Consider the following 113,184-nt stretch of genomic DNA (forward strand, 5'->3'; position numbering starts at 1 on the left):
CAGAGCTCTCTAAGTTTGATTAATAAAAAATTATTTAAAAAAAAACAAACACAGAATTTAACTTTTTTAATTTTAATCTGTAATTGAGCCCCTTTCACTTCCAGAATAAAAAGAATGCATCAAAGATTTCTTTCTTAAAGTTTGGCGATACTGATCAGGCCACCTCTGCACAGAAATCCCCAGTTCAACACAAGCAGGAGACCATGAAGCGCCTGACAGAGGGAGCAGGCGTCCTATACTTAGCAGGGTAATGACCGGTGCCGTTTTACATGGACATGTATCCTGATTAGACATTTGGAGGGAAGGCTGTGGCAGCCACGAGGCCACAAGGAAAACAACAGGGGAAGAAAACAACACATGCTTACTGTCACTCATATAGTCACACGTCCATCCGTCTGAAAATGCCCGTGCGGTGTTGTTGAGAGACGCCTCACAGTCAACCCTCAGCCTTCCGCCTCCTTTCCTCTGTCTGCAGCCTGATTGGAGGAAAAGGTGAGAGTCAGGGCAGCAGTGGTGGAGAGGACAGAGTTCCTCCTCTCAGGCCTGGGTCAGTGTGAGCAGAGAGCAGCTGGACTGGAGCTGTTGTCAGACCTCTACTGCTCCCTGTTGGTCGCTCAGGAAACCTTCTTCTGTTGTGAACGCACAGTTTAAGTTTTGGTCAAAGCTCGTGTTTATCCTTCTGAATGCTCCTGGTTCACTGATCAGGAATACTATTCATGATATGTGTTATTTATTGCTCATTTTCATATTATTTTCACTTCTATACTGTATCTTGAGCCTTACTTGAATCAACAGCTTTTATTGAAAAAAATATTATTATTATTATTATTATTAATAATATAATCATAATAATAATCACAATCACAATAATAATATTTATAATAATAATAATGATAATAATAATAATGATGATGATTATAATTATTATTAATGTAGTGCACGTACAGAACCTTATTCTTTGTCTGTTTAAATATAGGTGTATTTGCATTTAGTGGAAACATGTTTATACAGATTTCTGAACTGTTCATTGTACCTATGTAAAAAAATAATAATAATCTATCCATTTATTATCCCTGCTGACTACAGATGAAGGCAGGTTATACCATCCACAGGTCACCAGTCCATCACAGAACAAGCACAAGGAGACAGACAGTCACACACACACTCTCAGATGAAGTCTCAGATAAACCTAAAACAAACGGTATTGGGACTGTGGAAAGAAACCCAAGTTCTCAAAGAAAACCCACAGAAAGGAAGAAGGTGTAATTTCAACACAGAAGATTTGTGTGGAAACTGATGGTGAGATGTTGAACAGTTTTGTCCAAATTTCCAGAAAAGTTGCACATTTCCCATTTTTACTTGTAAAACTCATAATGATCATACACTGCAGAAAATATATGTTGACATCCACCGCGAAAAAGCCAAAAATCACAGTTTTCTTTTTGAAGCACAGCATGTTTTTACCATTTTGTAACCATCTACACAACTGCTTAAACACCTGAACACCTGATTGTGTCTATATAGGAAGCATTCAAGTACATGTGTGAGTGCAGGTCATCCACAGCGACTGTTTCTATAATTCCAAACTAGGAAGTACTCACACAGTTATGATCTGAGCACCAATAAAAAGCCAGTTGGGCTCTTCTATTTCTCCAAACCTAGGCAATGGAGAAGTTCATTAGTTTATTTAGAAGCCACACAGGTTGTAAGATTATGAGCAGTCTTTAGAGTTTCACTCTACAGAAATTTGAGCATTGTCTGCTGTTACTACAAAGTCTAGCGGTGGTGTCAAACTCAAGTTACTTCAGGGGCCTAATACAGCCTTATTTTACCTGGAATGGAACTGTCCGTTGGAACTTCAGTATCACAACCAATAAAGAACTCCTAATAATTCTTTGTTATAGTGTGCAGAAGTACCAACAGTCTGAAAACGTCAACGTCATCATTATTTAACAAAACTAAGACAAATTGACATACAATTCAATAATTTTGCCAATTTCAACCACGCCTCTTAAAATAGTGCAAATTCTAAACTATGGGTTTTTTTTATTTTTTTTTATTAGAAGCTTGTTTTTCCTCTTTGAATTTTGTTTCATCCACATATTGCAACACATTAGTTTGAATTTTATTTGACAAATTGCCCTTAAAAACTTAAATTAACTGATTTCTATAACCTTTGGATTTATTTTTTGCTTCTCTACCATCTGAGTGCAAACAACCACTAAAGGATTCAGGAATTTAAGGTCTGATTTTGTACACTTTCAACCTTTTTCTATCATAAATTTAAATAGATAATGAAGATATATTAGTGGTAGGGCTGGATATGCAAGTTGCTTTTCCTTACTTCTTTTTGGATAGCAAATATACATAATAATAATAATAATAATAATAATAATAATAATAATAATAATAATAATAATAATAATAATAATAATAATAATAATAATAATACAAGAAGAAATTTGTCTGTATGTTAGCAATAATAATATTGATGATAATTATATTATTTTCCTCATGTTATTAGTTTGTTTTATTGTCTTTTATTTGTAAAATGTTTGTATCAAAGATAAATAAAGAAACCAAACCAAACATTCAAATTGGTTAATTTAACACAAATTAACTTCTGCTTTACAGACATAATTTCTTTAATAGCCTGAAACATTTGATGTGAGAAGCTAAATTTGGAGACGATTTTCAGTCAGATCCATCTAATCTTGTTCAAACGCCTCATAATTAAAAACACTTTCTGATGAAGAAATGTCCTCAGGGTAGACGACGACGCAGTCCAACATAAAAATCAAAAAATGATCAGCAATTACCCGTTCTCGCTAGGATCCTAATGATTACTTCATTTAATTCCTTCTAAGCACACTTCGTTTATTCTCGTTTGCTTCCCAACAAAAGATGCCCCCAAACTGAAAACCTGCGGCGCTTGCTCTTCAAAGAACCCCCCCCAAAGAACTGGAGATGCAGTTTATTTGATTGCTGGTCCAAATATGTGGTGTCACTCTGGGGAAACAAATCCTTGAAACCCTCCCTGCATCACAGCGAGCAGCACCACACTGCAGATCTGCGTCCACACAAGCAGCTCCGGTTTCAGCTGCCGACCGCCACGACCTGTTATTCAAGCTTTTCCTCCCGTAAACACGCCGCGTCTCGATGGCTTCGCCCTCTTTCATCTCGGCCTCCCTCTGATTGTTGTGGAGAGGTGCTTGAGAGACTACCGCCACCCCCAACTCGCACAACAAGAGACATTTATTCCTCTTTGTCTTGAGCAGTACACAAATATATTCACATGCGAGCATGCAAACTCAACAGGTCACAAACAGCTGAAGCGACAGTCAGATCGGGTGTTTAGACTCTTATCTATCAAACAAAACAACCATGGAGGAGACCGACTGTCCCACAGTCACCGTGAAGAGGGGACAACTGCACCAAAACTCCCTCCCAGAGAGATGAAGACAAGTCTGCAACGCACCACAGACACTCTGAACACTACTTGGTGAGCTTTAGTCCTGAAAATGTCAGGAGATGAGTGGAAAATATTGAATAAACAATTAAGAAACTCTTCTATTTATGCAGTTGGTAACTCGGAACGTTGCCATGTTTGGTTTGGTTTACAAACCAACTCTGTTGCTCTCCATAGTTCCAGAATGACCCAATGCGGACTAAAGAGGACCGAGGGTGGACGGACGCTTTGTTTTTCCACTGAAACACTGTTTCTTCTGTGGAAGGATGACGTGACACTATTTGATGACAAGTATCACTAAAAGTTGTGACTTTGAAACGTATGAGATTGTAAAGGTATAAATCTCCAAAACCTTTTGGATGATAGATAAAGATGCTTCTCCATTTGTCTGCTCAGGACATCACAGCTAATTGATCTGTCTTGGCTCCTTGGTTGCATGATTGCCCTCTTTGTGAAAAGCCTGTTAATGCTTCTTTAAATGCCGTTGTGAGTTTATGATTCTTTATTACACACGTGCTACTTTTAGCTACTTTTGCTGTTTGTCAGATCTGGCAACCCAGAATGCATAGAAATGTCCTTTGGTAAAGACCACTTATGTCACGTTATGTACATGTTAGAGCTGAATACAGCAGGCAGGATATAAACTGGACAGGTTATCTATCCAGGTTTTAGTTTGTTCTTTTTTAATGGATCATAATTAATACAAAATTGAACATTATTGATGTGATAGTCATAACAAGTTAAAGCTGCACATTACATTGCAAATTAATTATTGTGATACAACAATAAACATGTCACAGAAGACAGATTGAACTGCGGTAAATTACATTTCTATGCATTGTGGATTCACGCTCCACAGATTCAACATTATACAACTTTAAATATGAAAGAACACGTGCAAAACTTTCGTTGTGTTTCGGGTGTCCATTTAAACGACTATGGCGTTCGCAGCCGCCGAAAACGAAACTTTTTGAAAAGGCTCCGACTCCGTCTCCGTGGAAACAGGGGAATGTGTGTTTCTAAAAGGCTGCTAATGTGCATGCTCACCGTGGTCACAGTAAATAGTTCTGCACATACGCCAGTAGATGGACAATAACAACAGTGGCGTCCTCCAGGGCGTCATGACTCCCAGTTCATATTCTCCTGGGACTTTGTAGTTTTATGGGTGAGAGTCACTGTGACAGCAATCTCACTTTGTCATCTGCCCATAAGAATGTTTGTCTAACTCGCCGTGTTTATAACATATTGTTCGCTGTGCCCATGTACTCGTGGTTTCATTACAATAACAAACAACAGCACCTACTAGTGGCCCGACATAAAAATAATTTTTTTTAAAAAGTTGCTGTGAAGCAAAAATACAAAAACAGTGCATTTTTAGTTGAAATGTCATGTAAACAGGGACTTTAATGGCACAATTTTTGTGAATGACCTAAATGGTTGAAACACTAAAAGAGCACATCATCAGACATAAAAACTTTATCATCTACTTCAGTGTTTGTATTTTTATCAAATCGTATTACAAGACTGAACAATATTATCAAGCATCCATAATTCAAATACACTTTTCCAGCCAAGACAGCAAAAAAAACAACTTCTTTTTCGAGAGTTATTTTGGTTTTCATAAGCAAAGGAATGAAAACTTCACAGCACATGGTTCAGTTCTGAAGCTGAATATGATGGTCCTCTGTTGGCAGGCCGTGACTTCTCTCCTGCCTGCTGTTCATGTGCAGCTCTGATCTTATCAGAGGGGCTATCTGAGCGCTGTGTGCCCACCAGAAGAAGAGGGGAGAGGTGGAGGAGGAGGAGGAGGAGGAGGAAGAGGAGGAGGGATGGAAGGTATGACACACTGCCTGGTCTCAAGCCCAGACGCCCAGCTCCTGTTACCAAAAGGCATGACGGAAAGGCACGGCGGAGGTGGCGGGCGGCAGAGAGCGTGGGAGCGCAGTGCGTTTTCCCGCAGACTCTCCCACACAGTTCCTCTCATAGAGTTTTGATATCGGAATCTCCAACTTTTTGCATGAATCAAACGTATGCTGATCGATCAACGCATTATGAGCGTTAAACGTGGATGGACGCACCGCCACTCGTGTATCTGCTGTGCTAAAAAGGAGCTGCAGGAAAACCATCAAAGGAATAGAAAGGGGGGGGGGGGCTGAAAAGCATTGACAGTTCAAAAAAAGGAAAAGAGAAAATGAGGGGAGGGTAAAGGAGAGAGATGGAGAAAGAGAGGCTGAGCGGGAGGAGGAAGAAGATGTCGAGTCGGAGCGAGGCGGCGACATGTGTTATTTATTTCCCCCGTGTAAACAGAGAGAGAAGGCAGACATAATCAATTGGAAACTCCAGATTGTAAATAGACGGCTCTAATAGCCTAAACACTGGCCGCTATAGTTACACTCACACACGTATCAGCAGCACTTAGACTGCACACACAGAGCAGGAGCAAGGAGGAGATGGAAGAGCTGGAGGAGTGAGAGAAAGAAGGGGGCCCGGCTGGGCGGGCCGCCCTTATTTACCAATAAAGAGCCCTGATGAGAAGATAAACACACAGGAGACAGTCTGGGCAGAGGGAGAGAGAGGGAGAGCAAGGGGGTGGGGGGGAGAAGAGCGAGGGAAGGAGGGAGGGGACTTGAGCTTTTTATCCTCCACTTCGTTCCAGCAATAAATAGGCGGCGGCGGCGGGAGAAAGAGCCGGCGTAGAGGTGTGAAGGGTATAGCTGCAACACGTAAACAAGGTTTTCCGCTTTAAAGTTTGATTACGTTCCGTGTCAGTGCAACATCGCCACCTTCAAAATGAAGAAATATTGGGTTTTAGTCATGTTTCCTCGAAGTAACCTGTCTTGGTTACACTTGTGTTCATATTTTGGTTAAACGTTCACATGTAGCCCGAGGTGGAACAGTGGTGAAACTTGTAATTAATGTACAAATGCAATTGTAATGCTTGCATTGAACTCAATTGGAATGAAAGTACTGGTGTGGAAGAAAATACTTAAGTAAAAGCAATAAATCATCTCAATTTAGGTCATTGGTCCTCGAACAGAGATACTCTGTAGAGCTCCCTCTAGCGGCACACTGGGGAATTGATACAAATCAATTTTAATATATACAATATAATCAAAAATTTAAAAAAAACTTAGAATGAAGATGAATGAAACAAAATGTACATTTACAGTATTAACTTATTTAGTTTTGTCTAAATATCAGCGTGAATGTACATTCTTAGATTTGTAATTTGTTTTGTTGTTTTGGAATAATAATGAATGAATGAATGAATGAATGAATGAATGAATGAATGAATGAATGAATGACAGATAGTTTCCTTTATGTTTTGACTTGCTGTATTTATGAGATAGAGACGTTGCACATTGTTAGGGTGACTTTAAGTGTCTGTTACAAACCAATTAATAAGTATTCCTCCAACAAAGAAATATCTCAGATTAAACAAAACATGCCAATAAAATCTGGACTTTATTGGAAATTGTGATTTTACTCCAATTATCTTGAGTAAAATGTGCTTAACACTTTAAGCCAGGGACTATGTTTGCAATGTCTTAACTTGTCATGTTTCATCAAAATTGATAAATGTGAATACATGACTATCATAGAAAATATGGTTACATCGACATTCTGATTATCGAGATAAATGCTGCCGTTTTCGTCCAGTTATTACACTTGACTGATACGTTTAATTTTGAAAACAGAGGAAAAAAGAAGAAAAGACAAAATCTATGGTTAACTTTATAGATGTAGTGCACGCTTGTCAGAAGTCGTGATAAGATTATTTACTTTTTTATTTCAATAAATAATACTTATAGTTCAACAAAGGTACTCAATAGTACCTAGCAAATCTTTTTTCTGGAACGTATGAATAAAGAAATGGAGAATCATGTGTCATTTTGGTGGAATTATATTTCACCTGATTTTCCTTTCGATCACATCTTGTAGTCGAAATGGTCAATTTCATTCACTGCCCTTCAAAAGGTTAAGTACAATTATAAATCTGGAGATACACCAATACCAATACCAGTATCAGTTCCGATACCACACTGAGTACTCATACTCACAAAAGATCCCGAGGAGGGCATAAATGATGTCAGCGATTTGGAGATTCTTTAATATGAATCACGATGACACACGTAGTTAAGTTATACGATACACGTACCGCGGCTCGGCGTGCTCCACGCCAAACATGATTAAAGTATGACTGATATGCTCGTGAACAGTGAGCTGGAGCGTGTGGTATTGGTAGTATTGGTACTCGGTATCTGCAAATAGCTAAAGGTTAGTACTCATACTCGTTCTGAAATAGTGGTATTGATACATCCCTTGTAAAATACCTATAAAAGCTCTCAAAATACTTTAATATTAAAATAAAGTAAATATTACTTCTGCCAAATGTAGGCCTTTTTTAAAAAAGATGGTGCTGTCTTCAACAACAACAACAACAATAACAATAATAATAATAATATTTACAGCTAACGTCCTCATATTTTTCAATGACAAGTTGGGCATGTTTTGTTCGCTTCCATTGTGGAACAGTGGTTTAGGTCCCCAGCCTGACTATGGGGACCAGGGCTGGAATCCCAGTTGCAGAAGGAAAAGCAAACAAGCCAAACCTTGGATTGTTTATATGCCAATGCCAACATTTTACTGTTATATATATATATATATATATATATATATGAATATGAAGGGAGCAGGTAAGGAGGCAGGTTTACTTCAGTTATCATCCTGACATCAGTAATATTTCAAATATATACGCCACGTTTCACGGAGTCGTCCCTGAATAGTTGACTTGGGATCGATATTTTCATTCCGTGTGACGTTGGTAATATTGGTCGTCTTCTTGTCACGTTTTCCTGATATCACATTCGGTTGTCACACTTTTCTGTGAAAATTCAAAGCACACTTCCTGCTGTGATATAACTTTTTTTTTTTTTTTTTTAGTGGCAATTTGGATACACGTTACAGAAATCCCTGAACAGTTTAGTTGAGTTGTTGGCCCGATCTTCCACTAGTTTCTGAAACCATCTGTAACCTGCTCATTCCACGTTGTTTACCGCGTGTTTCTGCCACCAGACATTATCAGACATTAAAACGGTCTGGATCGCCGTTAAAAACATGGATTATATGTGATTACGTATCATTTTTAATTACAAGTTGTCTGAGACTGAGACATAACTATTAAGTCAGACGGGACCAGTCTCACTCGGAGAGAACCCAAATTACTGCTAATTTGGAGACGCGATTAGAGAGGAAACTTCCAGTAAACAGCGTGATGTCGACCCATTAATTGTTCAGCCACTTTTAAACATCTTATCGTTTCGGACGGAGAGGGGATGAAGCGTGCGCACGAGTGCGTCTCTGCCTAGTTTGGACGGATCCTGACGCGATGCTCCAGTTTGATCGCACCGGTGCTGCAGTGATCCCCGAGGATGGTGGCTTGGTGAAGTCAAACCCTTTGTATGGATGTGTTTGTGCGCTCACTCATGTGGTTTTGGTTGCTCATGCGGTGTCAGAAGTCATCAGGGTGAGGCTGAGCTGCGACCCCGTGACCCCCATCAGAGATCAGAAGTGAGGCACTTAGCGGTCACCCCTCCCCCCCCTCCCCCCTCCTTCCTTCCTCCGCCATCCACGCAGACAGGCTTCTCTGATTCCACCGCTGCTGCTAATAAAAGCGGCGGGACGCTAATTCAAGTCAACAGTTGGAGGAGAAAAGTTCAAGGCGGCGCTGTCACTCACCTCGCTGCTCTGCCTTGTGTAAACGGCTGATAAAGCAGCCAGAGAGATTTATTCTGAAGGGACAAGTGTAAAGATGACATCCTTCATCCTTTGGCTTTCCTGCACGCCGTCCATAAAGTTTAGTCGAGTTTTCTTCCATCTTGTTTTTCTTTTCCTTCAGTTTTCCTGATGTTACATCAACAGTTTAATCCTTAATCCAGCTCACAAGTTTTACTGCCTGTGTCCGTTGACTTTTTCAAGGTGAAAATCAAGATTTCATCAATCAAGTTAAGTTTTTCCTGTGTGGGATTGTGATGCAGTTTTCTTTCATTATGCTTTATTCCAGCTTTCTTTTGTTTTCATATCGAACATTTTAACTGAAATGTTTTGTTTTTTTGTACTTTTTGCATGTCTTAAGTTTTTCTACTTTACATCCATATCAATTTTCCTCTGTTCCATTTCTTTTCCGTATTAACATTTCTGTATTTTTTGACTCTATTGTTTTGTTTGTTTTTTGGTTTAAGTTTGTACCAGACGTAAACTCAACTACGGTTAAAAAACAATAAATAGAAATGAATGGGACACAGTTTGTTCACATTTTCTGCTTTTCTATGAAGCTCGTCTGTAAAACTTGATGAAAAGTTACCAATCGTGTTTTGAGTTTTTCACAACTTTGAGTCAAGTTTCAGTCTGTTTACATTTTCATTCTTACCTTAATTATGTTTTCTCCATTATGTTTTTATGAGGTCTTCACTGGACTGATTGGTCAGTATTCCCATGTTATATACTTTAAGTAGTTACACTGGTTTTTGTAACATTTTCTTCAGTTACACTTTAGGCGTTTGATTGACCATTAGATTTTTCTCAATTCTTTTTCTGTGATTCCCATCTGGAGTTTATTCTGTTGTGTTTTTGTTGAGTTGAGTTGTAAGATTTGCTGTTGTACCTTCATCATTTTCTACAAATGTTCTCAAGTTGTCTCTCTACATCAACTGTTCCCACTGTTGTTTAGGCCAAGGGTTTCTTAACAGTATTTTGTTTGCATTTCAGTTTTCCATACGTCTTACATCTTGCAGATTCTGCACAAGATCAAGATGAACTTTACCACATTTTCTAAATTACAAATTCTTTCATTTTATTTCTTTGGTCAAGTTTCTGTCAAGTCCTCCTGTTTCTTTTTCCATGTTTATGGAGTTTCCCCATCCGTCTCTCCATCTTCCTGTCCACGCGATATGTTTTACCCTTCATCATTATTAAGTCTGGTTACCCTCAATTGTGTTTGTTTACAACATGTTTGCATTTGTTTTTGGTAACAACTGTGGGAGTTTTACTTTATAAAAGAAAATAAAAAAAAAATCATATGACGCATTACATTCAAACCCAGGCATTCACCCTCGACCCGACGTCGACAGCACAGCTGAATATTTACGATCGCTTTGTGCTGTGAAGACAGTGACGGTGCATAGGACAAACACAAAAACAAAGAGCTGTTGCAATAGGCCCATCTGCTGTAAGAAAATCCCCTTTCTGCTTCCCGGAGGTTGTTGTGTAGGCCCATTAATTGCTGGTGCTGCGTGGGGACTGTGGGAGCCGCTGTTCCCTCCCCTCCATTTTGAAATGCCTGCTTCATTAAAATCGCCTGAGCAGGACGGCTCCGAGGAGGAAAAGATGATAGTTTCTCAGGGTAATAACAGGCCTCAGGAGAAGCTATGTTTAAGAGGGTACCGCAATGGCTACCCAGCGCTCCCATGACCCTGGCTGCTGGGGACGGCACTGGCCAGACACAATTAGTGGTCACAGATACCAAGGTGTGTGTGTGTGTGTGTGTGTGTGTGTGTATGTGGGTGGATGCTTGCGAGCTTGAACGGATGGGTGTACTTGAATGTGTGTGCATTGTGTGTATTTGTAAAGCCCATAAAAACCAACATTCCACATTCAGTATCAGTGTCAGTGGGTGTGTGCAGCCCGTCTGTCTGTTTGTCAACGTGTCTCTAAATAACAGCCGGTTCGACCGTGATGAAAATCCATCGGTCACCTGAAGGTTAAAAACACGCTGATCAACTGCCGACTCAACTTTTGATTATTACTCAGGATAACGGCGACTGCTTTCGCATCATGGAGAGACACTTTAACTCGTCAGGAGATGTGGGGGAGCAAAGCAAAACTTTGACTCTTGATTTGTGACCAAACTCAAAACAATTAAAACATATAACCGAAGAAAACGTCTCTGAAAGGTGACCAAAGACACCTTAAAGAAAACCTGTGCTCCCTTTACTGTCGATTGAACTCAATTTTATTCAGATAATTACGAGAAAGCCATCGCATGGAAATTTATATTCAACACTCACATCTGCTTTCTAATCTACCAGATCAATCAGATGTTCTGCTAGAACCAGTTGGGATTAGAAACATTCACATGTGGAAGTTTCAAAAACTTTATACCCTATTTGTTCACAACTTCTTACAAGTTTAACCACATTTGAAGTTCATTTAAATTGCAAATGCCCTGTAATTACATATATGTAATGAAAATTGAATTACACTCATTTCATGAATTTATTCCAAAAAGTCCTGGTGGAGGAGGTGGTCCGTCCACATTTGGTCCAATGATTGTTTTCCTCATAATGATAAATGTTGCCCAGAATAGAGAAAAGAGAGCAACAAACGACTAACATTGCATTAAAAAAAAAAAAAAAACTCAACTAAAGTTGCAACTGCGCAAACATTATTGAAAGATAGAGGAAAAGACATTTGAAGCAACCCATGAACACAACCCTATAAAGAGTGACCATGATAAAACTCATGAGTCATAAACTCATTTTAACTGTAAAGAAAGGTAAAGCAAAAATGACTCAAAAAAACTGAGGAGGGAAAGCATAAGAACAATGGTGAAGAGTTAAGAAAATAAAAAGGGACATAGGTAAACTTGATGTCGCCGTGAAGTCAGGAAAGTGAGAAAAATTAAAGAAAAAAAAAAAAGAGAAAAACTCAAAATGAAGCGGGGGGAAACTCGTATAAGTATAAGTGGCTTCCTGGAATGAAGCACAGTGACAGAAACTGGACCAAAATACAAACACTTTGAGGAAAGCTCGACTTAAACTTCACTGAGAATTAAATGACTATGACACAAAAGAGTTCAGTGAAAAAATGAAAAAAGGAAGAAGAAAAGAAAAAACCATCTGAAATGTACGTAACCAAGAAGAATTTGACTAAACCATTGAAGTGTAACCAAGGCCGACTCCAGCAGAATGAAACTGAAGGAGAACTCCTCTCAAAATATGTTTTATTTACTAATATGAACCATTTTGTATTAACTTTTTTTTTTTTTTTGGTCTTGTGACACAGAATGTATATTTACACAGAGAACCCAATGACAGATTGTTGGTGGTGTTTGATGGTTTGTGTTTTCACCTCCTCAGATGAAGGACTTCTCCCCCCCCCCGTCCCACAGACCTCCTGAAATCGGCGGCGTGGCAGCCATGGCGGAGTCAGCTGCTCCGTCTCTCCATCTTCTTCTCCATCAGTGGATGTTGATTCATTGTTTAATTCTGAAGCATCACAGTGGCACCAGTTTCTTCCAACCATTACCCAACGTGTGCGTCACCGCATAAAGAGCTTCGATGCAAAAAAAAAACAAAAAACATTTGAATGGGATTATTTAGCATATTGATGTGTCTTTCATTTGTCTCGTCCCCCCACCCAAGGTGTAAAATACCTAACGCATCTCTTTTTCCAAACTTTAAAACTATTAAAGTTGGTGATTTTATTTTTTTGGGGGGGGGGGGAGTCATTTTCAGGGTAGAGAAACCACTTCCCAACAACCGCGACAGCCAGGGGAGACGATTATTCATCATTGTACATCATTACCGCTAAATACTTGCATTCATCCACTGGATCCTTTCCGAGGCATTGTTTGTCTGCTTTCTCAGCGCCGTGGCTCTTTTAGAGCCTTTCGCTTTTCTCTCCGGCGAACAAAAGGAGAAATCACTTCACTTCATCGCGAAGGAACAAGAGACGATATGGAGCTGAGTGTGCGCGAAACAGGAGGCCTGACCTCGCCAATTTCACCCTGCGTGAAGCCTGGAAACTGTGTGTGTGTGTGTGTGTGTGTGTGTGTGTTGGTTTTTATTTGCAAGTTAACCAACAAAGAGGAACAAAGACGAAGCTTTTCTTTTTGTACTTGATGCAAGTTTTTTTTCCCCGTTTGAAACTTCTCTTTGTAATCTGATTACTTTGTCATTCAGTGGGATGTGACCTTACATTAATTCAAATGTTAGTACTTATTGGTTTTGTGCATTTTGGTATTGGACAGTTTTGACCAAACAATTCATAATTTAACTCTTCACACTGTATTGCACAGTATTCTAATTATAAAATACTGTGAGCACACAAACGATCACGGTCAATTTAATTCCAATATGAACGTCCCGCACTATTTAAACAGACATTCTTTCAACTTTTAGAAAACGATTTCTAGGGAGCCGCAGTTTGGACAGAAAGAGTCAGTCGTCATCAAGTATCAACGACAATGTGAAATCCAATGTGTCGACAATGTAAAATCTGCATAAATGTCATTATTTAACCAGATTTTACATTTGCGTGTTTTCTTACAGAATACGATGTGGATTTCAGGAGCTCCCTGAACCGTGGCGAGACTCGTGAAGGACTCTGGATAGACTCACTGTACCAACAGGCTCTCTGAGACCTCATACACACAAACAGCATAGAGGGGACACACACACACACACACACACACACACACACACACACACACACACACACACACACACACACACACACACACACACACACACACACACACACACACACACACACACACACACACACACACACACACACACACACACACACACACACACACACACACACACACACACACACACACACACACACACACACACACAGTTGTGTGGCAGCTCTATTGGGGCTCTTCACATTGTCCAGACGGCCTGGTGTCAGGCAGCCAAATGAATGGTTGTTTATATTAGAAGGCTGGTTTAATGAATTAGACCCACAGCTCCTCTGTGTCAGCACCAGGCACACAGAGGCCAGACCCTCTCTCCTCCTCACCCCTCCTCACCCCTTTCGCCAGGTACGAGGAGGGGAGACACCCTGATTGCGTCCTCCGGGACGGGTGAGTCTGGACGCCCGACGGCGTCCCTCGGAGGGCTCCCCGCTTATTTACAGAGGGCATCTGGCAGGGCTCCTCACCCATCATGTCGTCCCCCCCACCCCCCAGTGGCAGGCCGAGGTGAGCCTGCCTGTTTATACACATGCGTGGGAGGGTGAGGAGATCGGGGGAGGATTACGGTGCAACTCGCACATGTTTGAGCAAATATGTATACAAAATGAGGTTTGCCACCCAGCCGTACGTATATACAGGCTCTGGATCTGCTCAGTCGCTGCGAGACAGCGAGGGAAGGATGTTGACCCATATCTACATCGTCTGAGGAAGAGGTCCAGTGCCCGGCGCTGAGGCTCAGGGGTGAGAATCGACTGATGGAGACAAACAGAAGGGAGCCTAACAGCATATCCCCAGAACAGCAAAGTTAATACGAAGGCCGGCACAAACATCAAGTCTTCAAGGAGTTAGTTCACCTTAAGATGAGGAAGACTCACACCCAGCGACTGTATCAACTGGATCTTTGGCTCAGTTACCTTGGCAGAAAGGAATATTATCAAACTCAGTGAAACCAAAACCAGAAAGACAAAGATAGCAAGAGAGTGGAGATGGAAAGAAAACTAAATGAACTGACGATTGAAATGAAAAAAAAAAACTAGAAGACTGAAGTCCAAACACTAAAATGCATGCAAACACAACATAATGACACAAAACATTATCTGTAATCAGTGGCTTCCTCTTTTCCTCCACCACCTCTTCGTCACACGGAGGCCTGAAAGAGGAGGTTCGGGCCTCAGTGAAGGAGAAACCATCCTACTCACTTCAAAACTAACAAAAATACACCAAAAAAAAAGTAATCAATTTTCATACACATCTGCCCTCATTTTCGCTTTGTTGTCTCCCTCGCTCCCTCTTATCCTCATCTCTAATTTACCCAGCATGCCGCGGTGCCGACGTGCCTCTCAAATTGCCTTTGTCCATTTGAGTGTCTATTTGCGATGCGTCTGTTCGAGTGTGTGGAGGACGCGTATAACAGCGGGGTGGTGGGTTGAGATTGCTGTAATCATGGAGTGCTACCTGTTCATTAAACACACAGTGGGAACTCTGCTTCACTGCGTTTAGTAACCAATTAAAGCAGCACCGGCTATTAACATTAGCAACATTAGATGGAGGAGTGTGTGTGTGTGTGAGAGAGAGAGAGAGAGAGAGAGAGACAAGAAAAAAAGAAAGAAAAAAAAGGGTTTTGATTCATCTCTGAAACAGTGGCTGACTCCAGGAGTGACTGACGAGTCACAATCACAACGGAAAAAACAAATGCAAAGGGTGCAGAGTGACGATTCCGAACTTGTACAAACGGCTGTGAATGCCGGTGATTATAATACAATGTGTCGGGAGACGGCTGATTGCTCAGGTAAACGGGGAGGGGTGGTGGTGGTGGTGGTGGTGGTGGTGGTTGGGGGGTGGGACTTCTCTGGTCCTCGGGAACTGGAGGACTGATCGACCATCATTATCCACGCGCCCCTCGCAACAAAAGAGCGTGATTTGACTGATGCGAGACACCGCCATGGGACATTAACTCAAGAAACTGATTTCCAATTAGAAACTTGCTGCGTGTCAAAGTACAACCGCTTCATTACTGCACTTCGTGGAGTTTTCTGGTATCGGCATGTAGTATTTAAATCCCCAACAACTTTTGACTTTGACATTCTTAACACAACTACTTTTCACCCCATCAAACATTTAGACGAGATTTAGACCATTTTTTTTTGTTTTTTTTACAAAGTTGAATACCTTTATACTGAGCAGATTGAGCTTGAACTAAGATTGTACAGGTTACAGACTAATTGTTCAGATTGTTTTTTCCAACTGCGTATAAACTGGTTGTGGACTGTTGTTTGAATGGGGTTTCCACTGTGGAGACTATAGACCCGAGTTCACACTTCTTTTTGAGCAACTAATAAATTTGCTGGTCCTTCGCTGCTGTTTGATCTGAGTTCAGGCTGGTTTTGGATGGAGAACAGAACAGCCCTTATATGAACTTGATTTATAGACTGGATTTAGACAGTTTAGTTCTTTCGATCTTACCTGTTGTTTGGTTCTGAACGAGACTAAAACGTTAAACCTGTGTATAGTATTGTTTTGTATTCTTGTGGATTTGATCCAAGATGATATTGATTTGATACTGTTCCAAGCAGTTTTTTGGTTAACTGGTTAACTGGTTGTCCGACTGTACGTGTTTTTATTCTGTTCTTGGTACAGAATGTTCTAGTGTGTTAAAAGGGTTTCAGACTGATTCTTCACTCTATCTCCAGGGTTTTTACTTTTATCGGTTTTAAAAAGTGAAGTGAAACTGGTCTTTGGTGAGTCTCTGACAGTCGGTCCGACAGGTTCTGTGCCAGATTGGAACCTCCGGTTGATCAAACCAGAGCGTTCAGGTCGGTGGAAAGTTTGAGACACGTCGCACAATAAATCGAAGTATTCGTTATTTGTATTTTATTCAGCGTTTCTGCAATTCCAAGTTTCTGTGCTACTAATTAAACTAATCCTGAAGGCCAGCGGATGTCTAGAAATGACCCCCATTACACATAAACAACATATGAACAAGAAAATACTGAACCTTTAGTGAATATGAATGGGAAAGATAAGGGGATTGTAGTTACAGACTAGCCCACGCACCAGCTTTCATAGAAATAGCATGTTTATGAAATAGGAATCAAGCTTGAAATCTCTGCCTGAATTAAAGGGCAGGTGCATACACGCCTTCGGCCAAAAGGATGAAACTCAAAATCAAAATGCTTGTTAGCATCTGCAAACTTTAATGTGATCTGTGAAAAAACAACAACTAATAACTCAAAACATTTTATTTTATTTTTTTTACTTTCTTTCATCTTAACTTTTCCCATCAGGGCCTCACTCTGTGTCATCTGCTGGGTGCCATATTTAATACCCATATAATGATAATGTGTGAAGTATAATTGTTCTCCAACAGCAGACGAAGCACGCAGCGCCATTGTCAGTCTGCCTTTTGTAGTTAGTTAAAAGGTAGATAAATAAGATGCAATTTAGAGACTTTTAAGACACGATTTTTTTCCACTCCTGCCTTAATCACTGTGAAATTACCTCTGGGTGAGGGCTGTCATTAAAACGGGAGAGGCGTATGCTTCTTGGATGCTCGGGGTGAGCGTGAAGCCCTAATAGCAAAGTGCCTCTGTGGCGCAGACCATTTTTTAACGGTCTCTGTATTATCCCGCTGGGCGTGCAGCCGAGCCGACGCTGTCCGCTCTTGGCGGACGTCTTCCTGTAGGTTTATCTGAGGCTCATCAGAGCTGGGAGAGGTGCTTCGTGGCATCCGGAGAGCCATTACCGTCTAATTGAATCCGCATTGTATCTCACACTGTGCCGATGACCCACTTAAACTGGGTTCCGCTCTCTCGGCTGAACCTCAGCGAGCTCACATCACCCTCGCAGAAGGAGTGACTCCTGCCGTACGAGCTCCATTAGTGCTGCAGTCGCCCGGGTGCGCATCCCACAGGGGTGGCTTGTGGCCCCGGGCTAGAGGACCCCGAAGTGACGTGGCCAACAACCTCCAGATGTTATCCTGCATTAGGGCCTGACAGCCTGTCATGTCTCCGCCTCCGCTACCACACAGTTCCATCACCTCCCATCTGCTGCCCGACACCTCCTCGGGGAGGAGGAGGAGGACGGGGGAGCAGATACGACGACTCGGAGACTTCACTGGCCTTCAGTCCCGATCAGAGGCGGCTCGTCGTAACGCCGGCAGACAGGTCATGTCAGAATGCCCAGGGCTTGCTGGGATGCAGGTACAGATGTTTACGCTGCTTTTCATCAATCGGCAGAACCAGAACTTATCAAACAAGCTAGAAAATGCACAGTGAGGAAAAAGGATCGAGTAAACCCCAAAGTATTCAACCAGCAAATCAAACTGAGGAAATATGACTCAATTTTTCAGTTTTGCCATTAGGTTTGATGGGAAAAGCTCGTAGTTGTCTCAAAAACAAAACCCAGTTTAAGACCTTAGTTTTTATTTAAATCAACTTTAGTGGTGGGACCTGATTTTAATCACATCTCAGTATTTGACACAAGAACTAACAGTTTTCGATTGAGACTGATTTTGTCAATAAATAGACTTTCATATTCATATTAAAGTCTTTTTAAACTTTTAAATGTGGACAGTTGCATTCTTTGATATACAACACTAGAAACACCCGAGCATTAGCTCAAGCACTCATTTCTGTGCTCTTACCTACAGTCCACGTATGATTCAGGGTATTATTATACAATGCTACAGGAACCAGAAATTAGTCACATTAAACTTACATTTGACTTAAATCCATGAAAACATAACTTACTCTTTATTCGAATGTAATTTATTCATTTGTCCTATATCCACATATTTTAAATCAACTGTCTAACTCTGTAGAAAATGCCATAGCGAACACTGTTTATTCCAAATGATTTCCAGACCTAGAAAGGTCCTATTTTCACAGATATTTGATCACTACATATTCCTCATTGTCAAAGCTTTAGTTCTATTTTTATTGCAAATAAGTCAATCGGACGACTCATTCCATCTTTCTGCAATCACAGGCTTTAATCACTGTCCTGATTCAACGTCACTGTGTTTCTGGTTCACTTCGTTCTCCATAAAAATCTACCTGACAGACACATGTCAAGAGCAAATACTTACTCTGCTTTTTATTTTTATTCCACTTTGTGATCAAAACATGCGATTGGCTTTCTCCCTTTCTCTGTTCAAGCCTCCTGACGTTACTGTGTTAATGTTACTATTTCACAGGAAATGTCTCCATCTGCAGGCCAACAGACTTGAAGCCACCGGGAACTCAAGACCAGATCAAAACTCATCAAACAGCAGGGATAATCATTAACATTCTATTTTTTTTAAAAATGTGTATATATATATATTTATATATATATACTCCATTTTAACATGTCTGTACAAAGAAGCAAGTTACCTTGAAAAAATATTTGTGACACTTGGATGGAGATATATAGGATTATACGGTTTATCTATAGATTGAGCATGCCCCTGGAGCCAGACATTATTAAGTTGGTCTATTGTTTAAAACCTGATTTGAATACACGTTTCTGACAGACCTGGAGGAGTGAATCATGAATAAGCAATGACATTCCGACAATAACTGAATAATCTTCTACAGAGAGGAGATTCTTCAGACATGACAGCGATTTATCGAGATAAAATGTGCAAATGTATTGGTGCACATTTGATCTCAATAGCTTGTCTCAACTTTAAGCTTCAAGTGTGACTCAAAGATTAAATATCTGGGTATTTGGCTCCCTCTACTGGAATTACAGAATAATATCAACTCCTCAAACTGGCTACTGTCAAATTCTAAAATGTTCTTGATGGGCTTGTGTTTTATTATTTCTTTATCATCTTCTTCTCTTGCATTCATCTCAGCATTTTCTTTGCTGCCTCTCCAATCACACTAAGATTTCAGATATATTCTCTGTCATTATTGAGACAGGTCACGGGTTCAACTACGACCCAGTGTTTTACCAAAACCTCTTAATAAACTCACATTGTGGAGGATTGTCTGTTATCAATCTATCACATAACTCATTCGATTGGACTCGTACGTACTCTGGCTTCTTCCGACAATCCAAAAACATGTATTCGATGTTTATTGGTGACCCTAAAATTGCTGATACAATGTGTGAATGGACATTAGCCAATGGATGTGTTCAGGACAGGACTGTGATGACAGATTTGACGTTTCAGAAAGATTGCACCATGTAGAGCAGAGTTACACATCACTTCCTGCGTCATGGCGGACCATCAGACTTTCAGCAGGTTTGTTTCATAATTTTCACAGTTAATGTCAAATGCTGGAGTTCCTCTTGGTCTGATGGTAATGGCCATATCCTATGTCCAATGTCCATTGATTGCCATTGCTGCACAGGTGGTATGGAGTGAACCACACACACCAAAGACGACAGGATCTCCAGTCAGTCTTCTCATGGTTGAGTTGATGGGTTATTAGAACAGAAGCAAATAATAAACTTACCATGTCTTCCAATAGAAAGTTGAATCCTTCATCCTAATTGTCTGCTGGCCTGTTTGCTGGTCTGGTGAGAACTGTTTGCTCTCCCCCTGCCTGTGCCTCCGTGTTCTGTGCCTCTTCCTGTGACCTATGCCCTCCATGCTGCCGCCTGTGAACTAACTACTGCCACCCAGTGTCCAAAACATGCAACAACAACAGAATATTCAAATAAACTAAGCACACTTAAAGCTGCAAGCATGTCCTCCAGGTGGCGCTGCCTGAGATCATACACGTACATTTTGAGTCTGAGTGGAGCATGTACAGGAGCAAGTCCTTTGTGATCCCATAACTTTGAACACATATGAGGCATGAATACAATCGAAACTGTATTTCTGCATATTTGCCTGCAGGTGAGGAATTTGGTTAATATAAATTAGTAGCACCCCAATATACAATAGATTTGCCAGAAATCTGTAAAATATCAAATCTACTAATGATTAACATGTTTCCCAAACGCCTCACATGCCATAGTAATACCATTTATGTAATCTTTGAGTGAGCGCCTGTCACAAGCCTGCATGTGAGGCGTTCAGGGAACACACAACTGTGAGAGCCTTCACCGCTACATAACTCCTTGAAGGAATCTGTTGATCACTCACCTGCATGTGAAATGTTTGGGGAACATCTGTGATTAGTAGTTGCTTTGCCCGTCACCCTGCATGCGAGATGTTAAGGTACGACAAATAGAATGTTTTGTCCTCTCTGTATCATTTTCACTGAGTCTGTAAGCTTGCCATTGACCTACATACAAATAAGATCTACATGAGGCATTTAGGGAACATTTTTATTGTGAGGCATCAACAGTCAAGTTTGCATCTTGTGAGGAATTTTAAGAGCAATCTGTAAATTTGAGTGTCTCCGTGTGAGTAATTCAAGGAAAAACGGTAAATTATAAGGTTCAGTCTAAACCTGTGACATGAGATGTTCAGGGAACAACTGGAATTGTAAGCTGCATGTAAAGCAGTAATAGTATGACAGAACATTTGAAATCTAATTCAAGTTAACAGCAGGTTAAGGTTTGAAAAGCACGTTCATGTCATAATTTGAGTCTCAACCTTGTCAAACGCGTTGATAAATAAGAAGCGGGCACACATGCTTGATCAGGAAAAGATAACTTTATTTTGTCTTAGATACACATTCTTGTTATGTTCGATTACTTGTCAGATAGAAAACACAGTAGCTTCTCAAAATAAAAGAAAGGTTTATTTAATATTCATTTATAGCATTTTAAAACACACTTCAATAAATACTGTTCTTTTGGTCTTTTTTAAATTTCTTTGAGTTATACAAAAACTGAGTGGACTGTGAAAACAGCAAGGGGGGGGGGGGGGGGGGGGGCACACTTGATTAAAGGTCAGCGGTGTTAACACGGACACTGCAGAGGCCACGGGAAATACAACCTAAAATAGCTTCACGTACACATCCAAGAGTTTCACACACGTTTATCCACATCACGATGGTATAAACAACTCTCTGATTATTCCGATGAATGCTAAGCACTATTTCGAATGCAGGCCGGCAAAGATAAGGTAGCGTCACACACTGAAGAGCACACAGGGAGAGAGAGGGAGAGAAAGAGCTAACTCGAGGTCGGGACCCCTGGGTGACACATACACAGACCCTGATCTTCAAGTGCGGATCGATCCAACACTCCAAAACTGAAAGGATGAGTCTGGTTTATTAAGTATTATTGTTCCCAAAGTGCCTCTGTGGGTCTTTCGTTTAAATGAGGAGTCAAACAAAACAGCAGCGTGTTTACACGGCGTTTAAGTGAAAACGTGTCGTGGGCGTCCATTTATGTGACAATGGTGCTCTGAAAATGCAACTTTTTTTAAAAACCCTCCGACTCTGTGGAAAAAACACAATTTTTCAAAAAGCACTGCCGCCACTGGCATGTGCACCACTGGCAGAGGTAATTAGTTCTTCTGCACATGTGTAGTCCACATTCTCCTGGGGCTTGGTACGGTCCATAGTAGAGAGTCACCCGTAATAGCAATCCAACTTGTCCGTCTGTCAATAGAAATGTCTGTGTAGTCGCCATTGTCAATGTTTATAGTGTATTATTATATAGTGAAAGGGAAACACAGAAATCACATGTTTTCACTTCAACTGTCGTGTGAGCGGGCCTTAAATCTTTATCGAGTGAGCGGCCATATCTAGTCACTTTATTCCAGACTATTGTAAGGTAATGACGGTCAGAGAAAAACACAAGTCCATTATATCCAAACTAAAAAAGGTTTTCTGTGAATTTGCCAGAAAATTGTCTAAAATGTCAAAAAATTTTAAAACTATATTTTGAAGGTATATTGTTATAAATTACTCAATCTCAAAATGTAATAAATAGAAAATTCTGAATTTTAAGAAAATTTCAGCAAACACAATACTAACGCTAATTCTTGTTTTAAATGTGCAATAAAAATCAGAAATCTATAAGAGAAAATTATAAATTCATGAGAACGTTTTTTTTTTTTTTTTTTTGAAAGTTTAAGTCAAAAGAAATCTGGACTTATTTTTCAATGTCCCAAATATACTTAATCAAAATTCCATTTCCCACACCCGCAGGTCTTATAGAGAGCTTTTACTGCTTTGAATCAGTCAGACTTCAAAATGGATTTTTCAAACAGTTTGCTCTTAAAAATTTGCAGGAAGTTCTGGTATTTCCTTGTAAGCGTGCTGTTTTGTGTGACTTCTCCTACAAGAGGCTGCAATAAGCCGGAATGATCCTTTAAAATGAAATCACAGTGAGTTTTATGTATCTGTTCCTCTTCTGAGGGAATAAAGGGATCAAACTTCAGAGGTACAGAGAAAAGCACTGCAGTGAGTGGCAGTGCTGTCCGCAGAGGTAAACACTCATTTTCTAATACTGCAAAGTGAACGTACCATCAGGTTAAAAAAACAAAACAAAACAAAACAAAAAAAAACCAAGTGACGCTGAGTGCGAGAAGCCCGAGGAGGCTGGAAAGTAGAGATTTAAAGTTTCCTTCTTTCTTGACAAACCTTTATAGTTTATCCTTTTCGTATGTGTTTCAGTCAACATCAAGCTCAGCTTTATAAAAGTTCTGCATCAATGCAACCAGGGAGACTTGGAGTTGGCAGTGTTCACACTTGTGTGTGGCTTCCTGTAAAGAAAAGGGTAAAGTTTGCACTTGGAGTCTGGTTGGCTTCACACTGACTCACCATATAAACATGAACTGCGGCCCCGTCCAGGCTCTACCCTGCGTTTCCCCTAAAGTCAACTGGGATAGCCTCAAACGCCTCGCAATCGTCCGGACGCGGAGACAAAACTGGTTTCAGTTTACAAAAAGGTTTTCCACATGAAAACCACAGAAAAGACTGCAGTGTTCATACAAGACCTGTAGGGGCGCTGTGACATCTCCACAGAAATACACCAAAAACTGGAGAAAGTCAAAATTCAACTGCAATACCGGACGTATGTGAATCAAAATAGTCGTTTGTGTTCTTTCTAAACAGTTCCTTTGCTTTATTGTTGCTTCCCTCACAAGTTTCCCAGATCCCGTTCACATTTATTGTTTTCAATTTTGCTGTGCAGCTTTATCTTTGGGCAGCATTTAGCTTGTGCTGTCAATCACATATGGCAGTAATGGACATTTTACGACGGTGCTGGAGCATCATTGGGTGGTCATAAAGTGTCATCTAGTGGTCCCGGGACGGTAATTCCCAATATATTCTTAGTATAAGTTGCATAGAGAGCCAAAGAACAATGTGACTTGTAGTCTGAGGACTATGATAAATGCCAGAACAAGCTCAGTGGCTGTGGTAGCACATGCAGTTTAAGTGAGAGCTGGGATTATGAATGTCAGCGTTTCATCATTTCAACATGTTTGAATTGGACTAAGCAGTATAGTAAGTGGAAAGAGGGATAATGTACTTAAAACCCATACGGGAGTTTTGCTGTGATTCTGTGACAAACTTCAACAATGCTGTTTGCGGCTCCAAATTCGACACATTGAACGCCGTTCAAAATGATTGCAGGCACAAGGAGAACATGCAAACGCCACACGGTAAGGCTGCAGCCTGCAAATCAACCCAGATTCAAACCACCGCCTCACGTACATTCATAATATGATTAAACAGAGGAAAGAAAATCTGAGCATGATGTTCACCGAAAGCTTTGGGGCGGGACATGAACTTAAAGCTGCCTGGAAAGCATAATAGCACATTCAAGTAATGGAGGTCAGACTCTGTGGGCTGTACCGCTGCTGCAGGGTTACACTAAAGGGCTTGAAGCGTGAGGGTTAAAATCAGGATTTAAAAAAATAAGACAAACACAGACGCAGGGTTTTTCTGGATCACCTGGCTGCACATCGGCAACGCTGAACATCAACAAGCTGCGATTATTCTCAGTTTTAACACACTGACCTTTGTGAATACAGCGTGTACCTGATAAATTATTCCGAGAAGGAGCTCAGCCTTCACAGGAAAAGATCTAATTAGTGAAACCCGACTCCCCGTGCAAGGTAGACCGTGAGGCCCGCGCCTCCTCAGGTAAAGTGAATCCGGCCACTTCTTTTGCTCTTTGGCCCAGTTGCGATCCCCGTGTTTGCATGTATGTACACCGGAAAGCAGAAAGCCAACACTGGCGGTTGTTTTACTGAAGCTGGTGCATCAATAATGCAAAGACGTCCCCCTTGCAGGGAAACGGCTCTCTGACAGACGGACGCCTTCCAACAATCCCTCAAACTGGAAAGAGGAAAATGAAAGTCTCTAAATTTTAGAGGAAAAATGAGAGATTAAAAGAAATAAAAAGTAAAGTAAATAAAAAGCAGCAAATTTGTCAAAAACCAAATTTAATAAAAAAGGTTAAAATAACAAATTTCATGTTCATTCAAATAAATATATCATTAAAAACATGACGATACAAATTTATAAATATGGGGGAATGAAGAAAGATATTTATACCCCATAGAATTTTATTTTTTTTTTAAATCATAAATTGCATATTTTCTCAAATAAAAGTAAAATATTTACCAAAAATATATATTTAAATTTTGAGGGAAAAATGTGGGAGTCTAAAGTAATTAAAATAAAATTAGAAAACATATTTTATAATGTATGTACTTGAAATAGTAATTTATTATACATTTTTAAGAACTATCACTTATAAATTACAGGGACATTTTTTTTAATGATTTTTTTAAATCAAAGTTAATAATTGCAAAAAAATTTTTTACAAGGAAATGGTGCAAATAAAGGTCCTTTATTTATCGTATCTGTATCTATGCAAATTTATGTAAACAAATGTTTTTTTTTAAGATACATTTTTTTATGGAATTTATGTGGAAAATTCCTCATACTAAATAAAATTACTGGGGTATAATTCTGGGGGGGCAAAGTAAAAAAAAAATGAAACAAAACTGACATTTTCAGGAAACATAAAAAAAAAAATCCCTAAAATGTCTAGAAAAATACGTTTTGACTTTATTAGTTGCAAACAGTTCAATAATGCATGAGACTACTACAATAAATGAAAGTTTTCCAGTGTTGAGTAAAAGCCCAGGTTTACATGGAAGCATCATTAATGCAGAGAAACCCCTCCCCTCCAAGTGGGCAGCTCTCCACCTCATACAACTGTGCAGCAGCGTTCAGACGCTCCTGTTTGGCCACGGCGGGGTGGAATTCGCTTTCTGCTTCGGTGCGTTTAGGAGAAACTAAAGCTGGTGGTGACTGAGAAGCAGGAAGGAGGGCACTGTGGTATCATGGGAGACATAAACATACATGGCGAAGGCCCCTAGTGGCTCCCAGTGTTATTTATAGACCTCAGCAGCAGGTGCCGTCTCTATGTTCTCCCTCACAGCCAATTATGAGGCTCCGCAGGCGTCCCGTTGCATCAGCCCCTCTCTTCTACTACCGACATCCCGCAAACCTCTCCGTCTCTACCGTTCGGAGCCACACACACACACACACACACACACACACACACACACACACACACACACACTGGAAATGTTATTAGGTCAACACACTCCTGTGGCTGTTAGGTCAGAGCATCAGCTCAGTTTCTCCTCACCCCCGAGCTTCCCGAGGGCGAGACGATGGAAACGCCACAGCGACTCGGTTAGTACAGAAGAAAAGATGTTGGACAGTATCAGGAGATGCAGAGGAAAAGCTCAGAACGTGGAAAATGCCTTTAGCGACGACGTGGTTTTGAGCGTTTTTTGACCAAAAGAAACAATCGACACGTCTCCCGTTTCGAATGCTGGCTGGAGCGGGTCTCTCAGACTCACGCCAGCGGTGTTCGGGGTCGCTCGCAGCTGCAGGTCAAATGTAAAACTGATATCACTATGCTGATGTCCAACATCACACATCAGAAAACCTCTCTTTTGTTTTGGCTGTCGTTTCGTTGAAGACACGCTACGAGCGGAGAACTCCAGGTCTTGTAGCTCAGAAAAGAAAAACAACAACAACAACACAAAAAGTAAGAAAAGTCATGTTTGTTAGGTTTTTTTTTTTCTTTGTTGTATCGAGGCTTGGAAAGCCTCATTATTTTCCTATTCACCTGTTTGCATTTGTGGGATGAGCGGCGGTGCTGAACATATGAAAACATGTGTTAAACCTCCTCTACCAATGCTGTGAAGGTCTATTGTATAATTCATTCTGAGTACATTTAGAATGCTTTGGTTATACATGTTCATGACAATACAGCTTATATGGGATGAAGCTCATCACTCACACTCTTCCATAACTTGATACCAGAGGGACAAGATTTAATCTTATGTCTCATAGTTGAACTTGAAATAAATACAAATCTGAATCAGAACAGTAACTTGGTGAGATCGATAATCAGCTACAGAAGTGTTGGTTTAATTCATCCTAAAAAAAACCCTAATATGTTAAAATATGACTTTGACAGCAATGCGGATGGTACTTATCAATTATTCAAAACTGTAATTCAACTTTGAGTCAATCAGAAAACCTCTGAGGTGTGAAGCAATATTAGTAATGAGTTTCTAAAACAATACATTGAATTCTGTGTGAGATTCAGTTAAAAATCTGGTAAAAAAAACAAACAACCAAAAAAACTAAACAAAAATTGATCCGTGAATATAAAAGCTTCAGTAAAAAGTCAACCAAAGTATTTAATTTCACTTGAACCACATTATATGAGAAACTTGTATGTGGATGATTACGAACGTATTACACAATAGACCTTCATCTACATTTACTACAGCCTCTCTCTCACAACCACATCATTTTTGGGGGTTTTCACCAACAAGTAATCCAAATTTGCCATTAAACCCACGCGAGCGAAAAGAGGAGGTGTTTTAACTAGTTTGTTTTCTGAAATATTTTAAGCATCACATTTGTCAAGTTTGGTTAGTTCATATTCAGAATCACCAGAATACATTAAAAAAAAAAAAAAAAAAAAAAAAAAATTATTGTTAAAGTTTCCCTGCGTTAAAAAGTTCACACAGAAAAGTTGAATAAAACATGTGAGTGCAGCCGAGGCTGTGATCGACAGAGGTGGCAGACGTCCTCTGATCCTTTACTTAAGTAGAAGTACGGATATCTGCGTAATAAAAGACTTTGATCATTGTGAAAGTACTGTCTAAGTATAAAGTATAAAGATAAAAAAAATGTGTTTTTGAGCTTTTCTTGGTGGACGAGTTCTGTACACTCGCATTATTATTGTAAAACATAAGGCTTGTGGGCCTAAAACAGGCCGTCATAGACTGGAATCTGGCCCACATAATGAAATTGCATGAATGAAAATTACAGGAATTTAACTACAACCATTCCCCCCCCATATCTCATCATAAAACATTTGGACTGTCCAAGAAATTTTGAATTCAAAAGAATATTATGCAACCATTTGACTGTTCTGTCCCATGAAAGCCCAAACTGGGCTTTAACTATCAGAGAATGTGAGAAGAATGTAAAAATACACAGATTAAAAGTGTAAAGTAATGGAAGTACCTGAAAGATCTACTTAAGTACAGTGACAGAGTAAAGACGCCGGGCGAGTTGCCACCTCTGGTGATCAGTTTTAAGCTGCTGTTTACGTCCCCGCTGGAATTATTGCTACTTGGATACAGTGATACTTCCTCTGGAGCGCGTCCAGCCGCGTCTCGATACAGAGACGAGGTTACAGGATCCACACATGGACCACGACACACGTGTGCGGCGTCAACGCACATCCGCCAACTCTCGGGTTACAGTCCTTGTGTTTCAGCCCGTCCATCAGCCTCTGGGACAGCAGACATAACAGGAACCTGTGTGATCTGCTGATCTGCCACCGACACAGTGGAGACTGTCCATAAAACAACCTCCACTGAGACCCCAAACCTCCAAACACTCCATCTTTTGGATTCTGTCCCATTTTGTCCCCCCCCCCCCCCCCCCCCCCCCCCCCCAACTGAGACTCATTCTGTTGAAAAGCTTTAGAGGAATGTAACAGATGCTGCTGCCTTTTTACAATTGAACCGCCAGTACCAGGCCAGTTGGAGGACGAGGACGGAGAAAATGAGCGTGCGGCTTCTTTCATCTGCGCCCGACATTAGCGGGTCAACCTTTACGGGAGACGGTCGCTGAGACGATCTTTGTGTTTGTTGGATGATCTTTGGCCTGTGCTGCCTTCAGGTCAGAATAGAATCGTATCAGTATTTTTACAAGCGGAACGAGTTTCGACATGTTCGAACACACACACACACACACACACACACACACACACACACACACACACACACACACACACACACACACACACACACACACACACACACACAAAAAACACTCTGAGGTGAGTTTGTTAAAGGACCCCATAAAATGAAAAACACATTTCCTCTAGTTTTATCTCGTTTCCATGGGTCTGTCCGTCTGCATCCGACAGAAATGCGTCTCACGCTCAGGTCACTACTGAGGGCAGGTGTGTTTTGCACAAGCAACTGGGTACTGAAACCATCAATCAAATGAGGAAGAAATCCTTTCTAACATGTTTACCTGGAAACAATATGGATGTACTGACATTTAAATAGCACTCCGGCATTGATACGCGAGGTCTCTGAGCTCCCACATTTGCCATTTTCTCCGTCGGTTGCAGCACCTTGACATGAGTGTGCCAATCCGGAGGGCTGAGGCGGCTCTACATTCAGGCGCCGGCTCTGAAATGAAACACCGACAGGGCTGCCCACATCAGCTCCGCCTCGTACGGCGGCCCCGTTTGTCACAAGCTAATCCAGTGTCTTCTTCTTCTCTAATGAGCAAAAAAACCCACTGAGTTACTAATATGAAGCGTTAACATTTCAGCCGGGAGCCGTCAAAAGTCCAGTTTCGGGAGCGGAGTGTGCATTCTTTTTTTCTTTTCTTTTTTTTTATTCCCCTGCTGGAGACATTCTCAAAACGCCGTCTCTGACCTCTAATGAACTCACTGTAAGGCTGTGACAGACACATTGCTCTGAATAAAGGGATGACGATCACTCTGCTCGCTCCTTGTTCTATGGTTGGGGGAGCAGCGGGGGAAGGGGGGGTGGGGTGGGGTGGGGGCGCATCAGATGCGTCCGTTGCCGTGCGTGCTGCTGCGGCGACCGGACAGCGGGTGAGACGAGTATTGCAGCTCGGTGGTGGAGAAGGAGGGGGAGTTTGAGGAGGTGGAGGAGGTGAGTCCGCAGGCCTCACAGGCCAGAGCGAGTTGCCGCAAAGCGTCCAGAGAATCCATCTTGGCTCCACGTAACAGATCGCTCTGACCCTGCAGCCACAAGGAAAACAACTCATTTCAGCTCTTAAATCACATAATTCCTCTCGCCTACAACCTAATGACTTGATGCATTAAACACAAGTTCCAAAATAAAGCTCGTCAATTGATTGGAAGATTGTGGAAAACGAAAATATGACCACTTAAACAGGCTTTTAAAAGCATTTTAAAATAGGACAAGAAAACTTCATCTGCTTTACACCAACAAATGTGACTAATTACAATGAGACAATAATACAAGTGCATAAAAGCTTAAAAAAAAAAAAAAAAAAGCATAAACATACCAATAAAAACACATTAATTTAATCAAAAGTAATTCAATAAAACCTAGTTTCTGAAAAATTAACAGGTCGATTTTTAAGAAAATGTGTGTCTAGGCAGGTTTGGGTGTAAAAACGTTGTGTGGATTCTTTCACTGTATTTAGTGTGAGGAAGTAAATAAGGGTACTCCCTCTAACTGGGCTGTAAAGACCAATAAATCCCATAAAGTCAGTGGTTGAAAATGTACCAAATGTTGGTTCATTTGTTTTTCAACAAGATAACTCTAAAACTTGTGAACAGTTTTTTGTTTTTTTAACAAATTTGGCAGACAAACAGATAATATGTGAAAGAGGATGTGATTTAATTTGGAGTAAGTTGTGGATCAAATATTCAATTTTAGATCCAGAAAAAAACAAAAAATGTTGATATAATACAGAAAATATGATTTTTTTTAATTATTATTTTTTGGGGGATATTCAAAAAGTAGATGAGATTAGATTTCGAGAGAGATCCGGATCATCATTTGGATACTAAATCCATAAAAAGTATGAGATCCATGATATGATTCAGATATAGGAGTACATATGTGTACCGTGGGGAAGAGGGGAAACGGTCCTTGATAATCAGACTTTTCATGTTTTCTTCATGAATACCTTGAGTACTGTGATGTTCCAGATGAAACTCTCTACAGCTTTGCTGAGCTTTCGCCCCTTCAGCCCTTCTTTCTCTCCGAGCCGAGAAAGATCCTCATGGAAGTCCATTCCTGCAAAAAACAAACAACAACAAAAAAAAAGACATTGGTTCAGAGCAGGAATGAGCAACTACATCAATTTGAAGGCCCCAAATAATATATATATATATACATATTTATAAAAATTATGGAATCTCATTCAAGGAAAGCGACTCATTTCGTGTCTTCAGTTTCAACAAACATGCACACATTTGATTCATCTTGCCTGGAAATACTCTAATACAGTAATTTGAAATTATGCTCAAATGTGTTCATTTACTGTGAACCAAATCACTTGTGGATATTGGCATGTGGCCCAAACTAAAAGAACAACTTCCCACGTCGGAATTCGAGGCGACGCTGCTGGGAATTCAGGATAATTCGCCAGAACTATTTTGAATGGAATCCCTCTCCAGGCAAGAGTCAGCAGCACGTCTTGGTGGGTCCAACAGCCCACTGATATATTTACACGGAGAAGCAAAGCGCTGCAGTTCCTCGTGACATTTACATTGACAGGTAAAGGTCAGGAGTTTTCCGAGGAGAGGGGAAAAGGTCCAAACACACCGAGGTCTGGCCGCAACTAAATTCCGATGTTACATGCGAGAGAAGCGAAGATTGATCGTGAACAGGTCAAGCCGTCGTGCTTCCGAAAATGTATTCCTGTTGCTAATTACACAGCCACGGCAGGCGACGCACGCTGTTTACAGACAGTGTGCTCTCTGAGGAGTCATCCTCATTAGGGCTGCCTGTGAGACGCTCCAGCCGGACGCGAGTTTGAATGAATCCTGAGCCGTGGTGATTTCTATTCATGAGCAGGGTTCGGAACCGCCCCGGCTCAGCTCGACTCGTTTCATTCGTCTCGGCTCCCCACTCACCTTCCCGCTGCACCTGGGCGATCCTCTCCTGGACACAGTCCGCGTTCTCGATCAGCTGTTTCTGGGCTGCGATCATCTGGAAATAGAAAGAAAACCTTTGAAGTAACCCGGCCTTTTTCAAAATAATCCGGGCTTTTATGGGCTGCTTGTTGCTGGTGTGAAGTAATGCTTAAAATCCCTCCAGAATCAACTGATCCAGCAGTAATACAAAGCATTCACATAAAGTGTTATACCAGTGTTATCAAATGTTCCTGAATTCAGGATTTCTGAATCACGTTCTTTAGTAAAAACCCAGTTGTAAAGGTGCAGGTGGATTAATTCAATCAATGTGTTCTCAAGACACCCGATTGAGTGTTTTTAAGCCTTTAAATCACTATAAATGAGACAATCAGTTATACCCACATCATCCCTGAGTTGAGGTCAATCATGGCGCCAAATATGATTTGAAAATGTATATATAAATATATCAATATTTTATGGCACTTTATTTTCGTAAAAAACGCAGCTAAAAGTTATTCACAACATTTAAAGGAGAGAAAAACATCAAAAGCTGAATAAAATCCGTTCAAAAATAAAAATGAATTCATAACAGTGAAGAGTGATATGCAAAAATACAATAATGACTCAACTTCTCCAGAAAGTTCAATAAAGAAATAATCAAATAATATAAGAGGAATGATAAAAACTAGTCTAGCATCTCAAACGTCAAAATGAGAAGAAGTTCAAGAGAATGGCACTCCTAAAAGAAAACTGCTGACAGATGGTAGCTGGTGAATAATAATTAGTACATTTTCTGTGTTTGAAAACAAAACAAAAAAAAACCCAGCTTCCCTGGTATTTCTATATTCCATGACGGGGAGATTTAATAAAGCATCAGTAGCCGGTTTTAAAAGGCAGATTGGAACATTTTGAGATTTCTCAACAGTTAAAAGATTTAGAAAATCTATTCTAAAAAAGAAAAAAGAAAAACCCAGGTGTCATGACCTCCAGAAGCAGAATTTTCCACCAGTTTGTCAATCCTGTTTTTTTTTGTAATCCAGTAAATAAAGTATTACAATAGCCCTATTGTATGAAAAAAAACAAAAAACAAATGCAATCAGTTCGTCAGCAAAACCGCCGGTTCAGAACAAGCTTTTGTGTTTCTTTTAAAAAAAAAAAGAAAAAAACACCACAGAAGCATTTTCCTTTTGGAATCTGATCAGGAACAGAGATGTGCACAGAGAGATTTCTGCCTGATTTACAGGGACTCTTTCAAAACGCCATGCATGAAGCATAACTTGATGGTGTTACATAACAAACTCCTCAGCAATCAGACACGTCGTATACATGGAGTCTGATTGGAACGTGAAGAGTTAAACCATCTCCTCCAACATCGATTTCAAATGCTCACTCTAATCAGACACGAGGGTTTACGTGACAAAATTCTAATGGGACGCAGATTTAATCCGACTACTTGAAGTCAAAGAAGTGAGAGGAAGACGGAGCGGCTAACGGAGAGGTGGGAGAGTGTGTGTGATGACTAAGCTCGAAGTGTGTGTGTGTGTGAGTTTGTGTTTGTGTTGAAGAGGTGTGATGTTCCACTGGAGATCACGCTGAATGTGGTGTTATAACGGGGACCTGCTGAAGTTACTTCAGCAGGTTTGGAGTCAAACGGGACGGACAGGCAGCTCTGTCTGGTCTGAGGTGTGAGTGGGCGGAAACAGGTGGGACAGACTCAAGCAGACGCCGAGCGCGGTGAGACAGAGGAGGAGGAGGAGGAGGAGGAGGAGGAGGAGGCGCAGCTGGCAGTGTGAGTGACTGTTTCAGGGATGTCACCTCACAGCGTCTCTCCGTCTCCGAGAGACTTCAGAAAGCTTCTGATGTCAAAAATCGCAGCCGGATGAGACGAGATAATAAATAAAAACGATGGAAATGAATTCACCCGGAAACAACAATGACGTGGAAGCTGGTGTGTGATAATAGAAGACATTAAGTCAAACAATGGCTGAATGTCACTGAAGAGGACGGAGAAGAGGGGAGAGGAGCGTGTAGAGGAGCGTGTAGAGGAGCGTGTAGAGGAGCGTGTAGAGCAGCGGAAGAATGGGATGAGGAGCAAAGGAAGAGCAGAAAGGAGGGAGGAAAGGAGGAGGATGAGAAGAAAAGTCAAAGGAGGAACTGGTAAGAAAAAAAAGATTAGTAAAGAGAAACAGGAAGGAACGAGGTATGAGGAACGGGGGGAAAAGAAGAAAGCTGAAAAGAGATGGGAGAAGAGATGGAGAAGCAAAAAGGACGAAGAGGAGGATGAGCAAAAGACGAACGAGGTGGAAGGGGAAGAGAAGAGGAAAAGGAGGAAAGGAAAGGGGGAAGTGAGAAAATTAGGAAGATGGGAGGAAAGGGGAAGATATGAAAAGAAGAAGAAAAAAGGGAGGAAATGGTTTAGAGGAGGGGAAGAAAGATTAAGTTAGGAAGAAGGTGAGGAACGACAAAGTGGAAAAGAGCAAGATGAGAGAAAGAGAATGGAAATGAGGAACAGAACAAGAAGGAGGGGACAAGCGAGAAGAGAAGAAGGAAGACGAAAAAGAGGAAGAGAAGCAACGGAATTGAGAGCGGAACTATGAAGAGGGGGAAAAGAGGGGGGAGGTAGAGGAGGAAGGGTAAGGGAAGGAGTAAAAGAAATAAAGAGGAAGACTAGGAAGAGGGTGAAAAGGCAGAGGAAGTGGAGGAAAATAGGGAAATAATGAAAGTGACTTTATTTTCACCATAGTTCTTACAGGACAGGACAGGACAGGACAGGACAGGACAGGACAGGACAGAATAGAATAGAATAGAATAGAATAGAATAGAATAGAATAGAATAGAATAGAATAGAATAGAATAGAATAGAATAGAATAGAATAGAATAGAATAGAACAGAACAGAACAGAACAGAACAGAACAGAACAGAACAGAACAGAACAGAACAGAACATACATTGTTTTTAACAGATGAAAGTGTCTTCTACAAACTTTCCGGGTAAAAACCATCTTTCTGTCCTTCCTGAGCCACAGGCTGGATCTTTCCCCGTCTTTCACTGGATTTCTGTCACAAAGTTTCATTTCCACCTGCACATTCAGCTTGGTGACACAGCCACCAGAGGATCTGGCATGTTTGTGTTGTTTATTAGTCACACCCCTGCTGTGTAAATACCTCAAGTCTGCCTCCCCACACTTTCCTAATCTGTCTGTGACACAAATCCCTTCTCTCCCATTGAGCCTGGTTTCACTTTAAAACCGGCGAGCGGCTGCACATTTCTACCAGCGTTCCTCAAACTGGAGCACAGACCCCAACAATATACAGATGCTTGTTATTGCTTATTTGGAGCACTGGTGAGGGTTTAGCCCTGCAAGTGGGATTTACTCTTTTTTTAAACTATCAAGCTGAACCTTTCATAAGGCACTTATTAAACCACTGAAACGTCAGATCTTTCTCACTATTGGGATTCCATAAGAGTGCTTTTTTTTTTTAGATAATATACAATGAAAATAGTTTTAACTTGTAAATCTTTACAAACTATTTCAAAATGTAGAGCTACAATGAATAATTCTTATGTAATGCATTTCTTGCTGGATGTTTAAGTACTAAAAAACAACGTAAATTGAATTATTAATAGCAAAAATATATATATATTATGACCTAGTTTTACTGATACAGTTCATCTAATCAAATATTTTGTAACAGAATTTATTCTTTTTTTAAATCTCTTTTCAAGCAAGTAAGAAATATGCATTCAAAACACAACCTGTTTGTGATTATGAGACATTATTGAAAATGATCAAATATCAAAGCTACAGCTATCACCTAATGTACAGAAAATCTATTTAGCCATAGTCAGCGATCGCTACGGACTTACTAGGATTAGTTTGAACATAATGTGAAGAAATGAGGAAGTTACCAGATAAGCCTGGTAAAGGGTTAAGGGTGCAGCGTGTAGCAAGTAGCGCCAACTTTGTGCATTAGTAGCAGTAATGAGTCAGTGTAGTATTACTTCAGTTTTTGGGAATTTCTGTCGGTTCCTGTTTTGTTAATTACGAAGAGGGGGGTGGCATGGCGCTGTAGTGGTTATCGCTGTCGGCTCAAAGAAAATATCTTTCTTGTTACGCTTTCACACCACAATGAGCTGACCCGCTACAGCACCGACGTGATGTTTTTTGCAAATGTGAGCTTAACTTGCACTGCATCATTAGGAATTAAGAGTGCGTTGTGTGTTTCCTCTCACGTGAACTGGTTATTTAAGATGTATTGTAATTGATTATAAATCAATACAAGATCAAAACGATAGTCCTAATGTCATATCAAAGATTTTGCTATGTGTTGCAAGTAAACAAATTCAACATTTCAAGTAGCTTGTAATGCAAGTTTGTACCACAAGATGGTGTTTTGAGTCCATCAAAAGAAGCAACTCGAGGAACAGTTAACAGCGGTTGAGTCTCTTGGCTGTTACATAGAGCACAGACAGGATTATGAATTTTACCCACTGGACACAATCTGGACCACTACATTTAAAAATGGAAGGTCAAGGTAAAGTAACTCAACACTGCAAAACGGAATGTGCAAAGGATACTTCAATTTGACATTGTGTATCTTTAGTGCAACGGTTTTATCTAAAAACTTCCCAAGTGTAGCAAAAGGTCTTCAATTGACTGACCGTGTCGTAGGCGGCGAGCAGCTTCCGGGTGGGCTCCGAGGGGGTGACCAGGGCTTCGAGACACGGGTAGCCCTCCTTCAGCACCATGGCGGCCCCCATGGTGCCCTCGGGGCTCTGCAGCCTTGTGGCCAGGCTCTGGATGCACTGCTTCAGTTTGGCCACAGTGGGGAGCCCACACTGCTCCTTGAAACTGGTGGTGGTGCTCTGAAATTTAAAAGGAGGAAGAGGAGGGGTTGAGGTTGGTAGTGGGGGGGGGGGTGGGGGAGGGGGGTGTGTGGGGTGGGTGGGTGGGGGGGGTGAGCAAGTATTTAGATCCCATGTGCAGTTCCGGCTGAAAAAACTAATCCGGGAGAGGTCAAAAACACACACCCATTTATACACACGCCCACACACACACTGCCTGTCATCTGCTGTCCCTCTTGTGAATTAAATCAATATGGCAGTCATTGCCACTTTTAATCCAGAGAAATCAGCCTTAGCTTTAAGCGCATTTGGCAGAAGAGGAGACAATGTGGAATAAAGCTGGTAACACAAAAGGAAACAGCGACTGGAAGGTTTTTATGGACTCTGCAGGTATGTCAGGTGGGAAATCCGGGTTGGGTCACAGAAAATAAAAGAACCCCGTCGAACTGTCTGGGTCACTTCATTATTATGTCTATATTCAAACAGAGAAGACGAGAACTGTCTTGGCAGAGCCCCAACTGAACCGGCAATCATCACAGCCCACCTGTCTGCGAGTGCATGAGACGGGCGTGCAGCACGATGAATGATGACTGCGTGTGTGTGGCAGATGAGCTCACAGCTGGACTCACGGGTGACAGAGAGAGTGCAAAAGAAAGGGACAATAAGACATGAGGCATGGAGATTGAATGCAATTAGTGAAACGTTTGTGTGGGAGGACGTCTGACTTCCTGATGAGGAAGGATCGGCTGACGCAGGAGATGGACATTTGATCATTTGCAGGACTTTGTCTAACACAATTTTATTATCAGCACATTGGCTGATACAACAGACCAGTTAAATTAAGCTTTACTGATCTGGAAATACTTGATTCCTAATTATATTAAATCAGCAAAAATAAAATTGGCCACATGTACATGGTGAAAAAATTGAAAAGCATTTATACGTATTACATGCGTTCATACATCAGTCTCATGCGTTGCTTCGTTCAACTCAGGTCTGGTCGAGTAAGATCATGCATCAATAAGTTGAATTGGATGCTAATATTGTGCCTTTGGTTGTTTTTCTTTTGTGTGGAATAAAACAATAACATTACACACAAACAGGACTATTCAATGAGGGCTTCGGATGCACTGTTGGTTGCGTTCGCCATGGACTAATCGTATGGATCACTGAGTCCATACTAGCACAGAGAAGATCAACTCATCGTTACAGAATATAACAAAGAAACGGTATTTTAGTTGTAGCGTGTGGTGGGGTTTGAGCCCCTCGAGAAAAAGATTTTTTAAAAAACCCAGATGAAATCCTTCAAGTGTGTGTAGGTGTAATATCAAGTTTGAGCCTTTTTTTAATTTGTGCATAAAAACACACCCTAACAGGTCGCCAGTTCATCCAGTCATCCCTCACCATCATCATCCTCACCTACCTTTCCCTCATCTACCTTAGTTATGTCTTACCACCACTTTCATGTATCCATCTTACTCCGTCTCCCATCCTTTTTCATCTCTCATTACCTCCATTCACCCCACTCCTGCATTCCTTCCATTGCAATCACCTATTTTAATTTCATCCATTCATCATCACTCATTACGCTTTATTACACCGGTGCTTTCATTCTCCTTCCTTCACCATCCTGCATGTTTTTTTTTAATGGTGGCCTGGGAAACATTCATCCTTCCACGTAGGAATGCCAGAAGAAATAAAGTTGGCAGAAACTTTTCTCGTTGGACATCAGCGTGTAACTGGATGACGCTCAAATGTGCGGACATATCGGGGTGAGGACCAAACTGTTGGCCGGACATCCAGATGACGCCCAACACAATTAAAGGTTTTCAATCTCGGGAAGAGTGGACGTAAATTTCATGATCGATCTCGACACTTCTGTGTAAAAACCTGCTGCCCGGTGGAGCCAAAAACAGCTGAATGTGAGCACTGGCACTAAAGAAAAAAAAAACGGAAAAAGCTGCGAACCCCAAAACACTGTGAATGTTCACCCACACACGAGCAGCCAGTTGGCTGCGCTCTGGCAGCGGCGAGCCAAGAGTGAGCCGGCGCCGGTCCAGAGTCACGGCTGGCAGATTTGGCTCGGTCCTGTGCATGTGCGAGGCCGCTTTGGACTTAAAACTCGGCAAATTCACCCACATTTGGACCCGGTTTAGGAAATGGTTGGTCACCTGGATTGGAGCGGCATGCAGACCTGGTTCGGGTTCAGCACCAGTTCTCCAATCAGTGTACTCCGCGCACCGGTTCTCGAGCCCAATGCTCCTGGCATGTATGGTTAAGGTTAACTATAAATAGGATAGGTTAAATACAGAGAAGTAATTTCCCCCAAAGGGATCAATAAAGTATGCTTGCTTTCTTTCTCCATGGTTCTTAAGCCTTCATGAGGTCCCCCCCCCCCCTGCGTTTCCCCTATGTGTCATCCTCTCATGGTCCCTCACTTACATTCATTGTTTATTAGTCCTACATTTGCTCCACATCTTCTTGTTTCATGCAATGTTTATGTTAAGTGGTTTATCATCCCTGGTTTGGTTTCTCTGTTTTAATTCCGCTTTAATGTTTCATGTGTTCTGTGATCCTGCACTCTTTGCGATTTCCCATTCAGTAGATCCACCAAAGTATCAACAAGCCTTTCCTCCAGGTGTGTGTTTAAAAGCACTCAATCGTGTGCCTTTGTTGGTCCTATTGCACAAAGTGCTCCTTCTTCCTCTGCTTAGCCTTGTGTTGTGTCCACATATCTTGGATGATCACGGTGTTTCCCTCGTTGTCAGAAACTTGTTGCCTGACGTGGAAAGTACAGCGTTTTCAGCGTTCCTGATGTTTTTGTGAAACTTCTTCCAGTCGATCGTTGCTGTGTAAGCAGGACCTCAAACAGTTGGGGACCTTTTCGTGAAAGATATTTTGAAGTATTTGGATATTTTTGCACTTTCTTGCCGACCCACAGAGTCCACATGTTTATGGCTCATAAAATATGCTTCCAGGAAGAGATCGACTGCAGATGATTATTCCACTCACGTCGCCCACGTGTACGTGTTGGTATTCAGTGATGAGCTGGTGGGTGTTGTGCCACCAGGTTCTATTTTTGCCGGTATTTATAGAAGCTTCATAATCCTCCTCCACTCTTTTTACCGACTCCTTTGTCGCTGCCTCTCCGCCTCCTCCTCCCCCTCCTCTCTTATTCGCCTATCATGAACGTCTCGGAGGGATTTCAGCTCAGTCGTGTCCGACTCTGGAGCCAAACATCCTTTCAGCATAGGGTCACTTCACCACACTCACTCTCCTCCAGGGGTATTGAGTGAAAATCCTTTTGTTGGATGTGTCCTGTTTTCAGGTTTTAGCCTTTACCTTGGTGCAAAGTAGGTGAATGGAATTGGGTTAGTCACTCCTGAAATGATGAAAAAAAACAAAAAACAACTAAACTTAAAATATACTTTTCCAGGAAAAGCATCCTGGTGTCTACTGGATAATCCACAATCCTCCCTGAGAACAGTTTTCATTTTCATTCTGAAAGAAATGTTGAGAACCACAACTGTCTGTGGATGATCCGGCTGAGCTTAACAGCAGGCAGAGATTATTCTGGCGGTGCGGTGGTCGACACTATCAACACAGCGAGATGGTCATGGGATCAAATCCAGGCTGGAGACATCTCTGTGTGTAGTTTGCATGCTCCACCGCTCTCCACAAATCGAGAGACCTTGGTGGCATTGATGTTTGTGAGTAAAGCTTAACAAGTATAACAGGAAGGTTTGATTTTCATAAAGCATATTCTGGGAGATTTTGTTTTCCATGCCAAAAAACCCAAAACATAATAAATGATCAAGGATTATGCAAAATGATTGATATACTTGAGACATGGACAGCTGTAGCGTTAAATGTGTATATGCGTGTAAATCTGGTGCATGACTTCTTAGTAACCTATATGTTATTTAACATATAGGTAAGTTAGTAAGTTAACATTGTGTAAATCTGGCTTACAAAATGCACTTCCTGTGTTGTATGACGATATAGGGCGATGGATATTAACATGTGTTGGACTGCATGTCCCATAAACTTTCCACATAACCATTTCTCTGGTGGTCACATAGTTTAAGAGTGATTTCTGTCTCACCTGAGCGTCCTCCCGCAGGTCCGTCGCCTCCTTCAGAGGAGAAGCAGCCGCTTTGAACGTCTCATCCACCGCCTTGATGCTGGTGTGCCTCAGAGTGACGTACTCCCGCCCTCGCCGGCCCACCCTCCTCACCGACAGGCCCCGCCGCTGGGCCTTCCCGCCTCCCCGTCGGTTGGTGACTGCCACGTGTACAAACAGGCTGGTGTGGGGCAGGGGGTCTCCCGTTAGTCCCAGCAGGGGCACGTTGCGGTAGCCGGGCTGAAGGCACTCGAAGGCCACGCTGTACTGGCCAATGAAGTCGTCTCCGATGTAGTCGTCGTCTAACACCACGAAGCGGAGCAAGGCCAGCTCGGGCATGTTCACCTGGAGATGAGAAATGACACCAGGTTACTGGACCGACCCACTCTGGCACCTCTTATCTCAGATGTCTTCAACATGTAAATACACTTCATGGTAAAAGCTCATTTCACACGATCTGTAAAACTGCTTTAAAATTGTTGCCTCTATCAGGATCAATGGATGAAATGAAATGAAAAAATATAAAAAAAAAAACAACCTAAACATTGTTCAAGCCATTTGTGATTCCATTAATTTTCAACCTAAAAAATAACGTGTTAATGTGAGCCAAATGTCTAACTTTATGAATGATTCTCATTTTTCTTTTCTGTTGAATGATCAGTGGATGTACTAAGATGATCAGTTCAAGATCAGCCTAAATTGTTGCACTATCACTGATTCGGGCTCCACATCTGGCTTGTTTCTTTGTCTAAATTGGAAGAAAAGTATCAAGCCTGTTATCTTCAGAAGATGTCCTGAAGTTAGGGATTTATTCAAAGAACACATCCGCATTGTAAACATGCAAGAAATGAAGTGAAATAAACACATAAGTATTCATTTATAGAAGCTTTTAATTCCAATTGATCGGTGCACCTTTAAAAGTCCTCGGTGACAGCATCTTCATCACCTTGTTTACTCCACATCACTTTTAAACAAAGTGCAAATCAAACCCGTTTTTCCTTTGGAGAGCAAATCAGGCTCCTTTATGTCGCAGAGGTTTGCGGCTGAGTAAACAAGCTCGTCGGTTTGTCTATTGGCGCTTTTAAAAGATGCTCAGTCACCTGTGGAGGTGGCTCACTTTGCATTCAACCATATCTGTGCATCTTTCTGCCGTTTCCGAACCCCAGCCGCTCGACATTAGCAGGAAACAATATACTGAACGTTATGAGATGTTTACATCAGCAAGAGGCAATTATAATCTCATTTCATGTTCCAGAGTGTCGCTCGCAGTGCCGTTTATGTTAATTGTATGGCACAATAACAGGAAAGCCACCGAGGTGCCGCTGCAGAGGATAGTTATTTTTCTTTAATTACATCTAAATCATACCTTTGGAGACCTTCACCTTCCACTCCATTAATGATGCTGTAATTTCCCACACATGATTAAAGAAACATGGAATGTGTCTTTGCATAATGAGTCCATCGCAAACCAGCAGAAAGGCAAGATTAGAGACCCGATACGTCAATTTGTTTTTTTAATTCCTGCGAGCATCTCAAGCTCAATGTGGATAATTGTTGCCAACAGCCTTCATTTACCATAACTTTTATCTAAAATGAAAACCTCTGTCAAATACAGACTTCTATTCAGGCATTAAAGCATAAGTCAACGTCCATATGGATGGAGGTGGTTCACAATCGGTGGGGGGGGGGGGACTAGAAGAACCCATGCATGTATCGGGAGAACATGCAAACTCCTCACGGCGATATCCCTCGGCTCAACCCTGACTTCAATACGGATGTACTCGCTACGAGCCAGGAATGGGGAAACACTACAAGCCTACAGCACTGTAGTAAAACAAATCCATCCACATTTGCTACGTGAATTATATCATTCTAATGCATTAGCTTCGAGCTGAAGAAACATTATTTGTTACTTGATACTGTTGCTTGAAGAGAAAAAGTCAAGAAGCTACAACATTACTCTTGAGCTGCTTTTGGCAGTGATTTCCATCAGAAAGCAACAGGACCAGAGATTGAAATGTTCTCGGCTGTTACACATGTATCATGAGCAGGAAAGATTTTGTTACTGTAGTAACTTTGTTCCTTTGTGTATTAATACCTGCATCACAAGTGGCTGAGGTCATAGAGTTCCAAGCACAGATTATAACATGCAAATTCCAGTGTCCAAAAGTTTGTAATTTAACTGAATAATCTGACTGTGAGACGATATGATGCTGACCACTACACCCTCTAATATAGAATGACTATTCCATCCATTCATCCATCCATGTAAGTTTTATCCTTCTTTATTGAACTTATCTACACCCCAGGTCCATTGCATGGCAAACACAAACAAACAAAAACAAACACATAGGTTATTATAGATTAAGGCTCTGTATACAGGGCTTTTGAATAAGAGTTTGACGTGCTTACGGGAGGAAATGCAGCTCAAAATGGTATTTCTTCTGTGTTGGTTCGCATGCCGAGAACATGGAAAACCCTTTTGTAAATCAGTCCCTGGGTCCTTGAGAAACTCCATACACATCCACACGCACGCACAGACATATGAAAACACACAAAATCTGCCTAAAGCCTGAAATTGAATCAGGATATTTATCTTCTATCAAGTAAGGTTATGAACCACTACACCGACGAAAACAAAATAACATTTAGAAATTAATATTTATAACCCCCAGAGTCCAGGCTGAAATCGTCTCCATGAGTTCATGGCTCATATTAATGTTACAGTGATAATTTAAGTACTGTTTATCAGCACTGGTTTTCATGTCGTGTGAACTCATAGGAAAAAGATCAGTGTAATTTCAAAATGATATAAAAATTATATTTACAACAGCCAAATATGACGACGTGAAGCAATTGTAACTCATCCAGTACAACCCAATTTACAATATTATGCACATCATTACAGTTTTGCCCAATATTATACTGTCACTCCCAGTTAGGAAACACTTATTATGTGTTTTATAAGCACAGACAGCTGAAGCAGCGCTTTGCAGTTCAATTCAGTGTGTGTGTGTGTGTGTGTGTGTGTGTGTGTGTGTGTGTGTGTGTGTGTGTGTGTGTGTGGGTGTGTGTGTCGGAGACTTGCAGGAGAACGATTAAGACATATGAGAACGTGCTTCAAGAGGACGACACACTTACTCAACCAAACGGCATGACCTCGTTTCTGACCACACGTCTGATTATGAGCCGCTGTGTTTGCGCGCCAGTTCCTGTGTGTTGTTTCTGTGTGTGACTTTCATGGCACACTGCCCTCCAGCTCGACGCCCGGCCTTGAGTTACAATTCTAATGAGACAAGCAGAGCCAGAAACTCACCTCTCGCCAAAACTGAGCGGACACAGTGCCAGTTTTTTTTTTGAATAAACATTGTACATTTTGAGCAAAAGAATTCTGTCACAACTTCTGTAAGCTGACAAAATCAATGAAGACTTAAGTGGACGACAAAACTCCTGTGAACTCTTCTGCTACAAACAGAAAGTACGTGCTGGAATTGCCATGCGCGGAGTTGTATCCCTCCACCAACCAATCAAATTATACTTGAACCGATTGTCTTGTCTAGACCAGGAGTCTGCAACCTGCAGCTCTTCAGCCGTTCTGTCCTGGCTCCTGGTGGCTTTCACGAAATTACATGCATCTTTATTCTTTTTGCACAGCCAGCAGACAGTCTCTCAAAGGATGGTTTCTTTTTTTTCATGTTTGAGGTGACAAATGTGATGTTTAACTTAGAAAATGTCAACCAAAATATGTCCTATCCCTCTGTGTCTCCTGCATTTTTCAATATATTTACTGTTGTATTTACTGATGAGTTTTCTACCACAGACAAGAAAGAAAATACACTCCAATTCAATGCCATGTTACCTTAATTCATCCTTCCACACATGCATATATTCATAATTACGGGCAATTTACCATCACCAATTGATCTAAATTGCATGACAACCCACATATAGAGACCACTGTTATCTTAATATTGAGAATTAAATGTATTTGCAGCTCTGAATTAGTTTCTCATGACGCTGGCGCGAGGGGAAAAAATGACATTTTAATGTTTCAGTGCTGTGATTGAACACATGAATTTAGTTTTTTAAATTTTTTTCCACCATGTGACAATCCCTTCATACTCGAGTCCAAGTGAGCATGGAGAGCAGTTGAGGATCAGAGTGGACTAAAGAGTGCTGCAAGAGTTTGGTTTTCCCCAAAATGAGTTACACTCATCAGGAATGTGGAAAGACATCAGCAGTGGGTATTTAAGAGGTTTTAATAATTAACTTTTGTTTTGTTTTGTTTAGTTTTTAACACTAAACAATACAGCCTCCAGGCTGTCGTCAGGGCATACATTTTTCTTCCAGATGAGACACCAAGAAACAATCTTCTTTTATCTCAGCGAACCGGAAGCTGAAATCCTCAATAGCAGCAGTGGGAACTGTACATTTACTGCTAGACTGGCATCCCTAGCCCGTCTTTACAACAGCCAACCGGTTCCCCTTTTTTCCCTAAGATGGCACTGAAAGTGGAATGGGACAAACTGAAAGTGACATTGAGTCAAATCCTGATCACTTCTTCCTTTAGTTCAGACATGAATCTCCCACACTCCACATGCTGCCCCCGTCTGCCTTCTTTACCGCCCGCGTGATCATTTCCAAAAACCTTGATGCAAGGAAAGAGAGCAATGGGCCACAATTGAACTTAATTAATGACAAAAAATCCCTTAAATATTGCAGTACTGAATGCATCTGAAAGTGGAGATAACCAACGTGTGCAATTTGAGTCAGCAAACTTAATTTGTGATTTTCACTTCGCCCTTCATTAAAAATCCATTAAAATCTTGCCTTCTAGTAGACACTGACATTTTAGTGGCTCTCATCATCATCAAGGTTGTCTGTCCCTGAGACTGAAGGTTTTGCCGAAACCTTTTGAAAAGTATTTGGAGGTAACCAGATTCACAAAAATGGCTCCCAGCTCACATGATAGTGAGAGCGGACAATCAAAATCTACCGAAAATATTTGTGAGCTATCAAATAAGAACAAGATGAACTGACGATCTCAATCGGTGACTGGCAGTTTTAAGACTTCGCATCACCAAAACGGAATCTGATTATTCTTGAGTGAATATCCGTGTCTGTTAAGGAGACATTATCCAGAAATCCACAAGCAGTCGTGGCCTGGAGGTTAGAGCAGCGAGCTTGTGATTGGACGGTTGACGGTGGCGTCTCAAGTAAAACAGCATGTCAAACATATGGTTTACGACTGCTGTGGTGACCCGGACGGGAGCAACTGAAATTCAATCCTTTGCAGAAAAGTTGAATATTTGTATTTTATCTGTTCAGTCCACTTGGATTGAACCAGATGAGTCATGAAGAAAAATGCACACCAGCAACATGGAAAAATGCAGGAAACTATGAGGGAGGAAGGGAAATGACACTACATACAAATTTTAGCATTGCCAAGCCCGCAATTATTATCGGTAATAAATACCTTTCTGACAACTGCAGTACTGGCACACCACACTTGATATTGGAAAAGCAGAAAGACAAAAAAAGTGCAGCCAAGCAATGTTTTTGACACATGAGAAGTTCCGAGCGAGATCGTCGATGGAAAACCCGCACATCTGGTAAATTTAGAATCAGGCCACGTCTGTGACTTTCACCTCTTTAACCTCCCTTTTAAAAAGGAATTTCTCTTTTATTTCTTCCTGGCAAATTTAAGTTAGTTCAATGTGACACTGAAATGCTGCTCATCATAATATGTGTATGGAAGTGTCTCATAGGCAGCACGGCCTGAGGCATGTTTATATGTGCAGAGTGAGGCACACAAGGCAAGTGCAGCAGCTTGTTTAAGCCGTTTACATAACTTCATGGCAGCTTTTAATAATATTAATCCTGTTTACACATTTCAAATACTATTTTGGTTTATAGGAGTCTGTTTTGGTGCTTTTTTTGGTAAATTATTGATCATTACGGTGTTTGTGTGAGGTTAGATTAAGGAACACTTCTTGAAACTCAAGTTTACTTTTGTTGCACAAGATTGTGTTTTGAACATTGAATATTTATAGGAAATAGGAAACTGAAAACAAATAAAAGAAGCTTTTGTTCTTTCAGAGCTGTTATAATTAATCTGCGGGTCGGCTTTGAACCGCACGACAATCAAGCTTAGAGTGTTTCACCGAAGATACCCTCCAGATTTAAATCTGACGCTCCCATGAATACACTTCGGCATGGAGTGAATTTATTGCAAGACATGACGTGCTGCTTGGGCTTTGTCACCTCTCAGTGACAGAGTCCTGCGTGACCGTGGCTGAGTTATAAAGACAAGCTGTCGCAGCTGATCTGTACTCTCCCGTCACATCACAGCAGTTCCCTGCAGACATAATGTAACTCCACTAAGACTAAAAAATGAGCCCGGTAATACCTGTAATCAAGAGACAGTAATTGCCCTGGCAGTTTGGCAGGAGACAGATTTGAATGGATGATTTGGCCGTCTGACACAAATGCATGTGCATAATGTAATATTGTATTTCAGACCCCCTCTCAGACTCCAATTTCAGATACTCTGATTGTGTTCTTGTTTTGATTTGAACCCTTTTCCAGCTAAAATCAAAGCATTGATGGAGCATTGCATTTTCGTGCACATATTTCAAAGTCAGTGGACAAACAGCTCAAAAATCAAAACGTCTGATGGCTTCATTTCAGATCAAAGTTCATTCAGACGCCTGTCAGCGAGGCAACGCTGCGCATCAGGACTGCTAATGGCTTTATTTTGCTTCTCTACTGCTCACAAAGAAGCAGACGGTATAATATCACCAAAAAAAAAGAAAGAACAAAATCATGTGGTGGGTGATATAGAGACTCAAAATTCGTCTCTATATTTTTTCACAATGTGAATATCTCCTACTTTGACATAAAACAGCACAAATGAACTCAGATCAGCACGCTCCTATGAAGCATACAAACAAACAAACGTGTTAACTGGCAATGGACCTACTAGAATTTGTTTAAACCTTGAGACATTGAGGTTATGAAACAAACTTTGAAGTCGGGGTTGGCTCGACTAAAAATCCACTTTCGGTAAAGAATCCCTCTTCCCTATTTTGTTTGTCTGGTCCACACAGAAGTGGCTTACTTGAAACTCGAAGGTCTCGTCAAACAGTGGGTCGTCCTGGTTCTGTGCAGCAGTGCGCGTCCGCTGCTCGGCACAGTCAGCTGGCACACCGTGCAGCTCCAGAACCACATATGGGTCGATGACCTCTCCTTTTGCCCCAGACCCCTGAGGCTTGGGCAGGTTGTGGGCACTGATTACCTGTGAAAGGAAAACAGGTAATTATTTTGAGATGGAATAGAAGAGGGATATCTGAAGAGCTTGTTTTTAGGGTTTTACATCAGATAAAGTTTGTTCAGTTTAGTTTGGGTCTTTTTTTTTCTTTTTAGTTTAAATTGATAAAGGTTTAACCAATATTTATGGGTCTCCATTTACTTCTGTAACACAACTTTTATCTACAATTAATACTTCCGGTCAGAGCTACCATTAGGACCCATATATGGCCAATACTAAATACACAAACGGACACAGAAGGAGCCGTCTGTCTGTCTGCATTCATTCCATGCATAATTTGGTAGTGATTCAGGGACTTTATGGATTCAGATCAAATGGACTCGTGCCAGTGATGACCCGTGAGCAGTATAGCTCATGTGGGACCAGAGAAAGGAAGAAAAAAGACAAAGCAAATGATCTCTTCAAGAAAAGACTGTCCAAATGTGTGCATGCAAACAAGAATATCCATGACATTACCTCAGCGTGGAATTCAGATAAAGTTTCAGATGACTTGTGTCAACAGGTTCTTAACATAAGGAACTAAATTATCCCCCAAACCAAACTTTAAATACCACGAGGGACTGAAATACTTATTTTAGCAATTTTGAACCTGTTTCACTGATGAATAGATTAGAAATGAAGAAACTAACAATGTAAACTGTTCTCTACTGTATGTATACAACCATGCCATAAGGGACGTCTGAGAGTATGAAGGCAGTGACATATGACAACTTTTGAAATGCAGGTAGCAGGTTATTTGCATAAAGAAAACATATTTGGGTCTTTTGTCATGACTTTAGTGTTATGGGAAAAAGAACAAGCTCTGGACCTTAATGCGCAGAGTTTGAGGCGGGACTCCAGGCACGCAGCCATGTGTGTGGGCACTGAAATACGACACCTCGTCCCTCATCACGGCGGGCCGGAGGATATAACCACACCCTCCATTCTGTGAGAAGCGACCTCGATGAAGGTCCAGCATGGCACCGGGAGTCTGCTGGTTCAAGGCCACAAGCTGGACCCCTCCCTTCCAGTACCCTTGCGGGTTGGGGTTGCTGGAGTCCAGACGCACCGAGCTGGGTCGTACCCGGGTCAGGGTGCGCTTGGTGAACATTACCAAGTCCTCAGGGCTCTCGCTGGTCAGCCTTCCAGCCTCTCCCTCGCCCAGAGAACACAGTGTCCAGTAAGGCACCTCAGTAGGCATGGGTGTCCCGGGAGAGGACGGGCTGCCGGGGGGAGACTGCTGCTGCGCCTGTTTGCTGCTTGCTCTCTGAGCGTAGAAGCTGCGGCTGCCTGTACGAGCGACGGCCACCAAGTCCGACAGCTCCTTGTGTAGACGGAGCTTCCTGGGTTGAGAGGGTGGTGGCACCACCAGTACCACGCCCAGCTCCTCCTCGCCTGGGATGGTCATCCTCCTCCCCGCCAGGGGCCCCCCGCCTCCAATCTCCTCGTCCTCCTCAGAAACGTCCCCGTCTGAACCGTCTTGCTCTGGGGGAAGTTTCTTCCCTACTAAAATGACGCGTCCCTTCAGCTGCTCGGGGGAGGGTAAAGTCGTGGCACGCCCCCCAATGCTGACGGGGAGGGCTTCGGGGGTGTAAAGTCGGGATCCGAAGACCTTCTTTAGGTGTTGGGCCATGGTCCGCTGCTGCACCGGAGAACAGCGCTGACACAGGTACACCAGGAGCGGGTACTGCGAGGTCAGGAAGGCGTACTTATTGACCACCTCCAGGGCAGATCGGATGGTGACTGGAGTGTGGTGGTGGTGGTGATGATGGTGATGATGATGATGGTGATGGCGAGGGATATCTGTTCCATAGTCGACACCGAGTAGAGGCTCCCCGTCTGGGCCGTCGGTGACTCCCAGCTCCAGACATCTGCAACCAGACTGCAGGGCCTTGATCAGCCCCCCGAGATCCGCTCTGCCGTGGACTTGGTCATCCAGCAGGTAGGAGCGGTATGAAGTGCTGGGTGAAGGAAATGCAAAAAATGTAATCATACTTTACAGAAAATACGGCCCTGCTGATAGGTTTGAGTCCTCTCATGACGTGACAGGGATTTCCTACTGTTACTTAAACTAAAAGACAGCACGACTGGTGGATTTATGGACAATTAAAAAGGGAGAGAGCAGAAATCCCCTTTTCAAATCTCTTTTTATTGTTTGTTTTGGGGCCTTCCCATGTGGAATTTACATGTTCTTCCCGTGCATGTGTGGGTTTTTCCCTCCAACAGTCTAAAAACATGTGTTTGAGTTTAAATGGTGACTAATAATAAATGTGTTTGTAAGAAAAGGTCTCTCTGCACTGCAAAAAAGGGTAGCCCAAGTATAAGATATAAAAACTAAATCTGAGAAGAAAGTTACTTAAAACTAGTGAATAGGAGTCATTTATGGTTGATTGTTACAACAAAATTACTCCTAAGGGCCACAATAGTTTTGAACCTTTATCAGGAAGTGGTCTCATTATTCAAACCCCTGTTTAAAATTCTTTCTTAATAATTCTTATGTTCTAAGTCAGTTATAATACTAGCTCAGGGACGTCAAAGTCCTTTAATTACAATTGAATATCTCAAAATTTAAAACAGAAACTCAACATAAAATAAGGCTTGATGCAATTCTTTTCAAAACTATATCTGACATGAAAAACTAAAAAAGTGGGAAAGGTTTGAGGGATTGTAATCCTTAAACTTTTCAAGGTCCTGGATTGTTCACTTATGTAACCCGGTTTTGGCCCGTGGGCTCCATGTTTTAACACCTCTGCCTCATCCAGGAGGTGAGGCCACTTCTGAGTCTGGTTGTGCCGGAATCTTTATCCTCTTCATGCGCATGTGGGTCTTGTTGGATTGTATTTTTTTAAATGTTTGATATAATGGTAAAAGACTTGAGAGAACTGTGCTGTCAGTATTGCTATATGAATAGAAGTGAATTGAAAAGTAGTACGAGGTAGAAATGGTCCATTTGAAAGACGTATCTAGAAGTTGTTTGTGTTCTTAAATAAGGCCATGAATGGGGAATTTTTTCCACTTTTAATCTGCTTCGTCTTCGATTTATTCTGCGTCATTTTTAACATTATGGCAACTACTTTTTCTCCTCACAAACATTACATGCAACAGGCGCTTTTTCTTGAAAGCTTGAGCGTCCTTCTCTGATCCAATAGGTGTTTTAATTATCATTTTTTTGAATTTCTCTCATGTCTGTCATCAGTAAGATGAACTAATCTGCTCATAAAAGGCTCCATTTTTTTTTACATTCTATCCATTTGGAGGAACTTTTATCTCAATCTTAAGTGTTAATTCCACTCTAATATAATCAAAAGTCAAAAAAATTTTTTGGGGGGAAAAGATAAGGAATTAGAAAACAGACATGAAAAAACATAAACTTTCCTCACTCCTTTTTGAATATATATTAATATGCATGTGCGCTGTAGATGTACAACCTAAAATGCCAAAAAAATTATGAAATGCAATTATTTTTAAATCTCATAAAAACATTTTTTAACTGAAAATCAAGAGAAATAAACATCCATTCAAATACCTACTTGCCAAAAAGAACAGGTGAATGTGCTTGTTTTCAGAAAATGTTAATATAAAACACAAAATCTGTGTATTAAAATCAAGAAAGTAAAATAACATGCACCAGCAATGTATTCATAAATATTTTTTAACATTTTGGCTATTTAAAAATCGGTGAAATGGAAATATAATGCATCATATGTTGGGAATTTCGGTTGCATATGACATGCAAGTAGACATGTACATGACTTTACTGCACGTATTATTATTTTAACCTTTATTCTTTTTGAATGTTAAAGAACAAGTAATTATGTACCAGCTATTTTTTCATGACTTCTCCTGTATTTTAAGTTGCTTTTCTGTTAACTAAATATTCAAAACAAAAGAGTAATAGTTGCACTTTTCCTTCAAGAGAACCTGTGGATCTCATTTAAAAAAAAAAAAAAAAAAAAACCCACCTGATGTAGTAGTGTGACAGAGGCATGTTCATGTCCTGGCAGACCCCCAGGTGCTCGGGGTCGAGGAGCTGGCACTCGGGGGACTGCAGGTAGCGGGCGAACCCATCCAGGCCCAGCAGGCCTCTCTCCTTGCCCTGAGTGGAGGGCTCGTAGCGCCGCAGCAGTTCCCAGCAGCCCTCCGTGGTGGCCAGAGACAGACCCTGCTCCGTCTCCAGGAACAGGCGCAGGTCCTGGGGGTCCAGACACTCGCGGTCCTTGGACAGCTGCACCAGCAGGAAGTAGACGTCGGGCCGCGTGCAGAGCTCGCAGAAGGCCTCTTGGAACTCCTCGCGGGTGACGTGCGAGGTCAGCTTCTCCTTGCTCCGCTGGATCTCCTTGAAGCGTAGACGTACCTGAGGGGAGAGGAAAGGAGAAACCCGGATGAAGGTGAGGGGACGCAGGAAATTTGGACGGCTAATTGAGTGAAAGCTGTAAAGTTAATTACCAATATTCTCATTCAATAAAGCCACCAAATCTGATTAGGCTTTACTTATCCCAGTAAGGATATTAATTTGACCTGCACTGAATTATTTATAACAGTGCAACTACCTTTTCTTCCTCCTCTGCCTTTACCACATGTTTTCCTTTTGGTCAGCTTTCTTTTCTCTATCATTTCCTCTTTGGCACTATGCCCAAGCTTGCAAAAATCCTCCTTTACCAGTTTTATCTCCACACAAACATGCTCTCACAGACCACCCCGCATCTCTTTCTCTGTCTTTCCAGATTTGGTCTGTTTAAGTGTGTGAGACCGCTGGCTCAGAGGGGGAAAGAAATCAAACGCAAACTATAAAAAGCTGAAAAGACATAGAGGGGCTGATCTCAGACGAAAGCTGTAAAACTCTGCGCACACCTTTGCCTCCTTGATGCCGGGGCAGAGTTTGCAGATGGTGGAAACGGCGACGTCCTCCGACACAATGCCGTAGCCGTCCTCGTCCACCTTAGCGAACTCCGCCTCCAGCCACTCGCTCCTCATTTTGGATCCCAGGCTTCCTTCCATGGCCACGCCTCCTCCTTCGCCGAGACCCCCGACACCGAATCCCCCACTGCCGCCCGCACCTCCCACGATGGAGGGATGAGCCAACAGATAGCGCAGGCCTGTTACCCAGATGTTGGCAACGTCTGCTGACAGTGCAACCAAATCCAGAGACTGTGAGGAGGGAAAGAAAAGATATCTTTATACATCTAGCTTTTTTACTTATTTGTGCTTCATCATCTTCTTATATTTTGTAAAAAGAACCAACTGGAAATAATATAGTTATTTAGAGTAAATAGAAACTATGTGTATAGCTGTCCTTATATCTCATGTAAAATAGATATAGTCAATATGTAATAGTGTAAAAATCATCAAATTCACGATAAAGACGTTCAAACTGAAATGGAATACATTTTGCTTAATGTTTAGTCAACTTTCATTTCTCAGATTCACTAATTTGGTTATATACTCCTTTTAAACAGGAACGTGTTTCTTGGCTGTTTGGCTCTTTCACCTGGTAGCCGTCCCCGTGTATGATGGAGAAGGCGGCCTCCTCAGCCAGGTGTTCAGAGAGGGGGCCGTTGTGGAGGAAGGTCTCCGTGCTCTTCCCGGTGCGGACCTCCCGGACGCTGGACACGTCCAGCCGAGCTCGGTCCCCGTCCTTCTTGGACGGCTCCCAGCGTAAGCAGCTCAGGTCCGAGTCCAGAGTGTAGAAACGGCAGTAAACTCGAGAGTTGGGCCGGATCTTCTTCAGTTCACACCCACCTTGCATGAAGGCCAAGCAGTCGGCAGCACTGCTCACCTGAAACAAAGACCACCAGCAAAACTAGTTTACTTCACTGTTTTGTTTTCTTTTTTCAGACCACTAATTCTTATAATGTATTTCCAGGTATTTGAGTCTTTATGGGTAATGTAATCTTGTCAGTCTCCACATTTGAGCTATTTATCAAGAGCAAACTATGCAGGAATTCACGATAGAAGGAACCGAATTACTGAGTCAAGTCATCCTTTCTCCTTTTTAATAAATATAGTCATGACCATGACAGTGGTCAACTAACTCCATGAGGAATTGAACAAACTCGATTAAAAGGAAGACAACCTTGATGTTTGATCACAACAATCCTTCAGTTCATCCTCATATGAATGTCAGCATTTATGACCAAATTTGAAGAAATCCCCTCAAGGCCATCAAGAGATAAAATGTAAACTCCTGCTAGGACAGCGACATGTCATCTTGAGTTGGAGTTAGTGTTTGCTCCAATTTAACATATTTCCAGTCATGCAGAGTCAAAGTCTAATTGTTCTGTTTGGTTTTACAAAATTCAATTAAAGCGAAGATGTGACAGAAATTATGGGACAATATAATAAGACCATATTTATATTAAAAAAGGCATTTGTGCAAGATGTGATTTGATTGTGTTCTTGACGCTAATTAGAACAGAATAGAATGATATATAAGGCGATCCACTACTGCAATCAGTTCAATTCTCTCTTGTCAGTTAGAAACCCTTCTCGAGACTTGTGACAAGCCTTGGAGAAGCCGCACTGACGTTTAACTACCTCAGTGTCATCAGGTCATCGTCGAATCAGAGTGAACATGTTTGTATCCCTGAAGGAGCACAAGAGGAACATTGAAAGTCCAACCAGTCTATTCCTGCATCGCAGTAAACGTTTGACAAAATGTTGCATCGATAAGCCACACTGATCACTGATGATTCAATCAGTTCATACGCGCGTCTGATGTCCCGATACATCACATTCAACAGGGTTTGGACAAACATGGGATTGCAGTTACTGCAATATCTGATCACCACCATCTCATCAAATCATCCCAGATTACGTTGCTGAGATTTCCCACAAAGTGGGTGACAGCTCCCTTCCAGGGTCGCCACGGTAGATCAGCATGTTTGATCTGGCCCGAGTTGTCCACATGATGCCTCACCTCATGGGCCAGCAACGATAACTCTAGAGGTTAAACATGGCTCCAGACAAATTATATTTGGTGGAAAGTGGAAAAATGGGCTCTTTTGGTCATAAAGCTTGAGGCCTCCTGCCATGCCTGATGCGACCTGAGCAGTTGGATATTAAGTGCCTGATCAGGGATTACTAAGGAAATTCAAACCAGAGAGAATATTGTTCCAAATTGTTCATTCTTCATTAACTTCTAGACCATCACTTTACTTTTCGTTGACAGCACAGAAAAACCGCAAATACTAATTCACCAACTTCAATCAGTGAATTTAGCCCAAATGACCTTTTCGTTGAGACCATTAGAGATCGAAACGAATAATTCCTGCCCAACAAACTGATGTAATCAAGTCCCATGGACACAATAAGTAAAAGCTTTGGGTTGATTGATTTTTTTTTTTGAATGCTTTTTGATCTACCTTCTTCTCAGAGGGCATGCTGCTGAAGGACACCGTCTTCTTCCTGCCTCCGCCCATCTTCTGCACCGAGGGGTCCTGGAAAAAGATGAAGACAGACAGTTCAGTTCAACAATCTTTGTTGTTATCTCATGCATGTTGGGATGTTCTGTGTTTTGCCTTTCATCTCACTGGCTGCAGAACAAAATGAACACCGGGGGGGGGGCCAGAAAGAAAAAGGCCTGAAGGTCAAAGTCAGAAATGTTCTCAGACTGCTTCCTCCGACAATCAAAGTCAAGAAGCGGAAAATGGTGACAGGGCTGAGCCGAGCAGTCAACATGCCTGCTTTTTTTTCACATTTCTTTCAAATATTCAGATTTAGGACAGATTTGGAATGATGATCTTCAATGTGAACAGAGTCCATGAGAACACTCCGACGTGAGTCAAATGACTGTTACGAAGCATCACTGCGTGCTGGTTCACAGACGCTGTTCTGGAGAAAACACTGATGTCAAAATACGTCTGGTGGATTCAGACATACATTATAATCATCTTTCCAGAATCCGACTGAACAAGCAAAATGCTTCATTGGTGTGGCAGTTTCAAAAGAAACACAATGAGCCATTCCTTGTGACCATGAACCAGCAGATCAATCTGATCACTTGAACCAGACCTCATGTAAACGGGACATTCTGATCTCTTAATCAGACTGAGTTCAATCAGACTGACAAAAGAATGCAGCAATTGATATAAAATGTTGTTTCTATTATTTTTTTAAAACTTTCTCGACACACACACACACGCACACACACACACACACACACACACACAAAGAGGGATCGTCACTCTGCCTCTGGCTTTGTGCAGATAACGGCAGATTGATTGGCAGCTTCGTCGATGTGAGGCTGACTTTGATGAGCGTTACAACGTTGGATTTTTCCCTGAACTTTCCGATAATTAGCTCTGTGCCAATTCTTAATGAGCTTTGACTGAAGTGACAGTGCATTGTCCTACCCCACCCCACCGCCACATCCCCAAGGTCTCCCTCTGCCAACATGCTTGATTGGTGCTATCTAGAACTAAATGCACATACTCATTATACTGAATCCTGCTTCCCATTAGAAATGGTTTCAGTGCATTGTGATGAGCCTTGAACATGAAAGAAATTATGATTAAAAAAAGGTAAAAAAAAAAAAACACCTGCCCAACGTGACAGATATTCATCATTCACATTCACATTCACCTCTTCTTACTTAATACAACAGGCAGAAGCAAAGAAGAAGTAATCTATCATTAACATCTAAAGTAAATAAATACCTCAAAGTTTTCATGTCGAATAATGACAATCTCCATATCGTGTTTACAATGTCTGATGTTTTCTAGTTTCTAGCCAACGTCAGAATGAACGTTAACCATTTGATACAAAAATAACAAACAGTAAAGACTAACATAGTCGTTAATATCTATTTAAAGCTAATGGGCTATATAATAGATTTGACGTTTACGGCGTGTGCAGCTGAAATTTGTCAATTCAGACTAATCCAGCTAAATTATTTATCTTAAATTACTGTCGACTGTTGGCGTTAGTGATCATTATCCTTATTAAGTCAACAAATTAGTATTATGCCTAATAAATCAGCAAATATTAGCTTGTTTAAACTAACAAAATTGCTGATGTTACTGGTCTTGTGAAATTATCATACTTAAGCTATTGAGCTGCTTTTTGAAGGCCAACATAATGACTAACATTAATTAATGGGAACTACTGAACTGGCTAATTTGACTTTTTTTATGCCAATGTGATCATTTTAACATAGCCGCTACTTGTTGCTAACAAATAGCACTTTTTTGCTGATTTGGTCAAAATATCAGTTACGTCGATGTCTTTTAGGGAATGTATTGTGTTATGTATTATAATATCAATATCTTTATGTCTGTTAGCATTATTTTTGGTTGAAAACAATCACCCAAGTGCTTTTGTGTACGTGATACCAACAAAAATCAAACTATTCCGAATCTGGTAGCCATAGCTTTCTATCGTCCTTTGTGTTTCTTTAAGGGAAGGAAACCCCTGATGAGGCCAGAACACCAGCAGCAGATGAAGGCAGGACAAACAGCAATTATTACCTCAGAGGAAAAACCTGGGAACAAGGCAGAGAAAAGGATGAAATTTGTTGCCTCGTTCCAATCCCTACACAAACACATATTGATTTCCAATTCCAATATTACCACACCTCCCAGCACACGGGGGGCTGCCACGAAGGCAGCAAGGTCAGAGCCTCCAATAAAGGCCGTTTGCTTCTTATTCAACATAATTGTCCCACAAAATGTCTTTCTTTTATTGAGTTGGGCAGCAAAGGCGGCCGGACAGGCGGGCTTACAGAAAGCAGGTCAGCGGGTATTTAGTTGGGTAGATCGGGGCGGGAGTGGACGTGCACTCTGCCTCTCTGGCTGCGTTTGGTTCACTCCGAGGCCGACATTCAGGAACGCTGATGTCGCCATCGCCGCTAATCCAGAATCCAGTGTGTTGTGCGCATGCATGTTTTCGCTGTCTCTTTGACATCTCGCCACATGACACACAATGCCGTCCAGGAAACTGTGGCTCGCGTCCTTGCGAAAGCCTTTAATGCGGAGTTGTGTTTGGCCTAAAAAGGGAATCTATCAGTTATAATCCACAGCCTGCTTTAAGCTCTCCAGTTCGTTTGACTCGCTTTAACTCAGATCTGACCGTTTCTGAAAGTGTTTTGCATTAAACCTGGTACCTGTCTGCAAGCTTTCCACCAACATTCCATCCAATACAACACCTCTAGCTTATTTAGCATTTTTAATGGTTTTAGACTTTTTAGCATTGTTTAGCCATTTCAGCTATTGTAGCCAATATTCCCTTTTCAGCAGTTTCCCCATTCTGAGGTGTTTCAACTGTTTTTAGCCATTACAGCCAACTATTATTTGTTAGTCTGTTAGTTCCAGCCATTTGGCTCTTTTACCGTTACATTTTGTTGTTTGAATTAAGTATCACATCCTAACATGTCACCAGTTACATTTTATTCTTAAGCAGCATTAATAATAAGATAAAAATGTTTGTATCGATAAAACCATGCAAAAGCTACGTGAGTCACAACAAATGGGCTGGAGGTCAGGGCCCAACCGATCCTACTTGACTCAAAGGGTTAGATTTCTGCTGATCTTGGGGGCCAGAACTAATTACAACAGCAGCGAGGTAAAAGATCGGTTATACAAAGAGTTTGCCCAGAATCAGCTGGGATCAGCTCTGGTGCCCTACCAGCCTGGATTGGATGAAATCGTATGGAAGCTGGATGGACGGATTATGTTTCAGTTGTGGGATGTTGTGTCGCCTGTATGACACCGCGGTCCATCCTCTCCTGAGGATTATGTGCTACAACATTGTGAGTGCAGGCAGCAGTGCAGTAATTACTGCAGTAATCTACAGCTCGTGTGCAGTGGGGATCATTAGACAGATCATGAAATCAGATTGGGATTGGATTTATGCCATTACCAGGTGGTGGATAACTGTCCGTTCGCATGCGCTTGAGATTTATACACAAAGTCAACAAGTCAGTCAGTGGATCAAACTGCTAGAAACAGCTAAATTAGTTCAAATAGGTCAAAAGGCCTGAATTGTTAAAACTGCTAAATATTTCAAAACTGCTAAAAATGGCTAAATATGTTAAAACGGCTGCATAGTTTATAATAGAAAAAATGTTTTAAACCACTCAAAGCTGCTAAATAAGTAAAAACAACTAACTTTGATTAAACTGCTAAAAAAGTGCCAAGATAGGTTCAAACAGCTAAAATGGCTCAAGCCACTAAAACCAGCTAAGAGGCTTAAAATTGCAAAAATTGCTCCAATAGATAAGCAGTTAAAAACTGGAACAAAATTTTACTGTTTTAAATTTCATAGATTCATCATAAGCTACAGTTCCAATGAACCTAAAACTGTGTGTTCAAGTGAAAAAGTCGTGGCATCGTCATTGTGATGGTGTGAACGTGTTTCTTTTGGCTCCAGACCGGCAGTGTCTGTGTAAACTCTGTGTGTCTAGCAGCGTTTCCTCTCTTCCTGTTTTACTTTGACCCGTCACCTGTCTCGCCACCCGTCGCTACACACTTGTCCTTCCTGTCTGTCTGCTTGGATTACCCCTTCGGGATAGCAACACTTTGGATGAAACCTTTAATAAACTTTTGGAACTTTATCTCCGTGTACGAGTCCCCTGATTTCAAGATGGAAGTAGTTTGTTTATATCAAATTACAAGGATTTTTAATCAAACACTCACATTATGGTAAAGTCTCAAAAATGAGACACAAGACAGTGAAGAAACAAATCTGCTCAAAGCTAAAAATAGCTTGTTGTAACAGTTGGGGAGAGAGAGAGAGAGAGAGAGAGAGAGAGAGAGAGAGAGAGAGAGAGAGAGAGAGAGAGACAGAGAGAGAGAGAGAGAGAGAGAGAGAGAGAGAGAGAGAGAGAGAGAGCTTGTATCTTTGCTAAATTGCACACAGACAGTGTCCTGACAGAACTCGTTTCAGGATGAGAAAGAAAGTTTCAAAGATAAGAAACAGAGTCAGCGCGATGGAGCGGAAAGAGTCAACGAGGATCAGAAGAGAAAAAAAACTCAACAAAACTGTGCGACACTTTGAAGTCGTGCAAACGCAGAGTGATTAATTGATATGTGTGACCAGAGTGTGCCTGTGTGGGAGTGTGAGGGGATTTCAGTACAAACCCTGCGATTGTATTTTGAGTCACTCAATGCAAAATGCAGAGTGTGCGGTTATTAGTGGTTTCCCGCACTGGGTGACTTGCCGGCTGCAACCAACATTGTTTAAACAATAATAAATGACCTGCAATCACACCTCATTGTCTAGAATAACAACAAATGTAATCAGTGGTAAGTTGGAGGCCTTTCACAGAGAACACTAAATGATCCATGCATTCGTAACAAACTCTCTTCAAGCTTCTCCATGTGTGAACGCCCTTCATTCATGGGGTGGAATTTGTCACAAAAAGCACACAATGAAATATCTCAGCATTTTCTGAGCTTTCAGTGGCCCTGATATACAGTTAGAACCAAGTACAAAGACCTCCAGTGGACCCAATTTTGTCATATAAATGGACAATGTTTAATAATGAGGGTTCCAAACTGAGCGGTTAACAATGATCTCCCACTGGCTTTCGGATAGATTCAGGCTGTATCTGAATCCTGCTTTCTGGAACAGACTTGCACTGATTCTTTTTTTGAGTCTTTTGGGAAACTGATTAAACTGTTTAAAAACTAGTTTCTGGATGGAATTTAGCCCTTTGTTGGTATCGAAACTAAGTTTTGACTTGATTTTTACTTGTTTATTAGATGTGGTTACTCGTTTCTAGTGAGTTTTATCCCGGTCTGTGGCTGATACAATGACCTGGTTTGAATTAGATGCTCATGGTCTTATTGGCCTTGCGGAACTGAACATAAACTACATACTAAACTACAAAGTAAACTGCATAATGGGCTGGTTTTAAACCAGTTTCAAATGGATCTATCACTCAAGATGGGGCCAGATTGAGACTATCACTAGCTTCTTCACCATTTTGGGATTTAAACTTATTTATGATTGTTTTATTAGACTTGCTTTAGACCAGGGGTCGGCAACCTTAAACACTCAAAGAGCCATTTGGACCCGTTTCCCACTGAACAGAACACACTGGGAGTAGTAGATTTCTTTGTTTAGAAATGATTATGGCTGTTTCATTGGACTTGCTTTAAACCAGTTTTAAAGAAATGTAGAAATGGTTTTGGGACTACAATTAGACTACTTTATCAGTACTTTCTACCTGGCGCTGAGCTGGATGTAGACTTGCTTTAGACTATCTTAACAAATTTGTTTCTAATTTCTTTTATGCCGAGTTCAAAGTAGATCTTAGCATCAGGTTTAATGCCTTAACTACTGGGCGTCCTCATGATTTTTAACAACCTTGTTAGAAACGTTCACACTGTGTTAACAGCATTTTAAGTAACTGAAATGCGATACTTATTAATGCATGAATCTCTTGCACAGAGTCCCGTTCGAGGCTGTTTTTCTTTCCGTCTGTGTACATAAGTGCCTGGGAGGTCTGATCACAGGACAGATGGGCGTAATTACAGGGTTTTAACTAACTAGGGTGTCTACATTAACCTGCTTCTTGGCGGTAACCCCGTCTTCCCGTTTGTGTTGGAGAAAGCTTGTGCCGTTTGGATGAATATGAAGGGCAGCAGAGCTGACGAGGACATTTTCACACACATAGACCATTAACGGGATCTGGCTGCTCTCTGGCCCGCCGCCCGTCTGCCCTCATATAATGAAGAGAATCCCTGATGGATTTCAACAAGCCTTTTCTGCCTCACCTCGGATGATTCCCTACATACAAACAAGCCTTGCACACACACCCACACACACACACACACAACAAATAAAACTGCCACCAGTTAATATAAATGTTAAAATGTGAGGAGGTTGAAATCCTGAAATTAAGAGTGTGAACTTGAAAATAGGAGCCATGTTAATGGGGAAAATATTCATGAGTGAAGAGTGAAAGAGACCGCATCAGACAAGTGTGACCGGGAGTATTTTGAGACACAGTTTTGGAGGATCGGACAGGCTTGTGGGACTATTTGGTGAACGTTTGCATATTCTCACTGGGCATGTTTGTTTTTTTCTTCCATTTCCTCACACAGTCCATGCATATTAGATGAATTAGGCTTTGTACTCACCCCAGGCAAAAGTGGACATGGATTTTGTTTTTTAAAGGAACATTTAGTGGCACAGTTTGGTAGGATCAGAAAAACATTGTATTTTGGATTTTTTTTGTTTCAAAATAAAATGTTACTGTGTTTTGTATGTCCTCGGAGCATACAATCTTACAGATTTGTTGAAGGAACACTAACATTTTGGTAAATAACTGTTAGCGTAAAGGGGCCATATTAAGCAAAATTCACTTTCTAATGGTTTTCCAACAGTAATAATCGTCCCCATACCTGGAATGACGCTCCAGAAGTGAAGAAAGTCTGTCATCCCTCTCCCTGGCCTGTTTCAACTTTTAAAAAGTGTGTTGCTCCAACAAGCAAATCAGAAATAAAACCCTATATAGTGTCTTAGGGGGTTTAGCCAATCCCAATCAAGGTAGGCCCTCCCTTCGACCCCCCTACAGCTTTGCTCTAGCGCTTCGCAGCAAGAGAGGAAGTACTTCCTCTTTCTCCAAAGATGGTCACGTGTGGGCGGAGCCAGTCCAGCTCACAAAGACGCAGCGGATTGTGAATGCAGCTCCTATGATCCAATATTCAAATGGGTGACAATTAAGGAAAAGCTGGATTTGGGGGAATAAACTTTTAATAATTTTTGGGGGACCAACAAGACCCATGTGAAAGTGTTGAAAAGCTAAATAATATGACTCCTTTAAAACAAAACAAAACAAAAATCTAGCTTCTAATGTCAACATTGCCATTTTCATAATCACTACAGCCACTCGACGTCACTGAGGATTTTACCTCTCCATTCCACCAGGCACAGTTTTAGCAGTACAACCTCATGTTTATGAACTAATGAAGGAAAAAAAACAAAAAAAAAAACAACAGCATCCAGCAGAACCATCCATCCTCCCTCTGCAGGAACTCCGCAGTAAAGCCAGCTCCCTTCTGCAACACACGGCAGATAAATTAAACTATTGTGGCATCAGAGGACGAAGCGACGCCGCTCAGTCAGACATGCCACAGCCTCTCCTTCACGTCTAGACCACTTCCAACTTTCTCCTCTAAATGTGCCCCATTCCCCGTCCTTCTCTTTCTACCTGTCTGTCTCCATTGCTCCGCCTTAATTCCTTCGATTTGACTGAGCTCCCCCTGAATGCCAGCAGCGGTAGCCCCTCCTTTCGTATTTATCCTCTTTGCCCTTTTCCATCCTCTTAATTTTACTCTATTGTTTTACCCTCTATCCACACCCTTCCCTCTTCTTCCCCCAACCCACCATGCAGGCATTAGTGCTATCAAGGGAGGCCTGGAAGGGCCTTCCGGGGCCCTCACCCAAAGCAATGGCACACTTCCAAGTCAAGAGGACATTTGTTACGTAACAGCTTAAAGCGTCCCGGCTTCCCTGGTGGGCCTCGCTGATATCTGCAGACGCATAAACACATACTCGTAGAGAGGACAGATTAAGCCCGAGCTGAGATCAAGAGACGAGAGAAGCAGCAGAAGGAGCGAGCAAAGAGAGGAGGGGGGAGGTGGATGGAGAGGAGAAGACCGAGTCGAGCCTTGTATAGGGAAAGAAAATGAAATGAGCGGAGGAAAAGTAGGGAGGAGGAGGAGGTGGTCAGGTAGGTATCTTAAAAGCACAATGAGCCTCAAGGAAAAAACAATAGAAAAGAAAAAGCAGCGTGAGAGCTCTTCCTCTCACTGAGACGAGGAAATAAAGACGAGGAGGAGAGCAGACAGTCGGATACTACGTGGCTCTGACAAGAAGATGTTTCGTAAATGGCTCGATGAATCTTTCAGAGAAATAGAAGAATGACGGTGAGGAGGAGGAGAATGGGGAGGAAGAAGCTCATTTTGAATAATTGACTATAAAAGCTATCAAAGGCGGATAGCACATCGCAGGTGGAGTTTTTTTCTTGACAGATAATGAATTTCAACAATGTGAGCGCGAGGCGTGGGCCGTGTATGATGGATGCGACGTGACACAACACATCTTTTAATGTTTGATTATCAACTATAAGGACAAGGATTTCTGTGCGTCACGAGAAGACACCTGGTAAACAACGAGCTATAATAGATTAAAAAAATGTTTTACCAGCCGACGTATTTAACTGATCACTTACTTTCTCATAGCAACAGATGGAAGGAAGACAGCACGCCACTCAGACCAGCCCGGGGCTCAGTTTCTTCTCTTACTACGCCACAGAAAATGGGGGATTGAACAGTCAGTCTCGGACTGTAAGACGACCTCATGGTGTTAGTAAATGATGGACAACTTTCATAACACAAAAGGTCATTATCTCTACCAGAGGGCCAAATTGCCCGACTTAATGTATGACCATTACAGCTACTAATTTAATAGTAAGAGCTAACTGAAAGGCTATAGCTTAATCTTAAAGTGAAAAATGCAAGAAATGGATCATTTCCACTTTGAAACACATTTAATTTCCCAATATTTAACGAATGTTTGCGACTGAACAGTGGAAATTATCGAGCAGGGCGCAAACATATGATTCGCAGGCCAATGCCTGGTATAAGTTCTCCATGTGCATGTGTGTGAAATAAGTCTTGAAAAAAAACAAAAAAACAATTGCTGTATTCACTCCAGCAGTGTGTAAAAATCCCCTTTTGCGTACCGGTAGTCAAACCTTCTTCCCTATACCTGGTGAACATTTGTTTGTACCTCTGTTTGAACTGCTTCATGGTGGGACACAGTCTGAGCTCACCGTCAGTCTGTTCCACAGTTTCACTCCACAGACAGAAATTTTTTTCAAAGTTGTAAATTTAGTTCCCTCCATAATTTATATTCCCACTCTCTTTGAAAAAAAAAAAAAAACAGGTTCTGGATGTTCCCTGGGAGTGAGTTATTTCATGTTTTGTACATGATTTGTGATGTTTGAAAATGAACTAGATTAGTGATATTTAATGTATTGACTTCAGGAATAGTGGATTTATGTGATTTCTGTCAGTGGTGACAGTTTGCACATGTTTAAGGTGAGATTTCCAATGAGTTTTTTATCCAGTATTACACCTTCATGTAACAACTGCATTCGCCAGTGTTTTGCGGCGTTGTCATTGCTGCAAAATGCTGCTTCTGTCTGCATTTCAGAGGGAATTAGCATTGCTTGGGAAGTTTATCCACCCTCCGTACCAGATGATGGCGATTATGCAGCCATCTGTCGTTCGTCAACCGTCTATGATACTTAGCACATTTTGTTCTACAAGATAATGGTTGCAATTGAACGCGGCTTTTATGATTTTGGAAGCTCAAATACAATAAATCAAGTAAAAGTCGACAATGTCACCTAACAATTACATCCCGTGAAAAGTGTTTCCCTTTTGTTTCCTTTGATATAATGTCTCGAGCAACCAATTTAGACATATGGCAGCAACTCCCTCATAACATGGAAAAAAAAGTCACATTCACTGATATGTTTTATGTTGTATTAAACTGGAAACTGGAGTAAAATGTTGCCTCCTGGTGGCAGGTTACATTAGAGGCCAGTATCAACTAATTTATGAGCGTTTAATGGGCATCTGTAGTAGAGGGGCACAAAATATGGAATGCTGGCCGACTGAGGTCAGTTCATGAGAGGACTGCAGCAAATTCTGACAGTAACAATAGAACATGAAACCAGAAGGAGCTGCTGAGAATGCAAGTTAGCAAGTGAGACATTCCACCTTATACTCATATGTATACAGCAACTGCATTTGAATCATTTTCGACGTGGCAGATGAAAAGGATCAAATGAAGATCATTACACTTTGCAATGTGTGTAATAAATAGCCCAGCTTTTAAAAACCACAAACTGAAATAGATAAGATCTGAATCATAGAAAACTTGCTCAACTGGCTCCTTGATGGGACCGAGTCCAAACAATGTCAGGCACACTGCACTAATGGAACAATAGTAAAATCTATCCAACCAGAGAATCAAGTGTGCTGCATGTCAGTGTGTTGTATTTAGTACTATACACACATGTGCCAATGAGATGTTTGTATTTATCATGTTTATAGGGGCAGAGACGGTTTGTGGTGGCAGTTAACATTTTTAGTCAAGGTAACTTGTGTACGCCGTTAAGTTCCGACTAATTCTAATGTTTCTGTTCTCAATATTTAGAATTCGCAATTATTCTTAAGGGCCGCACGGTGGCTTTTCGCTTTTCTTCACTTTTAAGGTCTTACTCAACTAACATCATTACAGATGTGAGACAACGTTTCTGTGCATGTGTATTATTATGTATTTTCTATACCAATGCAACACAAATAGAAATATATTGATAGCCACACATAAAAACTGAAAACAGTGAAGAGTACTAAACGTAGAAATACTGTCACACTGCTTAAAATGTACTCAATTGCAAATAAAACTACTGTTGAAGGAAAACAATGTAAAAACATATCTCAAAGCCTTTTTCATTGTGCTGTAATTTACTCTACCTTTACAAAATCGTTCAAGCAAAGAATACAATCATAGAAACAAATGCATACTTTAAACTGTAATTACTTCAAAAAGATTTCAGGTTTCTGTGCAAACATCATGACTGAAAGCCAGATACAGTGAAGGGACACCCCCCCCCAGTGTGTGTGTGTGTGTGTGTGTGTGTGTGTGTGTGTGTGTGTGTGTGTCTGTGTTGGAGGAAACTCCTACAGCAGCAGAAATGTCTCCAGAAGGCTCTGCAACAGACACTCGAACGCCGGCTCTGGCAGGCGAGCCCGACATTGGCCGAGACAGCTGTTACGCAACGCCTTCCAAAGAAAACCGACATGCCCACAGTGACACACACACACACACACACACACACACACACACACACACACACACACACACACACACACACACACACACACACACACACACACACACACAGCTAATACAGTTTTAAATACAACTCCAGCCGGTGCCTAGCAACCCCAAGGTGAAGGGCACCAGATGGGATGATGAAAATGGTCTCAATCTCCGTTTTCTGTGCTAATCCAAAGCAAACACCAGGAGGAGGAAGGAGACGACTAATTTGTGTGCGCGTGCCACTCTAAACGTGCTCGTGTGCATAACGTCACACCCACTTCCTGAGTGAGCGCCCAAGCCCGAGGCAGCCCGACATGTGCATTTGAGCTCTAGAAATTTGCACACAAAAAAAATAAAATAAAATAGAGAGAGAAATCTGGACTTTTACTTGTCGTCACGTCACATTCACATGCTTTCCAGGGTGGGGGACGTCACCGCCATGAGCAGTGGCGGGTGCATTTCATTCAAAAATAAACAACTCTGATAAATTATTCTCCTGAGCTTTGAAATTCTGTCTCTGTGCAGCGGAAAGCTCGCTGCTTGTGTCTGCACATAAGTGCATTTCTGTGTAAAATATATGTGTGTTTAGAGGCTGGATGTACAAGCACAAGTGTTACACTGTGCACGCATGTGATTGGAGGCAATGTTCACATTTGTTGTACGCTCCGCTGGACTTTATCAAAGGGGGCAAAAAATACACTAAAACTGTACTTCGCTTTGCACTCTGACACCTTCAATATAAAACTAAAGGACATATTCACGTTCAGCTGCTCACTGAAGACTCCGACAGATGCAACGCAGGATAATAAAAACGGCATAATCAAATGTTTTTGCTTCGTTTTTTGGTCTCCACTATCTCCTGGGGTAATTCATCAACCTGCAGCAGACACTTCAGCATTTTCTGACAAATGCTCATTCCTAAAAAAAAAACAACTATGGGGCTGTTATAATAGCAAAATTACAAACTCGTAATACCTGCTAGTATGTGATAAGGCTTATTTCTATATGAATACACTTGTGTGTGTACATAGATTTGTACGTAATGCAATGCAAACCACAGCATTTTCAGCATTTCTGGCATTTCTTATGTTACAGCAATAATGTTTTTGAACGTAAACAACTTCCAAACATTATTGTCCTGTAAACGAAATCTGAATTGTGTGTGTGCTTACAGGGACCAGTAAATGTCCTCATCTCACCTTATGTCTTCATACCAGTGGAACACTGGTTTTAAACCAACTGTTGAGTGAACTTAAGCCGTACATGCAGCTTGAATCAACAGGGCAGCAGCAGTGAACCTGAATGGAGATGTAACGTGTAGACTGTACTGGTCCTTTCTGCTGTAGGTCACCACTGAATGACAGGTATGAAAAATGCACAACATTTAATCACATTAAGTTGTATATTTTTCAACTTGCCCTACATATTCTATATACATTACTCTTGCCCAGGGTCACCTTTAAGCTGTACCTTTTAAGACAGGTTTGAGATACAATAGTCTGGTTTAAAATCAAAGTTAACGGTTTTCCAAAGGTGCACAAATTGAACAAATGAACAATGTTGTTTTCATATCAATGTAAAAGAAAACATGTAAACCCTGAAAAATAATACACTACTCCCACTAAGGATCAGTCATCCATTTTATCGAAATGTGAAAATTATATAATTAAATCCAATGGAGGTGGTTCTTGATGTTGTTGACATGAAAGAAACAAACCTTCCTTTAAACTGAATGCTTTCACACTCAAACTGCACAATCATAACAGTCATGTTGCCGACAGGTGGTGCGCAGTTCACTGCAGTTCTGACACAAACAGCTCTGGGATTTACAGTCCTGTGAAAAAAAACACACCACAAGGTCAAGCAGCAAGCCAGCTGCCCGCCGTACAGCCTGCGATGCAGCTTCAGCGCTGTGTGTGCATCCAGCAAGAAAAGAGTGTCATGTTATTGAGACGCAGCGGCCGTGAGCGGCCCCTGTTTATCAAAGTGCAAGAGGCACATGTGAGGCCTGTGAGGGCTGACGATGAAAGAGCAGGCCAACGAAAGCCAAAAGAGACAGATGGAACGAAATGATGTATAAAGTCTGCAAAGCCAGCATTAAACAACAGGATTTTGGAACATCTGAGTCTCTGTCAGTCGCAGAGAAATCTTAAACTCTACCGAGGAAAAGGTTTGAGCCCAATTTCTAGACGCAAAAAGGTGTTTGTTTCCCTAATCTGCTTTAAAAAACAAACACATAAATGCTGAGCTCCGAGCAGAAAAACATAATTGAGAGGAAGCACTGGAGGGTGGTAAAAAAATGTGATTGGCCCTACTGTTACAAATAATAAGGGGCGGAGGAGGAAAGTGGCCTTGAAATGGCTGAAAAGCAACAGGGAGCAGCCGGTCTGATAAACACGAATAACAAGAGTGATACACGGAGGAAGCCGCAGGAGCAAAAGGAACCAACACCACGCTAATGTTTCTGACTGGAGACATAAATAAGTGAGCTGTCACTCAAAGTTTACAAAACTTGGAGTAGTCAAACCTACAATCAATCACCTCTATAATATCGAGTCCGGTAGTTCATAAATAACAAAAAAAAATGTGACAGTGATGTATATACTCTGTTCAGTGGACGCCTCATGGGGAGGGACTCAAATGTTCCCATCAACACCACATAAGGAGTAAAAAAAAAAAAAAAAAAAACATCTTCAGAGCATCATGCACTTCATAAAGTGGGAAGCGATTGCACTGAAAAGGAAAAGGTGATTCAATTAGCCGCATGACTTAACTGCTCAAGGAGACAGTCATAATCACATGAACATGACATGAAGTCATGCTCAGTAGCCATGGAAACATGACCCTCGCCATGTCGTCCTGCTTCGTAGTAATGGAAAATGTTCATGGAAACATGTGGTCTATATGTCGTCATGCCTAATAGTCAGGGGAAGCATGATCTTCCTTATGTCATCATGCTTTGTAGTCATGGAAACATGACACTGTTCATGTTATGGTGAGTCGTCATGAAATTGTCACGGAAACATGCAGCCTCGACGTCATCGTGCATAGTAGTCAAGGAAACCTGACTCCTATGTCATCACGCATTCACGTCATGGAAACACGTGGCCTACATGTCATCGTGCCTGTTGCCATGGAACCATGACACTCCTCATGTCATCATGCTCAGTATTCATGGGAAAACATTGCGGTCTATAGGTAATCATGACTAGTAGTCATGGAAACATGACACTCATTGCATTGTCACGTCGAGTTGTCATGGAAACCCGATACTCCTTGTGTCATCGTGCTTTGTATTCATCGAAACATCACAGTTATTATGTCACCATCCTCAGTTGTCATGGAAACATGACACTCATGTCATAACACTAAGCCCTGGATTGTTATAGAGACATGATGTTCCCCTAGTTGATGCAGTGATCGGACCAGACGAGGGAAAAAAAAGAAACAACTATCAATGCATCAATTTAAATTGTGAACTTTTAGTTCTAGCCTTCACTAACTGGCCAAAGGCTTGTATTTACTCGTTTTATTAGTCACTTATTTGTTCTTTAACAGATCCTGTCGTATCATCTGGCTCTTTCACTGCTAAGATCCAAGTCTAACCCGATAAACAACACTGGAGATATCACAGAACGCAAGTTAGCAAGGCAAAAGCAATATTTATACATAAAAACTGGTGAAAAATGTGTACACATGCACACAGGTAGTCAGATACACCGTATAATGGTATCGATCTACCAACTGCCCAGAAACACTAGTGTTGATTATTAATTTGTTAATCACACTCCTACATTGATTCACACTCCTACACTTTTAACACCGAATAGAAAAATTAAGTTGTTGCTCAATTAATAGTCAGACCCAGTTACTGGAAAAAAAATTATACTTTAAAAATTATATATATAATAAATTTGAGATGTATTTTAACATTTGTTATAATTCAATATATATTCCAAATGCATTCCAAATTCAGATATAAAATATACATTTATATTAGAAAATATTTTGGAGATGCATTAAATTACTCATTTTAAAACTGATCCTGTGCAATGCCACATTCGGAATGTTTTTCAGCTTCTTTCTTAGATTTGTTTGATTTTGTTTTCTTTGCTCGAGTTCAAGTGGCGGGCAAAGGTAAAGAACAGGTTTAACATGAAGAAAACCGAGAAGGAAACCTTTGCTGGTTTAGTGACTCTGTAATATGAAACTGTGATATGATAAGGAAGTTTAAAAACTGAATTCTGACCTTAAAAGTGATTTTGTATGAATCCGTCTTTCAAAAAGAGAACAAAATGCTCTCAGAGGAGCTTGATACTCACTTTGTCTCTTGTTGATGTTTACTCTTGAGGCGTTGAAGTCTAAAATAGTTTGTACACAAGACACGGCAAAACAAAATATTCTTACAGACAAACTGGAGAGTTGCTTTTTGGGGCTTGTTTCCATTGAAATTGATTTCCAAAGCGTCTGTGTGTTTGTGTGTGTGGGAATTAGACCATACAAACTGTTCCCATGTTGCTCCTTAAAGCAACACAAACACACACAGACATCCGGTGGGCTGACGGGGTCACTACGTTTATGCGTGCGTGCGTGCGTGCAAATGATAAGAATGAAAAACAGTGATGTTGAGAGCACAGCAGCTGTTGGTTTTAATGTTTCTCGATGTGTTTGCGTCTTTGTGTGTCCACCTCTGCTCTACGTGACCTCGTGTCCTACATTCGTCGCTCGTGTGTGTGTGTGTGTGTTTGCCTTAGTAATTGTGCATCTGTGCATTTCTATGCGCAGCGACTTCAGTTTGTTACGTAAGGGATTAAATTATGTAACATGTGTTTTGTTTTGTTTTGTTTTTTCCAAAGAGAGCAAACAAACAGTAGTATTTCATGCTGTGCATGTGCGTGTGCACGTGTTTATACATGTTGTGGGGACTAACATTTGTTAACGTAGTCACAGTATGGGGACTTTTTCTGCTTGTGGGGACAAAATGAAAACAATGAAATATTTAGGCATGTACATGTTTTAAGGGTAGACTAAGGTTAGGAGTTATATTGAGGTTAGGATGAGGTAAAAAAAATTAAAAAGTTACAGCAGTGCTTAGAGTCACTGCGGGAAACAGACTGTAAGACAATGCAAGGTTCCCATTGGGTAAGACTTAGACTATCGTTAAGGTCATACTAAGCGGAGGCTAAGGTTTGAGTTAGGTTCGACCAATTCTCAGGTTAGGTTAATGTCAGATTAAGGATCAGTTAGGTTAAGGTTTGACAAATACTGTGGTTTGATTTAGGATCAGGCTAGGGTAAGGTAGAGTCAAGGTAGGGTTACGTTAAGGAGAGACTAAAGTTACCTTGGTGTTGAGATTAAACTGAGGCTGAGATTACTTTAAGCCAAGTGTTCGTCAGAAAGTATTCACAGCTGTTTCCGGAGTCAAGTTTTCAGGAAATTGAACCAAGACAAACCAAAGCCCCACAGAGGTATACAAAAGCAACGTGAATAGAATAGAATAGAATAGAATTTGCAACGTTGCTCCACACAGAATAGAACATAATAGCATAATTTAATCTCACTGTACCTAGTACAAGTGACAATAAAAGGCATTCATTCATTCATAGATTGACTAGAAAGTTAAAATATAACAAGACTAAACAAAAAAATTAAATAAGCAACGTTAAATATGTGTTTTTGTGGCTTCTATGCTGGAGACCTAACCCCAGTCAAACACTAACCAATGAGGACTCGTGTCAATAAATAAATATTGAGCTTTCCATGTCCAAAATGATTACATGTTTAGATGTGTCCATGGTTAAGGTTACAAAGTTCACGACATTTTGGAGTAAGGGTCAGACAAAACTAGTTCCAGCTGATTTCACAGGAAGTCAACAGGAAATAAATGTTAATACATGGGCGTACGTGTGTCTGTGTGCTTTGTTGGCCAACCCCCAGCATCCAACTCCGACCCCCGGGTGTTTTGTTCCGCTGCCTCCACCTCCCAGTCGACGCTCACACCATCCTGCAGCGAGTCCATGCCGGGAGCAGGGAGAGGTGCTCACAGCTGGACGCCGCTGCTGTCTTCCTCTGCTCGTACCATCACTCTTCACTCTCTTCTATTTTTAACCACGCGACCTTAAGTCTGCCCGCACACTATTACACATTGTACTGTAGTTCCTTTTTTGCCCCTTGTATTCACATCTCTGCTCTCTAATCAGTTTAATTAGGTTAGACTAAATGTCTGCAGCATCATCATGCGCAGCAACAGATGTCCTAGTGAAATTAACATTTATTTCCTAAACGAGCGCAAAGCAGAGCAGAGAAATGACCAAAATCAGTCAGAAATCTGAATAAGGGAACTCTAGAGAAATGCAGCAAAGCAAATCTGAGCAGCAAATACACTTACGAATGAAGTTGAATGCAATTATAAACTTTCGAAAATTTGCCTAAATCTGAGGCTGAATTCAGTCCCAAACAAAATTAAACTCAAGTCTGAAACTAGTTTAAAACAAGTTCACACTCAAATTTTTAAAAAGTGGACAAACACAAATGATAAAGCTGTTTAAATCGAATCTGAAAACCAAGACTAAAGTAACAGTCAAGTTGAGATTTGCTCCAATCTGGAGGAAAGCCCAAATTTTATCCTCAAATTCATCTTAACTATTTTCTAATAAGAATTCTTAAATAAAAAGAAAAACATTTTGACCTAAAGTGCCCTTGATTTAAATAACCTTCACTCTTCCTAATGTTAATCTAAAACTAATCTTAACCAAATCCACTATCAAGTGTGAAACAATTCCAAATCATGGTATAAAAAGTGTTTGAAAATGACCAAACACTGATAAATAGGTTTGGAAACATGTTTAAACTATTAAACAAGTGAATGAAAGTTAGGAAGTGTGTGTCCAAACACTAAATCTGAATTTCAATCTGTCTGTAACAAACAATTCGCAGTGTGTTAAATGACAGGGTGATGATATTGAGTCAATCACTGAGTAATGCTATTTTATCATAAACATAGTTTGTTCAGATAAAACAAAACCATGAATCATCTTTCAGCACCGGAACTCGTTTTCCATCGCAAAAACATTGATGCAGCACGCTGATGAGTCTGAGGTTGAATCTCTTCGAGCAACAGCTTGTCTTCACAAAAAAGTTGAAAAGGATTAAAAGACTAAAGTCCACAGAAAGGTAAAAACTGAATGCAACATTAAGACAGCAAACCAAATCTTAAACCTTTCAACTTTGTATTTAACTCGACTGGTCATTTTCTTTTACAAGCGACCCAAAACATCTGTGACATCATCTGCATACGACACAAAGAACATAACATTGAGAAAATGAGGCGTCGGTATTTTTGCTTTGTAGTCTATGGCTTTTTGTCAGACTCCAGTCAGAGGAGTGGGAAACGCTACAGAAAAGATTATGTCCTCATATTGTCAATGTTGCGACCTTCATTCTGAAATAAGTGTGAGACTGAGACTGAAACAAGACCAAAACCAACTCAAAGGCAAGTTAACTGTAAAAAGAAGATGAACGTGTGAAGCCACAGATAGTATGATATAGTTTAAGATTAAAACTGATGATGACAACAGTCAATTCAGTTGTTTGGTCAAATTTGCCTCAGTCACTTGTTTTTACACCAGATGAACTTCCTGACTCACAGTCAAGACATAATCTGATGCTCCACATGATTTCCAGCTAGATAATACAACAGTGTAAGATTCCATCTCAAATCAAAGTAATCAAACTAATCCTGATGATACTCCACTCACACTAACATCAGTTATTTAGAAGCCATAGTCTTTGAGTCACACCATGGAAACTTCTTCTCTTGTCAGCCTGTGTTTGTCTGACCCTCCAATGTAAGAGCATCGCCACAGCGTCACACTCGAAACATGTCCTCACAGAAACATGTCGCACTGAAACAAAAGAGGGATGAGCAGAGACCATGTGAAAACCCTCCGTGCAGGAGTAATGAATACGCTTTGACATGACACAATCCCACCGATCAGCTGAAGCCCTCGGGGTCGACGGCGCCTTCAACCTCGCCGCGTCACCGAGCACGTTTCAGTATTTCATGACACACTAGTGGACTTCCCGCTCTACTAACCCACCTCCTCCGTCTCTCTCAGTCTGACTCCGTCTCGCTGTCCCAAATCCTATTTAGGCAATAATAGAATGACATTTATCATAATCCGTTTCCTGAATAGCTCCCTCCCTCCCGCTCCCTCGTCTCGCTTTCACCACCCAGCTATTCTCCGTCCATCACCACCTCCTCCACAACACACACACACACACACACACACACACACACACACACACACACACACACACACACACACACACACACACACACACACACACACACACACACACACACACACACACACACACACACACACACACACACACCTTTCTCATCCATCCATCCGTCCAGCTCTCATTCCCGACATGAGTCACTGACACTCCTCTGGAGTGTCGGATGAGGTGGTGGTTTGAGACGCCGATCCCTGCAGCTTCTATCTGGGGAGATTAACTGAAAGATGATTAACTTGTATACGATTAGCGTCGCTTCCCTTTAATGAAATCCAGATCCAGTGAAGCACAAATTGTACTGTCATGCTCAGAGTCATGGAGAGACAGGCCCACAGGGTGTTACGCATAAACCAAAACTTCCTGCACTGGAAAACATTAAAAAAACCATAAAAGTCAAACGTCTTCTTGTCTTTGAATTACTCGTGTTTGTCTCAGATCTTAAAGCCAAGCTACACGGCTTATATTCTTAAGAATAGCTAAGTGCAGATCTAATTACATTTTCTCTGTCAATGAGAAAGATATAAACGGTCTTCTTTTCATCAATTGAATTTGTTCCAAATACCATATTGGTCCGAATATAAAACAAGTTGGGGTTTTTTTCCCAGGAAATAGGTCTGAAAAATTGAGGTTGTCTTAATGTTGGGGTCTAAGGGAAAAGAGATATTTGCTCTTCATCAGTGTTCCACAAAGAAGAAAAAGTCTTCCGAACATCCAGATAACCTGTGCCTGCAGAAATGGAGCAATACAGCGATCACCTGGAGAAAAGCAGCTCAAAAGTAGGTCAAATTAATCAACTACACCAGAGGAGTCATGATGGTAATTCTAATCTTATGGGGATCGATGCAGCCGAGACTTATAATAACTGTCAAGCTGCTAAAAAAACAAAACACCAGTGTCACTTAAGGTGGAACATAAGAAGATGGAGAGCAGAAAAAGTACCCTGGTCCTCAAAGTGGTTTAAAGACATAGAGAGGAAAGGGAATGATTATTGACCGAGAAACTTTAGGATAAAATGAGCAAAACAGAACAGACAAAACCAGATATGTTATTCAGATGAAGGATCGGAAAATCTCCAAAGAGCTCAACATCCTGGACACCGAGTTTAAAACTAGTCTGGGCAGCAATGAAAGCGCACCGTCCAACTCAAATTCTCAAACACATTTGAAAACGAAGACCAGGAAGCCTAACCGCTGTCAATCATGAATGTAAATCACAAAATGTTGATCACAGGGCATTTGTGCAAATAATTATCGAAAGACCGTCTCCAAATAATGTCTGACATTGAGTCAATGGCGCCTCTTCTGGAGATTGAACAATGAACCAAGTAACCGACAAAAGGCGGGCAGCTTTGGGAAGAATTCCTTTAAAGTACATTTTTACAGTATTGTGTTCGTCATAGTGCTATCAATAGCAATTTGATTCAAATGCTTTGACTTTGAAACAGGCAACTTGAATAATATACTCAGTAGTAGTGTTAACTGTCGTGGACAAGCTCAGTCTTACAATAGCCCCTCTCCCAAACCAACGCCTTGGTTCAGGAAAGACGACATACAACAATCGCCGTTTTGTTTTATTAATAAAAGGATATAACACTGAACACATTAAAAGGAATTAAAAGGGAACAACAACAAAAAAACAAAAAAACAAGTCTAAAATCAGGTCAAAAGCAATCTGAAGCCAATCAAATTTAAAATGGAGCCCGGAAGAAGTCTGAGTTCAAATACACTTCATCATGGACCACAAAAGAGTTGATTCTGGTAGTTCATGGTGTGTTTAAGTATTTGCCCACCTCGGAAAATATATTCTCATCATTCTCCCAATCTTTTCTTGTGACCATGCCACTTTTCCATGACTCTGAAACACTAACAAATAAGATGACGGATAATTAATCACAGGAGGAAGCAACACTAACATGCTTGTACTTCCATGTCACATTCAATTGAGTTCAGCAGGAAGCTGTGGGAGTAAAAATCAAAGGAAGCTCTTGTGATTGCTGAAATCCAGAGACAGGGACCCCTGAGGGCCTCAGAAAATCAATTAAAATCCCGGCTCAACGCTGCCTCTTCAAAAAGCTCTGTAATTTCCAATTTCCTTTGAAAGAAAAAGAGAAAACTAGAGGTAGCCTCCTGATTCGTGATCATTCTCCTTCACCAACTGTTCAGGTTGTGGCTGACTGTTTCCCTCCAAAAACTGTGTCTTGAAACACTTGTGAGGCACATTAACGTGGGTTCTGGTGAATACGTTTCAAGTAAAAACAGACTTTTTTTTCCTCTGAGAAATTACAAAACCTTCGTAATGACGAATGTTGACAGATTTGGTCTGAAATCCGAAATGTTTTATATGGTGACACTGATCTTAAGCCATTCATTGATTCATCTTCTATAGCATTTTTGACAAAAGGCTCCTACACCCCATGATTTTGGAAATCTCGGACTGAAGATGTATGATGATGACGATATCGTGTGTTCTTGTGTCGTGCAGGGAGACCGAATGGTAGATTGTTGATACTACCGTCGTGTCGCCACCAGCAGCCTGCAATGCTGCGTCAAAACTTCCATGATTCATCACACGGCACTGCGATGGCCTACAGCTGCCAACCAACCAATCACAATGCGGCGGAATATGACGCACCATCAGTACAACTTGTTGAGAGACTCTAAACAATGCTGGATGCACTAAAGGTTTGTAAGTATAATAAACATGCAAAGACTTGATAATGCATTCACACTCTTGTCGAAGGAGGCGTACCGAGGATTTTGTCTCATAGGCTTTGGAAAATAAAGAAATCAATCAAATCACACGTCATCGATTTGTTTTCTTTCATGGAAAGGGTTCAAGATCATGGAAAATCCTGGGAGGAGTTTATTAATAAAATAGAATTCATTCATTTTCAACACACAATGTCGTTTAGAATGAGAGGCTTTTCCTCGGCTGGCTCCTTTCGACTTTTGCTTTGGAAATGCTTCATTAAAGCTTTTACAGCTTTCAAGTTGTGAAAGATCTTCTCAGATTTTTTTTTTTTCTTTTCTTTTTCAGGTTTAGTTGCTTCAACACCCCTTTATGTTCAATAACTTTCTTCAGCAAAACATTTAACTCCACAAAATATAGTTGTTTTGTGGGAATCAATGTTACGTCCACTTCCCCCAATGGGGAACGCAGTAATGCATGCAAAATCCTTTTTTAAATACTTAGTTTAGTTTAGCACAGAAAATGGAGAGAGCAAAGCCTAATGGGCTTGAGTTTCAGCCTTTCCGAGTACCAGAAGGCTAACAAATAAAAGCAAGGACACAGAAGTACGAGAAAAATCAAGGATAAATGGAGAAAAGTGAGAAAAAGAAAAAGGAGACAGGCCAGAATGATCGTTTTCAGTGGAGGACAGTGGAAACAAAATTAATCATTGAAAATAAGGAGAGAAAAATGTGTACTGCAAAGAAAATCAGAAATGGTATAGAATCTATTATCCTGGAGCGTGCAATTTAGCAAGCTTTATACAGGATCTCAACCCCAGTGTGTCTTCCATTCATCTTTGACGCTGCTTAATCCTGTGCAGGGTCACAGGGCACAGGAGCCAATCCCAGCTCACCATGCGTGAGGGCAGGTTACATCCCGGACACGTCACCATGAGTCCATCACAGGGCAAACACAGATACACATTATTGATATGTTCATCGAGTCACAGAATTCTAACGTACAGAGAGACGACACGCCGGCTGCAGGTGCTGATGTACAAGACGAGTTTCAAAGTCTTGTTTATTTTCTCAAAAACGACGAATATAAAAACAACCAGAAACCGTTAAATCCACATCTGTCCGCGATCTACATTGCAAATGAGAAACAAGATTCTATGATACATTTTGCCGCTACGGGTTGTTTAATTCAACAATGTGTCTCGTCGCAGTTATTCTCGAAAAAAAAACAGCTTTGATTTGGTTACGTGAAAGGAGACATTTTCTTTTAATCTTAATACTATAATTTGCTAAACTACCTAAATTCAGACCAATTACCAAAGCTTGTGTTTCCCACAATGGAAGGCTGTGATTACCGATGACACAAACGTGGGCGCCTGCATCCAAACAGACACACTCGGAGATTTGAATGCATTAGTGTGAGACCACTTTTCATGGCGGCCTACATTTGCGTCCCGCTCATCAGCTCCATTTATCACTGCAACAGACCTCCTATCAGCCAAACACTCATTAGCTGTATGTTTTGCAAGGTATTGTCACACAAAGTACAGTCCATATGCAACACGTGCATGAATAATGATCATATATACAGGCTGTATATAGGCCATAATAATCAATCTGCTTCAGCAGACACGGAGGCGTGTCTTAACTTTAACCGGTCATACGAGGAAATGACTTTGGCCAACAGGTACATTCACAGAAACTACCTCATTAATAAGCATATTTAATGGCCTGGGCTGCAGTATTCGGTCCTCTGAGGGGGTAGAAGTGTTCACATTACCATCGCCATGGAGACCACATGAGTCTGTATTTACCAACTCCACATCATCTCCGGGATAAATATTTTTTCGTCTGCATGTTTGAAAGTGAATGTTTCCATGAAAGCACAGACCCCGAACAACACCTGCAGCTCATGGGCAAGAAAGAAAATGAGAAGTTGAGAAAATGAGAAGAACATGGCTTCGGGGAGATAAGTACTACCTGCATGCCGAAGAAGAAGAAGAAGAAGCTGTATCTGTGGTGGAGAATCCTGAAAGCCTTGAAAACTGACTGAGATTTTCTTTTAGAATATTGTCCAGGAATATAGCCTGTTTGTATCGAGGACCTGATTTACCAAAAACTCCTGCATTAAATGTGTTAAATCGTACGCTTATGCAAATAAAATGTGTTTTGGGTTTGAATGCATTTTGAGGTCGATTTTCTGACAAGTACACAATGAGTGACAAGCGTGAACAACAAGTACTAAAATTAAGGTTTCTCGTAATCTAGACGCGGTTTACTCAAAAACAATCTACCAAAAATGGTTTGGCTTCCCTCTTCATTTTCTTGAATACGCAATGGAATGATTGGATGGATCGGTGAGCCTCGATAGGAACAAAGAATGTAGAGTTGGATATGTTAGTGGAGGGGCTGCACAGGAAATAGCTTATAAAGTCCACACGCAAAAGTTGTTGTGAGCCAGCCGAGGAAATGTCTCTCACCACAATAAAAGCAGCATCTCTGCTAAAGGTGTCGCCTCCTTTTCATACGCACAATAGAGCCATTTTCCCAGACACACGTGCAGACAGAGAAAGTTAAATGAGGAGGTGCTGAGTTGAAAAGATAATGATTAGGCAGACAGACAATGGAAGCTGCCTTCAGGATTTATTATTAAAGAAATGATGGCGGGAGCTCGACATGACTCACATGATATGAAGCTCTTAATGGCACTCCTCTCAGTCTCTTACTTTAGTATGATAAACAGTGATAACAGGGAGGATTTATGTATCGCTGCAATATGAAGCAAATGGCTGTTGATTTCCTGTGAGGGGCTCTGATTAAAGGAAAGCGTTAACCAATGAAGTGGAAAGAAGCACAACTTGGATCCGTTTGTGCAGCCAAAGTAAGACAACTAAACATTTCAGATTAAATGAAGACAAACAATTTTCTGACAAATAGATTTAACCGAGTAAACACGTTAGCCGTGTGCCTCAGGAGCGCAAGATAGATACCAAATTATTCCTAAAATATCAAATAAGAACAGAAAGCTGAAAGATGGTGAATTGCACCAATACAGCATAGTTCTTGAATACAAAGACTAAAAAGAACCCAGATTTAAATAAATATATTGCAATATAGTGAGAAATTATACTAAAGTTAATTTACAATTTGTGACACAGTCAAATATTTTTTAATAAACGCTAACGAGCTTCACTGTTACAGCCTTTAAGACAGATTGACAGAAGACTGGCTGACAAAAGTACCTTAATATTGTCCTTCAGTCTGCCGCTCACTTCCCTCTGTGAATGCTAACAGGAAATAAATACCCGGCTCTCTCGTAACTCACTCAAATTAAACAGCGACAAAACTGAGGCCCTCCTCCTTGGTACTAAATCCAGTCTTTCAAAAACTGACAGTATAACCAGCAAAATTGAAAACTCCACCATCTCTCCCGCCCCCCTAGTTAAGGAGCCGTCAAGGATGACACCCAGACTCTTAACGTTCCAATCTCACTTCAATAACATCCACAACAACCGCCCCCCCGCCCATACCTCTCAGATCTCCTCCACATTAACACACCCACCCACACACTCAGGTCCTCCTCATGTCTCTGTGTACCGTCAGCTCCTCTTTACACTATGGGGGGCCGAGTCTTCAGTCGCTCTGCCTCCCGCCATTGGAGCCCCCTTCCACACCACCCCCGGAACATAGACTCCCTTCCCACATTCAAATCGGCACTTTGAACCCTCCTATTTCGATTAACCTATACTTCCGAATAATTACGATTATTATTAGTTGTTCGGTAGTAAGTATAACAAATCTAATAATTTTATTCATAATAACGTTTTGTTTTTTTTTGTATCCAGATATATAATGTGATTGTATCTTTGAATATGTTTTTTAATGGACCTTAGTTGGGACGTTGTGCTGTAGTTGTTTTTAATATAAGATCATTTTTCAAAAATAGGACATAAATATCAAACGACACATAAAAAAAAAAAAATCAGTTTGCTGTTGTTCAAATGCCGGCTGTCAGTATCACAGCCACGACCTCCTCTACATTTTCCTCATCTCTCAGCATCAGCGTTTCTCAATTGTCTTGTCGAGTGTCTCCCCCGAGGAGCCCTGCAGCACTATTTCCATCTTTGGCGCGTTTCTCGCTCCTTTGTGGCTCCATTCTTCGCTTTATTTCCTGTTCTTACATCTCTCCGTGCCTCCTCCTCCTTCTCACTCAGCTGGAGAGGACACACACAGGGCGGTAATGAGAGTGCACCACCACGTCTGCAGGAGGCACGCTTTCACAGCCCATCCTGCATCCCCGTAACCATGGAAATGAGCGCCACCATTGTGACCACGAGCCCATTAATTCTGACAAAAATATCAACGGCAAGCTGACACGACCTTGCGCCATAGGTTGTGGCTCGACTTAAACCCCTTTCAACAGCCCGTCGATGGAAACAATGAACACAGACACAGTCTAGGACTGGTGTGCACGGATCCACAGACTGAGTAACGGCAGCGTCTGTGAGATTTCGGAGCAACAAGTGAGCCGCAAGCTCTACAAGCAGATGAGTCCAAACTTGGATATACGTCACAACATCCACGATTCGCATCCTGCTGAAGGCAAACCCTTCCCATAGCGTTCAGAAATACTGAGGAAAGTTACAACCTTCTGCTCTAATGAACAGCACATTTCTTTTTAACCATTTAAAGCTTTAAAAGGCGTCTCAATGGGATCCATGTCTCCCTAAATTTCTGTAAAGGTTTCTACAATCCCTGTGACCACAGGGTTCTTCTATATAACGCTCATGACGAGTCCTACCACCCAATATAATAAACCTCAACGCACACAATAACTTGCGATGCGCTGTGTATTCTGACACCTTTTGAGTAGAACCAGTACCAATTAATGCAGCAGTACAATCCTCTGTTCAATTAGAAGATAATCTAAAATAAAACGCGTTTTGTTTTCTGCTTAAAGTTTTTCTGAGATATTGGGATTACAAGGCTCGTTTCAGATTTAACAGAAGTACCTCGAGAGCACAGCTGTAAAGTTTTTCAGTTTCTGGGACATGCGAGACATCGAGAATCGTCGCAGTTCAAGAATGATCAGTTTTACAACACGTGTTGTAGAATTTCTCAGAGTTCTAAAATCTGCAGGCGTTCAAGTTTTAGAATTTGACAAAGTTTTAGAGAGGTTAGTTTTAGAACTATTAGAGTTCTAGAACATGTCAGAGCTATACAGAGTCAAAACGCAGACTTCTCGTAATTAGCGGTTATAATTTTTGTCAGACGTCTTATTGTAGCTAAGGGACATTTAAATAGACACGTACCTGTTCAGACATCACCATTTAACCCAACGCTGATACATTTACCATAATTCTGATTCATGGAGATCGTCCCTGAAACGATAAACAAATACGGGAGGAAAAAGTTCCGCTGCGGCAGTTTGCATTGCAGCGGAACTGGAGCCTGAATATGAAGCCCCATGCGCCACTGCACTGCTAATGCTTTACTTCGACCATGCTGTGGGTCACGCTGTGCCGAATTTCAATTACACTGAGGGTGAAGACACACAAACGCACTCTGTATCTGCCTGGTGCTGCTCTCAGGTGTGCCCTATCTGCGCGCCGACCGGTTTTCACGCCTCGGTGGTGCTCCTATAATGCAGATAGGACCCGATGTCTCTCAGCGGGTAATTGCTCAAAATGAAATAACAAAATAAAGATAGGAATGAATTCTGATGTATGCCAACAAGCGCCCAAGTCCACTCACACTTTCACACATCTCCACAGAAGGGAGAACGGGCCTCCAGGTATCTCTGTAATAGTCTCTCCTGCTCGCTCCATGTTATTGACTTTTAATAAGACGTCTAGACGAGACATCCCCGAGCATGATAGACGGAAATATGACGACAGACTCTGAGCTGATCTGCCTCTCACAGTAAAAAAAAAAAATTATTAAAAATCAAGATGTAAATATATTTAGTTTGATGTTTGAACAGAACATTTGTATTCGTCTGCATCTTCACCGCTGAATGCATTTTGAGGATTTCTAGATTTTAAATCACCAAATTCTCTGAATCAATTCAAAGTAAAAACACCATTATGTTTGCACTTCATGCTGCCAGGACTCTGTTCATAAAAAACAGGCATGTAACACTTTAAAATACAGATCATGCAGCACTGTGCATGATTGAATCTGTTGTTTAAAAGTGTGTGTCAGAAAACAAGTGTGCATTGAAAAGAAAAAGAAAAAACCTCTTACAGGAGGGATCCAGCTGTGCTCCCACAGGATTTCCACAAGAAGTAATCAAACCAGGAAACACGTGAAGGCAAACAAATGTGTGTTTGCAAACAGTCTTGCACTGTAATGGGCCACTTTTCTCTTTAAATGTTCAAATTAATCATGACAATGTTGGAAAAAAATATTTTAAATAAGATGGGAATTAAAAAGTAAATATGAACAATTCTCGTAAATAAAAATAATGCATTTCTCAAGTTTTTAGTAACAAATGTGACAAAAACATAAGTAATTCTGTCAGTAAAATCTAAAAAAACCGGTAAAAGAAAATCTTGAAGAATTCACATATTTTTAATTATTACAAAAACAACCATTTCCAATCATTGAAAATTACAGATAAATAAAAATCTAAGCTGTAATAGTGATATCGACCTGTTGACGGCAACGCTTCAAGCGAAAAGGCATCCTATTTGCGTTTTCCTTTGAGAAAGGTTTTGCTTTTACACTGCAACATTTTGAAAAAGACATCCATTTACACAGGAAGGGCAGAAAGGCTGAAATTTAGCATGCCAGGCCACAAGGTGGTGCTGTTGGTTGTTTTTGTAATGAAACCACGCACACAGAAAACAATACACTATAAACATTTGCAATGGGAGTGCGCGGACCATGTTGGATTGTTCGTACGGTGACTTTCAACTATAACTACAAGTCTAAGGGAGTCAGGTCACCCAAAAGAACGATTTACTACGGCCGTGGTGCGCATGCGCAGTGGCAGCGTTTCACCGAGACAAAGTCAAAGCATCTACAAAAAGTCCCACCTTGGGAACCGCTTTCTAAAAGTTGCGTCTTCAGTGGAGATGGACACCTAAAACACAATGAACGTTTTCCATTGTGACAACCGTTGCTCACGGAACGACTGAAACATGTGAACGCCTGTCTTCCTTTGGCAACATTCAGAAACGGCGTCAATATAAACCACGCTGTAAAGAGCTTTAACCTCCTGGGCGAAAGTGTGATAGACAGAAGCTCCTGATAAGATAAAGCTCCGGGGCTAAAAGAGGAAGGCGCGACACAATAGGATCAGACCCGGAGGAGGGTCCAGGTGAAGGTGGAGGAGTGGAGTGTGCGTTGGGGCGATAGCCGGAGATTGAGATGGCGATGAAAGCTTTGTGCACAGGTAGCGACAAATACATTAGCGAATCCAGTGTGGCCGAAATGTTGAGGAGGCAATGCAGCGAGCGATGGAGGTGGAGGAGAGAGATCGAGGGAAAGCCAGTTTGCAAGAGAAAGAATCAAGAGACGCTCTCACACAGCGACATTGTATGTTTACCACTGACTTGTCAAAAACAACTTTGTGTTTAGGTGATGAATCCAGTATTAAGTATTTGTTTTGGGTCACTCTCACAGTACATTTTCACTACTATGTCTAGAGGATATTCGGTAAACAGGCGATACGTTATCGAGTTTTGCAAAAACAATGTGATTTGCGATGAATACAAACCATGTGTTTTTGTTGGTATTTCTTCCCACCACATGTATTGCTCCAATTCTCTCTTGCAGCGTTTCAGAAGCAGAGCAGTTTATTGACTTTGTTGTCATTTTTTCCTGACTCCTCCCCTGTGGCCAGCGGTTTGAAATGAACAGGGCTGTTTATCAATTAAACATGCATTAGTTACTTGCTCAATTTGTATGAGTTAGTCAGAATTAACTGCACTTTTCCTTCATATTGAAGACTGTGTCATTTGGAATTTGCAGAGGATGAATCCACATTGCATTGAAATGTAATTTATCACAGTTCACTTGGTCAATATGTACATTGTCCACGTTGATACCATGATAATGATAAGCTCATGATATACTGTGGAGCCCTAGCAGCTCCTCTCCATCTTATAATGGAAGTGTACTTGTTACCTGGTTGCATCACTGACAAGGTAATGGTGAATAAAGTAGTGAACGGCTCCAATGTTACTGGTGTTCATAGCTGTGAAATTAGCTCCTGTACTGTGCTGATTCAATTCCGATACGTGCGTATCGCCTCATGATAGAGTCTCACTTTGTTCTACAGATATTTGAAGCATAAAAAATAAAATAAAAAGATTAAAATGGCTCATGCGTGCATTGTACATTGTGATGTGGTGTTAAACGTTCAGTTTGAGAGGAACATCTTCCAAACTCAGGTAGAAATGGAGAAGCACCGCCGCTGAACCATAAACAGTCACAGATCTGCCAAGTAATAAACTACTAATTTTACTAAAGAGTTGCTTCTACTCTTTGAATTATAACCTTAAATGCGCATTTCATCGATGTTTCAATAAAAACCCAAATAACGTCCCTACAATCAAAGGGTGAACGGCTCGAAGCAAGGCCACACATACACACATGATCTTAAACCCACACCTCACTGTCATCTGCATCCAAAAAATAAACACTGAGATTTTTTTTCAAACTGGTTTATTCTATGCATTGTATTCTATGCCAGACGGTTTTACAGCAACATCAATTAAAGTTGCCCTCTAGTGGACAGAGCAACAATAACAGCAGCAATGCAGAGAAGCAGGAGTTCGGGCATAGTCGTTAAAAGATGACATTTGGTTTGGACTCTGGAAAAACTGAAAACTTGCTCTGCAGATGACGTGAAGGGTTTGGATGCTTTATTACATATAAATGTATTTAGCCCCCAAAATACAGAACGCTTGGAAAAAAATAAAATCTATCTGACAGGCAGAAAGCAAGTGCAATGGAATGAATACAGCTATATTTCTTGCAATTTAATAAAACCATGAAAATGCCAGCTGGTTCGGATTTTTCTTTTCAAGCCATGTTGAATCTTAGGTCATTCTCCTATTTTAAAAACTCAATGCAATCAAGAGCACGAGATCATTGCACAAGCCGTGTTCCAACGATTCATTTATATGTCACCATTTCAATTACTACTTTTTTTTTTAAGATTGACATAACATGATTAAAAACTGTGTTCTGTTGTTCTTGATTTTTTTTCCCTTAGTGTTTTCTATCAGTCTCTTCTGCTGCTCTTGGCCGCGTCGTTGCGAATGTGAACTTTGTTCTCAGTTAACCTGCACCTGGATTAGAAGGTTTAATAATAAGTTGTTTGCGACAGTGATTCACAGCACCTCAGAGAGGAGGGGGAGGAGGAGGAGGAGAAAGAGGATGAGGAGGGTTCACGGGAGTCTTACTCCGTCTTTAATTTGACCAGCAAAAAACCATGCCAGACAGGAAAATGTTACTTTGCGACTATAGAATGTAAACGTTGGATAGTAGCAGCAGAGAAGCCCCGCCCATTTATCATTTCTACCAGAAACTTAAGAAGTAGACACTGCAGTTAGCAGTGATGTCACCTAAGACTGTTAAAGCCATCACTATCAGATAAACACGACATGAGAGAGGATGACATTGTGCACGTTTGGACTTTGTAAAAAACGTTAAGCTCAACTAAAGACAAATGAGCAGTGAAAACAGTTTACAAATACTTTTAAAAGGTTAATATTGTGAGGCAGCATGCTACTCTTGCACGTTTTGCCCAATAAACACTCATCATCACAGAAAGTACTGTGGATCTAAGAGTGAGATGGAAAAAAATAAAAGATATCAAAATCAAACTGCACAATGAGATATGGACGTCGACAATGACTTGTCGTTACACTCGCTCAAGTTTGACCTCGTTTCTACATAGAGACTATTTGATGTCGTTTTTCGGAAACGATGGACAATCAACGCTTTCCGAAAAAAGTCTCTGCATGTGAACTTTGGTCATGATTTTTACAAAGCTGCATGTTGACATGTGATAGATATGTACAGTATAATCAAATGATTACAAACTGACAGTTTAAAGTTTCTTATAGACAAAAAGTAATAATTACCTTTAATAGACTGTGACGTCTCATTTGCGCCGCCATCCTCTTCTCACAGAAACACAACTGGTCTCACAAGTGAGAACATGAAATAAGAGTCGGAAAACAGAGCGCATGGATGTATATATATATATTTTTTTTTTTGCAAGTTGGGGGTCTAACACTGCTCGCTATTATCTGTGTGTGAGGTGTGTGAGAACCCTGACCTCTCCTTCCACGTGTGCCTTTCTGATTAGGCATCGATGGCAAATGAAGAGAACAGAGTGAGGAGTTAATACGACCTCCTCCTGGTAATCCTGTCAGAGTTGGAAGCAGCAGATTATCTCTGCAATACCATGACAAATCATCAATAAATACCCCTCGGGTCAAAGTGCTAGAGGAGAGAGGAGACTAATAGGATTCCCCGGTCACAGACTGCCGCTGCGTTCAGCCCGCTCTCACGTAGCAGGGCCTACTAATATAGATGCTCTTATGACAGAGCCTATTAAGGAGAAGTGGTGTGCAGCAGGCGCCGTAATCACTCCGAGCTCTCGCAGACTCGGAGCAATATGTCTCTGTGATCTCATGTCTGCTGGATGAGTCCTTATGTCTGTCAATCTGTCACGAGAAAGGAAACACAGAAATATGTATTTTTTTTTTATTTTTTTTTTTTACATCCAGCGAGCTGCAGCGTGGCTTCGGGAGCCTTCTCCACGACTAACTCAACTGAACAGACTGACAAAGAGGATCTCTGTCGACGAAACTGATCAAATTGTTTACTGAGCTGCGGAGTGACTCATTCGGGCAGAAGGATGTGGTCAAAAAGGAACCCGGGGTCCGTCTACATTTGCCTGACTGTGTCTACACGGAGAGTCTAATAAGAGCAGCTATGAGTCACCAGTGTGCACAAAAAAAACCCACTATAATACAGAATATTCTATCCCTTTCATCTAAGTAATGAACAAGGTACTTCACCTGCAAACAGAATAAAACAAATCTTTTTAATTAATAATTATTTGCCTGTAGCTGTGAATGTGATTGTCTATCTTTCTTTGTGCTGTGACTAATCAGTATATACAATATATGGACAAGAGGTAGTAGGGTCTAAACCCACCTTCATGTTTGAAGCAGTTGATTGATTAGGAGCGTTCCTTCAAACAAAGATAACGTCCAGATAGAACAAGAAGAACCTACCAGCCCCCTGTGAATGTGACCTTTTGGCTCCATGAGGTGGAGATGAACCCTACACCTTCATGTCTGTGGTGAAGCAAAGAGGTGGTGTTTGTGATCAAACGTGTTAAAGAGTTGATTTCACCGGTGACGGCTCACCGCTGATTTACAAAAGAATTCAATATGGAAAATGATCTCTCACAAAGTAACAGGGAGGAGATCTTCACAAATAAAAGTCGAGGGCAGCCAGCTGAGGAAATGCCTCTCACAGCAATGACGGCAGTATCTCGGTTAAAGACTCAGCTGGTTTTCACCTACTTTTCCAAAACACTTAAACATCCTTTGATAACGTGTCACTTGAGTTTTGTACAAAAACTGATGTTTAAATGTTCAGGCAGGGAACCGGTGCTCCAACATCAGAATTCTGCAGAAGCTGCAATTCCACCCGAGGACAGCCGAGACACGTTGGACAGATCTGCTTGCGGGAGTACACACAAATACGAGGTTCCCATATCTGTGCTGCAACCCCCCCCCCCCAGATTTGGGCGTCCATTCAGGTTTCAACAAGGTCTAATTAGTATAATTACTACTCTTCAAGCACGAGGAGACGTCCCCCTTCCTTCACCTCCACTTTGTGCAGTTTTATTGTTGCAGCTGCATCATTAGGACTCTATTCACTCCTGAAATGCCTCTCAATGAGAGCATCCCCTGCTTTTCTTTCCCCCATTTATTCATCCACCAGCAATTTCTTTTCATCCCACGAAGTTTTACTTCCAACGCGGGCTTTGTCACAGAAATCAGTCTGTCGTCGTTTCCTCAAGGTGAGTTAACTTTCCATTTCACGACGTCGGGAAAACGCCTCAGTTAAACTAACAGTTATGTAACTGCAGACATCAGACAGCTCTGTGGAGGTCCGAGCGTCACACGAGGCGAAAATTACTTCTTTTTTTTTTTTTCTTTCTTTTTTTTCTGCTCATTCTTGAGCAGCTGGCCCTCAGCTCCCCGTGGATGGAGCCTAATTGAGGAAGTCGGCAAACAAATGTCACTATCATGAATCATTCCGCTGGAGCTCTGTGAATATTTAGAATTAAAGACGAGGAAGTAGAAATTAATTAAAACCTTGCGCCGTCGACATATCCAAAATAGATTAATAAGATTAGTTGATGAGGTCCCTGATTCACTAAGACACGGCAATAAAGCATTCCCAATTGCATTTTTACCGAAGAATAACACTATTAGTGGCACCACATGCAAACGAGACTTTCGCATCCATCGGTTTCAGTTTACACGACAACGATCTGCTGGGAACCACTGCCGTGTTGCCAAAAAAATGACGTGATACCATGGAAGTATTAGTATTGGTGGAGGAAGTTATCAAAACTCCAAAAACTAAAGAAGGGATAAAACACCCCCAAAAAAATCTTGAAATAAGGATCACAGATTTAAGTCGTGGTCAGCCAAAAAGAAATGCGACCATAAACGTTTACAGACTTGAAGCTCTGTCATTGGAAATTAATTAGCATATACTGTTGTGGAGCAAAAGCTGATAATGCATATTGATAGCAGATACACTATATTGATCATGGGTGTTATTCTGAACCTCAGCGCGCCCCATTAATCGACCGGCCTACACAAATATGTGCAGACAATCATAAGTTTGAGCTTTTATTTTTTTTTTTTCCATGGAAATAATTAGTAGATCAGTGAGTCGAGTAACTTAGAATAATAAACGCTTTGTACAGTTTAGTATTTTCTTGCTGTGATAAAACACCATCATGCATCGGACTTGACAATAATAGCAAGTTTCGTATAGTTCCCAGTTTAGTACCATTTCAAAGCAATCCTTTGAGCATGCAGCTGCATTACTGCAAAGCTCAATCAATACACAATTGTCACCTCAGTTAAACCAATAATTTAATTGATTTGGATAATTATTTGCTTTTTATCACACTTTTGCAAAGTGGAATTCATCACTATTCCGTCAGTCTTTTGCGCATGTTGCTATCGCGATAGCAATAAACCTGGGAAACACTGCGCAGCCCCAATCAAAAGACATCTGGATGGAAACTCCCTCGCTCTCCGCGCCCGGGACAGTTTCCCTTCAGACGCCTGCTTGTTTTCACAGCCGAGACCCTCCGAAAATCTGCCGAGGGGGAAAAAAAGAAGAAAAGGACATCTGTATAAAAAAAAAAAAAAAAAAAAAGATTAAGATGGAGAAGAAGTCAAAGACACTTTTTTTTTTTTTTTTTCCTCCTTTCCTTTCAGTCACCAGGGAAACCAGCCAAAGATGTTCTCATTCAAGGTCACAGGTCACGAGTGACATATGAGGAATTGTTGCTGGACTGAGAGGAGTGACATTAAGCTAAAGTTGGTGTGACAGACAGAAAAAGGAGCGTCTTAATGAGGTGGCTTTTATGTGGCCACTCCACAATGACCTAATTCCCCACAGCAGCACCAGAGAGTCGCCCAGCTCACACACACACACACACACACGCACACACACCATTCACACAAATTGCACTTTGTAGCCTCCGTTTGAACCCAGATCAGACTCTACTCGGCTCTGAAAGGTCAAAACCAAACCAATCCTCATCTAACTGTGTAAGCGCTCAGACGGAAAATTAATCAGCCACTATTACAGCAGTTCTTTGTTTCTGCAGCGGAGTTTATTGTAAATGATGGCTAAATTAACCTGTTTTCTAAAGTAGGGAGGTCAACTGCACAGTGGCGTATTGGTTCACACTCTTCACAGTGAGAATATCCCTGGTTCAAGGCCTTTCTGGGTAAAGTTTGTAAGTTCTCCATGTACGCCTGGGTTTGTTCCAAGTTTCCTCTCACAGTTCAAAAACGATCATTTTAGGCGAACTGGTGACTTTAAGGCCGTGTCCACTTGTAGCCATCGCTTTTAGAGAGCAAAACCTGTAGCTTTTGGGTGGATGAATGTCAAAGCTTTACAGTGTGACTACAGTGTTGTGTTCATGCTACAGAAGCAGCTGAGATTATTGTGGGTTTTACAGTAAAAGGATTCACGTCTTCATCTCTGCTTTTGGAATATTTCAATGTTTTCTGTTGCAGTTACAGCACCACTACAGGCCTGGAGTGAGTACTACGTAGAAGTGTGACACCCCAATAATTGGCGGATCGGAGGTACCCAAGGTACTGTACCCGAGGTCCATGCTATACCGTAGTGGCGCGTCAACCAGGACAGCCCCACAATATCCAGGGTCTTCGACAGCTCCGGACTTATCTCATCCACTCCTGGGGCCTTTGCCACTGAGGAGAATATTTTGCCCATGCAGTCCAGGAGAGCGGGGATCCACGTGGTGTCACGGGGCCCCTGCAACAGAATTTCAACTATTCCCATGCCGTTGCTCATTTTAAAATTGGAAAATGATCTGGCTGCCAGCCAATACTAACATCTACAGGCAGAATGATCCAATGTGAACATGGTCAAATGGCAATAAAGTGCATATTAATAAATGCACAAAAAAATGTATATTATGTTGTTATTACAGTTCATCACAGTTCGGGGTCAATGTGAGTATTTAAGTGTCTAATGTCTTAAAAGAAACCGTAGGTAAATAATCCACGTCCTAGTGTTTCATTGAAGTCTGTAGTTTAAGATTATCGGGTGGCTCAAACTTCCAAGGAGAAACTAACTTCAAGAAAAAAATGCTTTAATATGCACACAAAAAACGTTCTAACTTGTTAATTGAAAGATATCCTACTTATGTTGGGACTGTGACTGAAGACAGGATGCACCCGGTCAATCGAAAACTCTTTTTAAAGAAGTAACTCGCATTCAGGTTAGTACAACAGCGTGCATAAGACACCTATTTGTATGACATACTTCAGCGTTATAAATATGTTTGAATGTATAAACCATATTATTGGAAAAGTTGGGACACAAGTATGACAACAAAAGTCTCTTTGAGTGTTTTTAGTTCTAGTTTCAGTGTAATCAAGTGCATCAAAATGTCCATACACAGACGACTGATGCAAAGTACATAACTTTGAACTGAATAATTGCATTTATGCGTGGTTGGATTACAGCTTATGTAATATAAGAAAGTATCTGGTTAAAATGACAAATTAACCAAAGAATGCATGTACTAATTATCTTTACTTGACAGAGAAAGCATGCATTGTATTTGTGGTTTACAGCCTAAATAATGGTTTGTATACCCGTACTAAAGCTTCAGCAAACATCCCAGTTTCCTAACTGTGTATCGTCCTCATTAAAACAGTTTCCTGCTGAAGGAGCAACTCCAATTAAAAGTTATTCACAGTGATTTCTTCAAATAATACAGAATCCTTCTTCAAAGATATGCTTCTGTTGAGGTGTCATTTTTTCTTCATATCTGACTGGTTTCTGAATTTGCATATAAACATTTTTTTTCAAATTTCTTCAACTACAACTATACATTTGCAACAACACCGTGGAAATGCAGTTTGTGATTTTCATGAACTAGATTTTTTTGTTTTTGTTTGTTCTTCCCCATTTTTAACACTTAGATTCATATTGAACTGAGGCAGATGGACAAACAACTCAAGTTTAAACGGTTTGGAAACACAAACTTGACATTTTAAGTTGGATTAGTCTGAAACAAAGACACTTTAAGCTCCAGTTGAGTTCAGTTGAGTCCACTAAAGTTGTTTAATGTTTTATAGGACTGACTGACAAACATCTAAAAAATGCAATCGGATATGTTTTCGGATAAACAGGAAGACTTTGACCGAACTTGGACAGTGATCACACAATAGCTCAAGGAAAATCTTTTTGTGATCATCAAAGACTCCTTAAGAGATATTGAGGCAATTGTCAAATTTTGTATCTGAAACCCACATGTGAGAGTGGTTCTATAAGAATTTTATGGTAGTTGTCTGATTCTACAGTCTGCAAAGCTGTAACACACATTTGTCTTTATAGACGATATAAGAATGTTCAGAAATGTTCCCTCTTTTAGTTCAGGTTTGGCACAAATCATTTATATTTTAGGATTAATTAGTACTTCAGTACAAAAACCTTAAATTTTTCATGTGATTTTCAAAAAAATTGAATCAATTAGGGCTGCACATTATCAGGTGAACATGGGATACTGTGGTAAATTATTCCAATAACAATATGATTTTGATTGAATACAACCACTTCGATGGAATTAAAGTCTTTGTGTTTCCAGGTCTGCTCCTCCAGATAACAGCGCTCTTTCTCTTGCCCCTAATTCCCAAGAGATGTGACTCAGACATGTTTCCGAGGTGCCGTGTGCGATCGCGCAAACTCCTTAAACTGCAGCTGTCACCGCCACCGCGCTCCGCCTTATCCAGCTGTGTACCCGACTGCGGGCCACGTGCAGAGAACATATATAGAAATTATAAATCATGCAAGATTGGCAGAGGCAGGAATGGTGCGTCCTTGTAAAGCAATGACATGAAAAAGGCCACTTAAAGCAGAGGTACAGCTGCAGAAAAAGGTTTGTCACTCAAATGTAACCGACGTCCAAAAGTGTGTAAAAGATGTAAACGATGGACCGGAGGAGCAGAAGGGCAAAGATCCTCATCGGAACACAAAAATTCAAGTATACAGTTTAATTTGACATCAACTGCAAGTCTACGAATTCCATTTAGGTAATATTAAATTTTGTCTAGTTGTTTTTTTGACATTCACATCTTTATCTCAGTGAACCAACAGAGCTCTAACTTACATTTCAACGAAATATCAACCTATTTAAGTTGAATTCATCTTATTTAGGCTAACACCATCTTCTTTAATTTGGTGGCTGACAGAAGGACTTTGTTTTAGTAACATAGCTGCTCGTTTTGTTTTAGTCGAGCCAATGTAGCAACAAAAAAAAAATTCTCAAATCAGTAAGACTTATCTATTTAACCAAAACTAGTGTCGACTGTGACATTTCAGGAGAAAATCCATTGTTTTTGCATTTTCATTTCAGAAAAGGTTTTACAAATACTGAAAACAATGTAGTTAGCGTGACAGGCTACGAGTTAGGGCTGTTGTTTTTTGTTATGAAACCGCTCACACATGCAACAATACGCCATAAACAATAACAATGTCGAGGACACGGACATTCGTTTGGACACAAACTACCAATGTCACAGGAGATTAAGGACTGGGAGTCATGACACTCTGCAAGCCGCCATTGTTGTTATTGTCCATCTATTAGCACATGGGCAACTATTTACTACTGCTGCATGTGCGGTAGCAGCGTTTCTGAAAAGTCTCATTTTACACCGTTTACATAAAGACGGAATCGGAGCCGTTTACAAAAGGCTCACATTTTCGGTAAAACAGAGCACCGTTGTCGTGAAAACAGGCACCCAAAAGACAACAACAGCTTGTCATTTTCACCTGAAAACGTTGTACACGGGGCCTAACATAGCAGTGAGCATTACCGTGTGGAAGCCAGAGGAGTAAATTATCTTAACGAGGCCAGAACAATAACCAACATAGCGCTCCCAGCTAAAATACTATCAGTCCAGTATTATTTTTATGCTGAGGCTTAGCATCTCTGCTAAAAACTGAGCTGCACCTCCATTTCAATGCCTTAAAAAGAGACATAATCATAAAGACCATGTTTCGAATCGCATGGCGTGCCGTTAAATAATCCACCAGCATAAACTTAGTTTGCATGATCTGCAACACGCGTCTGAGCGAAAACACGCATTGCATGTCAGACGGACGTTATCCTCACTGCAGCCCGTGAGCAGATCAGCTTCTTATACACACAATTTCGTAGTGGATGAGACTCACTATGTGAGCTGTGTCCCAACATATGAAAGAAACCGTAAAATGAATACAACTTGACTTCAATACGTCTTCATTCTGATTTTATGTAATGATGCATTTCCATCAACACAGTGTATTATCAGAAAACCTTGGTTCTGTGTATGGAGAAGGTTGAAAACCACTTCAGTCTGAGCTGGAAACCCCTACGCTGATGTATGAGGTGTTTATCACCTTATAATTGATTGCAGATAAAAACAATTGCAAAGTACTTGAGGCCACATCAGCATTGGGGAAAAAAAAACAAAACAACAACTCAAGAGCAGGAAAGACATTCAATTTTAGATAATAAAAAAAAAAACAGTCTTTCTGCCACAGCTTCAGGTTATATTATGCGAGGATACAGCAATATAGAGGCAGTACATTTTTGTGGGAAGATGAACACGTCCTCTTTTGTTCTGACATTTCAAGTCCACTGTCTGCTCCTTTTTTTCTTCGACTCTCCCCTACTTCTATTTCCCACAATGACATGATGATTCACAGCAATTTGTGCCTTTAAAAGCACCTGATTGTCCCTCTCCACCTGCGCCTCGTGCTCTCTGAATCTGCCATCCTCCCCGTCATTATCGTTTCCCTCTCGTCTTCAACTCCTAAGATTCGTTCTGCACAGCTGAACAAGGCTGGAGACCAAGAAATCGACCGTGAAGATAAGATCAGAGGAAGAAAAAAATAAATAAAAAAAAAGAGGTAGTCTGCGGAAATACCTGTGATCGCCACAAAAAAGTTAAAAGCTACAAATGTCTTGTTGCATTGAAACTTAAAACTTAAAATATTGCTGAGGAATATCAAGACATCAGCAAAACTGCCAGCATGTCTCACGTAGTTGGTTTTGAATGTAGACCCGTGAAAATGTTCATTCCATCTCCTGGAAGGAAAAAAGAATGCCGCAAAAGAATTTCATGTGTCTGAAAGTCAATTTAATACGTGACCAGAATTAAGTAAACAGTAACAAGCAAAGAGAGAAAGGTCTGTCATCTTTCAAAAACACTCAATTTACTACCTAAGTAATTAAGTCTCAAATTAAATATTTCCTTTGAATCATTCAGCAGCTCCAACTCCATTTTTGGAAGTTTTTCACTACCTTTCAGCATACTCACCAGACACTATTAGGTACACCTTGCTAGAACCAGGTTTTACCCTGATACACCTTATATTCTGGTGGCATAGATTCAGAGTCACAATTAGTGATAAAGGGATGGATCTGTTCAGCAACAATACTCGTGTCAACCAAAAAGTTTAAAGTGTACCAATAAAATCTCCCCTCACGCATTACAGCACCTGTAGCGGCCTGAACCATTCTGCCCATTCTCCTCTCTCTGACCATGTCCACATGCTGGAAAATACTGAGTTCATATTAAACTCCTTTTGAAAGACTTTCTTCTCTATATGTAATAAAAAAAAAATTGGTTTTAAACCCAATAAAGGTCATTTATGGATGCTACAAGGTGTGCCTTATCAGAGGGTTGAAGAGCTGAAGGTTGCAATAGCCGGGTTACACAACATGGGGGCGCTCTTAATGGAAGTCCCCACAATGTGGCTCAATAGAATTTGTCCTCACAGTATGAAGAATACAAGCTCAGACACACACACACACACGTCACCATAGCAACCGCATGCAGACATGAAGAACCTCCCTAAACTCTGTGTGTGTGTGTGTGTGTGTGTGTGTGTGTGTGTGTGTGTGTGTGTGTGTGTGTGTGTGTGTGTGTGTGTGTGTGTGTGTGTGTGTGTGTGTGTGTGTGTGTGTGTGTGTGTGTGTGGAGCAGCCGAGTCTGGCAGCCACACAACAGCCCGCCTCTGAAAGAGCAGAGAGATGTCTGACACACACACCTGAAGTCTGTTTATTCTGACACACTACATCAACAAACACTCCTAAGTGTGAAAGTCCGGACACATACACACACACACACACATACACACACACACACACACACACAAACCTGAGTCAGTTTTCTGTTAAATCAGGACACAGCAGCTGTGAGGATGCAGAAACAACACAGGATTATAACAGCTGGACAGGCTTCATCCCAGAAAAACTACAAATAAGGACAAATTCACCCAAAACACCACAACATTTCATTTGCTTTTTTTTTTTTTTTTTTATTAAAGGTGCGAGTCTAATCTAATGGTGGCTGTGAGTTCTTATCTCAGTGTTGTGGGGTAATGGAGTCCATGTCTTCCTACTCGTCTGGTCAGTAATCAGCCACATATCAGAACATTTGAAACTACTGGCAACAGGCATACCCACTGAGAAAAACTTTTTTATGGTTTCCATGGCGTCCATAATAAACACATGGAAACATTCACACACACACACACACACACACAGCTGCTGTTTAGTTCAGGGCAGCATTGTGTTTTTATTCGGCCAGCAGGAGTATGCCTATGAATGTGAATGATGATTATGTGAATGTGTATGTACATAAACGTGTACGAGGTCATGTACATAAAGTATGTGTGTACATAGAAGAGTAGGTCACATATTGGGCTTTTGTACATTATGTATGTATGTATGTATGTATGTATGTATGTATGTATGTATGTATGTATGTATGTATGTGTACATGCGTGTATATATGTATATACCGCCAACTTGTTTATATCCAGATTATTTCATAAAGTACCTTCTATTCGCCCATGGTCAATGCATGAACAGCTTTCTAGAAATGCATACAGTAATCAATCCTTCAAGTGAAATGCATTAGCTATTAGATTTCTTACTCTTATTATCTGATATGAAATAATTGTCAATTTAACTGTCACTCTATTGTATATGAACATAAGTATCTAATATTATATCATTTTTATGAGTAGATATTCAGAGTGATTAAATCAGTTTAAACTTCCTCCTACTCCAGTTCTGGCATGTGGAAACATGTTTGGTTTTGGATGTGTGTGGTTTTTCTTCTCTTTTTTTTTCTCTCTCCCTTTTGTTGGCCTGTTTCTTGTATTCCGTTTAGTGATTCAAATTTGCGCACACATACACACACACACACACACACACACACACACACACACACAAATTGAATTGAGTAAAATGTCAGTTTTTAATGAATCAATCAAGATTAAACACACTTTTCTTTCATATTTACAACTCTCGCAACGAAGTTCTTCTTTTTCAATGTGTACTGCTCCTGTTGGTATTGCAATAGTGTTACATTTGTGGTGTATTGTGCAGCTCGGGCCCTGAATCATAGAAACAATGTGAGATCAAGCAGGCCGAAATGTCAGAGAAAGACAACCAATGTGTGTATCTGTGAGTTAGACATCATTATTACTTATATATACCCTAAAAGTAGTTGTATATGTTGACATCACTATCGCAAAATATTTGTGCAGCCTCAGCGTGCAGCAGAGTTTTACATACAGTAATACAAATGTAAAAACTACTAGAATGTGTCACCTCTGCGTACTTAAAAGCAGGTGACTGGTGATTTAGTGCATTTAAATGAAGCAAATGCAGAATAATACAGACTCCGTTACATCATCAGGTCCCCCCCCCCCCCCCCCCCCCCCCCCCCCCCCCCCACACACACACACACAGGCTGTAGCCCAACACAGCAAAACAACCCGACATGCAGTGTCTCCAGTTTTCCCCCGGATCCATCCGCCCCGAGGTGAGTGCCACGCACCGTCGAGCCGACACACGAACACGCGCTCTGCCCGGGCGGCTCTCCCGTTTCCTCCTCTGCTTTTCTCAGCGTTTCCCCTCACGTTCGCTCTTTCAATTTCTTTCTACGACCCGTCCAAACAGTCTGAGCCGCCGTCTTTATCGGTCCGCTCAGGAGAAGCAGCCTCCACACTTTGACGTCTCTTCTCCTGCATTTTTTTTTTTCCTTCTTCTTCATCTTTTCAACGGAGAAAAAAGTCTAAGACTGACAGTGATAGAAAGGCCCGGCAGCTCTGCGGCCCAAAGATGTGTTTATGTGCAGGCAGGAAGTCATTTGGGGATGTAAACAACTCTCTTCTGTCCTCAGCCACGGCCACGAAGCTGATGCACCCTATTTACTGTATGTCATATACGATTATTCCGTTCCTGTTGTGAATTGCAACACAGTTCTAGTCTTGGAAAAAAAAAAAAAAAAAAAAAAAAGCACAAGGGCTCTGATTTTGATTATTGATCCTCTTTGTGGAAAATTGGTCAAGAACAATGAATGTCCACAAGCATGAATAAAAGAAAAACTGCTATTCTTAATAGCTGAAGTGGAATTCAAACTTTCAGCAATCCTTTCATGTGGAATGAACTCCCAGTTTCAGTTAGGGAGGCTGACACAGACTCTACTTTTAAGATTAGGCTCAAAACTTTTCTATTTTACAGAGCCTACATTTATAGAGCAAGTTCAGGCCACCGTGGACCATTTTCTAGTTAAGCTGCGATAGGTTTGGACAGCAGGAAGAGCTTTACTGCACTGAGCTTTTCCTGCTAAAAAAGGGAGTTTTTCCTTTCCACCCATGTTTGCTCATGTGGAATTGTTGACTCTTTCTCTGTAAAAGTGACTTCAGATCACCGTCTTGCTACTGGTGCTGTCGAAATAAACTGAATCGTATTGAACTTGTTTACTTGGGAAACATGATTTTCTTAAACCTCGAGAATGTAGACGGAAAGTTCAAAGCCATCTTCAATCACAGAAATAATATGAAGTCATGCATGCTGCAATAAACAAGAGCGAGGATAATTGCCTTTAAAAGTATTCCACAAGCAGTTTTATCTACTTGCTGTGAAATGTTATTCTGCGCCGTGAAGAGACGAGACTTTATTTCGGGCACTTTCATGTCTGTGAGGTCTCCAAGGCCGAGAGACGAACACGTGTGGAGAAACGATAACAATAATAAATGTGTGCAGCAGAGCAGCGTGTGCTTTGTCTCTTTCACAAACTCCTGACCAGCAGCTGTGATGAGGTCTGTTCCTGGACAGATGTGGCACCAGTAGCTGAATGATACTGGGAGGACAGAGGGGCCCTCAGTGGTCGTAACCCGCTCAGACACGACCAACCACAGAGGGACGCTTTGTCGTTACTCTTGACCGGCTTCCAGGAGCACGCCGGCCAACAAATCACCGTTCCCTTCTGAGGGAGCCCGACGGGAGAATGGGAGCAGGGGGAGAACAATCGGAGCGAAGAACACAAGTGGAAACATCAAAACGGAGATGTGTGAACAACAATACCAGGCGAGGGGCGGAAAGTTTCGGAGCAAGGAGTGCCGGTGGGAAAGGAGGAAGAGGAGGAGGAGGAGGAGGAGAAGTGGGTTAAGGAGCCTTAATGGCTCCAAGTCTGAGCAGGGACAAAAATAACCTTGTATCAAACATAAACATGTCTCCCACTGTGGCCTTCATATGAAATTCCATGACTTTTCCATGACTTTTCATAATGGACCAGAGGCATATCTCTGCACTTTGCATTTTTAAACTCGTGTTTCTCAGCTTACAATGACTCGTAAAATTGCAATTGTGGAGGTTTTCTTCTGTTTCCTCGGTTTCTACCCACAATTCAAATTGCTGCACAATATGTTGTTGAGTACTGAGATTAATGATTTGCGGTAAATACAAACACTTAAGTATATGCTGTTAATTTCTTTACCGTTCTTCCAAATAACAGTGCTCCTTCTCTCCTAATTCCCCATCACATATTCTCCTGCATTTCACAGTAACAGGACCACCACTCGTTTCAGTAGCAGGTTGGTTGTTTGTGGTCATTTTTCATTCTTTCACGCTATGTACTGTATATCGCACATGTTAATACCATGACATCTACACATTTGCAATATAGCTTGTTGCCCTAATTCAAACATGTGACTGCGGTTAATTGGTGGCTGAAAGCCGAGTCGGAGACAATGGTACAGAAGATTAAAAGATGGATAGTTAGGAGGAGGTCAGGGTGAATGGCTGGGTCAGCAAAACACTTGAAGCTGTTTAAAGCAGTGGTTCTGGTTTTTTTTTTCCCCCCTGAAGCCTCTCAGAGTGGCTCTAAGAAGGTTGCGGTTGCACTTGAGAAAAACTTGACATACACAGTAAATCAAAGACACCGGAAGCTGGAAATGAGTTTAGTTCTCTTTTGATGAAAAGTGAGAGGAAGACTGAAATTCCAGTGATGAGATTGATCACGCATCCGATTCCGTTCACCTTTGGCCACGTCTCGGCTCTCGATATTGCCTCTGCAACAGCATAAGCGAGGTCAACTATCAATTTAGTGAATTTGCCTTTCACAAATATAGAATATCAGGAATGCGTTCGAGGGGAAATTTGAAAAAGGTGGTAGCAGTCGCTCAGGCTTCAGTAGAGACGCTGCCGTTATTGTGATGGGAGGCATTTCTTCAGCTCGCTCACCACGACTTTTGCCTGTGGACTTTATTATAAGAGGTTTTCTTTGTTGTACCTCAAACTTTCACTCTCTCTCTCTCTCTCTCTCTCTTGCCAATGTCATATATATCTGACATTTTCTCCACCGACACTCAAAATTGTTGTTGCTGTTGGGGCTCAGGATTCCGTCCAATCGCTACATGGTGACTGCAAGCAAATGAACGTGGGAGCAAAACCATCTCCAGTGGATCATTGTCATGAGCTTAAGCACACAAAACCCTCATTTAAACACTCGTGTTTGCACAAGATGCCACTCAAGGTGTTTGCCTTAGCAAATCACCCGCAAAAAGCACGCAAAGTGAAAGCAATCTATTTGCAGAGGCGCGCAATTCAGGGGGATCTTGGTGAATCGGACTATGCGGATATAAAGATGGATAAGAGCAACAAAGGGGCCAAGTGTCTTAACAGAAGGACAAGCACACTGTATATTGTTAGAATTCCAATGGAGTCCAACTGAAGCTTGAATTTTTCACCGCAGAATAAACACCAACTGCAGTTATTGAGCGAGTCATTTTAAATACAATCCAGTCCAAAAAAAAAAAAGAAAGAAAGAAAGAAAGGTTTCAGATGCCTCAAGAAATTTCATAGATTCCCTTCTCAAACAACCGTGACATTCAACAAACTCGAAAGCTCCATGGAAACCCCACAGCAGTGCTATCTGGCAGTGAACCTGCTCGCCGAGGCTCCTCAACCCAGCAGAGACGCAGAGAGACGGCGTCCGTCAGAGGCGAGCTGCCAGCTACCTCACCAGCCTGTCAGCGAGCTGTCCACACTGAACCGTCTCCTGAGCCCCGTGTCCTGTCTGTGTGTGTGTGTGTGCGTGTGTGTGTGTGTGTATGTGTGTGTCACATTCATGGGTAATCCCATGCCGAGTGCATGTTTGCCTTCTGGGCCGGTTACGCCGTAATGCTGTAAAGCTAATTGCTGTTGGGTTGCTGAGGGAAAATTAATAAACCAGCCCGAAGCTAATGTGTTTAACATGATTGAGATTAACGTCCCTTTAACTCACTCGCTATACGTGATGGAGCAGCCACTCCAGCGCCACTGCCCGTGGCCTGAATTACAACACACTGATGAGTGAAAAGCCTGAATCATGAGGGAGAAGCAGACAGATTTTCCTTATTTGTGGGTAAAATGTCTTTCCTTCAAGTCATGACAAAGCATCACTTTACCACAAATATACTGGCATTTTCACTATGTTGGCTTCGTTACACACACTGAAATCTAAAGTTTTCACTTTTTTTTCTTTTAACTTAACCGTTCGGCTCTCCTTTCTGCACTTCTACATCACTCCTGAGAAAAAGAGATTTTTCTGTAAAGCTCAGTACATCCAATTATTTACTTATTATTAAGCTGGAGAAAGAGTTATTTCTGGCAGCGCGGGTCAAGAGGTGCCGGGATGCTGGAGCAATTTCAAGGCTTGGATGGACATGAAACTCTCCAGGATGGATCGGGACTGCAGCGCATGAAAACGTTGTAAGGAAAACAAAAAAAAAAGGCTCTGGTCTCGGATGCAAGCGAAGGTAATCGAGTTGATCAGAACGAGAGAGAAGCCTTGTGATCAGAAACGTGGGAAAGGCAGCAACTAAAACGTTTGGCTTTCTTCCCTAAAAAGAAAAGGCTGCAACTTCAAAATTACCATTTAGACATCTGATAAAAAAATAAATAAAAAAATGTCTGACAAGTAATTCATGACACGACCACATAACTGGAAACTCTAATGGTTGAAAGAGCTAAAATGCGACAGGAGACCTAAAAAGGCAAAAGCATGGCTGAAATGTGAACTCGTGACCAAATCTATTGAGATTAGCCGAGGAAAGTGCGACAAATATTGAGAGGAAACTCAAATGTAATGGTGAAAAACATTAAAGTATTAAAATGGACCCCAAAAAAAATCAAGTCAGAAATGTTACATTAAAAAAAAAAATGCATCTAAACTGTCAAACTTAAGAAAATGCAACAAAAACATAAAGAAGATTGTGAAACATATTTAGACAACTTGGGAGAAATGTGGAGAAATACAAATTTCTACTTTTAGTTACGCGGAATTGGTACTTTGTGCTGTCAAAAAAAAAACTACTGCGCAGTGGAAACGAGGCTGTAGACTCTCTGAAGAACTCCTGCAGGTGAAGTCTGGGTGGAAATGTACTTGGAGGTCGCATGCATGTTACGCAACACGACCCCAAACATCTGATTGGCAATCCCTCAAAAACTCATCCTATAAAAAGATTTGCACGGCACTTCCTTGAAATCCGAATGACACGCTCTTGATACTTGCACGACCCTCGGCGTCCGCGCGGCGCTCACTCAAGCTTCTTTCTCGACGACTGCGCCTGGGGCTCACGTTCGCGCGCTGCTTGCTCAAACACTTGCGCTACACTCGCACGACATGCTCGTGACATTTGCGCGACAACTTGATCAACATTTGCACCACACTCGCGAGAGAGCGGCACAAGACTCACTCAACATTCGCCTGACATTCACATGACATTTGAGCGGCGTTCGCGCGACACCCGACTGACATTTTCCCAACACCCGAGCAGCGCTCGCTGGGATCTCGCTGGACGATCACGCGACACGCGACATTTGAGCGGCACTCGGCTGCCTTTCTTTTGAGGCGGCTGTGACTCAGTCGGTGGAGCAGGTTGTCTCTCAATCAGAGAGTTGCAGGTTCAATCCCCCACCTACCCTTATGTATGTCGAAGTGTCCTTGAGCAAGACGCCGAACCCCCCCCCCCCCAAACTACTCGTAAAGAGCAGACTGGGTGCCTCGTTGGTGTGTGACTGGGTCAATGGGTTTGGAGGCGATTTAAGTGAACTCCTTTTACCATTCATGCAATATTTACTCGTAAACCCCTTAATCAATATGTGTAATAGTCTCCCTTGGCATTCCTTCAACATTTGCACCATATTTGTTCGGGATTTGCGCAAAACTTGCTCGACATTTCGACTCTATCAAGGTAAAAAGGCAGATTTTTTCCAGCGGTCTTCTAATGGACCAAAAAACACTAGGAGGTCATTTACAATTTCAGACCAAATAAAAACAAGCGTTCCGATTTTTTTTTGTCCAGTTCAGAAATCCTTTTGTCTGTGCTGTACCGATGTTATACTGAGAGCCTCATGGACGCAACGACTTCACCTTGAAGCCGAAACAAAACAGGATCTACGTTCAGCCTCTGGAGCACGAGGACGTAATTGTCACATACACGCCACGCTTCGGAGTGTGCAGACCCAAACAAAGGGTTGCATTAATGGCGTGCACATGTGCGTTTCAATGGGGGTGAGCAGCCACAAACCGCGGAGCACGTTGTTGTGGTAACGCGAGCGGCGCACGAGGCCGCCTCGGCTCGCCCCCATCATTACGACCGGAGGTAAAAAAATCACGGAGAAATGAAGAGCTGTGCCGCTTTAATCGTGTGCACCATTGAAAACTTTGACACACCAACATGACATTTGGGAATAATTTATATGCCAACCAGTAACGCAGCGCCTTCAGAAATGAGATAGCTCGGTTCCTGTTGTGGATGCGCTGCGTTTATTATGGGTCATGTCAGAAAATATAGCGATAACGATCACAGCGCTTTTTTTTTAAAGGGCTTTTTTTGGGGGGTGGGGGTCATTTTAGGTCAGTGTCAGCGGTTACAGAGTGGATTAACCTGCTGGATTAAAAGTATCAACATTACAAATGTGTGATTAAAAAGCCATTACTCCACTCATGTGTTTCTCTCTTGTTGAATCACTACGTCACATTTTCTGCGATTGTGGCCCTTTCAGCTGTTTTTTTTTTTTACTTTTTTTGGAGTACATTTTGAATTTTTTGGCGTAGTTTCTTTTTCCAGACTGTTTTGTGTCTGTGGTGGGTTTTTCTTTGGTTTGTGTATTTTTTTTGGTCCATGCATGTCCCCTCATAGAAGCTGATCTCTCCTGGTGGCTGTTTTTAGTAATTTTTTTGGGTCTTTTATAATAATTGTATTCATTTCCATCATTGTTTTGAATTTAGTTTTTTGTTGCTTTTTAATATATATCGTTAATTTATTGCAGTGTTTCTGTTTTTGAGGCGTTACCTTGGCTCTTGATGGATGTTTGTCAACTTTAATTAGCGGTTTTGCGTCTCTTTGTGGCACTTTGAGTGTCTGTGAGTCTTGCATTGAATAGTTTGTGTATTTTTGTTTCTATTTTCAATTAATTGTAATGTTTATTGTGTTGTTTGTGTTGGGTTTGAGGCTCTTTTTTGATTCTTTTGTGTATTTTGTTTTGGTGTGAAGTTATTTTAAGTTGCGTTATTGTTATTTTTTTTCATCCTGGTGGGTTAATAAATAGATTTTGGGGGTTTTTTTGTGACTTTTGAGTCTCTTCATGATGTTTTTGTCACTTAAGTTTAATTTTTGTGCTGTTTCGTATTGTTCCAAACTGTTTCGGGTCACTGTGTTTTTATCTTTGATTTGCCTCTTTTGTTGCTTTTTGTGTGTCTGTTTTTAATTGTTTATTTTAGTGTTCATAATGAATCTGTGAGTTTTCTTTAGCCTGGTATGGATTACTTGTGTGTTTATAGCTGTTTAGTGTGGGTTGATGGTGTTTGTTTTTTTTTGTCTCGTCGTGGTAATTTTATTTTTTAGTCTTTTTATGGTAGTTTTACTGTTTTTATTTTTGTAGTTCTTTGTGGAAATTCCTTCTTCACCGGTTTGATTATAATTCTGGTGATTTGGTGTCTCTTGTTCGTCATTTTAAAGACCGACAGCAGTTTGTGGTTCTTTGATGTCCTTTCTTAGCTGTTGTGTGCATCGTTCCCTGATCCAGTGAGAAATATCAACATTGGCTTAAAACCTATGAGAGGGTCTGTTTAGCGTCCCGCGGCCAGCTGAACTCCTGGTACGAGAATGTTTCCTAAACAAATAAGACATTTGCAATAGTAATTAGTCATGGGTCCTGAAAACAATGGCTTCATTGCATCACACACAACCTTAAAGAGGCACAGACACACTTGCCGCCCCATGAAATAAAAGGCGATGAAAAAAAAAAATCACAAAAAGAGTTGTCATTTCCATATTCAGCTCATTGTTTCTCTGATCAGGTGACCAAAATCTAAATATTTTCTAACTGCAATAATAGAAACCAACAGTAAAACGCCCATCATCACATTTTGGGAGTTTGTCTTTTTATAAATCAATCAATAGGGAGCCTGCAGTTCTGATTTGAAGAGGTTTGTGATCATGTGGCACCTCTCGGTGTGTTCCCGCTGACTCCGGGGGGTGGGGGGGGGGGGGGGGGGGGGGTGGCGGCATCGCCGTGCCCGTCGCCGACATCGCTCCTCTCATCCGTCCGCCGTTTCATCCGCTTCCTCGCCCAGCAGCACTGAAAGAACTCAGTGTTCGGCTTCCAGATGGAGCCGAGTCTCAGCGCGCACAAAGCAGGATCACCCAGAAATGTCGCCGTCTACCTCCACCCCCACCCCCACCCCCTCCTCCAACATAAAATATTGAGGCTGACCTGAACATGTCAGATGGGAAACGGGTCATAAACCTCAGCGGCAACTAAAGCGTTTATCCGATCATCCTGTGGCGGGTCTTTAACGTCACTGAAATACGGCATGAATTCAATTGAATGGGGCCTCAACTAAAATATACCTCAAGCAGTAAAATAAGAAAGCCCCATCCAGTGACTTGTGTACAAAAACTACGAACATGCTGATTGCGTTGGGAAATTATGAAGCATCTGAGTGCTATAATTAGCACATTATACAAAAAAAAACATATTATCAATCATTTTAAGTGGGATTCACAATGTATCTGGGTGTGATTCATTAAAACAACAAATCACTTAACAGACAAAGATTCCAGACAGAAATGAATCAATTCTCTATGAGATGCACCCATATGTAACCAATGAAATGCAAAATGACCTTTCTTCCAGTTTCTACCGCTTTCTCTCTTGTTGTCATTACAGTCATTGTACCACGACCCTCATCAGCAACTTTGAGGAAAACTTAAAGAGAAAGTCATGTTGAGGATGAAAATAAAGCATATTTGGAGATGAAGAGCTGCTAATTTCTTAACAGCAGAAACATCATAGAGCGTTTAACCAGATCAAGCAGTCTTGGACATTAATGTTCAAACAGTAAATTAGTTTGTACAAAACTGAATTTCCACTATCATGGATAACCAAATATTTTAATCAATTTAATAAGAAGAATTTTGGACAACCATCATTTTTGGATCGACTCCCAAAACACCAATTTCTGCCTAAAACCATGTTTTAAGTCCTTTTTGCGTCACTGTTACTGTACTGAGTTGCAGGATTTTCACCTTCTCAACTTTGCATAATGGTAAATATTGTGTTTTCAAACTTGTTCCAGTGAACAGATTTTTCACCAGTATAGAACTTTTTCATAAAATGTCTTTCATTCAGCATGATGTTCATTGTATTAGGACTTTTGGTTTTTTTTTCTAAAATGACCTCCACGTGCACAGTCTTGCCATCAACCCTCCGGTTGACTACCGTTCATTTTGATGTCGGAACTTTGTGGTCAAACATGAAAACTGCTAATCAGTTCATTTAAATACACAAAAGATGCACACAATTACATCAATGTCACTCACAGACGTATTTTCAATAGAACTTGTCATTTGTCACGGGCTGCCTTGTCTTTGAGGGCTCCGTTTTTAATCTGCCTTTGAAGGAAACCTTTGAGTCCCCGCCTCATTTATTTTCCGAAGCACAAATTAAAATAGCAACCAGTCCCAGCAGCTGATTGGTTGATTAGATCATTTCTTTTTCTGATAAATAGTCCCACATGGGGACTTTTCTAATCTTTGGTATCCAAGGAGAGACACATCAGGTAATGTTTTAGAGTATTGAAATGACATGTTTTGGCTTGGCAGTATCAGATCAGGGCCTTTTCATTTGGATTTGTTTGTTTTTTTTTACTTGAATTGATTCAGTGAAGATCAGGTGAACAGAGTTTTCCTGCTTCCATAACTCGAGTCCTGTTTGCAACATAAGGCTGAATCTCACTGCAATTGATTTGGACACTTTCCAGTTAAAAATCGATCTATGTTACATGTAATGCTCCTTCACAGGTCTCACACAGCAGATCATGTGAAAGAAGTCATCAAGGAGACGATGAACACTTTGAGAGTAAACAGATACCATGTGCATGTAGTTTTGGATATCACAAAGCCATTTTACGGGTCTATATACAAAAGGAAATGTATTAGATACGAATAGTATTTCATTTTGCATGTGGATAATGCGATACAGGTCAGTTTGCGATACATTCTGCACTCTGAGGCCCTGTTTACTTTACTTAATGGTGCTCAGAGCCACTGAAAACAGAACTTTATGAAAATGCTCAATCTCCGTGATAAAGGGAAAACGAAACGTTTCTGAAACGCTGATATTACACATGAGCACTACAGTCGTAGCAAATAGTTGGGCCAATGCGCAAGAAGGATTTATTCATGACAATGAATGTGCCGTTTACTCTCGAATTTAACAGTGGTTCTCCAGTAAAGTGTACAAATTCAACACAGTCATCTTTTTTCTTACAAACCACAGATAAACGCCTAAACGGCAAAGACAGACCGTTTTAAAGAAGCCTTAATGTTCACAGCGTACTGCTCTCTGTGTGTATATGTAAACAGTTTTATTATACAAAAACAGCAACCAGCCCGAGAGGAAAATAACCAAATTTTCAGTTTTACTGCAGTTTTTAGTACAAACAGACACGGTTTTTCAAAACGTTGCCTGCTAAACGCAAAGCTTTCCTGAAACAAACTGAATTAAACGGTTATATAATCCCATCATTGATGTTATGCTGATGTAACTGTAAACTGCTGATAAACTGCGGCCATACTTGTGGAGTACGGAGTGGTGTGAGAAGCTTCACGGCAGCAGATAATTAAAAGTCTGAAGTCAAACAGAAGCTGATTACGGGGCGATTTAAGCTGCTACTCGCTTACATTTCAGCGGTCGGCCTCTGCTCGGCGGATATGTTATACACGAAATGCAATGACCCGTCAAACATGAGCCGCTCCTTCTTGGCTGGTGACCTGCAACCTGAGCACAGGTGAGGGTGGAGAAATCTGATGTCACTGTGATGTCACGGGGTCAGAGGATCCAGAGGAGGGCAAATCATGGAAATGACTTACATTTAAAAAGGCAGATTAACCACAAAAATACAGTTGTTCAATCTACATAACGTGCAAGGTGCTTTTAGACTCGTGAAACTCACTCGGACGGTTTTCTTCGCGACCGATATAATCATCTGAAAAATGTGGTGTGACCGCTTTGAAACTCGCCTGGAGGAGCATGCCATGAGATGCATATCAAAAAGTCATATAATGTCATTAGAAACTCTCCTGCATCTGAAGTAGATCTCTTCCAACCCTTCATCAGGCACCTAACCGTTTCCCGTAACTTCAACATTTCTTCCAAACAATGGCACGACGAAGACAGTCACAGAATGTATGATAAAAATGTGGTGCGATGGGACCTGCTTGTGTATGCATTTCAAGAACTGCTGAAAACGTTGACAGTTTATGACATTTTGTTTTACACCGTCGTGATAAACAGTATTCAGCCTCTGATGCATATATTTCCCCCCTCAGTGCCCCTGATGGATGATTTTAAGATATGACAGAAATGTGACATAATGATCGAGTATATGCACATACAATTCAGGTCAAGTGGTACCCGTTAATATGTCCATATCTAAGGTACTTGTTTGTAATTAACACTTTATTACCTCTTTAATCTAACTTATTCTTGTCTTTTACTCTTTAACTATACCTAAACAGATACTTTCTCCTGTTTAAATAGGCATGTTGAAATGTATTTTTCCTGAAGTACTTATGTGAAACTTATAACTGTCATGTACTGTTTTATAGCAGTACTCAGTAGATGCATAAATGTTCAGTGAGATTTTAAATCTGGAAAAGGGGAGATTTGTGTTCATTTCCAAGTATTTCAATGGAGTGTATACAAAACAAATACTTCTCATAGGTTCCCTTCCAGTAACAATCAAATGTGAAATTCTCTAAGAATGCTGAACTTGTCGAAACAATTAAAACAAAACTTAACCCGGTCAAGCCACTGTCACCTCTTGAAATAACCCGGGGTAGGAAGTGTCTGATATTCAGGCAGGTACGTGTGATGCTCCTTACCTTGATGATGCTGCTCCGGCGCGGTGCCGCCTTCACGGTCTCCAGCAGGATGGTGTCGGAGTCCTGGCTCCCGACGCCGGGGAGGACGACACCGCTGCGCCGGCCGCGGGACACCCTCGGCGGGATGAAGTCCGGCGCTCCGTCGCTGCACAGCGCGTCTCCACATCCGTCTCCGCGCTCCGACATGTCGGCGAGGAAGAGAGGCTGTCCTCTGCTTGACGCTGAGAGGGAGAGGCGAAATTAATCAAGTCGTCGGATCTGACCCGAATAAAGTTTTCCGCTGCGGCTGTGCGTGGATGCCATTTATAGGAGAAACAGCTCGCAGCTTCCCTGGAACGTCAAGCAGCAGATGTGGAAACTTAGAACCCCGGGTCCGGTGCTCTGAGCTGATCTCCACAGTCCAGCCGCGCTGCGTGAAATCAGAGCATCGCACGCAGGTACGTGGATGAAACCCGGACTGGTGCGTAAAATTAAGAAGAAAAAAAAAAAAAAAAACGGAGACGCGCAACAAGTCTTGAGCGTCTGCGAGGCGGTCAGAGCGCCGACGCGCGTCCAGATGAGGATCGAGGAGAGCTGCTGGTGGAAACAAAGTGTGTGAAAACAATCCGGCGCTGCCTTCGAGACTCTCGAACACCACAAACAAGCGTCTTTCCCACATAAAAACACCGACGTCAAAGTGCGCACAGGAGCACACCGCGGCTGCGGAGCGCGTCAGGGGGAGTGCGGACCTGCAATGGGGGTAGGCGCAGCCGCTGCGGCCGTCTCGGTTGTCCACTCAGAGGAACAGCAGCCGACTTTTGACGAGAACAGGCAACACAATTGACAGTCGCGCCGCCCTCCCGCCCCGCCGCCACCCCCGCCTTCACCCTGCCCGCGCAGCTCCTCCCACACGACGCCCATGCGGCGGGACTGACGCGCGGAGCGGCCAATGCGCGCCTCGGCGGGGAGATCCACAAGGCAGCCCGGGGGTCCGATAGGCGGAGGATGGGAGTCCAGGGACCGAGGGAGGCTTCTTCTAGCTGTTTAGGGTTACAGGGGCGGAGTTCGACTAATATGTCAGGAATCATGTTTTGTTTCACTTTGCTGATTCCCCAAATGACTCGCATTTGAATCGATCGGCCCCGATTAATGACCTTTAATCATTTTAAATTACCTGTTCAGTGTATTTATTTCACTTTTTTTTCACAACTCCTTTCTTTATGAAAAAAAAGTGTCATCGTAATACTACCATAGACTGGCTTTTGATTTAGAATGATATGCACGTTTATTTATTATCTATCTTAAACATTTGTGTATTAAAAAGTTTTATCAATTTCACGTGATTTATATATCTACCATTTTGTTATATGTTATGTTTCAAATTTAGTTTTAATCTTACAAACCTGAGCTTTATCTTACTCTCGTCATTAAGAAATATTGTCACGTTTATGTATTGTTAAAGGTTTGTTTTACTGAATTCCATGTTGTTCTGTTTTAATAATCACTCTTACTGTAACTTCTCAATACTGTTC

The 113,184-nt window shown here is 41.3% G+C and overlaps 1 protein-coding gene across 1 annotated transcript; it reads right to left on the bottom strand.

Moving 5' to 3' along the window:
• Nucleotides 1–29,318: 29,318 nt before the first annotated feature.
• On the bottom strand, nucleotides 29,319–112,512 carry plcl1 (phospholipase C like 1). Its single transcript, XM_080477921.1, has 12 exons — nucleotides 111,674–112,512; nucleotides 55,649–55,723; nucleotides 53,776–54,063; nucleotides 53,139–53,435; nucleotides 52,250–52,641; nucleotides 49,117–50,248; nucleotides 48,099–48,275; nucleotides 40,961–41,323; nucleotides 36,673–36,876; nucleotides 32,010–32,085; nucleotides 31,058–31,167; nucleotides 29,319–30,137 (listed from the first exon to the last, which is right to left on the bottom strand). The coding sequence occupies exons 1-12, from the start codon at nucleotides 111,857–111,859 to the stop codon at nucleotides 29,940–29,942; spliced, it is 3,498 nt and encodes a 1,165-aa protein (XP_080334047.1). The 5' UTR covers nucleotides 111,860–112,512; the 3' UTR covers nucleotides 29,319–29,939.
• Between the last annotated feature and the right edge of the window lie 672 nt (nucleotides 112,513–113,184).

This window comes from Lipophrys pholis (assembly GCF_963383615.2).
Source record: "Lipophrys pholis genome assembly, chromosome: 13".
NCBI lineage: Eukaryota > Metazoa > Chordata > Actinopteri > Blenniiformes > Blenniidae > Lipophrys > Lipophrys pholis.

Excerpts from the sequence above, each read along its gene's own strand:
- plcl1 (XM_080477921.1), bottom strand. The coding sequence starts at position 111,859 with ATGTCGGAGCGCGGAGACGGATGTGGAGACGCGCTGTGCAGCGACGGA. Across the intron at positions 50,249-52,249 it reads CTGTCACACTACTACATCAG|CACTTCATACCGCTCCTACC; the intron begins GTGGGTTTTTTT and ends TCCTTCACCCAG. Across the intron at positions 36,877-40,960 it reads ACCTGCGGGAGGACGCTCAG|AGCACCACCACCAGTTTCAA; the intron begins GTGAGACAGAAA and ends TTTAAATTTCAG.